This window comes from Megascapheus bottae, chromosome 21 (genome assembly GCF_031878675.1).
Source record: "Megascapheus bottae isolate mThoBot1 chromosome 21, mThoBot2.hap1, whole genome shotgun sequence".
Taxonomy (NCBI): domain Eukaryota; kingdom Metazoa; phylum Chordata; class Mammalia; order Rodentia; family Geomyidae; genus Megascapheus; species Megascapheus bottae.
The window spans coordinates 15,502,740-15,646,918 of NC_143529.1; the positions used below are offsets into that span (position 1 = coordinate 15,502,740).

At 38.5% G+C, this 144,179-nt stretch overlaps 2 protein-coding genes across 6 annotated transcripts; one reads left to right on the plus strand and one right to left on the minus strand.

The window, feature by feature from the left end:
- Window positions 1-11,199: 11,199 nt before the first annotated feature.
- On the minus strand, window positions 11,200-38,784 carry Mdh1b (malate dehydrogenase 1B). 4 transcript variants are annotated; one of them, XM_090354686.1, is made up of 13 exons: window positions 38,683-38,729; window positions 38,394-38,578; window positions 37,227-37,339; window positions 33,246-33,380; window positions 32,594-32,736; window positions 30,115-30,611; window positions 26,626-26,776; window positions 24,917-25,080; window positions 22,881-23,020; window positions 22,545-22,596; window positions 17,185-17,283; window positions 13,905-13,976; window positions 11,200-11,486 (listed from the first exon to the last, which is right to left on the minus strand). In XM_090354686.1, the coding sequence occupies exons 2-13, from the start codon at window positions 38,416-38,418 to the stop codon at window positions 11,455-11,457; spliced, it is 1,623 nt and encodes a 540-aa protein (XP_090210812.1). In that variant the 5' UTR covers window positions 38,419-38,578; window positions 38,683-38,729; the 3' UTR covers window positions 11,200-11,454. The 4 variants fall into 4 exon arrangements, 3 of the variants coding, with proteins under 3 accessions (XP_090210812.1, XP_090210813.1, XP_090210814.1); XM_090354687.1 differs by lacking the exon at window positions 38,394-38,578 and having other exon boundaries at window positions 38,683-38,784; XM_090354688.1 differs by lacking the exons at window positions 38,394-38,578; window positions 38,683-38,729 and having other exon boundaries at window positions 33,246-33,415; window positions 37,227-37,311.
- A 275-nt stretch (window positions 38,785-39,059) lies between these two features.
- Window positions 39,060-60,962, plus strand: Fastkd2 (FASTK mitochondrial RNA regulator 2). Of its 2 annotated transcripts, none has more exons than XM_090354684.1 (12): window positions 39,060-39,113; window positions 39,813-40,651; window positions 44,591-44,694; window positions 45,306-45,414; window positions 45,777-45,900; window positions 46,816-46,955; window positions 48,439-48,611; window positions 53,482-53,645; window positions 54,148-54,363; window positions 54,935-55,016; window positions 57,444-57,558; window positions 58,523-60,962. In XM_090354684.1, exons 2-12 carry the CDS (start codon window positions 39,863-39,865, stop codon window positions 58,640-58,642), a joined length of 2,136 nt encoding a protein of 711 aa, XP_090210810.1. In that variant the 5' UTR covers window positions 39,060-39,113; window positions 39,813-39,862; the 3' UTR covers window positions 58,643-60,962. The 2 variants fall into 2 exon arrangements, with proteins under 2 accessions (XP_090210810.1, XP_090210811.1); XM_090354685.1 differs by having other exon boundaries at window positions 44,648-44,694.
- The last annotated feature ends 83,217 nt before the right edge of the window (window positions 60,963-144,179 follow it).

The following is a 144,179-nucleotide window of genomic DNA, read 5'->3' on the forward strand; positions in this document are numbered from 1 at the left end:
ACAAATTTACAAAACAGTGAAATTGATCAAGTGTTGTTCCTCTGGAAATTGTCCAATTTGTGTGCCCTGGTTCCTCTCAGATGCTTAAAGTGACTACAGGGAATCAGCAAACCCAGGAACTGTGCGGGCTTCCAGCTGCAACTCCTGGAGGAACAGCAGCCTTGTAGCAGTCTGACCATCTGGCTCACGGCTCCTGTCAAGTGATGCTTTGCAACGTCATCTGACAAAGCTTTGCAGCGTAACGTGGCAAGCTGGGAATTCAGTGTAATTCTGTAATTCAGAATATGAATAAATATTCCAGCTAGCCCCACGTCCTTAAGGCTTCATTAATTCTTTTTTTTCTGATTATAGGAGAAATTGCTGAATGAATCAGGCACCTGATGCTTTCAGATGCCTAAAGTTTTAGATGCTCAAAGACATGATAACACAGGATGTAAGTATTCTCATGAATGGAAACATTCTGAGAAATATTTTGCTTCAACATTCCTTATTTATTTATTTATATATTTTTGGCTTAGCCAATGACACTAGGATGAATGTTATTTTTCACAGATACCAAGATGAATGGCCATTACCTAGTTTGACATTCAGGAATAGATAGATACACTATGCTAGTGTACCTCAGAATGTGGTACCGGGAAACTAGCATTGATATTTATCAAGCAGTTGCTAGCACTGAAAAATTTCAGACTCTGTCATGGATCTGGGTAATTAGAAAATAGACTCCAATACTAACACACTCTCCAGGTGATTCAGACGTATACTAAATTTAAGAAACACTGCCCTCATGAGCAGAAATTGAGCTGATTTATCTGCAGCTATGTGTTAAGCACATGTATAGTAGGGCTCAAATTTGTGAAATCCAAAGATATTCTGAGCCATCCATAATATTTTTTTAATAAATCACTTGTGGGATCACAGATTTTTATGTAAACAACCAAGTTAACAACTTTCTTTAGCAGGAGGAATAGGCTGCAAGTAGATTCCGCAATAAAAATGTCACCCAGCAGCCCTGGAATTCACTTAGCATTGAGAGTCGTGAGAGCAATTAGCTCTCCCATAGACAATTATCAAAATTTGCAAAAGTGACAGATATGGGACCTTTGTCCCAAGCACGGGTCACACTGTACTGTGAACTTCCTCCTGATATGAAGACACTTTCAGTGATATTATTTGAATATAAAACCATGAAGAAAAATATATTTGACTGGCCATTTACACTGTAATTATATTAATATCAACTCTTTTGTAATTATATTAGTATCAACTCTTTTGCTAAATTGTCTTTTGGTGCTTTGGAGACAAATGACCAAACATTCTTCAGGGCATTGTGAATTTCTGTTCAGAACAGAAAGCAGCTCATTTTAATCATGCAATAGATGGTTTTACAGCCTTCATATTGCCAGATGCCTTCTGTTCTCATGATTCAGAGGTCTGAAAATACATCTGTGTCTAATATTTTTTGTTTATAAACTCTGTTGAGAAACTCAAAAATAATACTCACTTTGTTTACCAGGACCCATTTCACAAATATCCTGGGATGGCAGATGGTACGAGAGTCCTTGTAACTGGAAATAAACCAAAATATTATATAGATTTTGCATGGGGGGTGGGGATTGGTGAGGAAAATAGCAAGGCAGTTAAGTAAATCATTGTACCTGTGGAACAGTGAATCCAAGGTATGCAGGAGACTCAAATCATTTGACAGGATATAAAGAAAGAGCCCAAAGAGAAAGAATTTTCTTATCTTGGGCATGATTTTTGAAAAATGCATATTAGTAGCACTTGAACTTTTCAGGTATGATTATTGTGAAAATAAATAGAAGCCTCATTTTAAGTAAATTTACATTTTCCTGAAATTTAAGGACAAAAATCAAGCCTCTCACAAGCATAACTTTCTAATATAATGCTAAATAAGTGTAAATATTACATTTCTACATTTCTCAAGTAGTATATATACATATATGTGAGTCTTAGTCTGGACAGAAGTTAGTGCATGTTTTACTTGAGGAAGAGTAGTCAATTAATTTACATAAATTTTAATAGTTTAATTTGCAGGTATTGTTTGAGCTATATTATTTTTTTTATTGTAATTAGTAAAAGGGTTACATGATATTTGCCAGATAGAAGGTGCATTAATTCACATACATTGATACCCTTTCACATGTCTTGGTACCCATTTCCCTCCCGTCTTGGTTTTCCCCCCTTCCCTATCAAATTTCAAATATCCAAATACAAATAAATTCAATATATCAGATAACAAAGTGAGATACTATAACAATATGAGATAACCAAGGGACAGCAAAGGAGATGAGAGACAACATAGTACATTAAGGACAACAATCATTCATTATATGGCTTTTGTTTCAATAGAGCTATATTATTTTAACAAAAAGAATGACTTACATTATGAGAAAGCTTTATGCAACCGTAAAAAAAGGATACTTGCTAATATAGGCAGGTGTAAAATATTTTAAAAGATTATGTTATAATTAAAGTTCTTTAGTGTTCTCACCTCTTAATGAATTGAGGCACAAATCATCTGGGCAGATAAATATCAGTTTTAATAGAAATTAAAGCAAACATTGATTTCATAGGTTCTTTAAAAATATGACAGTCACAGTGGCCATGAGACTTGCCAACAACTAGGAAATTTCCAGGCATTCAAGTAAGATCTCTTCAGAAAAGTTACAGCAAGGAAATCAAGTCAGCACTCTTTTAATATAGAAGTGCTCCTTTGGGCTCAGCTAGAGGTCCCAAGTTTGTGTGAGAGGGGTGGTCTTCCTTTCAGTCCCAACAGTGGCAAGGCACTTTGCCAGGACCTTACCTTTCTTTGTTTCCCTGGAGAAGCATTTTGGTCAAACATCCTGTGGAAATGACTCAGCTCTTCTGGAAGAGGGATCAGCTGAATGATACCAGGTACACAGCAGTCCTCTTTCCGTGTGGTGGTGAATTATTGTGCTAACTGTGCAGCAATTGCCTGCTAAGCAGTGATGTTACAGTGTGCACCACTTTTAAGGGCTCCTGAAGTACATACATTAGTAATAACGTCCTGAATAATTCAAAGTCATTTGTACATCTCTGTTTCAAAGGCTATTTCTGTATTCGTTTCAGGTGTAGGAGAGAAAGTAAGACATCTTCTGGGTGCTATTTGAGAGTGAGAATTACCATAGAGACTAGGAAACAGTAAGAAAGTCTCCATCCCGAAGGACTGGCACTTTCCAACCCAATCTAGAAATGGGATCAAGCCCATTTTATCCGTGTATAAATACAAAGGGATGGCACCAATTTATAAAAGACACTGAATATAATGCACGTCTCCAAGAGAACATGACTGGTAGTAAATTCTCATTTCACCCATATTTTAAGTATAATCTAAAAATGTATTACTTCTAGCAAAGTCCATATTAAAAACCAACCCGCTTTAAATGTACCAATGCTATTACATAAACCAAATGCATTAGAATTTAAAATTAAGGTAATTAGGCTACTGAAGAGATAGGACATTTTAATAGTCTTTTTAAAATGTTTGAACCATCAAAGAAGAGCCCGGAACCTGGTTTCTTCCCAGGTGAATTTTGCAAGATATTTAAAGGAGAACTCATCCTGTGCTCCTTAAAATTTTCTACAGATTTGAAAGGTAAGGCTCGTAACCAAAACTACTTCTTTGAAGCTGGCATTATATTTATTAAAAAAAAAAAAGGAACCCAGTCCAAAGTTTTGTTGAACATAGGTGCAAAAATCTCAGTAAAACACAAACAAGAGAATTCAATAACTAATCAAAAAGATCGTAGATTATGGTCAAGTTGATTTCATTCCAGGTATGCAAACCTGGTTCAGAATATGTAAGTCAATAAACATAATTCACCGTGTAACAACAATGAATAAGAATTATATGATCATCCCAATTAATATAGAAAGGTCTTTGACAAAATTCAACATCCTTTTATGTGAAAGCTCTGAAGAAATTAGTAATAGAACAAAATGTATCCTAACATAATAAAGTCTATTTTGAAAAGCTGTAGGCAAGATCATAAGTGAGGAGAAATAAAATAAACATGAAACAAGAGTGTCCACTCTCACCACTTCTGTTCAATTTAGCACTGAATTTCTATCTTTATCAGTAAGAAAATAGAAAGAAAAAAAATGCATGTAAACAGGGAAGGAAGAAGTCAAACTATCCTTAGCTGCAGGAAGTTATGATCTTATATCTAAGACCGTGAATAGTCCACATTAATGCTCCTAGAGATGATAAAGGTTTTCAGGAACATAGTTAAATATAAAATCTATACATTAAAATCTGTAGTACTTCTATATACTCAGAATGAATATTATGAGAAGGATATTAGGAAAACAACTCCATCTTTACCAAGGAGATAACAAGAGCCGTAAAACATTAGAAAAATATAAAAAAAAACATTAGGAGCTAGAAAGACTTTCAATATTATTTTTTTGGGGGGAGGGTCCATCATGGGGCTTGAACTTTGGGCCTGGGTGCTGTCCCTGAGCTCTTCAGCTCAAGGCTACGGCCTTACCAACCCCTTGAGCCAAGTGCTACTTCTGGTTTTCTAATGGTTAATTGGAGATAAGCAGCTCACTGTCTTTAGGGCCAGGGCTGGCTTTGAACTGCGATCCTCAGATCTCAGCCTCCTGTGTAGCTAGGATTACAGGCATGAGCCACCTCGCCTGGCTCAATATTCTTTAATTGATAAAAAATAGTATTGTGAAAAAATGATCTGTAGATTCAACAAAAATTTATCCAATGATAGTCTTTCCAAAAGAAACATAATCCTAAAATTCATATGAAAACACAAAGGATCCCACACAACTAAAGCAATCCTGAACAGAGAAACACTAGCACAAAGCTTCACTGAGAATTCATTGAATCCCTGTCAGAATTACATCAAGAAAACAAACAATAGGGCTGGTTGTTTGGCCTAGTGGTAGAGTGCTTGCCTAGCATACACCAAGAATACACCAAGACCTGGGTTCCATTCCTCAGTACCATATATACATAGAAAAAGCCAGAAATAGTGCTGTGGCTCAAGTGATAGAGCTCTAGCTTTGAGAAAGCCTAAGGACAGTGCTCAGGCCCTGAGTTCAAGCCCCAGGACTAGAAAAAAAGAAAACAACAGTGCCAGGAGCGTGGCATAGTGGTAGAGTGCTTGCCTAACAGACACAATGCCCTGAACCGGACTCCTCTGTACCACATACAGAGAAAAAGCCAGAAGTGTTGCCATGGCTCAAGTGATAGAGTGCTAGCTTTGAGAAAGCTCAAGAACAGAGCTCAATCTCTGAGTTCAAGCCCCAGGGCTAGCAAAGAAAAAAAGGAAAAATAAACAAACAAACAAACAAATTCTAGTAATGATGTAGGGGAATGGAACCCTGATACACTATTTGTTGCTGGTAATGTAAATGACTCGACCCTCTGTGAAACCAGAATGGAAGTTCCTAAGAAATCTAAAAACAGAGCTACCAGATAGACCTGGTATACCATTTAAGTGATTCTAAATCAGTATATAACTGTAATCCTATGTTTATAGCAGTACTATTCACAATAGCCAAGATATGGAACTACAATGACTACCTCTCAGCAGATGAATGGATAAAGAAAATGTATTAATATAAAATTGAATGTCATTCAGCCATAAAGACAAATGGAATTATACCACTTTTTCGTCAAATGCAGTGACATAAGACCCAGGAAGACAAATGTTACATGTATTTTCTCATGTGCAGAACTTGGGGGAAAAAGACATAAAAATTTTAAATTATCTTCAAATAGTTGTACAAAGGGGTTTGTACGTACAATACGTCCTGATCCACATCACTTCCTCCATTGTCCAACCCCAGAAAAAAAGATTTAAAAAAAAATTCCATGCAGATCTTATTAACACTAAGAAAATGACAGCATCAGCTTTGTTAGTTGTGTAGTATCTGCATTCGTCCAACTGCTTGATAGACCCACAGTTTATTGAAAGAACAATAATAAAATCAATAACCACATTAAGGTTTTTTTTTTCCAGTCTTAGGGCTTGAACTTAAGGCCTTGGGCTTTCTCAAGTTTAGCGCTCTATCACTTGAGCCACAGCACCACTTCTGGCTTTTTCTATGTTTGTGGTACTGAGGACTCAAACCTGGGTCTTTGTGCAAGCTAGACAAGCACTAGGCCAAACTCCCAGGCCCTACATCAAGTTTTAATTACGCTACATTAGAAGGAAGAAAGGTAGCATCAGTAGGAGATGATGAGATGCAATAGGTACTAACAAAAAAGATCCATGTACATTACATTCAAGTACAAAAATTTCAAAATGAAATCCACTTTTTTCTGTCAGTAATCTATATTAATTAGAAAACAAAAATTCTCATATGCCTAAACGTAATTGTCTAAAGTTCCTGGCAATACAATACAATTATATAAGCAAGTTTGAAAATTTGTAAGGATGAACTAACGTATACTGAGAAGTAATTTAAACAATTGGACAGTTGATAGTCTTTAACTTTTGGGCCGGATGGATTTTGGCCAGGCTTTGAGGAAAAACCTAGACTTTTGGTTTCATTTACTTCTGTTCATTGGATCTATGTAGTTACTGTTGCAGCCTTTGGTTCCTGTTAGAGTCACATTAAGACCTTCCCTTTCCTTCTCTCTGTCTTTATTGTCTTCTCTTTTCCTCCCTCCTCCTCTCCTTTCCTCTTTTCTGAGTTTAACTGTTTTTGGTTCTAAACACAATTATTGTGATTTTACATTATACATGACAAAGTGGCATTATTACTAGCAATAGTAGTTTCTGTAAATGCTATTTACTAATCATTTACTTTCTGAAACAGCTCCACCTTGAGGAAGCACATGGGAAGAGGATTCGATTTTCCGATATGATTATAAATTGCCCCCTTTGCAGATGTACAGATTCTATACCAGCCAGGAACTGGGCTCTCCTCCACTCCTTCTAGAACATAAGTACTGATGGCTAGAACAGCCAGGGTCTTGTTTATTCTCAGTCTCACATCTAAATATTTAAAGACTTATAAGTTTCATAAGAGGAAAAGTAAATTTGATATATCCATACCACAAAGAGTAAAGTACATAATTTGAATATAAATTCTATAATCTTATGAATGTTGAACAATTTTGAAGAAAAATTAAACTTTTAAAATTGACTTAAGGATAAATAGAAAACCATTACCAAAATGAGTTAAAATAGAATGCTCTGAGCTCCAAACAGAAGTCCTAAGGGTCAAGCCTTCACAACTTAATAAAACAGGCTTTCATATTGTTGAAAATAGACACAGACACATATATAAGGCCACCAGGTCTTGTTACAACAAGATGCTGAAGTCAAAACAATGCAACCAGAAACGTGTTACTTTTCTATTTCACACACTCACAAAAAAATATATGGGTCAGTATTATTTACAAATGCACAAGAGAAAAATCCTAAATAAAGAACATAGAAACCCACATACTAAGAGATGATTTTGAGATAATTGAGGTCTTATTTTTGAATGCAATTGAAGATACATGATACATAAGGATACATAACATGAATAACATATTTTGGTAGAGTTAATGAGAAGAAAATATCTCAGTAGATATTGTGAAAGCATTTGCTATACTTTTTTAAAAATTAGTTAATTTAAAAAAATTTTTTAAAAATTAGTTAATTTTAATTGACAAAAGTCTATATACTTCTGAACAACATGCTATTTCAAGACTTACATATATAATGGAATTACTAAGTTGGGATAGTTTATATATATTACTTTATTATATTTAAAATCTACCCTTTTACATATATTCAAAAATATTATCCATTGCTGAGTTACAAGAATATAACTAATTGAATTTTATGATCAATTATGTAAGTCTCTGACTCATTCTTCCTATCTCACTGAAATTATGTGCCATTTAACCAGCATCTTCTCAGTCATTTTTTCATGCTATCCCCTGATAACTACCATCTTACTTTTTTCTTCTTTGAGCTCAACTTTCTTTTTAGATTCCACATATAAGTGAGATCATACAGTATTTGTCTCAATGGATTAGTGTTACTAGCTACTCAGGAGGCTGAGATCTGAAGATTGTGGCTCAAAGCCAGCCAGGGCAGGAAAGTTCATAAGACTCGCAGGTAGAGCATAGCCTTGAGCACACTAGATGTTCGAACAACATGATTATGGCAGTAAATGGCTTCTACTAAACATGGAATAGTATTAGAAGTTAAAGACAACAGGATTTAGAAAGTGAGAGAGGAGTCAAAGGTAAGTCCAACGATTTTGAGTTGAGTCCATGGAAGCTAAGAATTAAGAGATAAATTTGATGTATGTTGTTTTCTAGTCATTTAAATGAAATTCTCAAGTAGAATAGATGGAGTCACCGCACTTTGCAATTCACATTGCCTAAGCAGCTGGGATTACAGATTTGAGCTACTCACACCCAACCAGACTCCTCTTCTTAAAGTTCTCGCTTAAGGATGCCTTACAAGGAGCTAAGCTCCCAACACATGAATCTTTTGGGGGTAGTGGGGAAGGGAGGCAAACCAAAGGAAAGACTGAGGTTTCAGCAATTTTTTGTTGTTGGTTGTCGGGCTTGAACTCTGGACCTGGGTGCTGTCCCTGAGCTCTTCAGCTCAAGGCTAGAGCTCTGCCACCTCTACCACTTGATCCATGGTAGCACTTCTGATTTCTGGTGGTTAATTGGAGATAAGAATCTCAGGGACTTTCATGCCTGGTCTGACTTTAAACCACAATCCTAAAATCTCAGCCTCCTGAGTAGGGAGGATTATAGGCATGAGCCACCAACACCCAGCTCACCCAGATAAGTTTGAGAGCAGATGAAAGATGGATCTAATGACATCATGTGAGCATGACCTTCACATGCTGTTCTTGAACAAGACACAGTAGAATTTATGGCCTCTTTCCCAGATATAGGCAGCATGCCTGTAAGAAGTGAGGAGATTGTGTGCTTATAGTGCCTTTATACATATTTTTAAAAATCATGGTCTGCAGTAGTGCATAGAGGGCACTATGATTAGATACCTTGGTAAGCTCCTAATTTCTGCCCAGGAAAAAAAAATTAATGAGAAGAGCAGAGCAGCTGCTCACGGTTGGGTTACCAATTTGCTTCCAGAGCTCAGCTGCAAGCTTGGGTAACCTTCCTATGTCCTCTGCAGACAGAGAAAGCATTCAGTTCTGGTTCAGGACCAGTTCAGAGTGAAAGCTCCTTTTAAGGCCAACAAATGAAGAAATGGAAGTTACAGGCGGCATTATTTCACATTTTGTACCTGCAGGTGGCAGCAGGAGAGAGTTCTTTACTTCCTGTCTTTCACAGGCTCATCAGTCTCATCTCCATGAAACCAAAAGCAAGGAATAATAATTTGGCCAAAAGAGAACGATAACCCTATTGTGTTAGATCAGAAGAAACTTTGGTTACAGTAAAATATGTGACACTCCAGGAAGTGCAAGCAGTATGTACAAAGGCAGGAAGCAGCCTATCTGAGGATTATAAGAATGTGAGTGGACTAGTCTTAAAAGGGGAGGGTAATGCATTACAAAATACTACAACAATCCTTTGATCAAAAAGAGCGATCTAGTTTAAGGGTCTGGGGTAGATGTATGGAGAGAATGAATTTAAGTCTGTGGCTGGCTTAAGAGGCAACCAGGACAGCAATTGTCCAAGCATGGTCCTGAGATTAGCAGTATCAATATTGCCTGGCAACAGGTTGAACATGCATTCTTGGACACTACCTAAAACTATGGGATATCATAAACTCAGCAACCTTATCCATGCTAATATTAAAACCACTAGCCCACAAATTAAGTAGGCTGATGGTACCTACTGGCTGGAACTGGGGAGAGTATTAAAAATGTAAGTTAATCAAGTTTTGGAACCCATTTGTGTTGGAAAAGTTGTTTAAACAATTGCAATATATTTATGAATTCCCCTAAAACAAAGAACTGAAAAGTATTTTTTCTATCCAGTTATATAGCTGTGGGCGCTGGTATATAATGCCATGTATATGTAAGAGTACAGACGCTGGCAAGTACATAACAGGAGCCACAGCTAACAGAGGTTGAAATCACACAGTTGTTATTTGACAGAAATACTGAATTGGTCCTGGTTTAATTTAGATGCTTTTTGAAAGCATCAAGGATTAAGGCCCAAGAACTATTTTATTTTCTTTTGTCTATTTTTCTCCATTGCCATCTTTCAATGGTAGCAATGTCTATTCTTGTCGTGAAAAAATGGCTGCCAGAAAACATTACAACTTGGTATGACAGAAGTAGATGGAGCCCACATGCTTTGTCCTTGCATATATTTTCTCTTTCTCTCTTTCTGTCTCCCCACCATCAGACACCAGAACACTTGTTTGTATATAGTATTCTTCAAAACTGGATTAAATGTCCATCTCTAGGTTAGACACTAATAAGCAACACTAGGTTAGATACATCAATATCCATTGACTAGCGCTAGCCTTCTCGGTGATTGCAACAAAACTAGGTTTCCATTTGTCAAGAAAATAGGGAAAAGGCTGAGGGGAGAGCTACTCACAGTGTCTGCTAAAGTTCCAAGATTTATATCCATGGAACAGATACTTCAGTGACCAGTAAACCAATTATTTATCCACATAAATGCCTTTACCCAAACCATGCTCTAATTTTTCTACTGAATATCTCTCCTTTATGCCCTGACCATGTCAGCTTTAACAATATTGCAAAATTATTTCTCATAAGTTTGCATTAAATTTCTGGGCCAGGCATGGTGGCAAATAACTGCAGTCCCAAGCTACTCAGGTGACAGAACTAGAAGACTGTGGTCTTACAGTGCCAACCAGGTGACAACACAAGACCCCAGGAGGAGGAACAGGGGAAGTAGTTTTAAAATAGACATTGAGCTTTCTTCATAGTAACATCAAATAAAATGCTGACTTTCCAGTTGAGAATGCACATTGGTTTTACTAGTACAGCTTTAAGTAAAAACTAATTTTAATGTTTTCCTCCAAATTTCAGTTTGTTCAGACCCTATCTTGTGTCAGGAACTAAATGTGTTGCAATGACAGCTATGTGAATACAAAAAAATCCAAGGAAAAAAATCACACAGAGAACGGTTTGAAACCAGAAACTTGTCCAGCCCTAAAGACTTGTACCAGTTACTCAGATAAAGGGAAGCAAGTTTTCTTGGAAGGATATACAATGACACAATGCCAATGCTATTTTTAAAATATAATTTCAAAAGAAGAAACCAGCAGCAAACCATTTCGAAGGAAATGTGCAATCATAAACATATATCACAGTGACTAGAGAACACCAAAACTGAACTCTAACATGTTATGCTTTTGCTATTTGATTGCCTTGCACGATGCCATTTAAGACTACATGAAATCTTCCAAATCATTTTTCCCAAAATATACACAAAGTCTTTGTTACAGTTCCAGATTAATATATTTGGTCCAATTAGAGCTATAAATAGGCATCAAATTTGTCTTCAGATTCTGTAAAAGGAAGAAAATTAAAAAGAGAGGTAACTATTTGAAGATACATTAGTAGGTTCTATTTTATTAGTATTCTTTTGTCCCTCTTCCTTCTGTCTAAAGGACTCTTGCATTCTGTCTGGCTTAGTGATTGGGGAATTATACTGAAAGGTCGATTGTATGGGGAAATAAAACAATATTACTATTAGAATTTTCATCTGGAAAAACTAATTCTGGCTTCTTTCTTGACCTTCCGCTTTTTCTGTGTTGTCTTTGTAAACTCTTTGCTTTTTATTCTGTGTGGTGTATACGTGTATCATTTCAATGCACAAATTCTAGTTCTTTATAGTTAGCTCTATTCCAAAGTCCATCAGATTGTTAAGTTCTCAGAATGGAAGCTGTACTGGAGCTTTTCTGGACACTTAAATAAAAGTGCAGAAGCACAAGTGACTGTCTTGATTAGTCAAATACTCAGTTAAATATGTTGCTAATCTGGACTCACATATGTTTATGTGATGTCTATGTTTTATCTAATCATGCAGTCTGAGGTAAGGATTAGATTCCCACTGTTGTAGCTTTGGTTATAGAAGTGGAAAGCTGAGTTCCCAGAGAGTGGACAAGCCAGGCTGATACCTGGGGCATCCAGAGGAAAGTATGAAGAGAATTTTAGAAGGACACTTGAGTTTTCTATTGCCCAGTTCATTTGGAGAAAAACAAAATGATAACATTCTGTCTTCCATGTGCCATTTATGAATCCTTGAACTGATGACTTGGTGAGGGAGTGGGATGGCTCAGCTCTGACCCACTTCTGCTGACCCACTGCAGAAGTAGAAACTTAAAAAGGTGTTCTTTTTTTTTAAAATATTTAAGGCACATTGATTTCTACAGATATTCTCATTTTTTTCTATCTTGTTCTTTCTACTCTGAAGTTTCTCTCAATTACTTGCTCTGTTAGGAACTGCAGGATATGAGAGTATGTTTTTCATAGAACTGCAGTCTCAGACATTGGCTAGTCCATGGCTCCATTAAGACAAATAGTTGCCCAAACAACATAATACAGCAATGCTTTACCGTACCCCACCTCCCATGGAGTTGTGGCACCTCCCATGGAGTTGTGGTGTTACAAAATACATTGCTGGGGAACTTCACAGGGCTTGACTTTTTCCTTTCTTCCTTCCCTTCCCTTTCTTCCTTCCTGCCTCCCTTCTCTTTTTTTATTGCTATCTTTAAGAAGTTTTACAAAAGAGTTGCCATTCAACAAAGCAGTTTATGAATATGATGCATCTTGATCAATGTCACTCCTTCAGTATTCTCACCCATGTGACAGTTTCCTTCTACACAGAGTCAGGTATAAAGAAGTGTGGATAGGATCAGGAATATGGTCTAGAGGTAGAGTGCCTGCCCTGGCATGCATGAAGCTCTGGGTTTGATTCCTTGGTACTACAGACACAGAAAAAGCCAGACGTGTGCTGTGGCTCAAGTGAAAGTTCAAGGATAGTGCCAGGCCCTGAATTCAAGTCCTGGGTCTGGCAAAAAAAAGAATAAGGGTGGATAAATTGGAAACAGGACAAATGATTATATTTATCTATATTTTCTGTAGGTAGATTTAGAAAATAAACAAAACCTTTACACAAATATCTTTTTTTTTTCTCAGTCATGGGGCTTGGACTCTGGGTGTGGGTGCTGTCCCTGAGCTCTCCAGCTCAAGGCTACCATGCTACCCCTTGAGCTTCAGTGCCACTTCTGGTTTTCTAGTGGTTAATTGGTGATAAGAGTTTCACGGACTTAAGTACCCGGGCTGGCTTTGAACTATGAGCATTAGATCTCAGCCTCCTGAGTAGCTAGGCTTACAGGCATGACCATGTCCAAGCCTACATGAATATATTTAGGTATTTATGATATATTATGTATTATATGATATATAAGTATGAGAGAGAGAAAAGGAAGAAGGAGGAGGAGGAAGAGGAAGAGAGGAGAATGTGAAGGAAGAGGGAGGAGGAAGCCCCTAAAGTTTGAAGAGAATTCCAACCGGGCTTCTTTAGACCTCTCACTTGTCTTCTGAGGAGGCTTTTGTCTTATACTATTGGTTATTTGGGGCATTCAGAAGCCCTTTTCTACTTATAGAGAAAAAAAAAAGGAAAGCATAAATACAAAGGACCGGGGCTAAGCAATAGTGTTTTGGGACAGTTTGAGTAAATATGATATAGGACAATTTTTCAGGTTCATATACAAAAGAGGGTATTTTTTTTATTCCCCTTCCAAAGTGCTTATAGAGTATAAGAAAAGAAATCGTCATTTGAACATTACTTTGGCTGCTTGCTAAGTTCTCCTGATCACAGAATGCTGATTCTAAAGCTGTAAATGCAGCTCGAAAGCTGGACCACATGAGCCACAACCATGAGCTCTACAGAGAGCTCCTTTAGGACTTCATTGACTTACCATCTGAAAAAATTGGTTCATTTTCTTCATCTGGGAACAGATCATAGAACATGCTATCTTTATCTCCAGTATCTGGAACAAAAGTTAAGGAGAATGGGTTAGGTTCAAATAGAACCAACAATCTGGGACATGTTCTAAGTCAGTATTTTATCAAATACTGTGTCTGTGTGCAGACCCCCAGTAAAGAACACATTCTCAGGATAGGATTTAGCGTTCATATGAATCAACCAAAAAGTACAAGAAATAATACCATTTTCTAATCTCTTCTTGTCAATTTTTAATAAAAAATGTTTTTGCTTTGTACTCATTAATAATTGACATGTTGAATTGAAACTCCTTTGTACAACTACTTAAAAATAATTTAAAATACTTTTATTTGCCTTTTTCTTTCTATTCTAGTCTCACTATCTTAGTGGGAAACTAAACCTTATATTCTTGTCAGTTTTATGATAGTTAAACGGTAAAATGCTAGTGACTAACTTGATCTCACTAACCATCTATATGGCTAATGCCTGCCTGCCTGCCCCTGTTTCTCCCCCCTTTCCCTTTTTCTCTCCTTCACTCCCCTCCCTTAGTATTTTCCTCCCTCCTATCTCCCTCCCCTCCCCTGCCCCTTCTCCTTCCTTTGCTCATTTCTCTTCCTTCCCTCCCCCTCACTCTCCCCATCTCTCCTCTCCTTTTGTCCTTCTCCTTCCTTCCTTCCTTCCTTCCTTCCTTCCTTCCTTCCTTCCTTCCTTCCTTCCCTCCCTCCCTCCCTTCCTTCCTTCCTCTCTCCTCGTTCTCTTCTCTCTCAACTCTCTCCCTGTTTCTATCTCTCTTTCCATATACCAGGGTTATAACGCAAGATCTTGAATTTTACAGCTTTTGCTCTATCACTAGAGCCATGCCTCCATCCCTTTTGCTAGTTATTTTAGAGATGGAGTCTCATGCATTTTTCTGCCTAGACTAGCTTCAAATTGTGATTCTTGGGACCTCAGTCTCCTGAGTAGCTAGGATTATAGGCAGGACCCACTGATCTCGGCCTTATATTTAATATTCATCTGTGAAATGGGAACCAATGCCACCAACTAAAACCAATGCCACACTCTGCTCTTTTCCTTACATTTTCTGCTACTTAGATACATAGAGACACCTCTATGAAGAGAGATCTACTAGAGCTGGGCCTGAGTCCACAGTGCTGCACAATGATTTGAGCAAGGTTAAGGATGGTCATCTTGGTACAAGCCTCATCCCATCCATTTCCTGCTTTGTCCCATCGGCCTGCTGGCTGTATTGATCACCATGGAGTTAAGAACAACATACTTCCCTTAGCTTTGCACAGCTGTAGCTCAGATCTTACTGTCTTCTGAAAGCAATTTTTAATACCCCAGGCTTGTATTTCTGGAAATGCCTTATTCTCAAGTGCCCCCACATATTTGTCCCCAATATTTGCCCCCACTTTTCCTCTCCCCACGGATTCTGCCCGTAAGTAGTTCTTCAATTTTGTCTATATCCTTTTAGACCCAGATTCTGCACATATTTTCATATGTAGTCTGAGTCTAACTTATTTTCATTAAGATAATCATTTCCAGTTTTACTTACTTCCTTGCAAATATCATAATTCATTTCTCTGTGGTGGAATTGTACTTTACTGTGCATATATTATACACATTTTCTTTCTCCACTCATCTATTGGTAGACATCTAGGCAGATTTCATAATTTGGCTATTTAAAATATTGTGGCAATAAACATGAGTGTACAGACAGTTCTACTATGTGGTGATTTACATTCCTTGACTGTACACTCTGTGCCTCTTCCTGTTCTAGCACTTTCTTTTTGATAGAGTTTGAATGTTTTTACCCTACACCCACTCCAATTGACTCTTGAAGCATCCACCCCAGTGTGATTCTATGGCACTTCAATGTGAGTCTGTTAGGAAGAGATCTGGTCATGATGGTGAAGCCCTAGTGAATGGGATTACTCTGTCATAAAACAGGCTCAGGAGAGAATGTCCTTTCTGACTGCGCAAGGACATTATGAGAAGAAGCCACCTGTGAACAAGAAAATGGGCCTCAACAGCACACTGAATCTGGTAATGACTTCACATGGGACTTTCCAGCCCCTTGAACAGTGAGAAATAATTTTCAGTTGTTTATAAGTCACTTCAGTTATGGTATTTTGTTACAGCAGCCCCAACAACTCACCTAAGTAGTGTAATTTTTTTCTTTGCTTTCCTATTTCAAATGCTAAATTTCAAGTACTTTCTAAAGTAGAAACCATGCTTGGCTTAATTTTCAATGTCCCTAGCACTTTGTCTGTCTTGTCTCCTTCTTTCCGTTCCTCCCTTCTTCTCTCTCACTCTGTTCTTTTTCCCTCTCTTCCTTTTCTCCCTCTTCTTTTCTTCTCTTCCCCTCCTCTCATTTTTACTCCCTCTTTTCCTCCCTTCCTTCTTTGACTCAGCAAATACACATAACATGAAATTTAAAACCCCTGCTTTTTTTCTTTTTCCCACCAGTCCTGGGCTTGGGCTCAGGGCCTGAGCACTGTCCTTGAAATCTCTCAAGGCTACAGCTCTACCACTTGAGCCTCAGCACCACTTCCAGCTTTTTTCTATGTATGTGGTACCGAGGAATCAAACCGGGGTCTTCGTGCATGTTAGTCAAGCACTCTACCAGTAGGCCAAATTCCCAGGCCCAAACCCCTGGGTTTTATTCCTCAGTACTACATACACAGAAAAAGCCAGAAGTGGTACTGTGGCTCAAGTGGTAGAGTGCTAGCCTTGAACAAAAGAAGCTCAGGGACAATGCCCAGGCGCTGAGTTCAAGCCCTAAGACTGCCCCCAAAACTTATATCTATAATAACATTGCCAACTATGTGCAAATTGTTCTATAATAGATTTTTAGAATCTTTTCATCTTGGATGACTGAGTTAGTACAGTTTCTGAATACATGCCCATTTGTTTATCTTTAGCTAATCTTTATTCACAAGCCATTTTCAAAATTTGATTGAATTTTCCTTTCTAAACCTTAAAAGGATCTTTCCTGTGAGTTTTTAGATAACTTATGTGCTTTCCTTCATTTTGACCTGGCATTGTGTGTCTTGGCATTTCACAGTCTCTTGGCTCCTTTCCTTTCAACAATCTGTGTAGCTTTCACCTCCTTATCGTCCCCCTGTATCTCTCATAGCAACCAAGAGACAGAGGGTTCTCGGTGAATATCTGGTAATTTTATCCAAATATTTCATTAACATTTAGTGTTCGCTGTTATGGAAAAAGAAAACAATTTCTTCAATTGAGTGTACCTTCAAATATAATCTCGTTTGATCTTTCCATTTGTTCTTCCATGTTTTCATATGAGGTGGGAGAGGGCTCATTTTCCAACTTTTTGATTACCTGAGATTCTAAAAGTCAGGAAACTGAGTATTAGATTAATTAAAATGGTTAAGCAAATCTCATACAGAAGTAATTTCTTTAACCATAAACAGAGCTCTCTAAACTGTAAGAGGGTACAAGACTGATGATGTTATTTTAGAATCCTTGGGACAGTGTTTTTGTTTGGAGCAAGATCCAAAGGTAACACAGTTTAATAAACACCCAGCATGAAGATAAATAGTTATCTTTCACAAAACTCCCCATAATGTAATGGACTCTTGGTAACCCCACGTATGTGGTTCCAGAGAGACCACTGTTACTGAATATCTTAGATGCTCAGGGTGCAGAGTTCAGTGCTGTACTATGGATGCTTGATTCATTTTCCCCCAGTGCTGCCCAACTACTAATAACAATTTGTCTCTTTTCAAAGTTTTTACTCTATCATTTAGATTAGGCACATATACATTTAACCTGCTTTGTGGATGCTGCTTGCTTTTAAGGGAGGCATATTTTCACAAACTTAAGGTCAGGAAAATGCCCAGTGGGTCACACAATGATTTTAACAAAGCTGACACAATGATATGAGAGCAGTGAGCTTTTCTGTACCTACCGTGCATGTGAGAATGTACAATTTTTTGTTCTAAATTCTTTTTAAGTTTCAAAACTTTACTTATTTGGGGACCATTTTTTCCTAAACTACATGCAATAAATCTGCAAGCAAAACAAGCTTCTGATACAAGCACAGATGGTGAATTTAGGACTATTAGTGATGGTATCTAATTTAGGAAGACAGTTTTGATGCGCAGTTCAGCGAAAGGACTTTGCAGTTCTAACCTTCTCAGTGGAGGAAGCCATCCGGAGGGTCTTTAAATTCAGAGAATAAGAGTCCACTTTAAAACCAAGGAAAATGAAAAATGATTGCTATATTTCGGTGTTTAGTCCCACCCAACAAAATGCCTTTTAAGCTTTTCCCCTTTTTTGTTCAAAGCATGATCTTAAGGATACATTTAAGTTAATGGATGTAAAGCAGGGTTCCTACACTGTATTGGCAGATGCTGGTGGTCCTCTGTGCCCCAGATACATGCGCACAGGGTACAAGTCAAAAGCTACAGAGTGAAAGTGGGTTTGGGTCCTTTTCATTTGTTTAGCTTTTCTGTTATTTTTCTCTACTTACTTGTATTCCTGTGAATAAATTCTTGTTAAGTTTAAAAAAACAAGGAAGAGAGGTGACTGATCATGATGCATTGTAAATATAGACATGGAAGTGGAATCTCCCCCTTACACAGTTATTTGAAGATAATAGCAATAGTAGTAGTAACGATAATAAAACAACTGCCTGTTGAACTTCTACATAATTATCTATGCCTGTAGTTTCTGCTTCTGGATTGCATTTGATTGGATCCTATCTGGATGATGTGATTCAGAATGTTCTCTCCAATTCCTGAACCCCTGCTCTGTCCACACCTATTTTCCTTAAAGACTCACTGCTCCTCCTTCCTTAATTTACCTCACTAAATCTCTGGTCTGAAGTGATGGCCCTCAAGTATTCCCTGTCTGTTTCTTTTGGGCAATATATTCTGAACACAAATGTTTCAGACAGATTCTGCAGCACACAGGTGGTCATGGGCTTTCAGTATCTGTTCACCTTTCCTTCTTTATGCTACACATTTGGCTGAGGTATCTGACTTCATTCGTGTTCTCGCCATTACCATCATTGTCTTTGCCTTGGAACCCTGCCTCCCCAAGTGACAAGGAAAAGAACAAAGCAGGATTCATTTCCCATATTCAGTGGTGCCGATGAAAATCATCTCAGCATCTTTTCAAAGCACCACTAAAGGACACACACAAATGTGTGAAAAACAAAATATTTGGAGATATTTTGATGTTCCAAATAAACTCAGAATTTCACTGACATTACAGGGTAGTGCTATTTTTGTTCTACTTGTGTTGTGTGCTAATATTTTGGGGCTCACGCACATTGTACACCTTCATCCTGCCGCAGAGCATGTGTACAGGGAATCCTAAAACCATATGTTGGGGCACTGTAATCATTGACTTCACTGAGTTGTCAGGTTGGGGGGAAAAAGAGATGTGCCTTTTCTAGGTCACATTCTCTTCTCCTTTCCCTTTATCAAATGTTTAACTTTCCCCTCCTTCCTTATAGCCTCCGTCTTTCCCCTGGCCTTTAACCCTCAGCACTTAGTTTTGCTGCCTGTTGTTTTATTCTGACCTCTCCCATTCTGTACAATTGTCCACACCTGGAACCATCTCCTCATTGCCTCTAATCTTAGCAGGAGAGATGCTTCCAGTGTGAAGCTGGTTGTGTACTCTAGGCCTTAGGTTCTGTTGATGTTTTGAGGATCCTCTTCTGACTCACCTCTGTTTTTACCCTCCCTCATGTTAATGGTGTTAAACATTAACTATCCACATAGCTATGTCTTTATATTTTTTGATCTTTAGTCATGTACATGGAACCAAAGGTAAATGGTACAAATGGCTAGACAGTGAAGAAACTGCCCATCCCTTGCCACGCAGGACATTTTCTAAGAGGTGCTAGTTGATGACCCCTTCCCTTCATGGTTATCTCCAATCTTTCTCCTAAACTAAGAAACACAGGTACATCACCATGCAGATACTTGGATTTAAAGGACTCCTGCTGTGGCTTCAAATGCTAGGATCTCTCCTTTCTATTCTGGTCTCATACCTCGTTTTTTCCACTCTACAGAATTTTTTCTTATCAAAGTCACAAATGACTTTTATGCCATACCTTAATTTAACATATGACATGCATACAATGACTTCTCACTGGGTGTCATTCAGACTTTGGGATATCATTTTATTTTACTTATTCAAAGCATCTGAAAGTATAGACTAGCTCTTGGACTTAAAATACTTTCTGCCTTTAGAGAGTGCCATGACATCAGATTTATGAGTCTCATTCTCTCTTTTATGCGCCTCTGTCATCTGACCTAGTTCTACTTAACCACTAGGTTCTAGGATAATCTCATGGCTTTGTACTATTTATGAGGCAACAGCTCCCAATTTGAGAGCTTAGTCCAACTTGTTCTGAGTTCTGAGAAATATGTAGTTCACTGTCTGCTAGTTGCATTGCAGATATTCGAAAGGTATTTCAGAATTAGAAAGTAAGAAGCCAAGCTTATCTTTCCTTTACATATATATGTGTATAACACACACATTTTCTCTCTCTCTCTCTCTCTCTCTCTCTCTCTCTCTCTCTCTCTCTCTCTCTCTCTCTCTCTCTCTCTCTGTCCCTCTCTCTCATATTCTTACTCCTTTTTATTTGTGTGTTTGTGATTTTTTTCTATCAGTAAATGTACATAATTTCTACCAGTAATTGAACTAGAAGAAGCCTGAGTCTTCCGGAGTTCCCAGAGGCACCCTATCATCATGTCTTGATAATTTCATCTCTTATATTTCTCCCCAATTTCTACTACCCACAATCTTGGCTGTAATCGCCCTTCCTCATGTCATTATGCTCCCCTCCTAATTCTAGTCTTTTTGCAAACAGCTTTGCCTTATTCCAGCATATTTTCCAAACTAATCATAATCATACCCTGATCAAACTTCTGGGCCCCATCTTCTCTCTCTATTACACTCACTTTTCTGTCACTTTCTCCTGACCAGATCATTTTCCATCTAGAGGCCTTCCATTTGCTCTCACATTTTCATGCCAAGGCTTTGATTCTTATTTCCATCTTCTTAGGCTTATGTCACATAAGGGTTTTTTGTTGTTGTTGTTGTTAGTGTTGAAGATTTTCCAAATAAACTGATGGAGGCTTTCTTGCCTCAAGTTCTTCACTGCTTTCCCCAGGCCTACGTTCTTACAGCACAGCACCCTATACTGTGCATCCTTGAGATGTACCACAGAGCAATTACTTGTATAATATATGGTCCTTTGGTGGATGGCAGATTCCCAAAGGGAGATCAGAGCCATCTTAGTCACCAGTTGTGGTTTGAATACATAGTGTTTCCCAAAGCTCATGTGTTATATACTTGATTCCAAGTGAGTGGTACTATTTAGGGAGGTTCTGAAAACTTTAAGTCATAGGGTCTTGGTTGGAGGAACTGGGTCACTGAAGGTTGTATGGCCTTTGGAGGTTAGGTATGGCCCTCATTTCTTCTCTCTCTACTACCTGGCACCCATGAGGTGAAGAACCTCCCCCACCACAGGCTCCAGCCACCATAAAGTTCAGATGGAGCATGTGGGGTCAAGTCACCATGAATTGCCCTCTGATAAAAGTAAATTCTTCCTCCTTTAAATTGTTTTGTCACAAATCATGGTCACAGCTACAGAAAAGTCACTAATATCTACGTATTTCCAGTTCCTAGCACTTGTTTATTATTAGCACTCCCTAAACTTAAGTGGAAAGAAGGAATGTTGGGTTCTAAAATAAATTTGATTAAACCAGTTTGCATAAGTGAATTTATTTACTTTGACATGCCTATTTACATATTGTAAATGTGATTTACCTCAAGGAAAAGATAGGGCAGAAATATGATAGCTCTTCCTTATGAGTTTATTGGAGAAAATTACAATGAAAAAAATTAGGGTATTGAAATTTGTTCTGCAATAAATATGGTATTGTAGGTTAAATCATATTACCAAAAATATTCTGCAGTCCTATCCTGTTTTCTGTGCTTGTGAACTTACTTGCAAATAAGGTCTTAACATGTATAATCAATTTAACATGGGTCATGTTGGGCTGTGGAGGCCCTAAGTGTGTTCTTATAATAAGAGAAGAAGAGGCTTGGAAACATACACACACACACACACACACACACACACACACACACGCACACAGGCACACAGGCAATGGCTATGTTGAGGGAGACAGATATCAGAATAATGTAGCTACAGCTAAACCATGCAAATCACTACTACCAGAGCAAAGAAAGATTTTTTCCCCAGAGCATTCAGGGGGAACAAAGCTCTACTAATGCCCTAATTTAGGCCTTCTATTCTCCTGAGCTAGAAACTATTGCTCCTTTAATTTACCTATTTAATGGTAATTTATTATAGCAGCTCTAGAAAACTAAGAAATATTCTCTAAAACAAAATTTAGGTAGGTGTTTCAGAATGTCATATCTTTAACATTATTACCATGTTTCATTTCAAAAGATTCTGAATCTGACAGTTTCTTTTGTGAATAATTTAGTTAAAAATGATGAAATATAAATTTGAGTATCTATATTAACAGTGATTCATTTACAACAAGTATTTAATACTCTTCATAGTAGCTCAATGAAGCACAATATCTACAGACATTACCTGATTTGTAAGGCTGAAAAGTTATGTTGTTTCCAAGGGCAACAAGTTTCTCCTGTTGAAAAATTTTACAATCAGATAATTAAATGGAAATAATCACTAACTTAGTTATTCCATAATTGAACAGTGCTTTAATTTGTGATTTTAAATAAAGACAGATATTTTATTATGCCATAAATTATAATCATAATGAGCAATGTTCTTGTTTTATTACATTTTTATTGCTTCATGAATTTTAGGAATGAGTTACAAATTAGACATACAGAAAACCAATGCATAGATAGATTCAGTTTAAGATTATTATCAAGGCCAGTTACCTTGAATGTGCTCTGACATTACCTGAAACAGATCACTCGTCATGTTGTTCATTATTTTTCCACTTATTTCAATGTCTTCAAGATCAGTAAGAACCACCCAAGTCCCATTTTCAAATTTCACAGGCATAGAAAAGACAATCCCTTCAGGAATACCAAACTCACCTGCAATGAGCATATACAAGTAAAACACAACACATTCAGAAAGGCACACTCTCCACACCAGTGTGTGTGTGTGTGTGTGTGTGTGTGTACCAGTACTAGGGTTTAATTCAAGGCCTGAACATTCTCTTTGCTTTTTCTTCACTCAAAGCTGGTGTTCTATCATTGAACAACAGCTCCATTTCCTGCCTTTTCTTTTTCTTTTTTGCTGGTTAGAGATAAGAATCTCACAGACTTTTCTGCTGCCCAGGCTGGCTTTGAGCTGCAATTTTCAGATCTCAGCTACATGTGTAGCTAGGATTATAGGTGTGAGCCACCACTGGTGCCTGGCTATAATACTGTGTGTGTGTGTGTGTGTGTGTGTGTGTGTGTGTGTGTGTGTGTGTGGCCTCGGCTTGAACTCAAAGCCTGGGTGCTGTCCCTGAGTCTCTTTTGTTCAGCCTAGCATTCTACTCCATGAACTATAGTGATATTTCTAGCTTCTTTGAGTAGTTTATTAAATATGAGTCTCACAGACTTTCATGATTGAGCTGACTTTGAACCGAGATCGATAGATCTCAGCCTCCCGAGTAATTAAGATTACAGTTGTGAGCCACTCACACCCAGCGTAGTACACAAATTTTTAGTAGCAATGAGAGAATGAAGTTTTAGGAATTTTTCTTTAGGGTAGAGCAAAGCACTCACTTGACAGGTACTAACTGATTACATGTCCAAGTTTTAACAATTCTCCCTACTCCTCTTCTCTTATACTGAGGGGTTAACATTGTCTTTGTTTTAAAAACCTTTTCTATCTTGACTGCGTCTGTTTCCCATAACTTCCCATGACTCGCTCTATAGCCCACAAGCCCACATCATTTGTGCAATCAGCTTTCTACTCTTGTAGCTCATATGGCAGCCATTATGCCTGGATATGGAGCACTGGGAATTGAAAGAAAGCAGGCCGAAAGTTGATTATCTTCTTGCAGCTTCAAATTCCCAATTTGTGTATGCTGGGAATAAAAAGACTAGCACTATTTATTAGTTCCTGAGGACTATTCAGGTAAAACTATCTTCCCTTCTTGATTCCTCAAATAAGAAAATTTGTTCTTACCATTTCAGACATCAAAAATTCTGTGATCAGGGCAAAAATACTAAGGCCAGTTCAAGGTTCCAGAGCCTACAAGACTTTTCCCTAGAGGGCCTCCTAGGTCTTCTGTTCATTCTGTATGTGTTTTATCTGCAAATAACTAAACTTGTGGCCAGAGAATGTGTGAAAGTTACCTAAGGGTATGGTTTTAGGGAGACAGATAATTATCATTTGTAGTCCTCCTCCTAGTATCCCATTCTTTATTTTTTATAAAATTCCTCCAGAGAATTTTCTTTCTACAAATACAGAGTTTTAAATGCCAATTTCTTTTTTTTCTTTTTTTATTGTAATTAGTAAAAGGGTTACATGATATTTGCCAGATAGAAGGAATGCCAATTTCTTAACAAAGGTGACAAACGCACTTGAATTCACACTGTGGCAATGTGAAACTGAACTTCAATTTTATAAAATTCACTGCATGTCATAGAAAATGCTTTTTTCCTGAAGGAATAGACAGGTAATCTAGACAAAGCTGCTTCCTTGAGAGGGTAGATGGACCCATCACATATAAAGCTAAGCAGGGAACTATAATGTGCTCTCTGATTGTTGGCACTGCACCCTGTTATTTTAGAAGAGAGATGGAGAGTGATTCTGCTCTGAGGATTTGGGAAGATGTCCTTGAGTTTTTACCAAGGTTGCAGAAAGTATCAGAATGAATTGATGCATGGATACTTGTTTACTACATTGCAAATGTCCTGACAGATTATAGACCATGTAAAGACATGGACAGGAGTTTAAACAATATTAACAACACATGAAAAGTTTAGATTTACCTTTACTCAATACTCCTAAGGACACAATCTCCCCAGGTGGTGAGCCATGGTACCAGTATTTCAAAGTAGTAGTGATGCTATGTGCAGCCAAAATGCCTCCAAACTGTTTACCTGTAGCTGTCAGGTTTTTAAGTGTCATCACAAATTCTTTTTGTATCCACTCACTACAAGAAAAAACAAGACTAGAAATGAAAAGAGAAATTCTTGTGATGTTGGAAGTCAGTGTAAGTAATCACATCCATAATCAAAATGGAAATATGACTTCATGGGGTCCATAGGCAATTGATGAGAAGATGATGCATTTTAGCAGGAAGGAACCCCCAAATTTCAAATTAAATATGGTACTTTCATTTAAAACTAGACATTTTTTTAAATAAGCCCCTGAATTATTCAAGCTGAAACTAATGATGGTTTTATGGTCTGACGTCTAAACTAAGACACAGTCCAGCTCAACCAGAGCAAGTGTTAAGGGCTACTTACTGTGGATTAGCCTATGCACAGATTCATTCAACCCTGGCCTTGGCCAGCTAGCAAACTCAGAGAAATCTGGCTGCAATTGGGTGAAACTGGGACTCTTCATTCTTGGGCATGAATGAGGCTCCTATGGGTTGTGGGGTGGGGATGGTGTGGGGAAAAGAGTGTAAGCAGCAATGTAAAGGAAACGCTAAGAGTGGGAAAGTTCTGCAGTTTAGAAAAATAATGCATAAAAGATACTCTTACACGGGAAGTTTGGCCTAGTGGTAGAGTGTTTGCCTAGCATTCATGAAGACCTGGGTTTCATTCCTTGGTACCACATACATAGAAAAAGCTGGAAATGGTTCTATGGCTCAAGTGGTAGAGCACTAGCCTTGAGAAAGCCCAAGGACAGTGCTCAGGTTCAAGCTCCAGGACTGGCAAAGAAAAAGATGGTCCTGCAGGTTTCTCTTTTTCTGTATCCTGGTGTGAGTGTTTACTAGAATTAATTGGATGAATCCATCTCTTCTCAATGATCCTGTCTGGGTCATTTTCATACTGCTGATGGAAAAATGCATGTCAGAGGGGGGTTATATAATGTCTCTAAAACAACACAGCTAAATGAGAATTCCATCCCAAGAAGTTTGCTCCCTAGTACAGTGTCCCTAGCACCTCTCAATTGTGCCTTTCAGGGGAACACAGCATCCCACTTGGCCTGGCTAGCTCATTACCTTAATTCTTCATTTTGGAACTGTTGCAATTGGGTTACTTAACTTCAGAGTTTTAAAGATCCTTTATATATATCAATAGATTATGTGAACTGCCTAAATAATAATTGGAAATATCAAAATGCATAATTTTAACATAAAATAGAGTATGGTGCCGGGAGTGTGGCCTAGTAGTAGAGTACTCGTTTAGCATGCATGACTCCCTGGGTTTGATTCCAGACAAAGCTGGAAGTGGTGCTGTGGCTCAAGTGGTAGAGTGCTAATCTTGAGAATGCTCAAGGTCAGTACCTAGGCTGAGTTCAAGCCACAGGACTGGCAAAAAAGAAAAAATAGAAATTGGAGTTGTAAATCCACTAGGTACTACCTGTAGAATTTTCTGTTTCTTTGATAATACCACAAACAAGTATATAGGTAACTAGTATGAGTAATTTATGTATAAAGATTTGTAAGATGATTAAAAATATATTAACAATTATTCTACATTTGTGTAACTTTTGTTAGTAGACTTCACTTAGAAATATACTATACCTGTCAAAAATCAAGCTTAAAACAGGGCGCGAAAAATCAGGACGATTAGGAGGTCCCCAAATGGCACTATCGTATCCATAAACCTTTGCCTTCCTCAGATCAACATAGTTAGTCCCGCTGATGTTGCCCCAAATGATCACATCTTTGATGCCTGTAAATAAAAAAGTAGAAATGAAAATAGATTATAGTAAGATGCTTTTATAATTCATATAAAATTACCTGAAGCCTATTTTTTGTTAATATGTTTATTTCTATTTGGTATAAAGTGAATTTAAGTTTATGCCCCTTAAAATTGGGCAAAAAATAGGAGCCATCTCATCGACCACTAGGGCCTGGCAATCTTCAGTAATACAATGTTGTAAGTACATGTGGAAGTTCAGAAAATAGTGAAATAGTCTCTGAAAGAAGCCACTATTAAAACTTACAGGAGAGTTGCTCTTCTTTTCATTATTCTGTGTTCCACTGAGAGAGAGGGAGAACTTTTATATCTACTTCAGTTTGACAAGACACCTTTGCTTCTAGACTGAAATTAATTTAACTCTGTGGGTATATTTTATCTCTGATGAAAAGTGAGTGATTATATTCTATGTGGGAACCAATTCTAAGTAGTAGGTGTCAAAGAAAACCAATCAACTGCAACCCTACAACACTCCAAGACTGGAGGGGATGAGGGAAGACATAATAATTATGCAGTGGTATATAGTTATGCTGTATATAATGTAATATATATGGCTCAAACAAGGCAGGCTCAAAGTCCTGACTTCAAGTCCCAGTATTAGCTGGAAGGAACAAAAAGGAAAAAGAATGAATGACAGGAATGTAAAACAGGTTATGTTCCCCAACATAGGAGATAGTGAGATAGTGAGATTGTGGAGGACCATTAGAGAGGGGGAATACAGGTGAAGGTTTATATTTTGTATGTATGAAAACAGAACAATAAAATCTGCTGAAATCATTTTAGGAAGTGTAGAGCTTGATGAGGATACACTCTGTTTGAGTATGGAGCTGTCACAATAACCCCGCCCAATGTACAACTAATATTTACTGATAAAGTATTTTAAGAAGATAATGATACATGCTTTGGAAGTAATTAGGATTTAAGAAGTTGGCCTTAACACTGAGATGGAAGTCATATGTTAATCTTCTCAAAAGCAATTTTATGAAGTTTCCCACAGGGAAATAATCATTCAAGAAGACTGTCCAGACTGTCTATTATGAATTATCTGGAATGTAACATACATGAAAGCCCTAAAATAAAGAATTTTAGAGTCCTCTGGTATTAATCTCAGAGACAAAGTTCTAGAATCCTTATCAGCAGAACATAGTATTTTATTTTTATATTATTTCTAATCTCACTCTCATTTCCATTTCTGAGTAGGTTGCCTCATGATGCAGAGTATTGTTGGCCAGGGGACAAGATATGTACCCACAGCCTGATACACATTTAATAGTTGGTATTAACCCAGTAGAGGACCATTTTTTTTTTACTAGTCCTGAGGCTTGTACTCAGGGCCTGAACACTGTCCTTGGGCTTTCTCAAGGCTAGAGCTCTACCACTTGAGCCACAGCACCACTCCTGGCTTTTTTCTATGTATATGGTACTGAGGAATCGAACCTGGGTCTTCGTGAATGCTAGGCAAGCACTCTACCGCTCGGCCAAACTCCTGGTCTGTGGACCATGTTTTTAAAAAAGAAGAAAAGAAAAGAAAAGAAAAGAAAATGGTTGGGTACTTGTAGAACATGCCTGTAATCCTAACTACTCAGGAGACTGAGATCTGAGGATTGCAGTTCAAAGCCAGCCCAGTAAGGCAAGTTTACAAGGCCCTTATCTCCAATTAAAACTACCAAAAAAGCCAGATGTAGAACTGTAGTTCCAGTGGTAAAGCACTATCCTTGAGCAAAGAAGCTCAGAGACAATGCCTTGGCCCTGGGTACAAGCTCTAGGACCAAGGTAAAAATAAAATAATATAAAGTGGTTTATTTTCTCCCAAATAATCATCACATTAATTCAGACAGGTATGCAAGGACACCATAAGTCATGCGTCCTAGGGCTTCTTTGTAAAGTAGCTTTTAACAGACTTCACCCTGGCTATGCTGTTGAGGCTCACAGAAGTCCTTACTGCCCAGATTTGGACAAGGTAAGGTCACATTTCACTACTGTCTTCTCCACTTTGTTTGAGAGAGTTCCTTCTCCTCTTTCCATTCTCAGTGATGCTGTGCAACTGCTCCATCAAGCAGCAGAGTTAAAATGTGTCCAATGGGATCCATTTTCTGATCTAGTCTCATTATCACATGATTCTAATGCCTCCTGCTTCAATGTTTATAGGAGCAGATATCATAGAAGTATCAGATACCATAGAATTATGAGTAAGTTTAACATCATTTCAAAGGATCCCACGTATCAGACCTTTTCTATTATCTCACTGATCAATTCCTGGAGGCAGGTGCTGTTGACTATTAATATCTCAGCACAGATACAGGACACACAGATGGGAAGTGGAGCAAAAATGTTTTAATACATCCTTGTTCTCCTTTTCTCTCTCTCTTGGTGGTGGTACTGGGTTTTACTGAGGGACTTGAACCTGATAGGCAGGTAGATCTACCATTGACCATAAGTGACCCTAACTGAATTCTAAGTTTTTAAACAATCCTCATTACTTTACTTGACTAATATTATGGGAAGAAAGTATTACTGCTAAATCTATATTATTACTTGACATCAAAAGTTTTTGGAGGTACCCAATTACTTGGGAGGCAGAAGTAGGATGATCTCTATCCGAACACAGCCTGGGCAAAAACATGAGACCCTATCTGAAAAACTAAAGTAAAAGGCTCAAGTGGCAGTGCATCTAATCATATTTATTGGTCAATTAATATTTATAATAATAGACAAAACCTGTTGTAAAAAGTCACAAAAACGTGCACAGTACAAGAGGTTCCCTGCATTCTGAGTTGTCACTTTCATGGTTTCTAGTTACCCTGAGTTAACCATAATGTGAAAATATCAAATGGAAAATTCCAGAAGTAGACAGTCACAGATTTTGGGTAACTTCTATCACCACATATTTTTTCTCGTTGTTCTGCTAGTTTAATATTTATCTCTATCTTTAATCTCTTGTGATTTCTACTAATAGATTATGCCTTATCACAGGATGAATGGAAAGGAAGAAGATAAGGAGGGGGTGTACTGCAGGTGGTTGCCTGTATCCAGTGGGAGCCCTGGAGTGTTTTAGAAAGGGCCTCACAGTTTACCTCTGCTGCTTGATGGAGCAGGCACACAGCACCACCAAGAATGGAAAGAGGTAGAGGAGCTCTCTCGAACAAAACTGAAAAGTCTGAGGGTGGACTACTGATAATCAAATAATAAAGTGTTCTATCTGCTTCCACTTCTGTACCACATATCCAGCACGAACCTAAAGGCCTCAAGCCTTCTTCCTGGCTGCTTGAAATCATGTTTGAAAACACAAACAATATCAGCAGTCCACTCACATGAAGCAGCTGTTTTCAACTTTTTGGCTATTGTGGCTCTGGCTTGGCCTTCCACGCCCATGGCCACAGCGATAATGTTGTCTGCGATACTTGGGGCATACTGCATGAGCAAAATCGTTTTCAGGTTCACAAAGCTTTTTCCTCCCACGATGACCTTGACGGATTCATGAGCGTTTTTCTCCATGTGGTATGCATAGAGGCGACACAGTGATACCTTGCTCCTCAGGCAATTTTCCAGGCTGGTCACCTCCCTCTCAGTGCTTTCATCCAGGACGATAATGACCTGAGCTTGCTGGAAGGCCTCTTCTATCTTGGTGCAGTAGGAGATTCTGAGGAGAATCTGAGATGCCATATCCTCGATCTCCATCACCATGGCTTTGAGGTAGTTTTCCACCTTTTGCTGGTCAAATAGAGTGAGGCTGATTTCCGTGTTCTTACCAAACACTTCACCGCTCATCAGTATGGGGATTAGGTTGCAGCTAGCAGGGGAGGCTGCACTGATAAAAATACAAAGTTGAGGTGCAAGTGGTTAGACAAACACATCGTTATGTGTTCATTCTTATTTAGTTTTTTTTATGTGTACACGAGTAGGATTTTTTTTTTTTGGCCAGTCCTGGGTTTGAGCTCAGGGTCTGAGCACTGTCCTTGGACTTTCTCAAGGCTAGAGCTTTACCACTTGAGCCTCAGCACCACTTCTGGCTTTTTTTTTCTTTATATGTGGTACCGAGGAATCGAACCCGGGTCTTCGTGCATGCTAGGCAAGCACTCTACCACTAGGCCAAACTCCCAGGCCCACGAGTAGAATTTTTTTTTTTATATTGTAAGTAAGAATTTACACAGCTGGGGCCAATGGCTCATGCCTGTAATCCTAGTTATTCAGGGAGGCTGAGATCTGAGAATCCAATTGGAAACCAGCCTCGTCAGACAAATTCCTGAGGTGGTTATCCTCAGTGAACTAGCCAAAAGCTGAAAGTGTGGAAGTGGCTCTGTGGCTCAAAGGGTAGTGTGGTAGCCTTAAGCTGAAAAGCTCAGGGACAACGCCCAGGCCCAGAGTTCAAGTCCCACAACCACCACCACCACCAACAACAACAAATAAGCTGAAAGTGAAGGCATGGCTCTGGCAGCCAGCCCAGAGCCAAAAGCTGAGCAGGAGGACTAAGTGCTAAATTAAGTCCCAGTGAGATTCTAAGGTGGGGGGCGAAGGCATTCACAGATCTTTTAAGTTGTACTAATGGGAAACAGAGCAACAATAACAACAACAACAACAAAAAATCCTCCCACTGCTGACCCCGTGTTGGACATCTGAAAGCAATCTCACACTAAGAAATAACACAGTGTGTTATTTTCAAGTAAACTAGAATTCCTTAGGTGTAGAGAGTAAGATTTCATCACTTAATTCTTGTTTTCATCTATTTTACTGTAATTAATGGAAGGGTTACATTATATTCACCAGATAGAAGGTGCATTACTTCACAAACATTGAAGTAATGTTTCTTTCTCATGTTTTGGTCCCCATTTCCCTCCCCCCCAACCCTTCATCATTTCATTCTAATTACATGTCTACATCTCCCCTTGGAAAGGATATAGGTTTCATTTGCAAAAGCTCTCTTTTGCACCCTTATATACCAAGGAATAACAGTTTTCAAAATAGGGTATATTTTCCAAATATTCACAAACAAAATCCCTTAAAGACAGTTAGCATGCACAGAGGTTGTGCATAATGTATTTACAACCTCATGCAGGAATTTACTTTTCTATTTCTGTGATAAAAATCAACAGTAGGGAACTGGGAAACCTAGAAGAGATTTCTAGATCGCTGTGGGATTGGGGAAAGGAACAGTGGGAATGTCTATAGCTTTTTTAATCCTTTGAAGATATGGTATTTACGCAATCTCGTAACAGAATCATGGATAACATCCATTCTTTTCTGTATTTGTATGTTTAATAATAACAATTTTTATATAAAAAAACAAGCATACAGATTAGAATATACATGGGTAGCCTAGGCAGTGTAAGACACAGAGTCAGAGGATGGAGAATGGAAGAGGAAGACAAAGAATGAGTGTTGAGATAAGAGAGACAGTAACAACAATGGCTGTACATGTCCTAGTCTTGGAGGGCTGAGGGGCAAACTCCAGAGGAGGATGCTCAGGAGCAGGATGTGGAGTTAGAGAGTGAGGGGACGCATGGAGAAGATCTTACTGGAACTAGTAAGTGGGAGGAGCCATCTTTAAAGGCAACTTTAAAGATTGCAAGGAGCAAGGATATAACTTAATAAATGCACCACACAATAAATATGTTTTCAGATTGTATGTGTGTAAAACTCACACATGGGTTTATACACACTTGTACACACACATATGCATATATCTCAAGCTTGATAACCCTTCTTTAACCAGAATTAATACCACCTCATTCTTCTTTCAAAAACTCAATAGCCAATCTAAAAATAAAAAATCCTAGAGTCTGACTCTCGCACCTGGTGATCCAGACCTGCAAGGGGCTGATAAGATCTTTCATGGCTTCTTTCTCCAGTTCTTTTTCTATATGCGTTTCCAGATTCTCTTGAGCTATTATCATCATCATTTGAGTTGTCATTCTAGAGGTGACACCATAATACAGCTAAATATTGGAGAAGCAAAAGTCAGTCTTAGAAGGGTGATCATTACAAGATGAGTGGGAGGGGTGGGGAGAGGAAAAGTGGGAGAAAAAACATGGGAAGGGCTAACAATGTTTGAGAAGTAATGTACTCACTACCCAGTGAATGTAACTAACCCCTCTGTACATCACCCCAACAATAAAATTCAAAAAGAAAGAAAGAAAAAATAGCTTAAATAAGCTGGAAAGAGAGATGAAAGTCTCAGAAAGCAAGACATTTGAAATATGAAATAATGGAAGAGAATAACTTTTTTGTTAATCCCGGAGCTTGAACATAGGGCCTGGGCACTGTCCCTGAGCTTTTTTGCTCAAGGCTAGCACTCTACCACTTGAGCCACAGTGCCACTCCTGGATTTTTCTGTTTGTTGTAGTACTGAGGAATAGAACCCAGGGCTTCATTCATGTTAAGCAAACACTCTACCACTAAGCCACATTCTTGGCACTGAGAATGATAATCAGTTTAACTCACATACCTGAGCATACTCCAGGAACTCGTTATATCCACCCAGGAGCAGACCCTTTCCTCCACGATCAATCATCTCTCTCCAGATGATTGGGGATCTTTTGTGGTTCCATTTATTCTTTTCACACACTCCTTTCAGCCACTCCTATTAAATAATACCCCAAGAAACGACAGCCACGCCTATTAAATAATACCCCAAGAAAAGATATACATTAAATCTGCCTGAGAGTTCAGTACTCTAGAATTTAACACTAAGTATCAGCTTGTTTTAATGCCACTATGGATACACAATGCAGTTCAGGCATCTTCAAACAGGAAAAATGTGAACACAGGAGAATGATGGTGTCAGTAGCAAATTACCAAATGAGAAAGGGTCTTCTTCAGATTTATTGATCTAATCATGGTACTCTTTCTGCTGATATGTTCAACTTAGGAGAGACCTATTATTTAATTGATTTTTTAAAGGCTTTTTAAAAATTATACATGAACTATTCCTAGTTTTAGGGCCACATAAAGATGGATATTGCCTTTCAAATTCATGGTTTATGTGTTTCACACTGAATGAACGAGGTGAAAAGTCAAGAAAAGAATTGTTTTTTTTCTATGTATGTGGTACCAAGGAATCAAACCTGGGTATTCGTGCATGCTAGGCAAGCACTCTACCACTAGGCAAAACTCCCTCATTTGTAATAATTAGTACAAACCTTGGACTCTCCTAGCAGAGGGTTACAATAGCTCGAAGCCTAGATACATAAGGCTACATAGGATGAGGCTAAAAGAAAGGACCTCCAGGATATGGAAACAAGAGCTTTAGAATGTGTGATTGTTTTTCTTAATGTACTATGTTATTTCTCATCTCTTTTGTTGTCTCATATTGTTACAATATCTGACCTTGTTATCAGGTATATTGTATATATGTTTATTTGTTTATTTGAAATAGGAAAGGGAAGGGGGAAACAAGATGAGGGGAGGGAAAGGGGGACAAAAACATGAGAAAGGGTATCACTGTATGTGAAGTAATGCTCCTACTATCTGGCGAATATAACTGTAACCCCTCTATTAATTACAATAAAAATGTTTATAAAATAAAAAAACTTTTAAAAATAAAAAAATAATTGAAATTATTATCTAGTTTGGGGATTCCAGGCATTCCAGTGAGATCTGATAAGAGACAAGGAGAAGCATTCTTATCTATGAAGAATAAAAGCCATTATGAAGAATAAAAGACATTAAAGCCCATATCATTATTAGGGATATCCATAATAAGGCTACCTTCCAATGAACATTCTGGGAATGATTTTCTCCTGTTGATCTTGAAGATCTCGCCACCTATATCCAAGCTGAAAGCAATCAACATAAGGACTCATCATGGAGCTCTAGCCATGGTTCAACCAATGACATACTGGGCCTATGCAGAAAAGTTGTTCTAGCTCCAAAGACCATAACACCAAGCAGAATATATTGATGTCCCTGCAGCAGCTGAGTGACTATGAATAGAACTGGAGTGTGTGTCAAGAGTGGAATATAAAATTGGACAAGGGAGAATTTACCCACATGAATTCCTCTTCTGCAGTTCAGAAGTGCAGACAGTGGTGGGGCCCTCAGGCGATAGTGATAATATGTTGCTAGACTGTCTTTTGGAAGCTCGGAGAAAGTGATGACCTAAAACTGAAGACAACTCATTGCCAGAACTGCCATGGGAGATAGTGAAAGAAGGGATTCAAGAGGCTAGTGGACTTGGTACTAAGGGAGTCTGGAAACCTTCCCAGTTGATTGTCTTTGCTGAAAGGTCTTCAGCTGAACTGCATTCACAGAATTCTGTGGAATGTTCCAGAGAGATGCCTCAGGGGCAGAGAGAAGCCCAGTGTGTCTGTTCTTGATAAACTGTGGATATAATTTGAGACTGGGAGGGGGCATCACCAACCAGAGAGCATATGTCATGAAAGATGTCTTAATCAGTCCAGTGGATGCGATAACATAGTTGTAGGCAGAATGGTTTCACAAAATGACACAAAAGGAAAGGCTGCCATGCATTGCAGCTTACCCAGTTACTGTTGCTGCTACATGGTCAGTGTGCCAGCAAGAAGCCAATAGGGGCCCCTAGTAACGGTGTTATCATTTGAAGTTGCCAGTTAGCCTCTTTGAGATGATTATATTAGACTCCTAGCCTGCAGAGCACAATGATTTATCTAGATTTGAATCAACATATGTCCTGGGCAAAGAACCATCTTTCTGCTATCTTTGGACTTGCACCCTTGGCTAAGTTTCTTACAAAGTGAATAGTATACCAATAATAGATCTTACGTAATCAATTTCAAACCAAGAGATGCATGCTGCACACAAAATGGAGCCTATAACCAGACCTATTGCTCCTACTGTACCACACAGACAGGCAGAGGGCCACTAAAGACATGTATTAGCTTTAAGACCTATCCCTTGCAATGGTGGATATCTCCTTCAGGATCGTGCTCTCTGTCTCTGTCTCTGTCTCTGTCTCTGTCTCTCTCTCTGTCACATGTGTGCACGCACATATGCATGTGTATGCACACACACACACTCACAAACACACACACACAAATCAATGTAGTGTTTTTCCCTACTATGTAGAATGACTGAATTCAAAGACTAAGAATTAAAATTAAGAGGGACATTGTTTAACATCACTCCTAGTGACCCATGTAAGGAATATGCACCCCTAAATCACAAAGGAAGAGTGGCTATACTAAGGACAAAAAAAATTCCCACTAAACTTTAGGCTCTGGATTCCATTATTTGCACAGTGAGTTGTTATGACAAGAAACCAGCAGGCAAGGACAGGAGCTGCCATTTTGGAAAGGGTAATTGGCTATGCTGATCAGGGGTAGATAATTTTAGTGTGGTTGCTAAAGAATATTTAGCATCTGGAATAACGGATGGTGTGACACTGATTAAGACACATGGTGTTCATAAATTCACAGGTTGACTTGAAACTCCTATGTATAGCAATTTAAAGAAAATTAAGTAACCTTCCTCTTGCAATGTTTCCCAAGGGAAAGATGGCAATTGGACATCCAGAGGAGCTGTTACTAGATAGTGGGAACTTATATACAACACGGGATGTGTGGTAGATGCTGTCATGTGTAATCTACACCCTCTCTTAGTAACCAAGGCACCCATGCCTGTATCCACCAGCTACAATGGAAGCTGATGGCATGCTGCCATCTCTCCCTATGAATGATCTCAGAAGAAGACTCTTCCTCTTGTCTAAGGTTAAATCATTTTCCTTGGACAAACCAAGTGGAAAAAGCTTGCCTCAACCTGGGGTATCTCAGAAAGCCATTCCAGCGTGACATCCTTGTAGGATCCTGCGAGCCCTCTGATGAGGCTGCACTGTAGTTTAACCACCCCCTTTGCCCAATACTGGTGTCCTCTTTCCTTCTCAGATTAATATTGTCAAGAGCCGTTTTTCAGAAAAACTCTTTAAAATTTCCATTTTGAAGATGACTATTTCAAATTAACAAGTCCTCATATCATTAGAAATCCATATGAAGGATTTTGTTATAGTATTTCACCTAGTTATCTGATATATTGTATATATGCGTCTTTGGTTATTTAAAGTTGGATAGGAAATGGAGGAAAACAAGATAAGGGGCGGGGGTAGAGGGAGGGAAATGGTGATCAAGACATGAGAAAGGGTATAATATATGTGAAGTAATGCACCTTCTATCTGGTGAATATGATGTAACCCTTCTATTAATTACAATAAAAATATATGAAAAAAAGAAATCCATATGAAGGATTCTTGTTGGGTGTGTTTATTCTACTTATTGGCTAGAATATTCTTTGCTCTATTGAGTATTAAAAAGAAGTCTTGAGACCAAACAACTTTTACTAGTCATGAAATATTATTCATACATGAACATTCATTACTAAAAGCCAATCTGAGATACTAGTATTTTTATCAAAAGAGAGCACACTTTTATGTGTGAGTTTAACAAAGTGTATTTCTTACCTCCCAAACATCAGGGTGTTGTGTGATTTTAAATATCCGAAAATCAGGAAGATTCTTTTGCAAATATTCTGCCAGAAGTTCTGCTTTAGCATAAAATGGACAATCTGCTTTACCTGAGAAAGTTAAAATTAGCCATGTTTTCCTTTGATGCAGAAATAATCCTCTTAGTGAAACTATTTTCCATGCAATTACAAAGGTTTCCATAGTTAGAATTTTATAACACAAAATTGTGGAAGAAATTGACATGACATAAACTTCTGATATTATGTTGATAAAAATGCACAGGATATCAGAATGCAATATGGAAACAATCAAACCTGTACTTTAGTTGAGTATTATAGCTGCAGCGTGGAGAGAAAGATTGGATCCCTTGAGAATCCGAGAATAGGCAGGTGACATAAGTACAAGAAAAGGTTGATAGAGATCTATTCTAGTGAGAAGAACAATGGAAATGGAAAGAAGCATTTTGTAGCAGTATTAAGGAACAGAATCTATAGAATGGAATGTCCCTTTGAGAGGAAGTTAAAAATTATTTCGAGGCAGCCCAGTGCCAATGGCACATGCCTGTATTCCTAGGTATTCAGGAGGCTGACATCTGAGGATCATGGTTCAAAGCCAGCCTGGGTAGAAAAGTCCACGAGACACTTATCTCCAATAAACTACTCAGAAAAAGTACTAAGTGGCTATGTGGTTCTAGTTATAGAGCACTAGCCTTGAGTACAAAAAGGCTCAGGGACAGCGCCTAGGCCTCAAGACCAGCCCCACCCAATTTTTTTTTTTTCTTTTTCTGTAGCAGTGATTTTAACAGTTGAGTAGATTAAGAGACAATATAAAACCAAATATAAGGACAGGCTTAATACTCCGAATAGTCTTAATATTCTATGTTGTTAAGAAAGGGAGCATATTTGGTAGAACAAAGTGGCAAACATGCTGAGTGCCTATGCGACATTTTGGAGTTGGAAGAGCACAGGAATGTCTAGGCATGAAGTTATGAAGATAAGTTGTGTCATTTCTCCCACACTGAGGTTCCCCCATCACACCCTGAGGCTTCTAACCTCTGTCTGTATCTGGAATGGCCTACCAATCCCAGGCCTTAACAACTCCTTTCACAGTTCCCACAGTCATGCTGCTGTGTCCACCCCTCCTCTAATCCCCATCCCCAGACACCTGTTCCTTTCCCAGTGCAATACATTCCTGCAGCATCAGAAGCACGACAAGGAGCCCGCTTCTTTACGCTTCAGTACCCCCATGACAATGAACACTTTCTAAGGGCGGCGGCGCAGTTCCCGTCCCCTGCTGTGTCGGTCCGCCCGTGTCTGCGGGTAAACGCAGGAGGCTTCCTGAGGTAGTCGCTGGGGAAGAAGCCAAATACAGTGGTCGCCAGCAAGCGTCCTTGGGGAGCGAGCTGTTGGCGTGCTCCATCGGCGTCCCGTGAGCGGACGCGTGGGTCACTCACCCGCGATCACGAACTTGGCCATGGTCTGGGGAGGACCCCGGGGCTCCGCGGCGGCGTCGCGGTTTCCTAGCAACCACGTAGCCAAGCGCAGCGCAGGCGCACTGGGAAGCTGGCGGCGCTCTCCAGAGCGGAAGCTACGGAGTAGAATTCACGAAGGGGAGGGATTACGCCTTCCCACACGATTCGGTTATATATCGCCTCGGCGTAACACAAAAGCCCGTGATCTCTCCGTGTCTAGTTCGATTTCGTTGCTCAGGAAGTTTGGCCGTATTCTACAACGGGCCATGCTCACGTCCACTTTCTCCGACAATTCCCGCGAACCCATCCTTTTTGGCTGGGAAGACATGCCGTAGAATCTCGCGATGCTTAGAAATTCGCGGGGACACTGTCATGGCCGCGCCCATACGCAGGCAAGGGTTCATTCCCCTAAGGTGAGTGTGGGGCCAGGCGCCGTGGTGTCGGCGCGGAGTGGCCGGCGGACGGCCGCGAGGGACGCTGGTCCGGGTCTGGTTTGGGGTCAGCTGAGACCAGCTGGTTTGTAGCTCCCTCTCAGGGCCGTCGCTTCAGCTTTCCCCGCCCGGTGTTCTGAGTAGCCCGGGTTCTGACTGGGTGACTTCGCGTTGAGAAGTAGCCAGCCACGTTGTCATTTTCCTTGAAAACGTCCCCGAAATCCCCTTTCACAGAGATTCACTCCTTACTTCCAATCCCACCTGCTTACAGTGAGTGAGTCACCAAGAGAAGGCTGGACCTGCCTAGTGGAGGTGGTTCGGAAGGAACTAATGGTGGGGAACAAGTTCACCGGTGGAGAGGGAGGGGAGGGAGAGCCGGAGTGTCTGCTCAGGGGCCAAGTTGGGAGTCAATTTTGGTCCGATTTCTGCTGTGTGAGTTATCCGGTCTGGAAAGAGGGTCCAGCAGGAGTGTCGGTGCATCAGGAAGCCGTTCTAGGGCCTCAAGATAAGGACTTCTGATCAATTGGACCTAACAGTGCTAACAGTGGACGCAATCAATAGCAGTTCAGTTGTGTGTCACTGTAAATCTAACATGATTCCATCGATTTTCAAGCCGGCCTCTGCTATGTGTATTTTAAGTAAAAAAAAAATGTAAATTTCTTTCATTATTGTCTCCCACAGGAAAATAACAGCATGTGTTGTTTTTCATTAAGAGAAGTGACTTCTGTTTCATGTTGACAACAACCTCAGAGCCATTTGAAAGTGTTTCAGTGCATAGCAAAATGAGTTATAAAGCAGGTTCCTTTTTATGGAACCTTGGACAATTTAGTCCTCTAGTTCCAAGGAACAGAACCCTGAGGTTATATCCTTTGAAGTTTTGCAGACCAAACGTTTCTCATTCAAACGGGAACCTAAGAAATTTTCTGTTAAATGACTTTGGTAATGGAATCCAAACATCTATTAGATACCTCTTTCAGGATGCAATTATTTTAAAATCAAGAGATGGTAGCTTGCAAAGAAAAGGCCTAAACATTGCAACAGTCTTTAAAGTTGATAGGCTGCATTGTCCTAAGAGACTGTCCTTTGACCCAAGACATTCTCTTGTGTCTGTTGGGACATTTGATGATGGATGGAAGAATGTGAATGCTCATCCAAAATTTTCCAGTGGGCCTGAACTCAGTAAAGAAATGAAACCAACTCCTATAAGCTATAGAAAACTGTCTCAAGAGTGTAATTCCTTGAGTGATGTGTTAGATATGTTTTCAAAAGCACCTACATTTCCTAGCAGCCACTATTTCTCAGCAATGTGGACAATTGCCAAAAGAATGTCCGAAGACCAGAAACGATTTGAAAAGCATCTGATGTTTGGTCATCCCGCGTTTAACCAACTATGTGATCACATGATGAGAGAAGCCAGGATAATGCACTATCACCAGCTGCTCTTCAGTCTTTATGCTATAGTGAAGCTTGGAGTACCTCAAAATACTCTTGTGGTACAGACTTCGTTGAGGATGGTACAGGTAAAATAAAAAGGAAACTGAGATGTATTTTCACTATTTAGCAAAGATTGAAAGGATGGAGGAAATATGTAGCCTTCTTGGAAGCTATCAGTGGAATAAATCGATTCTTTTTTAAAACATTTATTTACTTATTTATATAGTTGTAAAGATGATGTACAGAGGGATTACAGTTACATAAGTCAAGTAATGAGTACATTTCTTTTTGAACAGTGCCACTCTTTCTCTCTCTTTCTCCAAATTTTTTCCCTCCTGCACCCATCCCTAAGTAGTATAGTTCATTTTTAACATAATTTCTAGAGAGTATCACTGCTGCATTTGTTTGTCCCACCATTTCTATGCTCCCCTTTTACCTTTCCTCAAGCACATAAGCTTACAAAAGATACAGAAAGCAAAAATAGCCACAAAGGAGAAATAAACATGATCAAAAAAAATCCCCCAAATTCAAAGTGACAAAAACATTTTTTTTTTGCTCTGTCTGTCTTGGGGCTTGAACTCTGGGCCTGGGCACTGTCTGAGTTCTTTAGCTCAAGCCTCCAGTCCTACCCCTTCAGCCACAGCCCCACTTTCTATTTTCTAGTGATTAATTGGAGATAAGAGTCTCACATTCTTCAGTGCCTGGGCTGGTTTTGAACCTCGATCCTCAGATCTCAGCCTCCTGAGTAGCTAGAATTACAGGTGTGAGCCACTGTGCCCAGCTTTTGTGCCAGGATGCTGGTAGCTGGTAGTCCTAGCTACTCAAAAGACTGGGATCTGAGAATCACTGTTTTAAGCCAGCCTGGGTAGGGAAGTCGATAACAACTTTATCTTCATTTAGTCACAGAAAGAGCCAGAAGTGGTGCTGAGGTTTGAACAAAAGGAGTTCAGGGATTGCACTCATGCCTTGAGTTCAAGCCCCAGGACTGACAAACAACCTCTTGTTTCCATTTCTTGGAGTTCATATTAATAAATATCATTTTATATGATCATATGCACATTGCTATTGAGCCTTTGTCATCCTCTCCTAAGAGTGTAGTTTATCATGTCTAGATGGTTGTCTTTTACCATATAGTGGGTTTACTTGTAGATTTATAGGCACATTCTAGTTACAACAAGTGAGGGAAGCCATATAGTCAATGTTTCTTTGGTCTGGCTTACTTAATATATGTTTTACCAAGTCTTTCCATTTCCTTATGAGTGGTACAGTATTCTTTCTGATGGGCATGTAGAACTCCATTGTGTATATACCACATTTTCTTGATCCATTTGTCCATTGAGGGACATCTGGGTTCTATATCTTGATTATGGTAAACAGTGCTATAATGAATATGGCTGTGCTGGTAGCTTTAGCATGGCCTTGTTTGTGGTTTGATAAATGCACAGGAGTGGAATTGCTGGGTCATAGGAAAGCTCTATGTTTGGTCTTTTGAGGAACCTCCATACTGCATTCCAGAGTGGTTGAACAAGTTTACATTCCCATCAGCAGTGCTGTAACATTCCCTTTTGGTGAAATCCCTACCAGCATCTGTTACTAGTTTTTGTTAATAAGGCCATTTGAAGTAAGGTGAGGTGGATGCTTCATGTTGCTTTGATTTACATTTCTTTTATGGCCAGCGATGTTGAACATTTCTTAATGTGTCTCATAACCATTCTTCTGAGAAGGCTCTTAAGTCTTTAGCTTATTTATTATTTAACTTGGATAGTTGTTTCAGTGAGGGTTTATTTTATGGGTGGTTTAATGTTTGGAACTCTTAAGTATATTGTAAATATGAGGCCTTTGTGTGATACATAGCTAGTAAATCTTTTCCCATAGGTACTTATTTCTATTTAATTATTATTTGTTTTAGAGACTTTAAGTTAGTTAGGTCCTTCCATTCTTCCCTTCCTCCCTCCCTTTCTCTCTTCCGCTCTCCCTCCCTCTCTCCCTTCCTTCCTTCCTTCCTTCCTTCCTTCCTTCCTTCCTTCCTTCCTTCCTTCCTTCCTTCCGTCCTTCCTTCCTTGCTTCTCCCTCCCCTTTCCTCCCCTCTTCTCCATCCCCTCCTCTCCTCTGCCTTCCCGTTTTGTGCCAGTCCTGCGACTGAACTCAGGGCCTGGGCACTGTTCCTGAGCTTTTTTGCTCAAAGTTAGCACTTTACCACATGAGCCACAGCTTCACTTTTGGCTTTTGAGAAGTTAATTGGAGATCAGAGTCTCATGAGCTTTGCTCCTCCAGCTAACTTAGAATTGCTATTGAATCCTAGATTCTTCCTAGCTTCCTGGGTACCTAATGATTATGCATGTGAATCACCAGTGCCTAGTTATAAGTCATTTCTTTTGCTTTGGAAATTGTATGTAATCCTTTGCTACTTACCTTCTCCAGATGAATAATGAAGTGACTAAAATGGGGATATAGGAAAGATGTTCAAAGAAAGGTGAGAGAAGAAAAGAGAAGGGAAGTGATTCATATTTATAAGTTTTCTATGGCTTTTACGTGTATAATCTTACTAGTCCTCTCAACAACACTTGGAGATTGATGTTACCTTCATGATGCAGTAGAAAAAACTCAGTGTTATCAAGCAGTTTTAACTAAAGTCACAGCTAATGGATTCATATTGACACATAAACATAGGCTATTACTATGTACAAATTATTACATTTGTTATATAAATATATAAAGATATGAAAGACATAGTCCCTTCTAATCATGAAGCTTCTAAATCTGGAAAGCAAGAAATGTTTTTAAGCACTTAAAAATACTTCCCTTTTCTTTAATGAGATATGCTGCATTATAAGCACTGTGCTGAACATTAAGAGAATACAATTGTATACCTCAGCTCTTATTTTTTCAAGTTAATTTTTTTACAATTTTTATTGTAATTTATAGAGGGGTTACAGTTATATTCACCAGATAGTAAGTGTATTACTTCTCACACATTGATATCCCTTCTCATGTTTTTGTCCCCATTTCCTTCCCTTCACCTCCTCCCAATCATCTTGTTTCCCCCTTCCCTTTCCTACTTCAAATAAACAAATAAACCTATGAACAATATACCAGGTAACCAAATCAGATACAGGAACAATATGAGATTAACCAACAGGAAACAAAGGAGAAGAGAAATAACAGTATATTAAGAACAACAATCACTCAAGATAAAGCTGTTATTTCCATATCCCAGAGATCCTTTCATTTAGCCTCATCCTATATGACCTTATGTATCTAGGTTTTGTGCTATTGTAATCCTGTGCTAGGAGAGTCGTGGATGTGTCCTAATTATTACAGATGAGGGAAAACATTGAGCCTAAGTTCCTTTGGGTCTGCATTACTTCACTTAATATGATTTTTTTCCAAGTCATTCCATTTCCTTACAAATGAGGTGATGTCATTCTTTCTGATGGCAACATGGAATTACATTGTATATAAGTACTACATCTTCTTAATCTAGTCATCTCCTGAGGGGCATCTCAGGTTCCTCAAAAGACTAAACATAGAGCTCCCCTATAACCCAGCAATTCCACTCCTTTGCATTCAGCCAAACATACATTAACAAGGACATACTAAAACCACTCGCACAACTATGTTCACTGCAGCACTATTTACCATAGCAAAGATATAAAACCAACTCAGCTCTTATGTTACTGTACCATGTTGTTTTCATGATGGCTTTGAATCTTAAGAGGAAAAAAAAATATGATTCAAGTTATTTCAGAAGCAAAGGAATACAATAAGTGTCAAATGTATTTTCAGCACTATTGATCAGTAAAAACGTGTTATATAAAATGGTGGGCATCAGTTATTTGGAAAATTTCCGTAAGTATATCCCATTTTATTTCCCCAATGAAGTTGTTTATTGTGGAGTGATATATGACTTATTGGTTTGATATTTAGTCTTTTAAGGGGTTGTAGAAGTTTGATGATGTTCATGGCCCATGTACTCATGTACTATGGATTTATCATCTCATGTTTTCTGAATTGTATTTCAATAGGAACGTATCAATGAGTGTGATGAGAAATGTCTTTCAATTTTGTCCGCTCTTCTAAAGGCATTGGACCCATGCAAGAATGTGGATGCTCTTCGAGCAGGGTTATGGTGAGAAATTCTTATGCTTCCTTCATGTATTTTTATCTTATCCTCTATTCTTGAAATTAGCAGTTGGAGGACGGATAGGGAAGGAAGATGTTGGTAGTTAAAGTCTTTCATACTTTAATAAATTTAAAATCCTAACTCTGAATGAGATAAGGCTGGAGATAATACCTTTTATTTAAAGCTCTACTATACAAATATACAAATATGTGAATAAAACTGAAATTAAAATATCTTAAAATTAATTCTGAAATGGAAAGGTAAGAACTGACAAGCAGTATCAATCCAGAATAGTTATGTTATTTGGGCACTATGTTATTCATGACTCTAGTATGAATCAACTAACCTAATGACATAGATTATTGAGACTAATACTTAATTTATTTTTGTTAACTATGCATAATAAATCTTAGTAATCTGCTCATATGATTTATTAATAAAGAAAGCACAATAATGTGAGATGAAATAGTTCTAAATGATTCACTGTGTATATACTCTGTTGGGCAGGTAGATCTCTTTAATAGGCTTCATATCTCTTGCCCATGAGAAGCAGTAGCTAAGCCAAATAAAGTTTGAAGTTATTCCAAGAGTATAATATTTATTGTGTTTAATGACAGGATACTAGTTGAACAACGAGTTTGGAAAATAGAGAGTGTCATCACATTACAAACTGTGATGAAATATATTGGAAATGACGCACCAATAGCTCTTAAAAAGAAATTGGAGGTAAGAACCTGACTTTTCTTTAGTGGCTAATTGAAAAAAAAATTTCTTGTGATCCTGCTATTATTTCTTGAAGCCATTGTTTTTATTGGAGGCAGGGTGAATGGGGAAAGAACATTTTTAGGCTTTTGGTTTAGTTTTCCCTAAGTCAATTAAGATAAATTTGCCTGCATACATAAACATGAATTTACTTAATCTGAGTTTACTTTCCTCAAACTTCATCCTTCTTACTTAAAAGTTTATTTTTCCATTAATGATAAGCACAAGTATTTTTACTGAGTTGTTTTTCTCAGGCTTCATCCTTTTTATATAAAAGTTTTAATTTTTTTTCCCGCAAATGCTAAACACAAGTTTATTTGTTTTAGATAAAAGCCTTGAAAGAGTTAGACAAATTTTCTCCTTTGAATAGCCAGCGCATGTTTGAAGTCCTTGCTGCTATGAACCATCGTTCTGTTGCTCTCCTGAGTGAGTGCAGTAAGAAGTTCATAGGTAAGGAGTGTTTTCCTCTCATGATTTATAGTATGTGATGTACTCTTTTGAATTACATTTGTTTTCTTTGTGAAAAATTTTTTTTTTTTTTTTTTTGATCATGGGGCTTGAATTCTGGCCCTGGGTGCTGTCCCTGAGCTCTTCAGCTCAAGGCTATCACTTTACCCCTTGAACCACACTGCCACTTCCAGTTTTCTGGTGATTATTTGGAGATAAAAGCCTCACGTACTTTTGTGACCTGCTGGCTTTGAACTGAGATCCTCAGATCTCAGTCTCTTGAGTAGCTAAGCATGAGCCACTGGTGTCTGGGAAAATTGTACTTTTATATGAGTTAAAGTTGTTTGCAATTATTACTTTTTTTTTTTTTTTGCCAGTCCTGGGCTTGAGCTCAGGGCCTGAGCACTGTCCTTGGACTTTCTCAAGGCTAGAGCTCTACCACTTGAGCCTCAGCACCACTTTTGGCTTTTTTCTATGTATGTGGTACCGAGGAATCGAATCCGGGTCTTCATGCATGCTAGGCAGGCACTTTAACCACTAGGCCAAACTCCCGGCAATTATTTCAATTATTTTTGCCTATAGTTGTTTTCTCCCCCAAATATGATGCTTTTTTAAGCAAAAAGAACAAAAGTGCGGGGCCGGGAGTTTGGCCTAGTGGTTAAAGTGCTTGCCTAGCATGCACAAAGACCCGGGTTCGATTCCTCGGTACCACATACATAGAAAAAAGCCAGAAGTGGTGCTGTGGCTCAAGTGGTAGAGCTCTAGCCTTGAGAAAGTCCAAGGACAGTGCTCAGGCCCTGAGCTCAAGCCCAGGACTGGCAAAAAAAAAAAAAAAAAAAAGAACAAAAGTGCTTAACATAATATGTCTTGCATTCAAAACTATCTGCTAATTTTTGTTTATTTAATTCATTCTTAAAGATAATATTCATGGATGTCCTTTTAAAATATTGTTCAGCATCTTGCAGTCTTGCAAAGAACTGAAATATTATAATTTAGATCTCTTCAAGGAAATAGCAGATTATGTGGCTACAACTTTTGACATCTGGAGTTTGAAACAAGTGAGTAAATTATCAGTTGCAAGTAGTCCTCAACAACTTCCAAGGAGCATATCAATTCATTGGACATTTTAAGTATTTTTTTCTGCTTTAGAGCAGTGAATATGCTAATTATCCCAATACTAATCTGATTTTTGAAAAGTTATTCATTATTTCTTTCTGGAGTTATTTATTAATACACTATTTAATGTTTTAATTGTCTTTGCATTTGAAACAAAAATTATATTGTTTAAAGTTTGCTATCTTATTTGCTTTTTGGAAGATTGTCCTGTATATGAGTAAAATATTTTTCATTGTATATTTTTTTCTTTCCTAGATTTTGAATAATAAAGATAGGTAATATGACAGATTTGATTTTTGAAGAATAAAATGTTGCTATTCATGATCATTTTCATTTTTGTTTTGTGAGAAAACTTTTAGGACTAATGTTTAATAGAAACATGTAAATGAATCTGCTGCTAGAATTTTCTCTTTATAATGAAGTAGGTGATAACTGTTTAGAGAGTAAGGTGAATATTGATTTTGCTTAATCAATATTTAAAATTTTTAAATTGACCTTGGAAAGAGAAATATTGTGGTAAAGACCAAGAGGAAGATTGGTAATGTCCTGGAAAACTTTCTTTCACTGTAATACTTCAACTCCACTTTCAGTTTTAGAAATTATTATAAAATTAAAAGTTTTTGAGTTATCTCAGAATTTAAAGAGTATCTAGAGATGAAAGTGGGAGTTATTTGAAATTATTTTGGTCACTTTGAAAAGAAACCTCATAAAAGGTATATTTAAAACTAATTTTAAGATCTGTAGTATGAAAAGCATATAGGAAAGGATTTGGTTTTAAATGAAATAGAAGTATGGGAACCATTGTATGTCCCAGTTCTCAGCCACAAAGAGACTACTTATTAACTTAATATGATTTAAGAATTAATGAACTGGATTTCTGTTCCTTTTTTTTTTTTCCTTGTCCTGGGGCTTGAACTCAAGGCTTAGCTTTCTTGTCCAAGGCTAGCACTCTAGTTGCACTTTGAATTTTTTAGCAGAGATAAGAATATCATGGGGCAGGGAATGTGGTTGAGTGGTAGAGTGCTTGCCTAACATGCACAAAGCCTTGGGTTCAATTCCTTGGTACCACATATACATATAAAAGCTAGAAGTGGTGCTGTGGCTCAAGTAGTAGAGTGCTAGACTTGAGAAAGTGCAAGGACAGTGCCCAGGCCCTGAGTTCAAGTTCCCAGACAGGCAAAACCAAACATACAAAAAGAATCTTCATGGTCTTTTCCAGACTGACTTTGAACCATGATCCTTAGATCTCAGCCTCTTGAGTAGCTAGAATTACAGATATAAGCCACTGGTGCCAGGTAGATATTTTTCCCCCGTTTTAGGAAGTATTTTAATCATTCAGGACAGTGGTATTACTATAAATATTTTATTCAGATACAAAAGATTACTAGTAGCTTATTATAATGAAGAATTTTTCTTCTTTTTAAGGTTTTTTTTCTTCTTGTTATATTTGAAAGCCTTCACTTTCGACCCATTGATTTGATGGACTTGTTTATGAAGAAAGTAATAGAGAAATCTGAATTTCTGAACTCACAAAATATTAACTCTATTCTGTATATGTATTCTTCTCTTAATCACATTGACAAATGCCAGCACAAAGAGTATGTACTTTCTTTTTACTGTTATTACACAACATTTATAAATTACGAGTTTTAACAAGTTATAACAACTAAATGTTCCCATAGTTATCATCCATATGAAGAAACTGAACAGTATTTTTTAATTACATATCAAATTAAATATAATTTACTTTGTCTTTTTTAAAGACAGTGTATGTTCACTCATACTGTTTTTATTTCAAATTCTTCTACTTTATCTCGTCAGCTCCTAAGTTTGTAGTTTACATTTTTAATTTGTTGAAAGTTAAGAAAGATATCTTTAATTTAGTATGTTTCCCTTTTTCTAAATGATATCTACTCTTATAAATTTTTAAATGTCAATAGAATATTGTTATCTCTCTGTCCCATTCCAACTATTACCCTGTTTTTGAGTTTGGCTTTCTTTAGGTACCTCATATAAGTGAGAGTATGTAGTGTTTGCCCTTCTGTGATTGGCTCATTACCTCTGTGTTCATCTATGTTCTAGCATATAGCTCTTTTTTTTTTGTCAGTCCTGGGTCTTGAACTCAGGGCCTGGGCACTGTCCTTGGGCTTTCTCGAGGCTACAGCTCTATCACTTGAGACACAGCACCATTTCTGCCTTTTTTCTATGTATGTGGTACCAAGGATTTGAACCCAGTCTTTGTGCATGCTAGGCAAGCACTCTACTACCAGGCTAAACTACCAACCCTGAATAGCTCTTTTTAAAGGATTAATAATATTCTATTGAATTTCACTATGTAGTCCAGGCTAGCTTTGAACTCACTCTGCAGTTTAGTGTTACTTCAGACTTGTGTTTCTCTCTTCCTCAACCTTATTGCTAAGGTAACCACTATGCCTGGCTCTACCTCTTTAATTTTTACATTAATGGGCATTTAGGTTCTTCATGTGTCCTGACTTTGTGAATGACACAGCAGTAAACATGGGATTATGGATATCTTTATGAGATCCTGCTTTTAAATATTCCTAGATGTAGGATTGTAGTTTCTTCTTAACTTTTTTGAGCAATCCTTATAGTTTTGCTTCTAGTTATACTAATTTGCATTTCTTTTAAGAAATATTTTATTAATATTTATTTTTACATCATATTTCATATGTCATGTTTAACAAACAAGTATTCAAGAAGGGAATCTGTATATACAATCACTGGCACATAGATTTTAGGACATAATTAAAATTAAGCTGAGGGTTTGTATGTCATAGATACATGTTAATCCTCAGATCTCAGCCTCCTGAGTAGCTAGGATTACAGGCATGAGCCACCATGCCTGGCTTTGGTTAGGTTTATTCTTAAGTGTTTCATTATTTTTGCTCATAGAAATGTGATTGTATGGTTTGTTGTTAGTGTATAGGAATCGTGCAAATGTATTTCCTAATTTGGATCTTTATTTGTTAGTTGCCTACTTTTTCTGGCTAAAATTTTTACTACTAAGTTATATACAGGTGTCTAAAAGTAGGTCTTGCCTTGTTTCTGATCCAAGAGGAAAAAGTTCAGTTTTTCAACACTGAATGTGATGTTATTGATAAGCTTTTTATACGTGGCCTTTTTATTATGAACTATATTCCTTTCACAAAAAGCTCTTATCAGAGCATGTTGACTCTTCTCAGATGCTCCTGTTTTTTCCCCCTAGAACTATTTTGAATTATAATTTTTCTTTTTTAATTTCTTTTAAAAACTTCTACAAGGAGATTATAATTTGACATGCCCATTTATATGTCCAGTGGCCCTTGATCAGAATCACCTCTTCCAGCCTTGTCTTTCATCCCCTTTGCTCCTTCCTTTCACTCATTCTGCATGTCCCACATGAGTACATTGAGTATTCTGACTGTACTTATCCCCTCCCTTTTCATGCACCTCTCTCCCTCCTACTCGTACCCACATTCACACTTCTCAGCTAGCTGTAATCCAAATTTATTAGGAGTATACGTATGCACTGCCTTTGTGTGTGTTTACATGAGAGTTTGTATTTTGAGACTGAGCTCCACATACAAGAGACTCTTCATTTTTGGGGGCCTGTCTTACTTTGCTCAGTAGATATTTTTCAGATTCAAGTATTTCCCTACAAATGAGATAATTTTATTCTTCTTGAAGGCTGTATGAAATTCCTGTGTGTGTGTGTGTGTGTGTGTGTGTGTGTGTGTGTGTGAGTGTGTGTGTATGTATTTATAATTTAATATGCCCATTTACTCATGGGGAAAGGTGCTTGTTAATGCATTTGTCTGTTGTAGGGTACTGGGGCTATTTCCATAACTTGGCTATTATGAACTCTGTTGCAATGAATATGGGTAGACAGATGCCTTTTTTGTTTCTTGTCATGAAATCGTGTACAAAAATGATGAGAAATAGTTTTACTGAGTCATAGAGTAACTCTGTGTTTAGATTTTTGAGGTCCATTCATACTGGATTCCATAGTGGTTGTACTAGATTTCATTCATAATGAATTCCATAGTGTTTGCACTAGATTTCATACCCAACTTCCTTTCATTCTTACCAGCATCTGTTGTCATTCCTGTTCTTGTGATGTCCATACTACTCACTGGAGTGAGATTTTTTAAAGAATTGTTTATATCCATCCTTATTTATATTCATTCCTTTGTAATAATGCTTTGTCTGACTTTGGTGTGAGGATAATACTGGTCTCATGACTAGTATTTAGAAATGTTCTCCATCATCAGATGTTTGGATGAATTAAAGCATTTGTATTATTTCTTCTCTCAATATTGGTAGAACTCACACTAGAGCCATTTGATCCTGGGCTTTTCCTTGTTGAGTTTTTTCTTTTCTTGTCTCTCTCATTATTTTCTTGTTTTTTTTTTTTTTTTTGGTGGGAGGGTTAGTGGGACTTGAACTCTGGGCCTAGGCACTCCTCTGAGCTCTTCATCTCAAAGCTACCGCCCTACCCCTTGTGCCACAGTGCCTCTTCCGTCTTTCCAGCAGTTAAGTGGAGATAAGAGTCTTAGGGACTTTTAGTGTCTGGGTAGGCTTTGAACCATGATCCTCAGATCACAGCCTCCTGAGTAGCTAGGATTACAGGCCTGAGCCATTGCACCCAGCCATGATTTAGTTTTTATAAGTAATTTGTGTCTAAGAATTAATTCATTTCTTCTTGATAATCCAATTTATTGTCATGTGATTTACATAGAAGTTTCTTATGATCTTTTTATTATTTTATTTATTATCTTATGATCCTTTTATGGTTTTAGTTATTTTTCATCTCAAATTCTAGTTACTTGAGCCTTTTTACTTTTTTTTTTTTGCCAGTCCTTGGCTTGAGATCAGGGCCTGAGCACTGTCCTTAGACTTTCTCAAGGCTAGAGCTCTACCACTTGAGCCTCAGCACCATTTCTGGCTTTTTTCTATGTATGTGGTACCGAGGAATCGAACCCGGGTCTTGTGCATGCTAGGCAAGCACTCTGCCTCTAGGCTAACTCCCGACCCCCTTTTTTCTTTTTTTTGATAGTCTAGTTAGGGTTTGGCAATTTTGTTGATCTCTTCAAAAAGCCAGTTCTTAATTTTGTTGATTTTTTTTCCAATTCTCTATATTATTTCTCTGCTAATCCTTATGATCTTTTTCATTCTGCTAACTTGGGGCTTAATTATTTCTTCAAGTATAATTTTAAGTTATTTCTTTGAAATCCCAATTTTTTTTATATGTCATGCTTTTTGTTGAGATACTTTCAAATTTTCACTTTGGCTTCTTTGGCCCATTAGTTATTTAAAAATATGTTTTTCCAGGTACCCGTGGCTCATGCTTGTAATTTAATTACTCAGGAGGCTGAAGTCTGATAATCTTGGTTCAAAGCTAGCTCAGGCAAGAAAGTTAGTAAGACTTATATCCAATTAACTTACAAAAAGCCAGACGTGAAACTGTGGCTCAAGTGGTAGAATGCTAGCCTAGAGCAAAAAATATCTCAGGCATAGCACCCAGGGCTTGAGTTCAAGCCCCAAGACTGATGTGTGGGTGTACGTGTGTACATATGTGCCTGTCTTCCCCACAATATTCTGTAATTTTCATGTTTTTGTGAAATTTCTAGTTTTCCTTTTGCTTTTGCTTTTTGGTTTTATTCCATTATGGTCTGACAGAATATTGATATAGTTTGACTTTTCTTCAAATTAACATGTGATCTGATAGTCTAACTTTTAAAAATCTGTTTCCTGATTTGATTTATTTGTATATGTCTTGATGATAATTATTTTACATTCGTTGCGAGGCAATTAAGTCTGTGTTTAGGGTCAGCTATTTGATATTTATTTTGTTCCTTTAATTGCATCATATAGTGTTGGTTGTGTTCCTAGTAATTTTGCACTGTTATGTGCACATTTAAAAGAATAACTGCCTCCCCTCATCTTTGTGGACTGGCTTTGACAAAGAAATACCCTTAGCTGGGGCCGTGAGTTTGGCCTAGTGGTAGAGTGCTTGCAGAGCATGCATGAAGACTTGTGTTTGATTCTTTGTTACCATATCCATAGAAAAAAGTGCTATGGCTCAAGTGGTAGAGCTCTAGTCTTGAGAAAGCCCAAGAATAGGGCTCAGGCCCTGAGTTCAAGGCCCTCCCCCCCCCCAAAAAAAGGACCTCAGCCAAGTCAGAAAAATAAAATCCTTTCAGACCTTCCTGTGGATATGTCTTCTCTGGACTGTGCTGTTAGAATTTTGGGTGGTGGGATGGGGTGAGGTGAGGTGGGAGTGTTCAGGTCTTGGAGCTTGATCTCAAGGCCTGAGTGCTGTCTCTGTAGAAACTTACAGACCTGGTTTTCTTATCTCTTTTCTTGGGATTCCTTGAAGGCATAAGTTCTTTATCACCTAAGTAACTCCTCCATGACCTTGTTTTGTGTTTGTGTTTAAAATCTGATTTTTCTTTTTTTCCCCAAAAGGTTCCTAGAGGGTATATCCAATGCTCTGACTGGTTGTCTTCACCACATTTCTTCTGAAAACCTATTGAAAGCCATGTATGCATTTTGCATGATGAATTATTTCCCCTTGGCCCTTATTAATCGACTTCTCCAAAAGGAAATAATCAATGAGCTGCTAACATCAGGTAAGGTGGCAGTGCTTAGTGATGACCAAAGTAAGGTACCTCCCCTGCTTACCTTGTGATTTTGACCATAGTCTGCAGAACAAACGCTACTGAAGGTAAAGGTCAGTGCTTCAAACCAGCCAATGTACAGAGACCCCCCAAGAGAGTCCTCATCATAGCAAAGAGACACTAACAAATATAGATAGTATATTGATAGTTATATATAATATATAACATTATATATAAATTATATATAATATCAAAATAATACTAACATAATATTATTTTGAGCATCTGTTTAAAAATATTATTGTATAGGTGATATACAGAGGGATTACAGTTACATGTCAGTTATTGAATACATTTCTTTTTGAATAGTATTACCTCTTCCCTCATTTTCTCCCAGCTTTTTTTCCCTCTCAACCCTCCTCCTCCTGCTCCTCCTCAAGTTGTGTAGTTCATTTTCAACATAGTGTCAATATCACTGCTGACTTAGTTAACCCACCATTGCTTTATTTTGTAGGTGACATAGAGAGAAATGTTCATAGGCTTCGTGTTTTGGATACGTGTCTGAAACTTGATGGTATTGCTTATCACAGTGCTATGGATCTACCACTACCACCACTGCCACCAGCCCCTTTGCTGTCACATGCAAAGGTTGCCCAGGTGCTAAATAGCCTGCTGGGAGGTGAAGAATACTTTGCAAGAAATGTCCGATTGCCACATAACTATCATATTGGTATGGGGCTTTCTTATTTTATTTTTTTCCCATATATTTTTTATTGTAATTAATAGAAGGGTTACATTATATTCACCAGATAGAAGGTACATTACTTCACAAACATTGGTACCCTTTCTTTTGTCTTGGTCCCCATTCCCTCCCCCCACCCTCGCCCATCATCTCGTTTTCCCCCCTTCCCTATCCAATTTCAAATAACCAAATATGCATATATACAATATATCTGTTTTGTTTGTTTTCTTAAAAAAAAAAAAAAGTTCGCTGAGCAGCAGAGTACCATGTGGTTTTTCCTTTTCCTTGGACCTGGATTACCAGGGTTTGTATTCTTCCTTTACAAGTTGCCGGTAATGTCATTTTAGACATAAAATTTCCTTATTTTGAAAATGGCCATAATATTCTTGAGACTAATAACTGACTAATAACTAATCCAAGTAAAAATCCGTAGACAAGTGTTTACCACATGGTAAGCTCTTAGTATTTTTTTTAGCAACTGCCATTATCATTACTGGTAGTGGAATTTAATATAGAAAATTATGATGCTTGAAAATATCATGTCATTTTTTTCTTTCAGATTTTGAAATCAGAATGGATGCTAATAGGAGCCAAGCATTTTCATTTTCAGAGGCCAACGTTACTTCTACAAATGTTCAAAGGTTGCTTACATAATATTTCTCAGCTTTCTGAATTTAAATCTTAAATCTGAAAGACTTTGTATTAGATAGTAGTGGTAATACCAATATGTTTGTATTGAGCTTTTAACAAACTAAGAGGTTTCTCTCCCAAAATCCACTGTGTAATGTAAAATGTTTTAATTTTTTTCATTATTGTTGTTTTCTGTTGTGGAGATTGAACTGAGGACCTGGGCACTGTCCCTCCACTCTTTCACTCAAGGCTAGCACTCTGCCACTTTGAGCTATAGCACCACTTCCAGTTTTCTTGAGGTTAATTGGAGATAAGAGTTTCACAGGGACTTTTCTGCCCAGACTAGCTTTGAACTTGAGCCTCAGATCTCAGCCTCCCAAGTAGCTAGAGTTACAAGTATGAGCCATCAGTGCCCAGTGTAAATGTGTTCATTATAGTTGAATGCAAAGCTGGAATTGAGCTGTTTATTGAAATAGACATTTTCAAAAAGCTAGATTTTGAAGCTAAACTGCTCATAATTGTTAATATATTTGAAGCTATCAATGCTTAAAATTCTCAAACAAAAACCCACCTGGTCACTGGAGGCTCCCACCTGTAATCCAGGAGGGTAAGACCTGGAGGATGGTGCTTTTGAAGAACAGTGTGCTAGACTCCATCTCTAATTAACCAACAAAATGCTGTCGTAGAGGCATAATTCAAGTAGAAAAATGCCGGCTGTGAGATAGCAAGCAGAGTGAGATCACAAGGCCCCGAGTTTAAGCATTATGCCAACACACACACACACACAAACACACACAATCTAATACTCAACAAATAGTTCACTTTACCTTCTTACTTCACGACCTTTCAAAAGTAGTGAAACCTGGGCCAGGAGTTTAGCCTAGCGGTAGAGTGCTTGCCTAGCATGCTCGAGGACCCGGGTTCGACTCCTCAGTACCACATACACAGAAAAAAAAGCCAGAAGTGGTGCTAAGGCTCAAGTGGCGGAGCTCTAGCCTTGAGAAAGTCCAAGGACAGTGCTGAGGCCCTGAGCTTGTCAAGCCGAGGACTGGCCAAAAAAAAAGTAGAGAAACCTTAGGTATTTTTTTTTTCTTCTACTAGGGCTTGAACTCAAGGCTTGATTACTCTCTCTTAGCTTTTTCACTCAAGGCTGGTACTCCACCATTAGAGCCACACTTCTACTTCTGGTTGTTTGGTGTTTAATTTGGTGTTTAAAAGACTTCCCTGTCAGAGCTGGCTTTGACCACCATCCTCAGATTTCAGCCTCCTGTGTAGTGAAAATTACAGGCAGCCACTTTAATGAAATGGTGTTGTATGAGGACAGAGAGAATTGAATTTAATCATAAACAAAGTCCTTGACCCATCAGAACATGTAGAGAAGCACTATACCATGCCATGAAGGAGTGGAGGCATTAGGCCATGAATCTTTTGCACACGCCCTCTTAAGTCAACCTTTGTGGAAAGGCTTTGTTGAGTTTTAGAGGAGTCAGCCTAGGACCTTGCTCCAAGGAATTTATATTCCTATTACCTCTTGGACATGTCAACAAATACAACCACTAGAGATATAAAATAAATCTCTTATCTTTTCACCTTTCTGTTTGCATGAAGTTTTGTGACTTACTCTTCATAAATCCATTTCGCTCTTTCTTTGGCCACTATTTTCACGTGTTATATTTCCTTCCCATCTGCTCTCAAAAAAAAAATTCTTGTTGACCTTATTGAAGTTTTAATTTTCTTATTTGGCATGTCACTCCTGATATAATAAATATGATAGTTGTTCTCAGTAGAAAGTACTGACAAGTGAAGAATTTGAACATTCCTTTTACATATATTTTTTCCACATGAAATCTAGTGTGTAGAAGACAATAAGGATATAAATATCCTTTTTTATTCCTTTTGTCGTTTTCTTCCCAATCAGCTTATTTCCAAAATTCACAAATGAGCAAACACACAACATTTTTTACATTTTTGATACAGATTTTAAGTTTTTCTTGCCTTTCTCTTTTTTTAATGTTGTGTATGATGCCTGTAACGTATTTACCATCTTTAGGATTTACTATTCAGCATTATCCACAGCAATATTTCTAGTGAATAATTAATTGTATCCAGATCAGAGATTTATATCACCCAGGCAACTTTAAGATGGGTTCTTTCCTATCTGCAAATTTTCCTCCTTACAAATATAGACATTCTCAACAATGGCCAAGGGATAACTGTATAAAATATTCAAAGTTTTAGTTTGCAACTGGTATATTATGATACTTATAGAGACCTAAGTAACAAAAAGAAAAGAATGACTAACACAGGCAGTGGTAAAGATCATGATGACTCTGCTTTTCCAAAGAGCTTAACTTGGAAATCTCCAAAGAACAGAAATATAGCAAGACTGTAAATGCTGCTTTCCCTAATTATTCTTGTGTGTATGTGTTTATTTTCAGGGTTGCTGTGCTGTGTGTTCCTAGGTCCCTTTATTGTTTGGATTCAAGCCACCCGAGAGGTTTCCTTGCTATGAAAGTGCGGCATTTGAACATAATGGGCTTTCATGTAATCTTGGTAAGAAAAAAATGCAAAATGAAGTATTTTTTCATTACCACTGTACATTCCAGCAGTTACTGGGAATATTGTAATCGAATTTGGTTATTAGCACTCTGGAAGAATCGTCAGCTTTATTGGAATAAATACTTTATTTCTGGTTTCCTTTGAAAAGGAACATTGCCAGTGTATGACCTGGCTTCTGCTCAGCTGATTATGCTCATATATCACGTAATTTTATAAATGGTATTATGGTTATGGTTAACTTTAATCCATTTTTGATAAGGAAGAAGGTAAATAATACTTTTTCTCATTTAATTCAAATTATATGAAACCATTTCCAGTTTCTAGACCATCTTGAACCTGGAAACAAAGGTGTTACTGTTTGTTTTCCTGAGCCAGTGTGAGGCGGATGCATGATGTGTACTGCTTAGATAACTAGAAGAAGATAGTCTCCATCTTATGGCTGGTTCCCTTTGATCTCAAGCGCCACAGCTTTCCTTGAATAGCATCGTCTATTTATGGACCTCTTTTCAATCCATAAAATGAACCATATAAATAAATATGTGTCTGTGGTAATGTTGGGATCAATCTTCCTGCTGTTCACTTGGTCTATATGTAATCTGAAGTGTAAACTCTCAGATCTTTCTTTAATGTACATTAGAATCTGGAAATGGATCATGTATTGATTATGAAGGTTAAAATGGCCCCCTTTTTTGTAGTGCACAGTTATTTAAGATTTTGTTTTTATACTAATAACATTATGCAGTAAAAAGATCTTTGTGCCATTTAGAGGGTACTTGAAAATTTTTATAATGTTCACTGTTACGCCTCTTCTCAGTTCTAGCATATAGTCTTAGGTCTTTGGAATATGAATAATTGTAAGGTAATTTAATTTTTTACACTTAAAAAGCCCTTGACTTTAATATAGTTGAACTTTTATATGTTGTCATTTCACAGACTAGTTTTCTTTTTCTCTGGCTAGGTCAACAATTCGTTGATGAAAAAACTAAATATGGAAGATGCATCTAAGTTTTTGAAGACTAAAATCTATTCAGTTGAAGCCACCCTCACCACTGATGTAAATTTGCAAAGTACATATTAAAAATCAGCGTTTTCATATCAGGACACACATATATCCTGTAGAAATTAACTTTAATAAAGACTTCAATTAAGTTATCAGTGAAATTAACTTGGTAGCTTGTGATAACAGAACAGTTTATTTATTTACTTGTTTTGTAGTTTTTATACCAGTCCAAAGGCCTGAACTCGGGGCCTGAGTGCTATCCCTTGAGCTTTATTGCCCAAGTCTACTGCTCTACAAATTGGGCTTCAGTGCTGTTTCTGGCTTTATGCTGGTCCATGGGAGATAAAAAATTCACAGATTTTCTGTTCTGGGACTAGCTTTGAATGGTGATCTTCAGATCTTAGCTTTCTGAGTAGCTAGGTTTACAGGAATGAGCTGCCACCACTACCGCCTGACAAAAGGTATTTTAAGAATAGAAAATCTGGAAGTAGTTATGGCTCAAGTACTGGAGTGCCAACTTTGCACAAAATAGCTAAAGGATAGCTCTCCTGCCCTGAGTTTAAACCCTAGTACTGATATAAAAAAAGTGATTTTATTAGCATTTTAGAATATGCTGAAAAATGTTCAAAAAGGTCATTTTTTAATGACACTAATATTCTCCATAAGCTTAACAAATTCATGAGGTGCAAATTTCACTTTTCTCATCAGTTTCAGTGCATTAAAGTCTGGATTCTTTCTGGACACCAGTAACTCATTCCTGTAATGGTAGCTACAGAAGAGGCTGAGCTCTGAGAATGATAGTTTAGTGCCAGCCTGGACAGGAAAGCCTGTGAGACTTTTACTTTAAATTAACCACCAATAAGCGGGAAATAGAGCTGTGGCTCAAGTGGTAGAGTGCTAGCCTTAAGCAAGAAATGCTCAGGAACAGCACCCAGATGCAGAGTTCAAGCCTCAGGCCTCCCCAGCCCCCCCCCCCCCCAAATAATCAAGGATTCCTCAGCTTGGTAATCAAAACAACTGCAGCAATCTAACAGTAGCAGTCAGCTTTTCTCTATTCAACCAACTGCACTTAAGAAAGGTTAGAGCTGGAAGAAGACCAGTGATCATTTGATATACCCTCTGCATTTTACACCAGAGAAAGTTCAGATTCAGTCATACCTATCATTTCCTTCTTTTGATTGTCTGTGGGGGTAGATCATGTCCTTGGAGTGCTGGATTCTAGTTCCAAATTGGGTGTCATTTAGTTTTCTGTACTTGGCCAAGCGATTTAACCTTTATAAGCCTCCTAAAAAGATGAAAATTTTCCGTTATTAATGAAACTAAGGTTCATTATTTAATGTTAAATATCAGTTTCTTCTAGTGGCTAATTATGATTCATAGTGAAAGGATTGGGTAAACTTACAGATACTTAAAACTGCCATTTGAAGTACTAATTTTCTTGAGTTTGAACTGATTAATGTGGCACATAAAAGACATTCCTCTCTTACTAGCCCTACTAGTATTAGCATTCTTCATTGCTTTGTGGCAGTGAAAAAAAATTGGGCTGATTACCATGAACAATTTTGCTGCACTCCATTCACTTTCACACAACAGTATTTTTACCTTTGAAATTAGTTAAAGAATTACGTGCTCATAAATGAGGTGAGTATTTGCATAGGCTGCTGGCAAAATGTAAATTAATACAACATTTCTGGAATGGATTTTTTTTCCTTATTTAAAAAAAATGAAGCTTGAAGTATAATTGGCATGTAACACATGGCATGTAACAATGATGCACAGTTGGAAAGATTTTGACATTTAACCACTATACCTCTGGAACCATTACCACAATCAACCTAACATGTCCAACACCTGTGAAAGGTTCCTTCCTCTTCACCTTTTCCTTTTTCCCCCCTCTCATGAAGGCTCACCTGGACAACAACAAAAATATAGGGCAAGAACAAGATGTGGAATCCGTTAAATATTTAAATAAAAATTCACTATATAAGTAAAATTTGCATCTTGTCTCACCTAAAGTTAAAAACTGATGTCATGTTTGGAAACTTACTGAAATGCTGGGATGTTTAAACTCATTAGCAAGTACTCTTTTACCAGACACTGGTCTGGAAGAATTACTAGTCTGGAATAGTCACTTAACTATAAATTAATGAGGTTAAATAAGGTTTCATCAACAGTAGTTGATGTGGCTGTTAAAGTTGATTCCCCACAATTTGGCCCACAGGATATGCCTCTGATGCTCCTGCTTTAACCCAGAGCACAGCCAAGTAAGAGTGGCAGGTTCCTGCGCAGGCCACGGGTAGAGAGAAAGACCACTCTCCCTCAAGGTTCTAAAAGTGTATGCACTAGGGCCGTTTTCACAGCATCTCCACATGCCAGGGTGGTTAAGGAAAACAAATGACAGCCTCTTTGTTTAGTATTTCTTTTTTTGTTTGTTTGTTTGTTTTGTATTTCTTAAGTGATCATGGATAACTTACATGTAGCTGGAAAGAAAAAAAAAGGCAACTAAGGCAGTGCTGCCAGTTAAATTATTTGAAAATGCATGTGTAAAGCTGTGAATTTACAAAAGGATGTTCCTGAGCCCTTGTAAGCCTCGGTATGGGTATTCGTTAGGAGGATGACTGGAAAACTTGCATGTGGCTGAATAAGATGATAAACTAAAACCTAATTGACCATGAGGAAAACGGGAATGAGTGGCTACAAAAGAATGAGGAAGAAGGGATAAAAGAATGATGAAATAGGGCTGAGTGTTTGGCCTAGTGGTAGAGTGCCTGCCTAGCATGCATGAAGACTCAGGTTCAATTCCTCAGTACCACATACATAGAAAAAAGCCAGAAATGGTTCTGTGGCTCAAGTGGTAGAGCTCTAACCTTGAGAAAGCCCAAGGACAGTGCTCAAGCCCCGAGCTCAAGCCCCAGGACTAGCAAAAAAAAGAAAAATGATGAAATAAGCTGGGTGCCAGTGGCTCATGCCTGTAATCCTAGGTACTCAGGAGGCTGAGGTCTGAGGATCACAGTTCAAAGCCAGCTGGGGCACTAAAGACCATGAGACTCTTATCTCCAATTAACCACTAGAAAATGGGAAGTGGCACTTTGGCTCAAGTGGCAGAGTGATGGCCCAGAGCTAAAGAGTTCAGGGATAATACCCAAGCCTAGACTTAAAGCCCCATGAACAGCATAGAAAAAAAAAAGGCTGGGAGTTTGGCCTATTGGTAGAGTGTCACCTAGCATGCATGAAGCCCTGAGTTTGATGCCTCCATACCACATACACATAAAAAGCTGGAAGTAGCACTGTGGCTCAAGTGGCAGAGTGATAGCCTTAAACAAAAAGTGTCCAAGGACAGTGTCCAGACCCTGAGTTCAAGCCCTAGGACTGTCAAGAAAAAAAAAAATTAAGGAGAAACACTAAGAGTCTCCTTTCTCATCAATCAGCTGTCTTCAAGGACTCCATGTCTCCCCATTTAACTTTAGGTCAAGCTTGAACCTGGAAGACAATCCAAGCTGGCTAAGATGGACTGAATTGCAGTCTTGCCCTGGAATGCCTATGCCTTGTTCTCTCTTCCTTTTCTGTAATTCTTTGTTAATAAATTTTCCTACTTCCTCACTTATGTTCTAATTTTCTTTTCTTGCCAGACACAAGAATGAAGACCAACTTTGCCTCAAATTTTTGATAACAGCTAATTCACATGGAGCTTAGCTTATTTGCTAGAAGAAACAGCAAATGAACCAAACATGATCTTTATCAAATACTTATCTGAGATTTTGATATCCTATATATACATATATTTAAAATCTTTAAAGTGTGGTAAAGCACATAACCAAATTTACTGTGTTAACCATTGTGCACACGCGTGCACGTGTGTGTGTATGTGTGTGTGTGTGTGTGTGTGTGTGTGTGTGTGTGTGTGTGTGTGTGTATGTGTGTGTATGTATACCAGTCCTGAGGTTTGAAATGAGCCTGGGAGCTGTCCCTGAGCTTTTGTATTGAGCCACAGTTCTACTTCTGGCTTTTGTGATTAATTGGAGATGAGAGTCTTATATTTTATTTATCTGTTGGTCTACAGTTTGTATCACGTGTGCATGTGTGTGTCCAGATACTTGCTATTCTGGTGAGTGGGCAGCTATTCTAATTGTGGTTTCTCATTTGTAGAATATTTTCTTAAAGATTATCTGTCTGTCTATCTAGTTAGCTATTGATCTGTTATCTACCATCTTTCCTAGGGATCATTGGTTGGTTGTTTTTAGTGAGATATATATTTTACTATATGTAGTGATAGTGTATTTTTGTATCATTTCCTTTTACTGTCGATTTAAATTTTGGATATGGGAAGAAGCCATGTTCAGCAAATCTGATGAGCTGCGCACAAGATTAAGTGACAACAGTAATGACCATTTATCAAGACCTACTGTGTGCCAGCCTCTGCACTTGCATTTCATATCCATTGTGTCCTCCAGTTCTTAACCACAACCCTGCTTGGTGGTTCATGATAAATACCAATATTCACTCTGTAGATGAGGGATCTGTGTGTAAGGCACTGTTTGAGGGCACTTTGCTATTCACCCTGTGAACAACTTCAATAAAGGCAGAGCTGGGTCTGCAGTCCAAGTCTTCCTGACCTCAAACAGTTTAGAAAGAGTATCAATCTTTCCAAGTGATTACAGTCACTTACCTACTTGAGGAAACTACAGACCCCTGCATCCATTCCAGATGTATTAAAATCTGCAGACAAAGGGCCTGTAAGATTACGTTGCACAACATCATTATGGTTTTGTTTAGCCCATAACCTGCTTCTAAAGTCATGAGGTACACCAGACAGCTCACAGACTGTTCTGTAGGCAGTTCCCAATACAGAGACACAACTATATTTCATCATTAATCTGGGAATGATAGAATTGGTGATATCATCAAAAGACAGTCATTAAAATGAACAGCCTCGTTCCGTAGGCTAAACACAATAGGAGGATAAAGAGAGCAATTCCCTATGAAAGGAAAAAGCCCATTCTGGTCTGGAACTCTAGAAAAATCTCAACCTCTTTGTACCTTAGTGTCTTCATCTGTAAAATAGTGATGCCAATTCCCAATTTGAAGGACTAGCGCGTGTATTACAACTAATTATATGTGCTTTGCCATGAGTAAAGACGGCTGGTGGTTCTTACAATAGTAATTAAAATGTCAGTGTGAACCACATCACTCAGCAGTGGGCTCTGAGTGATGTTTGCCAATCAGTTTCTAGTAATGTGGGCATTGAATCTCCCTCTCTTCTTCCTCCTCCTCCTCCTCCTCCTCCTCCTCCTCCTCCTCCTCCTCCTCCTCCTCCTCCTCCTCCTCCTCCTCCTCTTCTTCTTCTTCTTCTTCTTCTTCTTCTTCTTCTTCTTCTTCTTCTTCTTCTTCTTCTTCCTCTGCTTTCTTCTTCTTTTTAATGCAGAAAAGGAAGCTTCTAATGGAGTGGGAATGGGGGAAACCACAATATCTCAAGACATTTAAAATGGCAATAATAAGAAGTGAATAAAAATGTCCCCTAGGTGGTGCTGAATCATCATGAAAGTACAAATGGGACACCTGGTGTTTTCAGGGGTCACTTTCTGGTTTGAATTTCAAATAAGAGTCTTGATGGCTTCCTGGGATGTCTAGAGAAAATAGCCAGGTAGAAAGAGTCTTTTTAGTAGGATCCAGTGCACAGTACTCTTGCCTGTGAGGCCCCATCAGGTCTGGGGTTTTGTTTCGTTGGAAACAGGAAGCAGAGTCAAGCCAACTTCTATTCATTCCCTGAGTGCTCTTGGGGCTGTAACTTGTTTTGACAGATAAAAAGGCATTTTTATAACATCACCATGGAGGCAAGTTTGGCCTAGATGATAATGTTAGCCCCTCTGGAGCTCAGTATAGAGTTGGAGGTATATGAGAACCTCCTAGAATATACAAAGTTAAAAAAATATTATCTGTTAGTGAATTTCAGGGAGACTAGGCAGTCATGTTTGGTGTATAACACTGAGTATGTCTCAGCTCTATCCATCCATTCCAACCTCAATTGCTGGGCAACCTATTTTTCCTTCGGCATCAGAAGTGATAGCATCTGGGAAGTGAATCTGATGAATTCTGTCTGGCAACTAACATCTTTCTGACTGCCAGATCCTGGGGGAGGAAACTGTGATGCTCTGGAATTGGTTCAGGGCCAGACATACCTGTCCTTGAGGTCTCAGTTAGGGGAGAAGGCTGGCCAAATGCAGAACTTCTGAGACTCCACTTCCTGAGTTGATTTCCATTTTGGCAAAATGTGTCTTTGGTTTCCAAGGGAAAGGATTCACATGTATTAAAATGCCTCTCTGTTGCTGAAGTTGCTTTGTGTCCTCCACGAAAGCCTTCTGCCATCAATCCCCATCTCCCAACACATTTTCAAAAGTGGTGTCTTTGGGAGGTAACCATAGCAACTAAGCTTATTCAGAAATGACTGAATCAAGGCAGTAAAGGGAGAGGCAACCCCATGGTATTTTTTTCATTGGAAACCCACAGGAAACAAATCAGTCTAACCATTGTACAGCCACTGAGCTACTTTAAGACATTTGATTCTCATAACAACCCTGTGGGGTCATCATCGTTATCCTCTTTAATGGTTGAAGGAACTGTAGCACAAAGATTTTCATGACTTGTCTTGGGCTGCACAGTCCGGTTAGATATACAGGGTCCTTGAAAATTCTAGATCTTTCTCTTATATACACTGTCTTCTCCATAAAACTATGGATAACTCTATTGCAAAACCTTGATACAAAAGGCCATATAGTAGGACGCTAAATGAAAGGATCTCTAGGATATAGAAACATAAGCCATATAATGAATGATTGTTGTTCTTAAGGTACTATGTTATCTCCCATCTCTTTTGCTGTCCCTTGGTTATCTCATATTGTTATAGTATCTCACTTTGTTACCTGATATATCAGATATATTTGTATTTGGTTATTTGAAATTGGATAGGGAAGGGGGAAAACAAGATGAGGGGTGGGGGTGGGGGAAGGGAAATGGGGACTAAGACATGTGAAAGGGTATCAATGTATGGGAATTAATGCACCATCTATCTGGCAAATATCATGTAACCCTTCTATTAATTACAATAAAAATATATGAAAAAAAAGAAAATTTGGGAAAATAAAAAAAAACCTATGGATAACTCTTCCACAATCTAAGGAGTGCAAACGAGTCACAAAAACATGGAAATTGTTGAAAGTGGAAGTTGAGCTGTAGATCTGCTCCATTCCACTAACACGTTTCTATTTGGATGTAATTTTATTACTCCCAAGATTAGCTCATACATGCTCACAGCTGATCTTGAGATTATTGTTTCTATTTATAGGTGAGGATATTGGGATACTTAGAGGTTAAGTGACATCCTCCAAGGTCACCAACTATTATTTTGAAGAACTGGACCTCAGATCCTTTTCTATTTCCTTCCTGGCTTCCAAATATGTCATCTATTTATCATCTACCATCAATCTATATTTACCTATGTATCTATTTATCTTATCTCTATGATCATCTATCCATTTCAGATGAAGTTATGAATGTATAAAGTATCATATGTTACATATGGCTAACAAGGTTTTCAGGATTAAGTTTTTAATTCATCAGCAAACATTCACACATATAGATAATGAGATCATCTTTGGCTTGCATATTGTGGAAATGCTATTTATAGGTGTAAACTTTTATATGTGAGAATTCTGTATTCTAATGAATCTGAAACATCCAAACTTATGTTGTATAGATATGAAGTTTAGCTGTGTGATTTGTCTAAAACAATTATAGAAAAGGGGGTTATGCTTAATATTTGTAGCTAAGCCAAAAGCTTAAACAGTTTCAAAAGAGAAATGATCTGCATTCTTGGTAAAGCTATCTCAGCCATGCAAGTGACCTCATGTATGGAAAGGAAGGATAGAGGATCACAGCCCAGTTATAGAGCACATGCCTGATGAATTGGACTTGTTCACTCAATAAGCTAGAGTTATGACTCATGAAGTGACACTAAGAAAATGGATACAGAATCTGAAGACTGGAGGTGGATCCCTGAATGTTGGTGGAGGTGAGGCTGAGGGTGGGAGTAGGTGGCTAGAGATAGAAGCCTGAATCTCTCCTGGAAAATCTCAAAGGCAAAAACACCCTGAGCTGCTTCTGGTGGCAGAACACAAAAAGATTTTCTGTGTGCACGTGGTGTGCACAATACTTCCTGTAGACTAGGGGGATTCTGAGGAAGCTAACAAGTCTAGTACACCTGAAATCTGAGGATTTCCTTTCCAAAAGAAGCTGTTTGGAGTCTCTAACCATCATTCTGACGGTGCAACTCTAGGGCTGAGTCAGGATCGCTGTAGTGTATTCTGGAAGTTACAGCTATGGAAAGGGTTGCTGGGGGATTGCTTAAGATCCCACAAAATTCTCTCACAAGAGAAGCGGCTGACAATTTTGCAAGTTACCCACAAAAAAGCCATGCTTACAGAATATAAAGGCGTCCATTCATAGGCCTTGCCCTTGTCTCTGTCCACCCTCACCTTGGAGGGCTCAGAAGCAGGACAGTGAGTGGGGCAGGGGCAACAGAGGGAAGGACAAGTGGGAAAAACTATAAAAGAGATCCCTCCTCCCCTCCATGGAACCCTCCTCTTGCTGCTCCTTCCTGAGCTGGAGGAAGGGAAGGAACCTCCCACAGGGCAAGAATGTATCAGTACAACAACTTTTTAGATACTTGAATACTTTAATATTTGAGTATAACCAAACATCCTTGCTGGATAGGAAAAGAGCTGGCAACAAAATACAATCTTTTTTTTTCTCTTTTTTTTTATTGTAATTAGTAAAAGGGTTACATGATATTTGCCAGATAGAAGGTGCATTAATTCACATACATTGATACCCCGCCCCCCCACCCCCCACCTATCTTGGTTTTCCCCCCTTCCCTATCAAATTTCAAATAACCAAATACAAATAAATTCAATAAACAAAATACAATCTATTTCCAGCTGAACTATGGATCCAGTACTTCAGTTAGCTGGTTTTCCAGAGAGCCTTCCAAAGGCATGACACATTTTTAAAGGACCACCTGGATTTTCTCTCTGACCCAGATAGGCTCAGTCTAGGACTCACAATTTCTTGTGCTTTTCCTTTTAACATTGGATAGAGAAATAGTTCCCCACCCTTTTTGGCTTGATTACACATTTTCACCCTATGGTTGTTACCTATTATTTTTTTCCCATTAACTGAAAGTAATAGCCACAAACTCTAAATAACTTTGGAGGACCTTTGGGATGAGACTGGAATGTGAAGGGAGTAGATATTACAATTAGAAAAATTACAGCAGGCAATAAAATCTTCTCTAACACTGTTTGTAATAGCATATACCACACACCGTGTGGGGTCCAAGTAAGATGTGATCATCTGCAATTATTTATGTTCACCAGGGAAAGAATTTTTTTCCTTTGTTTATTGTTTTAATTATGATTAACCAGCAGTGTAATGATAGTGTTAGAATGATAACAACACGAAGAATGGGATAGTTGAGGGACAAGTGCCAGCACAATGCTGACTCTTTACTGTGAAAGAATGACAGAGGTCTGGTAGAGTACAGAAACAAATAGCTCTCTTCTTTATCAGTGTATATGTGTATATGTGCTCGTGTATGCATGCACATGTCTTTGGGGAAAGGGAATAGAAATTTATCCTGAACAAGGACAAGATAGGAGCCACCCAGATACTGCTTTTTCTTGTACTGTCCACCTTATGTTCAAGGCCAGGAGTGCTCAGGGCTCCCAAAAGTATCTCCTTCTTTCTGTCCTTCCCAGAAAAAAAGAACTGATCCTGACCACAGTTGCATTGATATTTCCTGCTTGTGAAAAATCCATATTTAATTATTTTGGAGCAGTAATCTTTCTTTCTTTCTTTCTTTCTTTCTTTCCTCCCTCCCTCCCTCCCTCCCTCCCTCCCTCCCTCCCTCCCTTCTTTCCTTCCTTCCTTCCTTCCTTCCTTCCTTCCTTCCTTCCTTCCTTCCTTCCTTTCCTCCCTCCCTCTTTTTCTTTCTTTCTTTCTTTCTTTCTTTCTTTCTTTCTTTCTTTCCTCCCTCCCTCCCTCCCTCCCTCCCTCCCTCCCTCCCTCCCTCCCTCCCTTCCTTCCTTCCTTCCTTCCTTCCTTCCTTCCTTCCTTCCTTCCTTCCTTCCTTCCTTCCTTTCCTCCCTCCCTCTTTTTCTTTCTTTCTTTCTTTCTTTCTTTCTTTCTTTCTTTCTTTCTTTCTTTCTTTCTTTCTTTCCTTCCTTCCTTCCTTCCTTCCTTCCTTCCTTCCTTCCTTCCTTCTTTCTTTCTTTCTTTCTTTCTTTCTTTCTTTCTTTCTTTCTTTCTTTCTTTCTTTCTGTCTTTCCTTATTTCTTTCTCCTTTGTCAGTCCTGGGACTTGAACTCAGGGTCTGGGCACTATCCTTGAACTTTCTCAAGGCTAGTGCTCTATCACTTGAGTCACAACACCACTTCTGCTTTTTTCTGCGTATGTGGTACCAAGGAATCAAACCCCGGGCTTTGTGCCTGCTAGGCAAGCACTCTACCACTAGGACACACTTCCAGCCTGGAGCAGTAATATTTCTGACTCAAAAATTCCAGAGAATTATAGATTCTTCAAGACTAAATCATCAACACCAGGGCTTCTCACCTCCTCGACTCTAGAAAAGGATTTGGATCCATGGTTTCTGTCTTGCCTAACTTTTTCTTTTTTGCCAGTCCTGGGGCTTGAACTCAGGGCCTGAGCACTGTCTCTGGACTTTCTCAAGGCTACAGCTCTACCATTGAGCCACAGCACCACCTTTTCTATGTATGTGGTACCAAGGAATCAAACCTAGGGCTTCATGCATGCTAGGCATGCACTCTACCACTAGGCCAGACTCCCAGCCCTTGCCTAAGGTTTTTGGACCTGATCTTCCAAATAGAAAATATGTTCCCTCCACTTAATACAGAAAGTGTTTTGAGTAGAATTGGAGGAGAACATGATATAATTCACCATTTCATATTTCTGCTTCTTGATGTCCTGGCCATGTTGGTTTGGGCCTGCAATGGAGCAGTGCGCCATGCAAGAATGCTTGGTGGGTGAGACTTGCTCCTCAATGGAGACAAACAGGAAGTGGGAGAAAAACAGGAAGAGACAAGTTCCTAATACACCTTTTAAGAGTATGCCTACAATGTCACAATTCCCTCCTCTTGTGCCTACCTTGTAAGGCTCATAACGGTTGTGGATCTTCTCCTGGCATGATAGGATGATGATCAAGCCTTTATGCACAAGCTTTTGTGAGACACTTCCAAAGCACAGCAGTAGGCATAAGAACATAACTTTATCATAAGACTGAAAAACTAACTCTAAAGGCAGTTCCACAAAAAGAGTGTACAACTATTTTCAACAATGACAGCACTAAGGGAATGAAAGTTTGGTGAGTTTCCCAGCCCCACTATTTAAAGCCTTAATACACAAAGTATAACACAAGCCATTGTGTTTTAAGCATTTGACTCAAAGGTTCATTTAATAAAACAATCCAACCTTGAATAATTATCTTACCCATTTTACAGATGATAAAACCCACACTTAACCTTCCAAACCACAGACTTTTGCACAAGGCATTTAAATCTTCAAATCTGATTCCATATGTATAAATCATATATTAAATGACTATAATAAACAGAGAAGATGATTTTCAAATAGAAGTCCTATCAAGTATCTGATGTGTGTACCCTAGAATATGAAAGGACTAGTACATTGTACAGAGGTAACTTTTTTCATCATAAAAATTCATTCTGAGTTTTTTTTTTTTTTTGCCAGTCCTGGGCTTGAGCTCAGGGCCTGAGCTCTGTCCTTGGACTTTCTCAAGGCTACAGCTTTACCGCTTGAGCCTTAGAACCATTTCCAGCTTTTTTCTATGTATGTGGTACCAAGGAATTGAACCTGTCTTTGTGCATGCTAGGCAAGCACTCTACCACTAGGCCAAACTCCTGGCCCAATGCCAAGGCAAGAGAGAAAAGACCTTAGGAATGAGGACTAGGAGTCCTGAATTCCAGCTAATACATATCTCATTTAAATGATCTAGGTCTTGGTTTCTTCTTCTATGAAGATGAGATAAATCTTTTTTTTTTTAGAAGTGAATTTCTGTCTTTTTACAAGTGCTTAGCACAAGCCCAGATTTCTAATTCTAACCTCATTGCCCCAAACCAAACTTTCAGCTCATAGAAGAATGGGCTGTCATCTCAGACTAAGAATACACAGCACTTTGTAAATCAAATTCAACATTAAGTTGCACTGCAAACAAAAAAGTTTCACACGGTTAGAATGTCGTTGTATGGAATTTAATGAGCTCCATATGCCTGACCTCCGGAAAGAAATGATTTTTGGAACTGTAACTGGGGAAGAGTCTAAGGGCATCAGCATCTGGTGTGAGTTACTTGGAGTGAAAGGAATCAACCACATTTTTGTACGACTGCCAAGACGAGCAAGGTAGAAACACTCCGAAATCTGTGTGCTCACCTTCTGAGATCTCGCTGACATATTTCCAGCATTTTCCTCACTCATCAGGAAATATGGAGGACAGTTCAGTCTTACTCCTTCTTACTGTTTCCCCTAAGCTTCTCATGCTTGTGAAGTCATAAGTGACAGCAGAGAGCAGAGAGCAGCCTTTCCTGAGAGATTTGCCAGGTGTTTCTTTTTTCTTTCTTTTCTTTTTCTTTCTTTCTTTCTTTTTCTTTTTTTTTTGGTGCCAGTCCTAGGGCTTGAATTCAGAGCATGGGCACTATCCTTGAGCTTTCTCAAGGCTAGCATTCTACTATTTCAGTCACAGCACCACTTCTGGCTTTTTCTGTGTATGTGGTACCAAGGAATGAAACCCAAGGCTTTGTGCATGGTAGGCAGGCACTCTACCACTAGGCCACAATTCCAGCTCTTGTCCTGTTTTGATTGACCATCTGTACTTGTTTGGGTGGTATACTATGCCTACAGGGTTTTGTATCAACCATACATCTGCCAAAGCCATTCTTTTCATTTGTTGCAAAAACTCAGAACTGCAGATCCGATGAAGTTGGGCCTGAATTCACTTGTAAAGAATCCTTGGTTATCATTCTGTGTCTCTGGTATTGTGAATTCCAGATTCCCAAAGGCCTTGGATCTCATCTTTCTCTGCCTTTCCACATGATTTCTCCTCCACCAGATTCCTCCCACTGCTTCTCTACCCATACTGATCCTGCCTCAGTGCAGCTGGAATGATATGAATGCATCTCCTCAGTCTTCCATGCCCTTTTGTGGTTTATCATAGCCATATTTCTGTTCCCATCACCCTTAGGTGCAGTTAATGAGGAAGGCTGCACAGTCTTCTCTCAATAAATCGAGGAGGCCTTTATGAATTAAAAGGTCTCATTCTTCCTTTATTGACTGCAGTAGAATGCACACAGCTTTCAGGGAAAGGAAGAGGGAAGGAAGAAAGTAAGAAGCAATGCACAGAAAGTCTTCAGAAGTTAAGCAGGGCCTCTATCTTTTGAACCTTCTCCTTCCTATTTCTCTAATTAGCATGCGTGCCATAATCTAAATCCATGGAGGTGCATGAGGTACTTAGACGTCAACAGTAGGAAACAGCTAACATTCCTCTGACCACAGGAAGTTGCTATGAAACTGGGCAGAGAAGAATACATCAGTAGATTGCTTGTATTCACCAAATGCTATTGCCTCCTGCCCTTGCTTGCCATGTGGGGACACTTAGTGATGTGATCCTACAGTAATTTTCAGTAGTACAGTGCTGTTGGCAAACAGATTCCCCCAAAGTAGAAAGGCAATAACTTAGGCCTTTTATAAGATAGGATTGAATTCTAAGCTTTTTCTTCTTATCTCTATTTTTGAGGGATTTCCAAAAGTCTAAAATATCTAGCTTACCAATCAGTACCTTTCTTCTTGATTCCAGATTCTGGAAACAAAAGCTATCTGTGTTTTCCAGATTCTATTGGTTGTTTTAGATAAGAATTCAGAGAAATGGATAGTACCAATTGTACATGTGTGTGTGTGTGTGTGTGTGTGTGTGTGTATGTGGGTGTGCATGCACACACACCCATCCTGGGGCATGAACTCCTGAGAGCGATCTACCATTTGAGCTACAGCTTCATGTTCAGCTTATTTTTGCTGGTGAATTGCAGATGAGAGTTTCACAGGTGTTCTTGTCAGGTCTGGCTTGCAATCATGAACCTTGCCTCCGAGCCCCTGAGTAGTAAGTATTACAGCCATGAGCTACAGCCACCTGGCTGAAAGCACTATGTTTTTTAGGGACATGAAAGTATTGAAACACATTGTTTCATGTTAATTTTTTTTTTGCTAGTCCTAGGCTTTTAGCTCAGGGCCTGAGCACTGTCCTTGGGCTTTCTCAAGGCTACAGATCTACCACTTGAGCCACAGCACCACTTCTGACTTTTTAATGATTGTGGCACTGAGGAATCGAACCCAGGTCTTCATGCATGCTAGGCAAGTACTCTACCACTAGGCCAAACTCCCAGCCCCTTCATGTGATTTTTATATAACATACTTGTGAAGTGGACTGGGAAAAAACTAAAATTTCTTCCTTACAAGTGACAAAGTCACAGAGCTAGCTAAGACTTGAAATAATTATGACTATTTGGGTAACCTCTTCCTGTCAATCCCAAGTGTTTATAAATGAAGAGGCACATATGCAATGTAGTACACTATTCTTGGCTACTTTTCAAGTGTCTAAACTTCCAAGGCATACAATTCATGTTAGAAAGTGCATACTACTAGTTGTTCAAAAAGCTTCTGTGAGTAATTTTCATGCTCATTAGCATCTTTGAGAGCAGATGGGATGGAGAAAGGAAAACAACAAGAATTGACCATTCGTTTGATTAAAGTTTTGATGCAGAATACAAACTGAAGGAGAGACAGATTGTGAAATTCTGAGGTTTTAAAACTGGGACTGCCCCCATTTCTCCATTTGCAGAGCAATTTAAGACCAGATGAATCTGGTCATTCCATTTACTTGACTACCTGGATCATCTTCAGAAAAGGTGAAGATGATCAAACACGTTAGGACCTCATGGTAAAAACAGCAGACTCTTTGAATTTCAGTAAGCCAGGTTGCTCCCTGGTTAGCCTGCTCGTGTTGGGATAATGGCATTTGAGGGTTTAAAACATAGCTTCTTTCAAAGTGATGCATGAGTTCCCAAAAATCTTGTTTAACATATTGCTGGAATAATGCATATGAGATGGTTAAAAATGGAAGTAAGAAAAAAAAAATCCCCAACACCCTTAGAGAAATTTGCAATTCATAAAGTCGCTGCCAATTTTGCATTATAGTTGCCATGGTAACTATGCTAGGCTTCTGCTCAAATGTTTTTCAGAAGGGGGAGGAATAGTATATAATAAGCTTTTCAAGTGTAATTTTTTTATTGTAGTTGAATTAGTGTGTAATTCTTATGTGAGCATTTAGGAAATCCATGAATATACACTCAGTTTATGATTTTGATTTCTTATCTCTGCATGTTTAGGCAACGTTGGAGAAGTGGCTGCTTGCTATAAATGCTTGGTAATTAATTATAAAAATAATAACAAAAGCATTATCAATAGTAATTAATTATAAAAGCAAAGACCAGAAAGAAAAAGAAAAACATTTTGAACTCAGTTCTAGTAAATTTTCTAGACCTGCTTATTGATTCAAAGTGCTTTTAGCCAAGCTTTTAAGGCTGTATTCACAAGTTACCCCTAGCCCTGCTATGTTTTTCCTTAGAAGACCCTTATAGATTGAATAAATGAAGTATTAAACAGAGACAGTTGGACCAATTAGGCCATTTAAGTAGGGAGCTATTTTAAATGTCAAGTATTGACTTTCTTTTCATTATTTTATTCAGCTTCTGAGAACAGCTCATGTCTGCACATGGAATAAAGGTTTCCAGGGTTTGTTGTCCCATGGGTTTGAGTAAAAAAAAAAAAAAAAAAAAGAGGGAGGATTTGGGATGAAGCACACCTGGGTTTATACTCCAGATCCACATTTTACTAACCGATGCCTTGGTCAAGACACTCGTATAAGCTTGTTTTCATTGTAATGACATAGCTAGGCTGAGTCCTTTGTATAGTTCATCATTTAGGTGACTGCAAGTCTGAAGAGCATACTGGAAGCTTCTGTGGCTGTGGGTGACATCCTACAAGAAGGACACACAACCAGGAGATCCCACGTGACAGGAAAAAGGAAGCAGGAGGGTAAGCAAGGGAATCCCAGAGAGCTACATGGATCTCTTCTAAGCTCAAAGTGACCATGATGTAAACAATCACCTTGTACTAGACCTGCACGTCTTAAAGGTTCCACCATGTCCCAACATTGGCATACGGAGGGTGAAGATTCCACTACATGAACCTTGGAGCTACATATTCAAATGGTAGTTCTACTTAACTGATGGGGCAGGAGTGTCTTCATTGTATAAACCAGAAGGTTATATTTTTTGGTAGATTTTAATAAGAATGAGTGAATATAGGACATGAAATGCTTTGCCCAAAGTTTAGCACAATGTATTTATTTGCTATTTCTTTTGTCTTTCTTTTATCATAGACTAAATGATTCAACTAAATGATTAGCTCATATTTATTATCTTACAGCAAGAATCAGGAGTCCCAATGGCTTAAAATGAGCTAAAATTAAGGTGTGGGCAAGTCTGTCTTCCTTTTCCAGACTACCTGTTTGCAGTTCTTGGCTGTGGCTACGCTTTTCCATCTTCAAAGCCAGCAGTCTATTTTTCTTGTATCACTTAATAAGTGTATCACTTACAAGTAGCCTCCTCTACTTTCAAAGATACTTGTGAATAGATGGTACGCTCTGGCACTTCCCCCCTCCCACCTCCAACTTCTTTTTGTTTTCATTTTTTAAATATAATTTTCTTATTTCAATGTATAGAGGGGTTACAGTTACATTTGCCAGATAGAATGTGCATTACTTCTCACACACTGATATTCTTTCTTATGTTTTTGTCCCCATTTCCCTCCCCGGCCCTCTCCCCTTATTTTTCCCCTCCTATTTCAAATAAACAAGTAAACATCTATATAATATACCAGGTGACAAAGTGGGATACTGTAACAATATGAGATTAACCAAAGGGCAACACAAGAGAAGAGAGAAAAGCATAATACATAAAAAATAACAGTTACTTATAATTAAGCTCTTGTTTTCATTTTTTGAGACAGGATTTTGTCCAGGCTGGCCTTTTGTATCAACTCCCTAAGTTTTGGGATTACAGGGATATATCATCATACTAGATTAACATTTTCCTATTTTAAGGTCAATTAAGTTAATTCTATAATTTCACTCATCTTTTACTTCTGCATGTAAATTTTAGAGTAATTTTTATCCAATATGTATGGAATAACTTGTTGGAATTTCTATTGTGTCTGTGTTAAAATATAAATAGAATTGTGAAGAACTGACATATTTAAAATGTTTTCTTCTTATGCATCAATGCAGAATATCCCTCTATTTACTTAATTTTTGTTTGATACCTTCATCAACACTTTGTAGTCTTTATCCTGAAGGTGTTCATGTTGTGTTAGATTTATACCCAAGTGTTTTATTTTGCAGAGTTTTCTGGCTGTCATTTCTTTGAGATTTTCTATGTAGATGATCACATTAGCCATGAACAAAGATTGTTCTTTTTCCTTCCTTCCCAGTTATTGTACCTGTATCTCTTTGTTTTGCCTCAGTGCAATCTCTGGGACAAATATATGATGTCAACAAACAGTGATCTTTGTCCTCTTCCTTTTCTTAGGAGGAAAGTGTTCAGTTGATTGTATCTGGAGCTTTAGTTCCTTCTTGGTCAGTCATGTAACATACTCATGGCATAGAATATCTGCCACTATACATCAGTGCAAATAAAGGAAAGCACTGTATTTTTCTATTTTCATTATTTTTGTAGTGTTAGCAAGACTACGTTGAGTTCACCTAAAAGGAGTCTCAAGCAGGAAGTCACTGAGCAGAGAGCTGTTTCACTCTCAAGCTTCCCCAGTCACAAGTTGGCCTTCCTGGAATGCTTGTTGTCTTTCTGTTGCCAGATCCCCTTGTACAGATTTGGGTGGACCCTGTATCTGGAGAGCCACTGCTGGGTTGAGGTTTAATCTCCCTAGTGTTTTGTTTTAATATGCTTTTATTTATGAGAAACTTTATTTTCCATTAGTCTTAACTAGTAGAAACTGTTTTCTCAAAATGAACTAATTTCTAAAGCTTAATTTCTCTTTCAGGAAGGAAACCTGAGATGAAGAGATGAGCTGGGCAACGACAATGGGGACTGGTACTGTTCTTCTGGGAGATGTCTTCACACTGTAATGGACAGTGCAGGTTAACTGTGGAAGACAATAGGACAGGCAGGACTGGAAACAGAATGGAAGAGAATAATTATGAGGCCTGGATGTTGATTAGTAAGAAGGAAAACATTCTGACCAGGGTCCCACCCTGGAATGCTGTCCAGAGGGGGAGACCCTGGGGGCTGCTCTCTGGAAAGTCCTCTGCCTGGGGTGGCTGAGGTGTGGCTCTGGGTAATGACAGGCAGATGGCCTCCAGGCCACCCAGTTCCTTTCTTCCCTTGGACTTGGTGAATTTCCCTTCTCTCTCTTCACTGCCTTCCCCTTTCTTTTTTTTCCTCCCCAATTCTCTCCTCTCTTTGGACTTAGACCTCTCTCCTGGGTGAAGTGGACACCATTGCCTCAGTAGTTGTACCCAGGGCAGTCAAGCCCCTGAAAACACTTGCTTTCTTCTGTGTTTTACCTCCTAAGTGTTGGGGGCTCTGTGGCTTCACTCAGCATATTGTACATTGGGGGAGCATTGTTTTAATATCACCAACACACTTTCTGATTGTGCTGTAAAAAGGCTTTATTTTACTTCCCTTTTTCACATCTACATGTGTTTACTCTTTTTTCTTTCTTTCCTGAATCTCTCTTTAAAGGTATTCTTATAATTAGAACTGACTTCTAATATTCACATTTTTCCTGAGTTATTTCTAGGCATTCCATTTAATCAATATATTATCTTAACGTTAATGACTCTCATAAAATCGAACAACCACACCTCCAAGTGAATTTTTCCCCCTCTTGATTTAACTGAGGAAAATGTGCTTGGATTTTGAGTCTTATGCATTAGTCAAGAATGGTTTATGATCTCAAAATGGGAGTGATTATCTCTTTCTTGAAATCTGATCATATTGAAGATGCCTGCTTATCTGCTCTTCCCTTATAGGTTCCCTGTTATGTTATTTATTCTGATCTGCTGCTGATGTATATATTTCATACTTCCTCAGGGAAGGAAGAGCTGTGAAAGAAGGAATTTATGATCTTTGTTGATTTCCATATAACCCAAATTGGAGATACAAGATATCCTTTTTTTTTTTTTGCCAGTTCTGGGCTTAAGCTCAGGGCCTGAGCACTGTCCTTGGACTTTCTCAAGGTTAGTGTTCTACCACTTGAGCCTCAGCACCACTTCTGGATTTTTTCTATGTATGTGGTACCGAGGAATCGAACCTGGGCCTTTGTGCATGCTAGGCAAGCACTCTGCCACTAGGCCAAACTCCCAGCCACAAACTATCCTTTCTGTTGCATAAAAGGAGATAAATGTTATTTGCTGGTAGCAAGATGAATGGAAAAGAAAAACAGTCTCTTTTACGTAGAAGCAGAAAGTGGGACTCTTCAGTACGGATATTAAGGGATTAAGTTGATAAATTTAAGTGTATCTAATTGTGTGTATGTGTGTGTGTGTGTTGGTTTGGGCCTTGCTCTGAGCCTTGCTCTCTCATTTGAATTTCATATTCATGGCTATTGCTCTACCACTTGAACCTTAGGTCTACTTTCATATTTTTTTCTGGTTAACTGGAGAACTTATCTGCCTGGGCTGGCTTCAAACTGCAATCTTCAGATCTCAGCCTTCTGAGCCATTAACATTATAGGCGTGGACCACTGGCAGGGGGCTAAGATAACTGTCTGAAGATCTAGCTAAAGTTTTAAAGTCAAGGACTTTGAACTGAATTACCTCAATCCTTTTTACCTTTCCAGCTCTTTGGGCAATTTATTTTCCCCCCAGTCTTTTTGATAAAAAATTGGAGTTTCACTTTTGAAATTGTAAAGCACTTTGTGTCTCCACTGACTTGAGCTGTTAGATACAAGGTATGCACTTGTATCAGTCATCAGTGTGGTTCATGGATAGCAGGGAAATTTTGCTTTGACTTGACTTGTAGTCCTAATTCTGCCACCTGTTAGCTATGTGGACAAGTTTCTTAATCGGGGTGAGCATAGTTATCATCCCCTGCTGAATGTGAGGTGATGTTATTGATAATTATGTCAGGATGAATGGTATAAATCCGAAGTGTCCAGATCAAGCTTGGATGCACACTCTTAGCAGAACAGGCTCTTTTCTCCATAAGATGCATAGAGGAAGCTGGAGCAGTGGCTCACGTCTGTAATCCTAGCTACTCAGGAGGCTGAGATCTGAGGATCATGGTTCAAATCCAGCCCTTGCACAAAAGGACCTGAGACTTTTATCTCCAATTAAACTCTAGAAAACAGGAAGTGGGGCTTGGCTCAAGGGTAGGGTGGTAGCCTAGAGATGAAGAGCTCAGGGACGGTGCCCAGGCCCAGGAGTAGGGCGGTAGCCTTGATCTGAAGAGCTCAATGACAGGACCAAGGCCGAGTTCAATCCCCATGACCCACACACACAAAAAAAAATGCATAGAGGAAACATGTGAAAAGCAGCCGTCTTTTCTGGTGTAGTTGTGATTAAGTGAGATACTAAATAATGAGTGCTTAGCACAGAGCCTGGCATAATGAATCCATAGGTTCTAGCTGTGGTTATGCACAGCACACATACATAATTGTTCATGTTTCTTAGGACAGTTATTCCAGTCCTTCAAACTGGACAGATTTTCTTTTTTGTACTGGTCCTGTGGCTTGAACTCAGGGCCTGAACAGTGTCCTTGACCTTTTTTACTCAAATCTAGAGCTCTCCTATTTGAGCTACATCTCCACCTTCCTCTTTTAAATGGTTAAGAATTGGAGATAAGAATTTCATCAACTTCTGGGACTCACTTTTAACTGTGATCCTTAGACCTCAGCCTCTTATGTAGCTAGAATTATAGTTGTGACCCACCAGTGCCTGGCTCAGATTCATTTTGATTACATGTACTACCCTGGCGTGATAACTGCTTTTGTGTTTTAGAGAAAGGGGGTACAGAGGAGGCTCCAACAGTTCCAAGTTTCAGTTCACAGCTCTTTCAATCTAATCCCCAATGGAAATGTTCTCCTTACCATAGTTTTCTTGAGAGTGCTAGAACATTTTGCATGGCTTTGTCAGAGGTTAGCTACAGGTCAGGAGGCTTTTAATGTTACTGCTCTTGCAATAAGAGCTTGCACTTGAGATCAGTGATCTCAAACTGATGCTCTAACTTTGTTTAGCAAGGAAATAAGACCTGAAGATTGTCCTTAATGCACTGGAATAAAAACTCAGCTTAGCTTCACAGGAAGTGTATGATAACTAAAGAATGGTGGATGCCTTGGAAAGAATACCATGCCCATCATAGAAAGACTGAAGAATTTATCATCAGAGAGTGCATGGTGGGACCAGTAGACATGTGCTTATTTCTGTTTCATAAAATGTTGTTGATCCTGTGGAAATCTGTGGACAAATGTCTGGCTGGCGTCAAGATATTAGTTGAATTATTAATGACTTGTCTGCTAAGAGCTTTGTAAACTAGCTTCATTAATTCATCTCATCATCTCCTTATTCAATGATCTGTGTGACTTTTCAACAAATATTTATCGAGTCTAGTATTATGTGCTAGATGCAAAAGATTTAAGCAAGAAATAATCTTTACTCTTGTGGTAGGTTTGTAAAAAAAATAGCTCTAATTTTTCACCTCTCCAAGTTCTTTGCTCCATAACTTTGTAATGCTCTTTTCTATTTTGACTCTTTGTTTGTAAATTTAAGATAAACAAATACTTCAAAGAACTTGTGAAATCAATCCTATTTTCATTCTACCTCTCTTTCATTATCATAGGAATGTATATGTGACCATGAACTGGTGATTCATGCCTGCAATCCTAGCTACTCAAGAGGCTGAGAACTGAAATCAGTGGTCAATGCCAGGAAAGTCCAAATTGTTATCTTCAATTTGTCACCAAAAAGCCAGAAGTGGAGCTGTGGTTCAAGTGGTAGAATCCTAACCATGAACAAGAAAGGTCAAAGGAGTTCAAGACCCATGACTGGGGGCTAAAAAAAACCCCAACAACTTCATTAGAGACACTAGAAACAAAGCTGAGTTAGTATAGTTTTTCCAGCCAACGACTTCCTACAATTGGCTGAAAACAAGTTGATTCTGACTACATCAGTTAATCACCCCATGTATGCTGGATAGATTTAGGAGTAGAGTGAGCTCGTGGTCTTTTGCTAGTGAAGTGTTATTGGAACTAGTAAGGATATAATTCCGAATACTCTTGACATCATCTTATGTCCTTGACAAGAATACTCCCATTTTCCTGAGACATGCTGTGCACCTGCCAATGGGATGTTCTCATACATTCTACCACTTCTTCAGAAGAGTGCAATGGCTGTTTTGAGACACTGTCTTAAACCCACCGTTTATGCTACAGCATGACTTAAGATGAAAGCTTCAAAAGTCCTATGCATGTCTGGAGAAGACACTTCATTTTGTTATTCATAATTTATTTGGTTCTTGGGTACAGACTCTGTATTGCACACATTCTGAGTATGAAATCAAATGTAAGGACCTCACATTCTCCTGGAAGGCACTTTAAATGAGTGAACAAGCAACCCACAAAAATGTGGAAAGTACTCATGCAAGCACCATGTGAGAAATACTCATTCAGAGATGTGAGCATGGTTTTTAGTTTCCAATCTAGGGAGAAATCACTTTGATGGTAATACTAAAAAGAAATGCTCAAATATGATTAAATCATTTGTGGATCCTGTAAGAACCAAACGGTGTAATGTTTGTACATTGAATGCATATAAAACTGTAACTCAGATGCTTGGAGATAGAAAAAGTCCTTCAAAGGTTCATATTCTAGAAGAGGATGTGAGGACACAAAATTAATAGAGTACAAGAAACGAGGTGCTTAAACAGGTTCACAGTATAATTTAACAATGAATTCCTATGAGGAAAATCATGGAGGGACTTGAGAGTGCCCCGGGAGTGAAGATTGATTTGAAAAAGCTTTGGGGAAAAGGAAGCTGAGATGCAATGTGAAATTGAAGAAAGAGCCTCAGCCTGGGTAGCCCCTTGGCAGTGCCAAGGGACTGTGACACTGGACAGTTCTCTACTGTCACCTCAAAAATGAGCAGATTGGCCAAGCTCCAGTGGCTCCTGCTTCAATTCCTAGCTACTATTCCTAAGGTCTCAGAGTTGAAGCCAGCTCAGGTAGGAAAGTCTGTGAGACTCTTCTAATTAATGACTCAAAAAAGCTGGAAGTGGAGGTATGCTACAAGGGGTAGAGCACTGGCCTTGAGTACAAAGGGTCAGAGACAGTGTTCAACCTCAGAATTCAAGCCCCAGGACTGACAAACCCACATGCCCCTCCCCAATCCTTCTTACACACCACACACCATATACACAACACACAGAGTCATTTGAATTGTCCTTCTGCCCCCATAACCTGATTTAATTACACATCACGTGCTTAAGCTCAGTAAAGTGACCAGCAATTTCCATTAAGCACATTGTAGGCTGAGTCATTGAGTGACTTTGTGGAAAGCCTGTTCTTGGAGGGACAGAATCATAAATCCATGTTCAGGATGAGTGGTGGGCGTTGTAGAGGATTTCTGTGACATTAGGTAGGCCTGGGTTTGAATGCTGATGCTGTCACCAGCAATGATACTGCATAAGTCATGGTGGCTCTGCCCCTGTGATCCTCTTTGCCAAATGGCCATTAGCTATTGTCTTGCTTTCTAAGGTGAGGAGCAATCGAGGCGTGGTATTTGGTGTTACCCATTAGCCCTCAATATTGACTATGTACAGAGGAGGGAGTGAGATGTCCGTAAGATTGTCCCTTCATCACTGTGTGCACTAGATGGGTTCCCAAAAGATTATATGTAATTTGCATTTTTCTTTGTTTGTATTTTTATTGTAACTAATATAAGGGTTACATTACATTTACCAGTTAGAAGGTGCATTACTTCACAAAGATTGCTATCTTTTCTCATGTTTTTGTCCCCATTTCCCTCCCCCAACTTCCTCCCCTCATCTTGTTTTTCCTCTTCCCTTTTCTATTTCAAATAAATAAGCATATATACAATATATCAGATAACAAGGTAAAATACTGTAACCATATGAGATAACCAAGGGACAACAAAAGAGATGAGAAATAACATAGTATATTAAGAACAACAATCACACATTATATGGCTCTTGTTTCTACATTCTGGAGGTCCTTTCATTTAGCCCCATCCTATATGGCCTTATATACTGTAAACCTCTCCTAGGAGAGTCCAAGGTTTATATTAATCATGACAAATGAGGGAAACCATTGAGCCTATGTTCCTTTGAGTCTGGCTTACTTCACTTAATATGATTTTTTCCAAGTCTTTCCATTTCCTTACAAATGGGGAGATGTCATTCTTTCTGACAGCAGCATAGAATTCCATTGTGTATACATACATACCACACCTTGTTGATCCACTCATCAACTAAGGGGCATCTGGGTTGGTTCCATATCTTTGCTATGGTAAATAGTCTGCAATGAGCATCATTGTCTAGTGGATTTAGTATGTCCTTGTTTCTGGACAATTGAGTAAATGCCAAGGAGTGTGATTGTTGGGTCATAGGGGAGCTCTATGTTTAGTCTTTTTTTCATATATTTTTTATTGTAATTAGTAGAAGGGCTACATTATGTTCACCCGATAGAAGGTGCATTACTTCACACACATTGATACCCTTTCTTATGTCTTGGTCCCCATTTCCCTCCCCCCACTCCCGCCCCTATGATTTGCATTTTTCAATGCCCCCTTCATATTTGAAATGTGCCTCTTTGAAAGTCTCTCTTGTGACTCACTTTTTTTTTTGCGAAATAATTGTGTTTCATAGGTCACAAATACAATTTATAAAACATATTAATTATTGTCAAGAATGTTGTGTTATAAAACAAGGCTGAGTATGAGATAAACTGCCACGTGTTTATTCAGTGTTCACTTAATCCCTTCTCATTTGTTCTTTTTGGAGTTTTTTTTTGTGTTTGTAGTTGTTAAATTGTTTGTGCTTTTTTGGTTTCATCTGTGTTTTTGGGTTTTATTTCAAACCTTAAGAAAACAGTATTAACTAGTTAGGGAGATTTCATTTTGACATGCTCATATAGATGTACTTTGTTTTGTTTTGTTTGAAACATATTCTTGCTTTGTAGTTTAGGTGGACTTGGAACTTGTGTAGGCCAGGATAGCCTTGCATTTTTAATCCTCCTACTTCTACCTCTCAAACACTGGTGTTATAGGAGTAAGCTATTTTTCATATGAAAATAACGACATCAATTAGTTAGGCTAGGGTAAAGATGGAAGAAAGTTGAGAGTATCTGAGGAAGGGGGTCACAGGCAAAAGCAACAGTGTTTGAGGAGATAAAACTTGGTCTATTGAGGTACTATAAATTCTTGTGTCTATGGAATACAGTGACACAGATAGGCATGGAAAGCAGGTAGAGGTAGCCACTGAGTCAGAAAGCTAGGTAGGGAAGAAGGCAATCAAAGAGCATTTAGGCATTTCACATTCTTCTATTTTTGAAAGATTATTGGAATGGCAAGGAGAAGAAAGAATGGAGTGGCTACAAACATGTTGTTTCAAGTAACCAGGTATAATGTGTTGGTTACTGAGTTAATAATATCAGAATTACAGAAAGTAGACAGAGGCAGAAGACAGTTCAAGTTAGAGCTGGTAGGACTTGTGAGTGATTGACTTAATGTGAAGGGAGGTACCAGATTTCTGGCTTGGGTGACAAGACTGAAGAAGAAGCAGGCATGAGCACATGGATCTACATAATGAAAGTTTTCAATTTGCATACGTGGCATACATAGTACTACTTATAAGAATCTTAAATGTCTGTTTCTTATTTCAAAATTAGCTTGATAGCAATTGGCTTAGTGAAAATTAAATCATATTGATAAGAAGAGTAAGCCATCTGGCTGTTCTCCAACTGGTGGGGATCTATTTCCCTGGGTGTAATGAAGATATAACCTCTGCCACATGAAACTATTACCTGCTATTATTTATTTCCTGATAAAAAAAGAGCAAATCATGGTTGGACATCTGTGGAAAGTGAGTTTCTAATAAAGCTAAGATAGTTAATGTCTAAATGGGAGTCTCTCCTGTAATGATAAATGCCTATGCTGTTGAAATAGTTTCCATAAAACTCAGTAAGAGGGTAGAGATATTGTGTAGTTGTCAATGAAGCAATAAAGGGCTGTTTGTTTATTAGGTTTAAAATCAACCATGAATCCTAACTTGAACGAGAAATGAAAATGTTTTGATGTACCTGTTTAGCAATGTACGTGCTTCAATTCTGGAAAAGAAACTTTTTAGTACATATTCAGTTAAACATCAATGACTAGTAGAAAAAAATCTGTGGAGGAGACCACTAGGAAAGCAGCAGACAGCTAGCATATGTGGGAGTAGAGTGCTAATAGCTTGAAGAACAAATAATAGCATAATGCTAATCACTGAATGCATACAAAGGGCTATTTAAAAATCAATGTTCTGTGCAATTTTTTTGCTTATAGACGTTCTTACTGTTTGTTTGCTGTTTGTATTGGTGGGTTGCTAGAAGAGGCATCATGAGATGAGCTTATACCTTTAACTACCTGGTTGTCTCCGTTAAATACTTTGAAAAACAAACCATTACTCTGTAATAGAAATGTACAAGGCCAGTATGCTAAGAATGAGTATGTCACGTCCTTGTTCTTTGTTTCAGAGGGTTTCTATAGACTCAGGTTGAGTAGAGAGTGAAAATGGAGATGCTACCACATATAGGCTACTGGAGATCCTCTATACGTTGAGGTGGCCACTGAGTTCCAGTGGGAAATACACTTCATCTTTGACTAGGGGGGATACCTAGTCAAAGGTAGGAAAACCCACTACTTCCTGCTTTTGGAGCCGTCAAGATCAGACTAAGATGCTGCTTCCAAGAGACCTAAACATTCAATGGCTTAAACAAACTAGACAGTTAGGGGTAAAAGGAAGATATTGGAAACAATCAGTTTCCTTTAAAAATAGATAACCCCTATGGGGTTATACCTATAAGCTTAGCTACTCAGGAGGCTGAGATCTGAAGTTCATGATTGAAAGCCAGCTCAAGCTGGAAAGTCTGTGAGACATTTGTCTCTAATAAACCATAAAGAAAAGCCAGTGGTTCAAGTGATAGTGTACATGAAAGATCAGAAACAGTGCTCAGGCCCTGATTTTAAGCCCCAGGACTGGTATGCACGTGCACGTGCACGTGCACACACACACACACACACACACACACACACACACACACACTGAAGATATAACTCCATTAATCAAGATGTGCTATAGCCATAACTGATATTTTGAATAGTAACTCCTTAGTCCAACTACTTAAAGATAATAAAAATATAGGATGAAAAAAAGAGATAAAACCAAGCAGTTGCTCATTCACTGGTCAGAAAGTTATCACATGAAGTGTAGAAAATTAAGCCTCCATTTGATGGATAAATCACCAATTAAAGCTCAATGTTTTCATTGAAGTGGAGGTGTGGCTCAAGTGATAGAGTACTAGCTTTGAGCGAAAAAAGTCAAGCAAAAGCATAAAGCTGAATTCAAGCCTCGGTATTAACAGAATAAACAAGCAAACAGATAAACAATGCACAATGTTCCCTGTACTAAAAGGCAGATAGAATAAACAGTGTTGTTGGAAGATATATAGCAATCTCTGCCCTACAGTTCTTTTTATATACTTTCTGTATTTCTCTTTCTGAAGTTTTAACATTAACCTAGAATAGCACTTGTATCAACTCCAGGGCTCTTAGGAGCTTAAGAAAAATCTTTAAGGTTCACTCCATATTTTGGAAAGAACCAGGGACTTCCTCCCTACTCCCTCCCTCCCTTCCTTCCTTCCCACTCCCCCCCACCTCACTCTCTCTACCTTTTTGCCTTATTGGGACTTAAACTCAGGACCTCATGCTCTTGATTGGCATTTTTGCCCAAGGCTGGTGCTCTACCATTTAAAGCATACTTTTGCTTTCAGCTATTTCCTGATTAACTGGAGCTGAGTCTCTCAGATTTGTTTGCCTGGGCTGGCTTTGAATAAAATCCTCAAACCTCAACCTCCTGAGTAGCTTGGATTATAGGCATGAGCTAGTAGTACCTGGCTCCCTACCTCTATCTGCCTCCAAAGTGAATGCCTATAAATTTGAGGCACCTGAGGAATGCTAGGCTAAGTACTAACCCTAAACCTGGGGAATGTAGCAGGGCCACTGTAAACTCCAGGGAACAATTAAGAACGTCAGGCAATTCTAGTCAAAGATTGAAAGACAAAAACACACCACTAAATAAATAGAGAAAAATGATGCATATTCTTTAAATATGTGTTTTAGCTTGATTCTGTTTTCTTATAGTTTCTATAGGAGGCCAAGTGGCCCACAAGTCCCATAGCTGGGATTGCTGTTAATCATAAATGTCTTACCTTCTAGAAGGGGGAAAAAACTCCAAACAAACAAAAAATGAAGTTTTATGTAGATTTAAAAATTTATGATACATTTGGAAAACATAGCTTCATTCTTTCCAACTACAGAAGTAGAGAAAAAGCTTGAAATCAGGAACATAACATTGGACTTTTCTGGCACTGTCATGTAGGATATTTATCTAGCTTGAAAAGAAACATTATTAGATTTCCATTCTAGCATGGTTCCAAAGCAAGTTTTTCACTTATTCTCCCATGACACCAAATCTTAATATAAAACAGGAACTACCTAGTAGGAAAGGGACAAGATCACATGAGAACCAAGAAGATCAAGTGGTTTCTAAATATACCACTTTTAACTTTTACCTCCCCTCACTGGCCACCTTTGTACAAAAGCTATGAGTGTTCTTGATCTTCAGAACCAACACCAGCCAAGGAGACCTGTTGATATCTAAGGACAAATACTAAAACTGGACCTTCAGTTGGGGAACAGGGCTTTCAGACCAACATGGATGCAATCATCTCCCTACTCTCTCTCTCACCCTTCTACCATATCATGTCTCTTTACTTTTAGTGCTCAGTGAGTTCTCATTCTGCAAGAATGGTCTTATAAAAGTAGTTCATAATAATTATTGTTCTTAGTGATTAAAGTCGTGCCTATCCACTCCTGTCTGTATGTCTACTAAAACAAACATAATCTCCTTTTCCCTTCTCTCCTCCTTTCCCTTTCCCCTTTTCCTCTCCTTTTTTCCTGTTTTCTTCTAGTCTTCTTCTTTCCCCTTTTCATCCTTTTTATTCCTTCTTTTTTATTCTTCTCCTTTTCCCTTTCGTTTTCTCTCATTCTCTTTCCCCTTTATCCTTCTATCCTCCTTTTTCTTTTCTACTCTCCTTTTCTTTCTCTTTTTCCTTTTGCTTTTCTTTCTCCTTTTGTTCTTCCTGTTCCTCCTTCTCCTTCATGGTTCTCCAAAATAACAAAAAATGAGTTGAAGGTTGCCTACAGAAAAAAATGTGAAATTTAAAATATATTAAGTATAGAGGAGATTTAGGTGAAAGGGAAAACCCCCCCAAATAAAAAAAAAACAACAAAAAACAAGGTACAGCCAAGGGTGAGGTTAATGTTTGGCTGAAGAAGTGGTAGAATTCTATTCGCAAATGAAATAAGATTTGGCCTAAAACTCTGTTTTGAGAAAAGGAGGAAGTCAGATTATTTGTCAGTGGCCAAAAATATACTAGTTGGTCAGGAGAAATAGTTCGCCATATTTTATTTACCTGATACAAAACTTTTAACCATTTGCTGTTTTTCCATTCTGTATTAGGTCAAAGAAGAAAGGTAAAGTAAGATACAAATTGAAGGCTGACTTTTTTTTTTTTTACCTCCAGCCCTTTTGTCTTTGTTTTTTAGCACAGGATCTCACTAACTTTGCCCGGGCTGGCCTCACATCTGTCATCCTCCTGCCTCTATCTCCCAGACCACTGGCGTTAAAAGCATGATCACCACACATGGCAAGTTTGAGTTTTGATGTACAAATTATTTCTTCATCTAGATATTTACTAGAATTATATGGAGGAGCTTTCACAAAACATATCCCTTCCTGGGTGCTGATGGCTTATGTTTATAATCCTAGCTACCTGGGAGGTTGAGATCTTAGAACTTCAGTTCAAAGCAGACAAATCCCAGAGACTGTTATCTTTTTTTGAATATGTTTGTTATCATTAAGTAGCTGTACAAAGAAGCTGCAATTCAATAAAGCAATTTATGGCTTGATCAGCGTCTCCCCTTTCAACTGTTATATTTAATCAGCAAAAAGCCAAAAAAATGAAGGTATAGCTTCCAATCTTGAAGCTTGAAGGTATAGTTCTAACCTTGAAATGAAAATCCAGGCCAAGAGTTCAAGCTTCAGTATTGGCACCTGCACGCACGCGTGCGCACACTCACACACACACACACACACAGCTGGGGGAAGATATATCTATATCTATCTATCTATCTATCTATCTATCTATCTATCCATCCCTGAGATCCATATAGAACCATTGTGGTTTTGTAGATATAGTGTTGTGTTTGCTTATCCCAAGTGTTTCTGCCATAGCAAGTCAACAACATATAGTTAGAAACTGTTGACACAGGATATGGTGAGGTAGGCAGGGTCACAGGTCCTGGTCCTCATGAAACAAACAAATGTATAGAAAATTTGTTGGTGGCACTCCTGGAATCACACTTGCTGAAAGTGAAGGAAAGAGGAAATGGCAGAAGAAAGGTCAGGCAGTGAAGCAGCCACAAAAAAATCCGGATAATTCCAAGGATAGGGTTGTATTTAAAATAGTCTTGTATTTTTGTCTGAATGGAAGGAAAAGACACAGACTTCGTATTTCTTGACCCCCAGTGATTGGAACTAATTTCCTCCTGGAAGAGAAGCATTCACGTGGATCGAGTGGCTTTCTTCAGTGGAAAGCAGTCTAGAGAGGGTGTCAGGTATGAGCTATTGCAGCTGATGGGGGTGGGGAGGGAGGTGGTGAGAGCTGCATGAGCTGAAACAGAGGAACGGGTGCTACAGTGCAGTATCCACTTCAGTTCCTCCCTCCAGCATTCAGATCTCCCTGCTTTGTGTAAGTCCTGGGAATTACTTACTTGAGATCCAAGTAGCTTTCTTTCCTTGGGAAAAGCCTAGCAGTGCAAATTTAATGGCCCTAACTACCGTCACCTCTAGGGATATTTTATCCATTTAATCATCTCTGTAGCTTCCTAAAGATTTGCTCTTCTTTTTTTTCATATTTCTTATTGTAATTAATAGAAGGGTTGCATTATATTTGCCAGATAGAAGGTGCATTAATTCACATACATTGATACCCTTTCTCATGTCTTGGTCCCCATTTCCCTCCCTCCCACATCCACCCCCTCATCTTGTTTTCTCCCTTCCCTATTCAATTTCAAATCACCAAATACAAATATACACGATATATCAGGTCACAAAGTGAGATACTGTAGCAATATGAGATAACCAAGGGACAGCAAAAGAGATGAGAGATAACATAGTACATTAAGGACAACAATCACTCATATTGCTTTTGTTTCTATATCCTAGAGGTCCTTTCATTTAGTGTCATACTGTATGGCCTTATGTATCTAGGTTTTGCTCTATTGCAAATCTCTGCTATGAGAACCCAAGGTTTCTACTGATTATGACAAATGAGGGAAATCATTGAGCCTATGTTCCTTTGAGTCTGGCTTACTTCACTTAATATGATTTTTTCTAAGTCTTTCCATTTCCTAACAAATGGGGAGATGTCATTCCTTCTAACAGCAGCGTAGAATTCCATTGTGTACAAATACCACATCTTGTTGATCCACTCATCTACTGAGAGACATCTGGGTTGGTTCCATATCTTTGCTATGGTAAATAGTGCTGCAATGAACATCGTTGTGCTAGTGGATTTAGTATGTCCTTGTTTCTGGACAATTGGGTAAATGCCTAGTAGTGGAATTGCTGGGTCATAGGGAAGCTATGGCAGTTCCTCAAAAGACTAAACATAGATTTGCTCTTCTTGACAACTGCTCTTCCCGCTATCAGGTACCATCTGCAAAGGATGACAACCCAGAGCTGCTTAGTACCTTTTATTATTATTTTGTTTACTAAAAATGCATTCTGATTACTCTTGTAGCCCAGCATCATCTGATTGGATTTTCAACCATATCTAATATACACATGATCGATGGATTTACTTTTCTAATGCCCCCCCAATACTGGATTTGAACTCAGGGCCTCTCGCTTATTAGACAAGTGATCTCTCTCTTGAGCCACACACCCAACGTTTTGTATTTTTTGGGGGTGGGAGCAGGTCTGTTTGCTTGTTAACTTTGTCTAGGTTGATATTAGACCTTGATCATCCTATCTACTCCTGGGTATCTGGGACACCTTATTTTTCTAATGCTTTTGGGTATTTCCTTCTCCTATACTACATCATTTCTCCAGCACTTAGTGGGGTCCATTGCTTCCTCTGACCTACTAAGAGCTCTCATGGCATCAATGAGGTCTTGCCAAGCTTTAAGTTCTATATTTTGCACAAATCTATACATTCTCTTATATATCCTGCTAAGTTCACCTTAACTCCTTAATTATTTAAATTCTGTCCTATTTCTTTTCTGGCCCCTGTTAACACATGTTGAGATTGTCCAGCTTCTGTGAACTTTCTATCTTTTCTCCCTTAACATGCCCAAGTGTACTGTAGGCTAAATTGAACCTAGTTACTACTTTACTGTACACAAGGCAAGGTCAGACATATCCTAGTAGAGACTGTTGTTTTTCAAGGTCACAGACTTTCTGCCTTGTAGTTCATTCAGGGTGATGTTAGCTTTTATTTTAAAATTTTAATCTTTACTTTTTGTTACTAATCTGGAATTTATTAGCTTCTCAATCATGATCTGGATTGAAAACATTCTTGAATAACACCATTAAAAATAGTTCTGATAACTCATAATCACTACCCCATATCATAAAGCAGGTAGATGATACTTTACTTTCACAGATATATGAGACAGGATGGACCATTAGCTTCTGAAAGGGAAGAGTGGTACACTCTTACAGAAGACTGAAAAGAACCGGAGGACTCAAGATTGCTAAAACAAGCCCAGATCATATCTCAAGGTTCCTCTCCTTCCTAACCAAGGAAGGTTATAGAACCTTGGTATAGAACCTGCTAGGGTTCTTAAATTATTGAAAGTTATGTTAGTCTTATGCTAAGTGTTGCTCTTAGTTCTTAATTTTCTCTGGTAGTGGTCAGAGATGACAGTTACTTGATCCACATAGCACCAGTTTTCAGAACAAATTTTTAATTAGAGATTAAACTGTCCTCACCATTACTGCTTCTTGTGTATTTCTCAAATACCTTATAAATATAATTCCACAATTTTTAAATGTTAATTTTTCTAGTATGTGGTCCTGTTTGCCGTCACAGGAAGTTTCTTCTCATTCAGGGATTTGTCTACCATTGATGATAGGGACATTGTTGTTTATTGGCTTATAGGTGATCCAGTTTGAAAATCTTGGTTTTGAAACCATTTTTTAAAAACCACCCTAACATACAAGCTGTCACAGATCAAATTAATTCCATTGTAATCCTTTGATCGTATCTCTTTGGATAGGAAAGTATACAAAGAAATTGAGTTGTGATGTGTCTATAAGCAAGATTATAGAAAACCATGTTGTTGTCTCTGAGGAGGCTGTGGTTTCTGTATAACACCTTAAAGTAGAGCAGAGGTCCAGTCTTTAACTCCATGATCAGTCATGGGTTATGGCCACTCTCAGGGAGAGAGTGTGAACTAAGGATACATCTCTTTAGCTGAGAAAAATATCTGCAGCTTGATTTAATTCTGACTTGTTGACTGCCCAGTACTCCCAGGAGCTGGGAGAGAGTGACTCATTTTGGAAAGGGAAGAGACATCTGAATGGCCCAGGGTAGAGAGAAAAGAAAGCAGATGACACATAAATTCTGACTTTTGTTTTGCAGTGATATGGACAAATCCAATGTCACTGGGTTATCTGAGATCAACAGTTAAGATATGGGTACAAATTTGAAGAGATGAGAAAGAAATCATGGTGACACTTTGGTTTATAAATTCAAAAATTCCTCTGGGTAGAGGTCATCGGTTTAACTTTTTTTCTCTAAGTGTAAGAGAGCGTATGGTGCTTAATTTCAGTCTCCCCAGGTTTCTGTCCTGAAAATGTTATGGTTTATCTCTGCAGAGAATAAAAGCATCAGCAGATGTGTTACCTGTCTTGCAGGTAGACAGATGTAAGGCTATTCCCAGCTTGATTCTTTTAATGGAGCTTTTTGATACTTGTGGACCCCTTGCAAATACCAAAATCTGGTCTAAACCTTCTACTATTTGCCTGTAAGCTATGTACATTCTCTTACGTATTTCAGATAATCTCTAAAGTACTTATAATACTGAACACTACATAAATATGGAGGGAATGGTTATTACTCTGTGTTATTCAAGGAACAATGGGAAAAATTACCCTGCATATATATTTGGTACAGCTGCAACTAAAAATATTTCTTCAATTTGATTGAATCCATGGATCTGTGATTCATAGATATGGAGGGTTGACTGCATAATATAAATTTCAAGATGCATCTCAACTACAAAAATTTAAAAATGTACACAATTATTGGTCTCACTAAGGGTACAATAGAATATGAAATGATAGTGAGTATTATACTAAAATATATATTTTCTGCTTCACCTGGTTTTGTTGACCATTTTTGTATCCTGTTTCCCCAAAGATTAAGTATAATTTTTTATTATCTTTAAGTAATTTTACAAAGGAGTTGCCATTTAACAAAGCAGTTTAAGAAGACAACATTCTAGAAATAGCAAGCGAAACTTTATTGGAGAGATAATTTTAATGTACCCTCAACGGTAAAAAAAATTGTTGACACACATAATGTATGTTTGTATGATTTAATAATTTGTGGCCTTTAGAACATGTATATTGATTTCAATTGGTCTCATCAAATAGATAAAAATCACATTTTATTGTTCTGGTCTTTGTGTGTAGGGCGGGGGGTAATGGGGCATGAACTCTGGGTCCGGGCGCTGTCCCTGAACACTTCAGCTCAAGGCTGCCTTCCTACCCCTGAAGTTCTGGTCTTTATTTTAGCAGAAACTCTTAGTACATTAAATTTGTGGACACCTAATTATCGATCCAATTACATTATACTGTTATTGAATTGCTAAAGTGATATTTGCATATGGATCATGTTCTGGCATTAAGAGATGTTACCTCAAAGGAAGCTTATTAAAATATCAGTAGAGCAAGTACTGTTTGCATTTTCTTGGTTGCTGTTAACATTTGCCAATTGCATATTGCTGTGTCCCAGTGCCAACAGAGACAAGATTTGTCTCTGTTGTCTACAGGATTTGTAGTTAGCATGGCAGTTACCTCAAATTTGCAGCAAGGCAATGGAGATAAGGTACTTCCTACATTTTATGTTTGAGTGTAGACCAAGATAAGGAAGAAATAGTTATATGATGAAATCGCAATATTTTGTCAAACTCTAGAGTATTTTAAAATTACAATTTGTTGCTATTTCTGCTGGTTGTAGATTGAATATGAGCCCATGGTAAAAATTATTTTAGAAAATTCAGACAAGGGAGAATTAGGGGTGAATTATTCACTCAAAATTCTTGGTAAAATTAAAATAGCTGTGGATCAATGAAGATGGGGAAATGGGAACAATAGAGTGATTTTTTAAAATGTTATGGTGATAGCCATATTTCACACACACATAAACACATACACCCATACACATGTACACACACATACCACACACACACACACACACACACACACACACACACACACACACACACCGTATTCTATAGCTCAACACATTTAGAGAATAAAAGAATAATAATACTGCTTCTTTTTCTTTCTCCCTCTTTTTTTCTTTTCTTCCCCTATCTTAGGAGTAATAGGAAAATCCACTTCCCAAAGCTCATAAAGGAGGAGCAGGAAAGGCTGTTGCACTTGCCTATGTGAGGCAGTTATGAGAACAAAACAAGAAATTTAAGATCATTTCAGAGTTGGTGTCATCATACTGCCTGAGAACTATTGTTCTTCCTGAGAAGAAAGGCCAGCTGTTGGCCGTGACACTTCAAAATTGTTTTAGAGCAGTACTCTCAGTTGTCATAGTTATGATGATGTATAATGTAAAATAAGATTTGTTGATTTAGGAAAACTACACCACATATAAAAACATCCATTTGTAACCATTTGGTCGGGTTATCTTTAAAGGGATTTGATCACATCTACTAAATCTCTCTAAAATAGAATCTTGCTTGTGTTCGTTGTAGGTCTGCTCAGTAAATCTTATTGAAAGGAGCTAAGATACAAATGATCAGTGACTGGAGGAAGAACTTTGAGCAATAGACTTGTGTAGTAGATACTGATGGGTTGACACAGAACAAGAACCATGTCCTGCAAGTGAACTGTAGTCTGGAGGCAGATGGTCAGCTGAGTGTCTGCCATTCACCATAACTTTGCCTAAACGAATTACCTAATGCAAGAAACAGATGTCTGGAGAGCATAATAAAAAGAAATGATGTATGAATGACTTTAAAATTGTAGCCAAAATGATGCAAGCTATTAAAATGCCATCAAAAAATGCTCCCAAACAGAAAGAAGTGTACATTAAATATTGTCTTATAATTCTTTCTTTAGGAACTCAAAGCACCTTATTCCCAGTAACATGCCACATGCATGTGATTTCACCACTAAACAGGCATATTTATGAATGCATACTCGGCATAAGTCATTGGGTAGCTACTGAAATCATTATTCCTGTGGATTAAATTGTGTACTCTGTGACCTGTGAACATCAAAGCACTTCTGAAGGTTTCCTGTGGTCCAGCGATCTGGTCTTTACAAACACCACCACACTTGATATATCCTTAAAAGGAAGTCCAGTAAGAAAACTAAGACCTGGTCAAAGAGGGATGAAGCCAGGTTTGTTATTGCCCAATTTGGTTCTGAAGATGTCTCTCTCATTGAGCATGTTACCTATACATTTATTGTCCGTGGATTTGTTCTAGCTTGGAAGCTCAGATTTGATCAAAAGAAGTTTGTGGGTTGGGATGTAGCTCAGTGGCAAGTACCAGAAAAGAAGAGAGAGACAGAGACAGAGACAGAGAGACAGAGAGGGAGACACAGGAGAGGGAGATAGAAAGAGAGAGGGAGGGAGACAGAGAGAGATAGAGAGACAGAGACAGAAGACAAAAAGCAGTGCAACTAATGTTTTCATTTTAATAAACCAAAAATTGTAGTGCTTTATGCTTTTTCATCTTGTTCTATTTGCTTTCATCATGTTAGCATGGCCATTTAAAATACAATGAATATTATTCATTATTATTTGTATTTTGTATTATCTTTAGTAATTGTACAAAGAATTGTTTTAATCGGTGTCCATTGTGGGGCTTGACGTCACGGCTTAGGTGCTGTTTCTAAACTTTTGTGCTCAAGTTTAGTGCTCTACCACTTGAGCCAGAGCTCTATTTTGAGTCTGATGGACTTTTGCTCTGGCTGGATTTGAGCTATGATTCTCAGATCTGCACCCTCTGAATAGTTAAGAATAAAGTCATAAGCCATTGGCATCTGGCCAAAGGGGCTATACTTTAACATGCATATAATACATCTTGATTAGGGTTATTCTTTTCATTATTCTCTCCCTTCTAGCCAAATCCCACCTGTCTCCTCAAATTTCCTGGTTCAACTTTCACTTATGTGCATTGAGTATTGTATTTGCCCACCATTCCTCTCTGTCTACATCCTCCCCTGAATTCCTACTCACTCAGAAAGAACACGTTTGAGCTTGCTAACATTTATTGTCCTTAACTGTTTGTTAATTATTCAAAGTGGTTACATCATGGGAACCTACCCCTGCATAAATCATACTTCAATCAATTTAAATATATATTATATAATATTACATATTATATGTAATGTACAATAGGCCATTATATATATATATATATATAAAACATTGTGCTTGTATACATATATTCATGTAGCTCACACATGTGTGAGAAAAACATGTGCCTTTTGTATCTCTGGGCCTGATTCATTTCACTCAACTTGTTTTGTTTTACATTATCCTCTAAATGACTTGATATTATTCTTTCTGATGGATGAATATAATTCCATTTTGTGTGAACATGTTCATTTCTTTACCCACTTATGCGCTGTAGGGCACCAGGGCTATTACTATAACTTGTCTAGTGTGAGTAATGCTGCATTAAACTTCACTGCATCTAGACTTACAATCTTTTGGACAAATGCCCAAGACTGGTATCTCTGGATCATAGTCTAAGTTAAGAGGATAAGAGAAGATCTTTGCCAGCCACATGTCTGACAAGGGGATAATTACCAACATATACAAGAAGCTCATAAAACAACACCCCCAAAGAATCAATAACTCAATTAAGAAATAAGCAAAGGAGCTAAATAGATACTTCTCAGAAGTATAATGGTAAAATACTCAACATTCCTGGCTACATAGAAAATGAAAATCAAAACAATTTTAAGACTCCATCTTATTCCAGTCAGAATAACCATTATCAAGATTGCAAACAACAACAAAGGCTGGCCAGAATGTGGTGTGTGAATGAGGAAGTGACCCTAATATAATGTTAGTCAGAATGTAAATTAGTACAACCACTATGGAAGGTGGTATGGAGATTCCTCAAATAAAACTACACATAGATCTACCCTATGATTTTGTTTCCTGCTCCCCCCATTTTTCCTTATTATTAATAAATACATTTAAGCTAAAGGAAAGTCTAAAGAACAATCTAGCAAATATGGCTAGTACCAAGGAAGATTTATGAATGCTGACATTTTGCTGTCTTTTTTTTTTTCAAATGTTTAGTGGTAGTAATGGGGAGCAAAACCTTCAGGGTAAAGTTGTGAAAGACTTTCCCATGTTCATTTACCTTCATTCTCAAGGGCAACACCTCTCTTAAAGTTGGTGAACATCTTTCTTCACCATGATTTTGTATTTTGTCTCATACATGTATGTGCATAAACAGGACACATAGTAGAAGCAGAGCAGATGGACTCCTTGCTATAATACTCTGGAATTTACTTTTCTACTCCACATTGTTCTTCAGTGCCCGTCCATATCTGTACATGTGGATTTCAATCCTTACTTTAACCTTACTTGGAATTCCATTATTTAAAGTGTATCAGTGTGTATGTTTCTTGAACAGTTTATTATTCTTTTTCTACTACCCACAAGGTTCCAATAAATACCTTTGTACCAGGAAGCAGAATGACCTCTTCATTTCTTTTTGACATTTTCCCTCCATTTCTCTTATTCATTGAAGAATTTATTTTGTTTTTATTATCTTTATTTGCAAATGCTAAAACAGTGGGGTTATAGTTGCATAAGTCAGGCAAAGAGAACATTTTCTTTCTGACAGTGAAGAAGGTATCCAAATATGATTTAGTGTTGTTGTGTCTTACAAGTGTCTTCATCTCTGATTTATTTTGAAACATGAGCTCTCTTGTCCCTAGTTGAGTTTGCCATTTCCTTTCATAACTGGTGCTTCTATCTTGCTGGGAAAAAAACTTTATTAATGAAAGTAGTAATCTATGACTTTTAATTAAAAAGTCAGAGTTTTGTTTTTCATACTTGCATATTTCTTTAAATTTGAAATATTTAAACACAAGGGCCAGGAGTGTAGCCTAATGGTAGAGTGCTGGCTTAGCAAGCATGAAGACCTAGGTTCAATCCCTTGGTACCACCTACATAGAAAATGCCAGAAGTGGCACTGTGACTCAAGTGGCAGAGTGCTGGCCTTGAGCTAAGCCATGTCCAAGAACAGTGCCCAGGCTTTGAGTTCAAGCCCCAGGACTGGCAAAAAAACAAATAAACAAATGAAAATAAGTCTTTCACTTAATGTTTTTATCTGTATGAAAAATAATTTACTCAATTGTTTTTATTTTTTGCCTGAAAACTATCCTTGGGCTTAAGGCTAGAGCTCTACCACTTGAGCCACAGCACCACTTCTGGGTTTTTTAAAATTTATTTATTTATTTATGTTTTGTCAGTCTTGGGCTTTAGCTCAGGGCCTGAGCACTACCCTTGGACCTTCTCAAGGCTAGAGCTCTACCACTTGAGCCTCAGCACCACTTCCAGCTTTTTTCTATGCATGTGGTACCAAGGATTCAAACCCGGGTCTTCGTGCATGCTAGGCAAGCACTCTACCACTAGGCCAAACTCCTGGCCCCCACTTCTGGCTTTTTCTATGTATGTGGTACCAAGGAATCGAACCTGGGTCTTTGTGCATGCTGGGCAAGCACTTTACCACTAGACCAAACTCCCAGCCCCATAATTTACTCAATAACAGTTTTGAACACCTCATTTTTCTTAATGCTCCATAGGCTTATCATAGACACCAGTAGATGTTACTAATGATAAAATCAATATCTGGTCTGGTCTTCCTGGAGACCCCAAGGCTTTATTCTCCAACAACCAATGGCCAGGCTTTATTCTCCAACAACCAATGGCCAGTGGCTAGTCAACAGAAATGATATGGGTTAACTCTGGGGTAAGACTGAATGTGATTCAGTCTTGTAGGCTCCTCCTCCTGTGTCAGCAGCATGAAGTGTGTGCGGTGACCTAGAAGAGCTCAAGACAGAACTGACTGGATTTTCATCTTACCTCATAATCATACGTGCTACCATCAGATTCTGTGTGAGCAGGAAGAAAACTAAGGGCTAGCTCACAGCATGTTAGGAACTGATGTGCCACTGTAACTTAGCTGTAGATGAGGTATGTAAGTGAATAGTCCATAGCTCTTACTCTAGGCTCTCTACTTTCTTCCATTGTATCTCCAAACATTATCGTTATTATCTTTCTCTGTGTGTACACACACACACACACACACACACGCACGCACACACATATGCATGCCAGTACTGGGGCTTGAACTCAAGGCCTCTCATTCTCACTTGGCATTTTTACTCAAGGCTGTCATTCTACAAATTGAGCCACGCTTCCACTTTCTGGCTTTTTAATGGTTAATTGGAGATAAGAGTCTCATGAACTTTTTTCTCTGTGCTGGCTTTGAACCATACTCCTCAAATTTAGCTTCCTGAGTAACTAAGATTATGGATATAGGCCACCAATCCTTAGTTTACACTCTCTTAATTATTTTACCTTTGTGTAAAGTCTACTTTCTAATAGGTCAAATTTCTTTTTTTTACCTTCTTGAGTTTTTATCTTTCCCAATTAATTTTGGAATCATAAAGACTAATAAAGTTGCCATAGAAACTGTGACTCCAGTTTTATTAAATCTGTGCTTTAGTAAGGAAGAAACGATATCTTCATTAATGGAGTGTTCTACCTAAAACTTGATAAATTTCCATTTATTAGATTTAAGCATATTAAAATGTTATTTTATGGGTAATGAAAGCCATGGGACCTGCCTGAGGTATCATCTAGAAATAGTAAAAGATCAAGTTGCTTAGAGGCAATTGGAAGAAAGAGTGAAAAGAGAATGAAATAATCCTGCTTGTCCCCAAGTACAAGTTATATGAGTTTGGTCATAAAAGGTTTAGATTTTTTTTGTGGGTCATGAAGCTTGAATGGGAAGTGGGCTGTGGCTCAAGGCCAGTAGCCTTGAGGTGAAGAGCTCGGGGACAGCACCCAGGCCGAATTCAAGCCCCACAAAAAGAAAAAAAAGTTTATTTTTTCTCACCCAGGAATGTAGTCCATCTTTCCACTTACTCAGTTTTTTTTATACCTATCCCAGCAAAGCATCAAAATCGTCTTTATTTAGTGATTCTTGATAACATGGGAATCACTGAATCATGTCAGGCCTCGTATCTTGGCTGGTAGAATTCTCAAAGTCTGATAAACCAGAAATCAGACCAATATTTCTAACAGATTTTTCAATACCTTTATAATTTAGCATCCAAGAATATAGTAGAATTTGATTTAGTGATTGTGCTCATTGTTTTCACTGCAAATATTAGTACTGTTTTAAATACAGTACACAGAAGATTAGGAATTAATTATTTGTTCAATAAGCTATATTTGCAGATAAAATGAAATTGCTTTTTGCTTACACATAAGTACATATATGAAAGTAAATAAGCTAAATCTGAAAGGTTTCAGTTTATTGCAGTTAAACAGATTGAAATAGTTTATAGCATGAGTTCAGGCATTTCCTTTTTTATTGGGCAGTTCTCTAATCTTATTTCTAGAACAAATCTGAAAGCAATTTCTTTTCTTTTTATACATTTTTATTGTAATTAATAGAAGGGTTACATTACATTCACAGAAGGTGCATTACTTCACAAACATTGATACCCTTTCTCATGATGTGGTCTCCATTTCCCTCCCCTGCCCACCGCCCCTCATTTTGTTTTCCCCACTTCTCTATCCTATTTCAAATAATCAAATAAACATATATACAATATGTCAGATAACAAGGTAAAATGCTGTAACAATATGAGATAACCAAGGGACAGCAAAAGAGATGAGAGATAACAGTACATTAAGGACAACTTATTGGTATAATGTAGTACCAGTGTCTCTATAAGAATATCCATTTAAACCATATCCCACCCCCTTAGCCGACTTTGAAATTATGTTAATGTGCTCAACCATTTGAGCTGCACTGCCATCTGCTTTGAGTTACTGCCTTCTTTCTGCCTCCAGAGTAGCTGGGATTTCAGGTGTGCACCAACAAGTCTTGCTACATGAAGGTATTCTTTCCCAATACCTCACATGCTCAAAAATCTGGATATTTTTCCTCCAATTATTGCAGTAAAAAAATGAAACAGAAACCAAATACATGCCCCTCCCTCTCTCCCTCCCTTCCTTCCTTCCTTCCTTCCTTCCTTCCTTCCTTCCTTCCTTCCTTCCTTCCTTCCTGTCTTCCTTCTCAAACCCACGATCCTCTTGGCTCGTCTCTCAGGTTCTCACTGGGATTGCAGGTGTACAACTCCACACCCAACGCTACCACCTAGTTTCTATAGTTGTTAATATGTCTCCATAATCACTTCATGCATGTTTGTGTATGTGTACATATGCATGTATGTATGCATGCATGTCTGTATTTATGCCTATTTAATTTGCATCATTGTGATCAATTATCCTTAAATTCCCTAACATGAACCTCCTAAAAATAAGAGTACTACCTTACAGAACATAGTCCTATGATAGCTCCTAGGAAAGTAGCAGACCTAAAAGCAGGTCAACATTAAAGTTTTATTCATGGTGACTTTCCTTTTCCCATCCTTTCTTCCATACATATTAGCTAACACTGTTTTTTAAAAGAAGGACTTCTATAAAGTATCAATAAGTGATCAATTTTAGTTGCCTCTAAATAGTTAAGTCAAATGAAAACACAAATTCTTACTCTGGAACTCTTAGGGTTTCGATCATATCCTTTAGGACTTCAGTTCATCGGTTAACATTGTATACATATACAGACATTTCTCTTGCAAGAAGTTCATTCTATTTTTTTTACCAGTCCTGGGGCTTGAACCCAGGGTCTGTGTACTATCCCCAAGCTTCTTTTGCTCATGGCTAGTGCTCTACCATTCAAACCAGTGCCATTTTTGGCTTTTTCTGTGTATGTGGTACCAAGGAATCAAACCCAGGGCTTCATGCATGCTAGGCAAGCACTCTACCATTAAGCCACATTTCCAGCCCAAGATGTCCATTCTATGCATAGTCTTTCCTCTATGTTAGAGACAGAAGCACTCAGGAATGGATGACGGAGGCCATAGAGACATTCATCCTCAGAGAAATAGTTTTTTAATATTTTTTTAACATGTCTAGCTGGGCACCAATGGCTCATGCCCTTAATCCTAGCTACTCAAGAGGAGGATATCTGAGGACTGCAGTTGGAAGCCAGTCTCACCAGAAATGTTTGTGAGATTCTTATTTCCAACTATTTACCAAAAAGCCAGAGAGGAGATATGGCTGAAAGTGGTAGAGCTCTAATCTTGTAGGCAGAAGCCCAGGAACTGCTTCTAGGCCTTGTGTTTAAGCTCTAGGAGTGGCACAAAATCAGAAGTAAAAACTAAAACTAAAGTAAGTGTACTTTGTTTCCCCAACATTTAAGAACCTTTTTTTTAAATGTTTCTAGTTGTTCAGCATCACACATGTATATTTTGAGACCAGAACTACATATTCGAAATATTGATGTGTTCCATTTCAGAATGTATATTGCAGATTAACAGGCCAGATAAGAGGTATAATATTTGGGCGGAGGAAAATAAAAATAAATGAAGTCATTAATTGAGGTCTACTTTCTGGGGTTATTGTGAAGAATAATAATTGTTAAGCTTAAATAATAGTATCTTGACCATATGTGCCATGAAGGGAAAATTTGACTAAGCTGGATTCTTTGTTAGTCTTTGAGATTCAAACATACCCTAAAAAATTAAAGCATCATCAACTGCTGACAGGCATTAATGGCCCTGGTACTGACGGGTTAGCTTAGTTCAAGCGTTTCATAGATGATTAAAGTTAATGAGTGAAGTGTAAGCAGGACTCTACTTAATGAATGTGTTAATTGTTTTTCTTGCTGCAAATATTACTGCTGCTTTTAACTACAATGTACAGAAGATTAGGAGGCAATTCATTATACTTTGTTTAATGAGTTATATTTATACGATATAATGGCATTGTTAAATTCACACAATACCCTTTTTAATATTCACAGCACTTTACGCGAGTCTGCTATTTTAAGCTCAAAGCAGTCTTTTGTCAGTCGGGAAGGCAGGAATAGTGTGCCTATTTTAGCCTGGTCGTTAGGAGCCTAGACTGAATTAATGCTGCTGGGGCTTGGGTCCTGTCTTTGCTGTGAACCAGCTGTGTGACCTCAGACAAGTTACTGACTACTCTGGGCCTCACTTGTCTCATTCATAAAGTGGGTGGGTGGTAGCATATATGTATGGCATGGGATGCTATGTGATTTGGGGAATTCACTTTAAAGCCATCCTTGGTGCAGGACAAGACTTGTAACTATGTAATCCTGTTGTCCGTCACACCCTGACCTCTATAATATATTGTCTGGCTTGTAACCAGAGTGATCTCTTAAGACTGAGAATCTTTTCATTTCATCTGGCGGCTCAAAATAGTCTAGATGCTGTTCACTGTAAGAGGAATGAGAGCCAGACCACGCACCGTGTAATCCTGGGGCTCACTAATTCTACCTTCATTTTTCCTGTTTGAGCCCTGGCTTTTGTGCTCTGGACACAATGGTCTCCATTCGGTTCTTCAAACAAGTGAGGTCTTTCTGTTCCTTTGGCCTCTCTTTCACAGGTCTTCAAGTATTTCAGATTCTCGTGCTAAGTCCTGGCAGATTCAAGAACATGGTCTGGCGGCATTCTTTGAGTACCCTGTCCTCCCAGCTCCACCTGCTCACTGTCACTGCTCTGTTGACGAAGGAATGAGGAGCCGTGAACCCCTGGGACATATGGCATACTATCACTATTAGTCTTTATTTTCATGTTTTCTTAATAGCTCATGTCACACAGATCAAGCAAAAAGAAATGCATAGGGTATTTACTTGTACAAACAGATTTGTAGCAATGCTTAAGTCCCTCAGACCTCCCTGGCTTCTGCAGTAGTCCCTCCCACATGCTCGCCTAGCTAATAATACTGCTAGTTCAGAGTGGGCTAGGCCTACCCTGGGAATTTCGGATTCATTTAGTCATGGAAGACTTCTCTGGGGAAACTGACATTCAAGGTGGAACCCAAAGGATGGAAGGTAAGAGTATCATGGACTACCATGCATGGACTGGCTTCCAACTGCAGTCCTCAGACCTCAGCCTCCTGAGTAGCTAGGATTACAGGTGTTCACTATGGGCATCTGGCCCCATGTTCATTCTTAAAAGAGAAGAATTTCATTCTTGAAGAAGTGGAAAAATTTACTGGTAAGAAAAGGGCCTAAGAAATAACAACTAATGGCAGGACAAAAAGCTAGGTTCCAAGTTTTCTGACAGGAAATCAGTCTTTCAGTTCTGTAATTGTGGAGATTTTAGAAGTGCTGAGTGATGGGAAGCTACTTCAAAGTTCATCTTGGTGGAAATTCCACTGCTCTTGGTCGGTGCTCAGAAAGAAAATCATATTGGTGACACTGCACTGGTGGAGACAATGATTCCAAAAGCCTACTGAGCAGGCTACTTATGTTTTTCTTCCAGGTAGCCATAGTAACCCTGTTACAAAACATGAAGAGAGTCATCTAGAATTCATCATATACAAAGAACTCCCCCATCTCTCTTGTGTGCCATCTCTTCTTCAAGAAACTCTTTAGTAGAGTTGATTACTGAGGTGCCGTGGAGGCCATATTAGTTCATAAAGACAGGAGAGAATTCCTATTGGTCAAGAAGTGTGGGGACCAACCAAAATGAGACTGCATTCACTATGCTTCTATCTTGTCAGAATAAACATGAGAAAATATTTTATTTTCAAAACATAATGTTTTATACATATTAGTATAAAACAGGATGACTCAGAAGTTGTAGTTACAACATCTACATATTATGGCAAACACTGCTATAGGAACACATGGCGATAGTGCAGGCTTCTGTGACTCATGATGAGCTTGTGGCACTGATTTCATGTCTCCAGGAATGTGCTGCTTGGGAGATGTGTACGGACCTTCCCTACTGATGGCATGTTGTCTTCTAATCTTTATCAATGATTTCTTGTCTATTCTCCTAACACATTGAGAGGATTGAACACCAAAATCATTGCTCAGATGATTTAATATGAAAATTGTGACCATCCATAGTGCAAATTACAATGAAACCCAATATATACATGCAGATGTACATATGTGATACTCTCTTGAAAACACTTTGTTCTATGCTATATATTCTCATAGTATCTTTTCTTTCTTGTTTATCAATGAAAGCTGATTTTAGCTGTTACCCATTTAAAAAGACTTCATGTCCTGTTTGTAACTTGTGCCCATAGATTTACAACACTCAGTGAGTATTCTGGGTATGCATTGATTGATAACAGGAAATTGCTATGTTGTGACTTCAAACTTACCAGTCGCTTTTATTTTGTCTCATGATAACTTGAACAGTGTTTGGCTGGGTGATTCTGGTGTTTCAGGGACCAATAATGAATAAACATGATGTATTATGCTGAAGAGTCACTAATCTATAGCTCCAGATGGCTTCATTCACAGCTTGGGTGCCTTGTTGGGATAGCCAGGAAACTGAGTACACATGAAGCTGTCAAGTGAAGGGCCTTTCCAGACCTTAGGACAGTTAAGCTGACATGGTAGCCAAGTGTCTCAAGGAACATGGAAGCTCTATGACTTTGACTTATTCTCTGAAGTTCCAGTTCCATTGTTTCCTATTCCTGCTTGTCCATTAGTCCAAACAGTTACACCACCCACCCAATTTAAAGAAAAGCAATCCAGGTGTCATCTTTCAATGGAAGTAATGCCAAAGGATCTGTGACCATGTTTTAAAACCATACAAATACCATTGATGTGTGTTTCTAAGAGCTAGGGATATAGACTATCTCCTTTGGTTTAAAATTTATAAACCATAATTTCCTCCCTACTATTTTACAAAACTCAAATATTTTAACACAGTGCATTTCAAATTATTTGGTTTTAATCCCCACTGAGAAATGTTTTACATTGTAATTCCATGTATTTATGAATACCACACAGAGAGCCTATGCTGAAAATGGTTCATGAAACAATATTTAACATTTTGTACATTGTAATCTAGTATGTTCTCTTTAATTCTACTTCTTTGCAAATAATGCTGGCTGTAGCATACTAAATGAAAGTCATGCTCATGAACAAATTGTGGCCCTACGTATAAAAAGACTGTTTTAGTAGATTGATCCATTTTTTTCCCTTTTCAGCCCAAATTTGCCCTTCTTAGACCCTTAGCTACTGGAAATCAAGAAAGTGGTTTTATTATTGTTTCTGCTGTCATTGGAGACATTTAGCGCTTTTTGAGCTATTGAATTGAGTAAAAGAAAAAAAAATAAATGAGTTAAATCTCATCTCTCTCCCTCTGTTCACAACTTCACATTTATCTTCTCTTCCCTTTGACCCCAGTGTCATGGATCAGTGGAACTTGTGCAGAATTTATACATCATGATATACAACAAGGTTACTTGTAGCTAAAGGCATGTTATTCCCTTGAATTTATTTCTTCTCTTTTATCTTTTCTTCTTTTAAATATCTAGCAAGCAAGAAAACATGAATACAAGGTCATGACTGAGATGCTGCATTATGTTCAAAATGCATGGAGGGAGGCCTTTGGATTTCTTTCTACTTTAGGAACTGGGGAGGTCACATGAAGAGAGAGGCATTCGGGATGGATGGACAACATTGAATGTTTTACTAGTAGATGGATGACAGAACAGACTCTGAGGAGGGCCACTCCTGTAGGGAGCTCAAAGCCTTTGGAGAATTCCTTTAGGTGCAGAAGACAAAGAGAAGTGGAAGAGCAAAGTTAGGAGATCTGTTTATGATAAGCAAAAATCAGCATATAAGGCTAAAAGCCAAGGTGAACCCATCAAAGAACCTTCTCCAAGCAATCATATTCTATTCCTATTCCGCAAAGGAAGTTAAGCAATGCAGCTTCACTTTCTTCAGTGTTGATGGGACGTAATTCATGTTCCTGGTAGCCTATGACCTGCAGCCCTGCAGCTATAAAATAAGATGCTATACTGCATCCTAAGAACACACCGTGGATCTCAAGGTGGAGACTCAGGGTAGTACGGCTGCTTTTAGCCACTCTTAGATTTGTAATCTCTGGTCTGACAGGACACTAACCGAAGCCCTGGTTCTTCTGAGTGTAAACAACAGATGATTGGATCAATGATTTATAAGAGCAGCTGGCAAAGTTTTTTCTTTAAAGGGACAGATCATAAATAGTTTATGGGCCATCTACTCTCTGTCACAACTACTCAACTGCCATTGTAGCTTGAAAGCCACTGTAGATGAGGTAAAATAGAAGGGGCATGACTGTGCCTCAATAAAACTTGATTTATAAGTACAGAAGTTTATATTTAGAAATTATATATAAGCACGGTTTCATATATCATGAAATACTCTTGTGTCTTTTCTCAGCTGTTAAAAAATGTGAAAGCAGGGGCAAGAATGTTCAAAAAGAAATGTACTACCTTATGTGTGTAACTAACTGTAACCCCTCTGTGCATCACCTTAACAATAAGATTAAATGTAAAAATGTGAAAGCTGTTGTTTGCCAGTCATACAAAAGAGTCTTTTTATATTGGTTATTTGTCAATATTTATTAAAGGATACTCTAAAGCATCAAAATAACATAACTTTCCTGATATCCTCACCATGATTGCAGAATATTTTAAGGGCAATTACTAATCATCAATACAGTCAATATATCATCACTCAAAAGAATAAGAAGATATTTTAAAAACACTAGCAATATTAAGAAAATTTTAAAGAAAGAATTACAACAAGTATTTGCAGATAGATCTATGTTCCAATAACACTATTCACGACAGCCAAAAGGTACAAAACATGCCCACTGATGAATGATCAGATAAAGAAAATGTGACATATACAAACAATGGAATATTATTCAGCCTTCAAAAGAAATGGAATTCTGATACATTTTATGACATAGATGAGCTGGCCATCAGGGAGTCACAGTTGAATAAATTCACTTAGAGAGAGAGAGAGAGAGAGACAGAGACAGAGAGAGAGAGAGAGAGAGACAGAGAGAGAGACAGAGACAGAGACAGAGAGACAGACAGAGAGAGACAGAGACAGAGAGGGAGAGAGAGAAAGAGAGCACAACAATGAAAGGACAAAGAGAATACTCATAGGGCAAAGAGAATACTCAGACCTAGCATAGGAATACAGAACTCTGAACACAAAATGACCAGAGGAAACTTAATGGCTGTTCTCTGGGCACTCTGTGCTAGACATTTTCGACATTGCTTCAGAGAGTCCTTTTGACCGCCACATCACATTAGAGGAGCCTGTCCCTAGGAGGCTCGTTTTGTCTAGAAACCTATAGGCTGAGTGTAGAAGCAAATCACCATGGCACTTCCAGAGACTTCTGTTAAACCATCGAGGACCTTGCCTTCTGGAATTTCTGAAGTTGCCTTCTTTACCAATGAAATCTTCTACCATTTTGTGTATAATCCAGAGCCTTTGCTCTGTGTGAAGACAGGAGGACTCCAGTATCTACATTCCCAGAGTTGATCTGGTGATCAGGCCCTGGGCACAAGGGAAGGTGCCATATGCTGGCTGATCACGCTGTGGGCCAGGGTTGATTATGTTTTTAGGCTCAATTGCATGACAAATCCAGCCTTTTAGCCTACAGAGTCCCACCTCAAACCTTTGTACACTGCCACTAAATAATAAATATATACATGCCTCATCTCCCCTACTTGACTGTAAGGGAAGGGCAGGAGTTGAGCCTTGTTAATATTTATATGCTCTGTAAGATTGCGCTGTGCTGGGCTCTCCAGCAAGTAGGCACTCAGCAAATATTTGTTGAATGAATGCATAAATGAATGTTAAATCCTCTGCCTGCAGAGTTTCCTTTTGTTTCTAATTTTCCTCTCCATCTGATACACAAGTGTCTTTCCTGTCCCTTTTGCAGATACTGAATAAGCCCTCAAGTATTTGTGTGTGTGTGTGTGTGTGTGTGTGTGTGTGTGTGTGTGTGTGTGTGTGTGTGTGTGTCTGGCTTGCTTTTTCTCATTGCTATTGAGACAGAGTGGAGGCTCAAAATGGAAAGCTTCCTGATGACTTTTAGAGGAGTCTCTCCTCATTTCTAAGGCGGCTGACTCAGAGAGGAGGGGAATTACATGACTAGCCACATGATGGATTTTGCCTGGTTATTCAAAACGATCAAGGTTTTCCTGTTGAGGCAGTTGATGCATCCTGACTGCCTTCAGAAATCAGAGTTAGAGACACAGAGAGAAATGCCACTGAAACAACCCTGCAGTTTTCATAGATGAATAAAGAAAAGATGGAAAGAACGTAGTCACTGATTCAATGAACATCCTACAAAATTAAGAAGAGTGAGGGAAGGGGTGGGTTGGAACGGTGGGTGAGAACGTTGAAAGGGGTCACGTTGATCAAGATGCAGTGTATTCATAAACTGCTTTGTTAAATGACAACTCCTTTGTATAACTACTTAAAGACAGCAATAATTATTTTAAAAGGTGCTTAAAGATGACTGAAGAAGAGGCAGACTTTCTTCTACTTTCCTTCTGTACTTTTTTGTCTTCCCTCCTTCTCATTTTCTTTCTGTTGAGATCTATGAGTTGTAGCAGGTCACTGACTCATATGTGTTTCATGCAGGCCCATGTTATGAAGACATAAGACAAGAATGGGTATAAACACACACTCTGCCATGATGTTAATTGTTTTGGACTAAATTAGAAGGAAAATATAGCAACAGACTCTGCCTCAGCCTAGAATTATCTGTAATCCATATACATTGACACATGGTTTCCAGTATGTGTGCTGGGAACAGTTAGATAGGGGGCTTGGTCTCCTCTCTTGGGCACACTATGGTGTAGTAAGATCCCAGAGCAGGTGAAGAATCAGTAATAGAAGGGAGGAGCAAAGTGATAAATGGGTAATGCTACTGTAAAAATCTAAGCAGACACTTTTTGATAATTGCTTCTGTATTTTATGGTATTTACTTAAGTGCCAAGGATTTTATGTGCTTCTCTTGTGAATTCTAACTATAGTCTGCAATACCGGATAAAGGAAGGCAGTTTGGTGCAGCAGTTCTAGGGTTAGACTCTGGCATCAGACTATTTGGTCAAAGCTGTGGCCTGGCCTTTTTCTCCTGGAGAGAGATTAAACACTTTCCTAGATGTTGAACCATGTATCTACCCTCTGCTACCAGTCATGTGATTCTGGGCATGGAAACATCTCTCTTAGCTTTCATTCCCACCTTCACAAAACAAAGATGGAACTTACCTTGTAAGAGAAAATTAGATGAGGTTGTGTAAGAATAGTGCATAAAGCAGTGCTGACAGAGTCAGTAGCTTATGGATATTTTTATAACCCTAAGGCTCATCTGCATCCTTTAAATATATTTATATCAGAGGGAGAATCCAAATTCACATCTGGCTGATACCAAAGCTCTCAGATCTTAACCATTTCACTAAGGTAGGAGGCCAGAGAGAAATAAATCACTAATTATTGTAAATAGTATTTCAAAAAGGGGAATATTTACAGAGAATATGAGAGGATTTAAAGGATGGGCAACAATTTCTTGAAAAACAAATGGAGACTCTTGGCTTCCATATGGAAAGAGCTCCTAAACTTAACCAAGTCTCTCCTCCTTTATCTTTGATATTCTTTTTTTTTTAACCTGTTGGTTAGATTCATCTTAGCTAAAATGTCCATTGTGAAAGGTTCTCTGAAGGCCAAAAATTCTTGCCCTTTTTCTAGTCTCATATACTGATTTTCTCAGTCACAGCTTCTTTTTATTCTATTTTAGAGTTTATCCACTAGCATATAGACTTTATGAAAGAAAATCTGTCATTTTAGCACTTATGTAAATATTTTATTTTAATTGGAAACAATATTTGTAAATGTGGCAAGAAAAGTATATGGGCACCGCTCCTCTTGGAGGCAACAAAATTGTATATGTGTATATGTATCTATAAATGTGCCTGTCTCTATGTGTATTTTTCTATTGTCTCTGTTCCTGTCTCTGTTTCTAACTATCTCAGAATATAGCAGACATTTGGGAAGCAAGCATTTTTGGCACTAAAACCTTCAGAAGACCAGGATCGCGAGAGGTTGCCTTTTGTAGTTTACGCGATGTCTCATTCTCATTATGTTTTATGTTTTTTCACCTTTGGTTTGGTACAATATTGGTCTTTCCTGCTATTACCTTTTCTGTTCTTGGGCTTCATTTGTAGGAAAACAGAACTAGAAATTATCCTAGAAGTGAAATAAGCCAGAGTGAGAAAAATACTGCATGTCCTCTGTCATAGACGAAAGTTACATCTAAACTTTTTTTTTTTTTTTTTTTTTTTTTTTTTGCCAGTCGTGGGTTTGAGCTCAGGGTCTGAGCACTGTCCTTGGACTTTCTCAAGGCTAGAGCTCTACCACTTGAGCCTCAGCACCACTTCTGGCTTTTTTCTATGTATGTGGTACCAAGGAATCGAACCCGGGTCTTCATGCATGCTAGGCAAGCACTTTAACCACTAGGCCAAACTCCCAGCTTTAAAGTGAATGCCAAGAATGTAACTCAGAGATGCGTGCCTGGAGCTCATACTGGTAATCTCAGCAGCAGGCCAGGGCCCAAGGAATTGCTAGTAAAAGTTCTCCCTGGGCAGAGGGGGTTTCAGTATAGCATTCTCTTGCATCTACCTTTCAGTTGTTTATTAATCCATGAGATGTGAGTCCCTTGCACTATTCTTAAACACTCAGAGAAGTCTGTCATGGGCTGGAAGTTTGGCCTAGTGGTAGAGTGCTTGCCTAGCATGCACAAAGACCCGGGTTCAATTCCTCGTTACCATATACATAAAAAGAGCTGGAAGTGGTGCTGTGGCTCAAGTGGTAGAATTCCAGCCTTGAGGAAAAAGCCCAAGGACAGTGCTCAGGCCCTGAGTTCAAGCTTCAGGACTGGCACACACACACACACACACAAAAAGAAGCCTGTTGTACACAGTTTGTAGGCTGAGGATTCAGCTAGTTATTTGAATAGAAAAAAAAGAGAAAAAAAAAAAGAAAGGAAACATCTGAAAGCTGGAGATTTGGGAGATTTAGGCCTTAAAGGAAATATATAGCTGAAGGATGTGTGTGCTTTCTCAGAAAGATGCTTCTCCCCAGGCTGGCAGTCATTTCCAGACATCTGAAAGACCTTAGCCAGTTTGGACTTTAGCCTTCATGTCACATTTGTTATGTTATTAAATTTAAGACAAGATTTTTTGTTGAAAAAATATATAAAATTATATATAGAGATCTATCTTTATCATCTTACTTTTCAGATATTCTTTTTTGAAGTAAGATGAAAGTGCCAGGGTTTGAACTCATGACCTTATTCTTTCTTACCTTTTTTGTGGAGTTGGTACTCTATTGCTTGAGCCATGGCCCCAGTCCTACTTTTTGCTTATTATTTTGGAGATAGAGTCTCTTGGGCTTATTTGCTTGGGTTGGCTTTGAATCATAATTCTCCAGATTTCAGCCTCCCAAGTAGTTAGATACAGATATGATCCATGAGCACTGGCTTATTGTTGTATATTTTTGATATTATTATTTTCTATTATGGAGTTTAATATTTTGAGGAGACACAGTATGTTTTTATGTACTAGAACTTCAAATGTTTATTGTAATTTCACACAAGCATGTGAGCCAGTTCAGTCCCATGCTTAATATAGCTAATGGAAAGTGTTCATGTAACAAAGTGAGCTTTTTACAAAAGTAAAGCCAATTTCCAGAAGCCTCACCAGCTTCTCTGGATAAACCGATAAAATTTAAGTCACACCCATAGATGCTTGACACTCTAATAAATTTTTCAAATACAATTTTAGTAAACTAATTAAAATAGCAAACAAATAATTTTTAGTGTAAGAGTGCAGGTTTTTATATATACCTTTTGATCAACAATTAAGGGCCTTGTTTTTTAAATTAAAAAACAAAGAAACAATGCACTCAGTAATTAGTAAATTAAAATCTTCAAAGGAAACCTTACAGCCTGATAAGAGCTCTAATTTTTTAAAGTGTTCTCATGTCAAGAGGCTATTTAAAAAACAGGTTTTATAGATACTCGCCTTTTAAGAATAATTCCCTTAGCTAATCAGATGCTGAGCTGTGTTGCCTTTAATTTTATCTGGCCAAGTTTTCCTCCATCTGTTTTCCCATCATGCTCTCATTCTCTCCTCCAGATGTTTGGCACAGCATCTCAACTTGATGTCTATTTCTTCTTGTTCTCCTTCACCTCATATGAACCTTCCAAGTCATAATTCTTTGGAAACAGACACAGGAGCTTTATTTCCAATTACCATCTTTTACTTAAAAGGTTTCAACTCTCAGGTCAGTGTAAGTCAATTTTTTTTTCTTTCTCATTGGAGAATTTCTTGGCTGTGTATGTATTTTCTTTAAAAAGAACCCAGAAACACAGGATAGTTAAGCAACATTCTTGTGTTCACAGAAGCCAGAGATTCAGAAATAGGAATTGAATAGCAAGAATTTTACTTTCAATTCTTTTAAAGATTTTTGATTTACTGAAAGATAGAGCAATTCTATCAGTCACTGTACAGCTTCCGCTTTGATCAATGCCTCTGTTCAATAGGGGGTCAAATACCTGATGGAAAAGAAAAGAATTCTGTAGAACATATGGCCAGAGAGGATCATTTGTGTGTGCCGCTGAAAAGATAAACGACTCTCCTTCCTGTTCTCTCCTGCTCTCTCGCTGTGCCAGTGATCTCTGCAGCTGGATGGATCAGACAACCTTGTGCTCTGACTAATCTGCTGCTTTGCAAAGCAAACCAAATGGAAACAAAGGTTTAAGTATCTGGAAACTAAATCACAACTTGAGCAAAAAAGAAAAAAATATCTCCTGGAATGAAAAAAAAAAAATCCCTGATAAAAGTGTAGAGCATGTCAGGAAAATTCTTTGCCTGAGGCCACTTGCTGATACTGTATTTTTATATCTGGAGAAAATGCTATTTTATATCCAGAACTTAGCTAAAACTAAAGCTTTTGACCAAATATACCATTATCTTTATGAAGAACTTAGGTAAAATTTCAAGATACTAAGGAATCTGAAAAAGATAGAGAAGCTCTCTTTCCTGTTATCTGAAGAATAGTTTCTCTTGTCTATTGTCTTATACACTTTTTTTTTTTTGGAGGTCGTGGGACTTGAATTCTGGGCCTGGATGCCATCCCTGAGCTCTTCAGCTCAAGGCTACCACCCTACCACTGAAGCCACAGCCCCACTTCCAGTTTTCTAAAGGTTAATTGAAGATAAGAGTCTCACGTTCTTTAGTGCCCGGGCTGGCTTTGAACCCCGATCCTCAGATCTCAGACACCTAAGTAACTAGAATTACAGGAGTGAGCCACTGCCCCAGGTTCTTTTTTTTTTCTGTTTCTTTTTAATTGTTGGGATAATGTAAAGAGGTGTCTGCACCAGGTTCTTCCATGCATTTTATGCTCCCCTCCTTACTTCTCTGGGGAAGTCAAGATTGGCCTACACCCCCAAAGAGCAATGATCTCTCCAGGCCACACGGGCCCAACCCATCTCTCCTGCTGGAAGTCCTTTTCTAAAGGGAACTAGACATTTGTTTAAAAGATACACATGGGTGTACTGGGAGGGATGGTGACGTGCCAGGGATCTACCCCTGGGCAAGGCTAGAACTTCCCTGCAAGTAAGAGTGACCTGTTGTTGCAAGGAAAGGAAAGGAGTAGAAACACAAAGAGCAAAGCCAGAGGACTAGGTCCAAGTGTTGGCAGAAGGCGGAGCAGTCTCGATGTAATTCTTCCCCATGGATTCCACTTATCTTCAGGCAAGTTACTGAGTTGTTTCAAGAATTCAATGTGATGCCATACAAAAATATGTCACCTTGTTTCCCATACTGTATCTAGGACAAGTCTCTCCTCCAGCCTTTCCTTTTTCCCTTATTTCTTTTTAAAATATTTTTAAACTCTTCGGGTTCTTTCTCTTTTCTCTTGCTCATTCAAAGTCTGCCTGCTTTGAATTCTGTCATCTTTCATCTGATGTTTCCTAGCATTTGGCCTATTATTACTTGCTCATCTCTTCTAGTAGATAATAAATATCCTAAAAACCTTCATTTTAATATCCTTTATTGTTCGCACCAAATACTTTATTCTGTATAAATATTTAACTGAATCCATTCTCCATCGTAATTTACCAAAACTTTCCACATTAACTTCAATTAGGAACATATAAGTTTATTCCATTGAGATCTCACGAATAAGGTGGAATTCCTCTACGAAACATATCTGACTCAAGTTCTCAAGGATTACATTTTAAATCACAAGTCACATTTGCTTGAGGATTATCACTGTTGGGTCATAATGAGAACTATTTTGACATGAATCGAATCAATAATATGAGATTGCCTAAGCCTTACTTTGAGCTTCACGCTGATAAAGGGAGGAAAGAAAAAAAATCATTGGAAAAGGAGCTGCCAAACATTGGACAGGCTGCTAATACAACAACAAATAAGAGGATAAGGGTGGGGGAAGGGAGGGCTGTTGCTTTTCATCAACACTAAATTATTGGAATAGCAGGTGTGCCCTGTTTTATGTTTCTGCCTATGTTTTCCATGGAAGAGTAACTTTATTTATAACCAGCTAAGCATTTGAGCCTTTTGGAAAACTTAATTGAGAGGTGGTTATTTGCTTTGCTTCCTTCTTCCTTACCACAGCCTAACAGTGGGCACAGTGACCCACTCTCTCTGCTGGTTATTTGCACAATGTATTCTGAAGCTCAGATCACAGTGGTTAGAACTGCCAGATGTCCTTAGTTCCTTACTGCAATCAAGTTCCAACATTGCCCATTTCGAAAGATCAGGAAGCCACAGTTCTAATTAAGAATATTCATGAGTTTGAGCCTTGGAAAGCTTGGCAATCTCATGATGTGTGAGAGTGGACATGATTCTTTGAGCAAAGAGGTGGGGGCAGCAATTTTAAATAAGCTACTATGGATATTCTGCTGTGAAACAGAGGCATGGAATTGTATGAACTATTTGAACTTTTAGTCTGCCTGTCTTAATAGAAATATAAAGAGCCATTCTACAGGGTCTTGATACTAGCTGCACATTATTGTCTGAAAAACTTTAAAAAAGAAAATCATCCAGGCCTAGGTTCCCACTTTCACATCTTGAGGGATAGTCTAGAGCAAGGAAAGAGAAAAAACAACCAAACCCACAGCATTAAGGTTGGCATCCTCATTTCTGTACATAAGGAGTCACCTCTAAACGGTTGCTATGGCAACTGAGAGTGTTTCCTTCATAGATATTGTAAATGAGAACTCAGAGCATCTTCTGCTGGACTAGAAACAGGTGTCGCATGTAGCCCATGCGAAGTAGAGGCAGCCAACAAAATTCAGTAATGCAGCGGCTACCAGAGAATATCAGGGAGTTCTAATTGCATCCTCAAAGAAATAAAGAAAGGTGTCTTCATTATGATATTTTCCTAAAGTGGTACAATTCATAGTTCATGAACACTTTTCTCTTGAATCCATTGTGATAGCCGGCATTACAACCCTTGAAAAGATGCTAAACACCAAATTTCAGGTTAAGTGACAAAAATTTCCTTCATGTCTTTAGCTACAACCTAGGCAAATCTACAGCCTTTCTATATGTAAAACTTTCTATCTGTGATAAAGGGATCTTTTGAGAGCTGAGTTTAGACAGAGGAGTTGGAATACACTTGAAGTCTATACCCACTGTCGCATGCACATCTGTTGTTTGGGGGTTCCAGAAGCCTTCTCTTGCACGGCCAATTCTTGGCTTTCTCACTGCACTCAACTGACCCTCTTTGAGTACTTGCTCTGATTATACTTCTGGCTCTAGAGGAGGACATTTTATCTCAGTAGAGCCTTTTGAAAATTTATTCACCATTCCACAGTTGGTAGTTTGGAGACGTGACTGAACTCTATCAAACCCAATGAAAGTCAATTCTGAGGCTTAATTATTTTTATAGTGATAAATTCCATGGATTTGAGGGGTTCTTTTTCTTCTTTTTATCTTCACTTGATGTTTTTAGAATATAAATCTGGAGACACCAGGAGTGATCTTGCCATCACAGATAGAGAGCATACTTGAAGTCAGTACAATAAAAAGCCTAGCTAACAGATGGTGAGCTTAGCGTAGTGGTGACATCATTTAAACTTCTAGATCCAGCTATGCCTGAGGTTGGCATACTATTTTCAGTTACAGAAATCAATAGAACACACACACACACACATTTTTTATTTTTTATTTTTTGGTTGTATGAACTCAGGGCCTGTTCTGAGTTCTTTCTTGCAAGGCTAGCATTCTAACACTTTGAGCCACACCTCCACTTCTGGTTTTCTGGTAGTTAATTGGAAATAAGAGTCTCCTAGACTTTCCTACCCCAGCTAGCTTTGAATCAAGATACTCAGATCTTAGCCTCCTGAGCAGCTAGGATTAAACACATAAGCTGCCAGCACCCAGCTCAATAGAATTCCTTTCAAATTGAACTGGATTTCTTTGCTTGCATCCAAAAGAGCACTAATACAACACCTCATTTTGTATACTTAGGGAAACTGAGATCAGTCATGGTGAGTTGGGTAAATCAGGAGGGCCAGGACTATCTCCTGAGCGTCTCTGTTTCAAGGAATTCCAAGATACATCTATGCTTTGGATATTTAGAAAGCAACTTTGGAATTTCCATTCAACTGGCTTTTTCCTCCTTGCCAATAACACTTATCTTCTTATAATACTTGATAGAATTTATTTTCTTTTGTTCTTTTGCTGTGCCTTAATTTGCTTGTTTGGCAACTTGTGTACCTACCAATAGGTTAATGAAATACCTAAAAAGTAGCAATCCACTACTTGCAATTTTAGTGTAGTATGGATCAATACACAAATAGATTTCTTATTTGTGTGTGTGTGTGTGTGTGTGTGTGTGTGTGTGTGTGTGTGTGTGTGTGTATGCTGGTCCTGGAGCATTGGTGATTAAGGCTAGTGATCTACCATTTGAGCAACAGCTCCACATCAGGTATTTTGGGGGTTTATTGGAGATAAGTGTCTCACACCGACTTTCTTTCCTAAGCTAACTTCAAATCTTTGATCCTCAGATCTCAGCCTCTTGAATAGCTAAGATTTTAGGTGTGAGCCGCTAGCTCCTGGCTTTTGAAATATTTTTTTCATTTCATTTTATTGTCAGAGTAAGGTACAGAGGGGTTACAGTTATATACATAAAGTCATGAGTACAGTGAGTGCATTTCTTGTTGAATATTCTTATCCCCTCTCACATTTTTTCCCCAGAATTCATTTCTGACATCTGTGGGTATCACTGTTATATTGGTTCAATGGAAATATTTTTCAATATTTAAATATTTTTAAACATTTCAGTAGATTTTGTTTTTACATATATTTTCCAAAAAATATTTTCAATGCATTATTGTATGGCAGCCTTAACGTCTGATCAGAGGTAGAAGACAAGGAGATCTTAAAAGGGAAGGAAGTGGAATTGAAGGGGCTCAGTTTAATATTAATATTATATTAAAGTTAGACTTTATAGTCGCCCTTTCTCAGCATGTAGCTATTGAGAGCTATATTACAAAATGATTTGCGAAGTTCATCAGTTCAATTTAAGAATTTCATTCTCTATAAATTCTTCCATAATTCATAGTCCATCTAACTTAATATTTATGTGACATTTATACCTCCACCATAGGACATTGAGCCCCTGTCTATTTTAATCTTGAGTCTCATGAACATGCATTCATTTTGCTTACGCTATGTGTAGGAAGTAGAGGTTAGGACACGTACTTTATTTTCAATTTGTTACTGTGAGCATTGAACCAAATGCTTCCGTTCACTATAGCTGTGGTTCTGTATCAAGTTCATTTTGCTTATTACTCATTTGGCGGAGAAGAGTTTGTAATATATTCAAACTGATTTTAGATCTTGAAAGTTTCCACAAGGGCCATCTTTATTTTATTTATATTTTATTTTTAGCAAGGATTCATTTTCATATAACAGGGTTAAACTAGGAAAAAATAGAAAAGAGAGACTCATTTCATGCTCCCCATATAGGAAATCACAGTTAAAACCTCCTCCATGAGGGTCATATTTAATCAAGCAGAGTCTCATGGGAGTGTAGACCTCAAAGTGTCATATCTAATGGTTATATTTTCATGCTCATGTCTTCAATAATCATCTAGATGTGATATCACGGACTGGCACTCTGAAGTGGTGTGAACTGTGCAAAGTTACAATTTGAAATCTTCTCAGATCTTTTTTTTTCTACCCTTCCCATTTGTCTCACATCATCTGGGGTATGGCAAGTGTGAAACTTTTTAGTTGTATGTACCTTGAAGAATTCAAACCAACGAGACAAGAATAAGGATATTATAGAGTCTTATGTTATTGGGGGTATAGCCATGTTGTGTGTTCTATCCATACAGACTAGACAAGGGAATGTAATCTAGAAAAGGAAAGATAGCACATAGCTATTAACTTTTTGACCTTGGGAAAATATAAATCAAATCAGGGCAGTGTTTATTTTAAAAGGTTAGAAAGTAAGAGAACACACCTAAATAGCTTTTGCTGGAGATTTCAATTTTACTTTTCCATTTGAGAGAAGAATACTACCTTAAATTTGTATATTAATTTACAAAGAGAACAATTAACCCTATATGTACTATCTCATTTATCTCACTTATCACAATATCCCTAGTAGAACACACACACACACACACACACACACACACACACACACACACACACACACACACACCACTTTACTATGGGTCTTCAACCATGGCCTCATACTTTGTAGTATGCCTTGGGTCTGCAATGATAGTTAACTTTCGTAATACTGTAAAGAGAATATTTTTTTTTGTCTGTTGTGGGAACTGAACTCTAGGCCTGGGTGCTGTCCCTGAACTTTTCAGCCCAAGGCTACCACCCTACCCCCTTGAACAACAGTTCCACTTTCTGTTTTCTGGTGGTTAATTGGAGATAAGAGTCTCATGAACATGTTAGTGCCTGGGCTAGCTTTGAACCATGATCCTCAGTTCTCAGCCTCCTGAGTAGCTAGGATTACAGGCATGAGCCACTGCTCCCTGGCAGGAAAATTTTCTAATACTTTGATTTTCAATTACCTAATTTATAAAATGGAGATGATGGACAGTAATAGTTTTGTTTAGAGAATTAATAGAAATAATTTACATAAAATGTAAAGTGGCATTACAGCAATGGTTCATATCATATCAAATATCTTAGCATCTTAGGGTAACAAAATTTAGAACTGTGAAAATACCATGAAGGATTAATGCACGGATGGATTCATTAAATCATCAATAAGTAAAGAGATCTATGGTTAAACCTATGATGAAAGTTTATCTACTTACCATCTGATTAAAAAATATTAGATCACAAGAGGTGACCAGGTAACACCGTGGAGTGAAAAACCTAATTACAGATAAGTGATATTTAAATGATAGTCTTATATTATTAAATTATTAGAAATACTTTCTATTGGAATTTATATTGCATATTCACTATTATCTATAAATTCCAGTTCTTTCCTACGTGGATCCAAGACAGAAAGAAAGAAGCACAGGCACAGACAGATTCCTGGACTTACCCACCTTCCTCTGAGACATGTAGCACAGCTTGTAAAAATCCTGTTCTGTTCTTGTCCTTGGTATATGCTGAATCTCCCCGAAACAATTTTATTAACTGCCAACCACTACTACTACTCATCGTGTTGGGCTGTGCTGCGGTCCCCTTCTGCATTCAATAGACCTCTCTTCCCCTCCTCAGAGCAGCTGAGTAGCATGTTCTGATGGCGTTTGGGAGGACCTGGAAGCAATAGACACTGCTTTGCATAGTCACTGATTTTTGCTTCTTGTCTTAGTGTTCACTGCCCAAACAAAAGTGGGCATATACATATATATATATACACACATACACATATGTGAATATATACATACATATGTATGTATATATACATACATATAAATGACATGTATTTATGCATATGTGTGTATATGTATACATTATCTAGACATCAGATGGTTTGCAAGCAGCTCACCTGAGTCCGGTCAAAATAAGATGAGTAAATCTTCATGGAGTGTGATATTAAAAAGACAAGAGTCTGTGTGTACAGATCCATTTTCTTCCTTAGACTAGTAGAAATCACAAAAACGTGCACCAAAGTAAGACTTGCACTTTTCATTGCAAAGGAAAAACTTCAAAATAAAGGCCTGCTACTGAATGGATTGCTCAGTTGAAGGAGAGCCATGGCACATTAAATTCAATAAACCACTCAAGCTTCTGATCGAATATATTATGTGAACACTGTAGGCTACAGTTTAAAAGATTAGCCTGGAAAGAAACAATATACTACTGTATTGGCTTTCTTGCTAGCAGTCTCAGCTTCAGGCACAAGACGATGCTACCTGATAGTTTCCATGGTAACTAGGCAAGTGTTCAGCTGGAGCATTTTCAAACAGGAAAAAAAAATCGAGCATCATACATGAGTTTGGGTTTAAAGAGGAAGGGGATAGACAGTACTTGAAAAATGGTAGCATGGGAATCCGCCAGTATAGATTCTGCAGTGCAAGGCTTATATGCCTTTTGATTTTTATGAGGCTATGCTGCAAACAGTAGTTTGTGGGTATCCATCATTGGTACTATTTATAATTTCCAGGGAAAGAGTGGATAAAAGATATGTTTGCAATGCTGTGGAGAACTCTATTCTGCCAATATTTTATAGCTTATTATATTCCCCAAACTGTAGCTGTCTGATACCTCGGTGACTCTACCAAGTCCTTGTACTTATGTGGAATTCTACATACATGCACCTAATATGGTGGTACTCTGACTTCTTCCTCCATGCCCTGAACACCAATTCTTTGTGAATCAGAGGTTTGTAGAGGAGGTAGTGGGATTCAGGCTATGTGTTCCTGATCCTCTTACCCCAGCTTACCATATAAAAGGAGCTTTCTACCTCTGTCTGCAACTTCCTTGGCTCATATGATTTCCTGACACCCTGAGAACTTTACCAGCTACTCTTCTTATTTCCAGGTTGGCTGCTGGGTGGCTCCTTTGAGGTTTTGGCTTCTTGTTTATCAGCCATGGGCCAGCTCTAACCTTTCATTTGACATCCACCCAATGTTGAAATGATGGAAATGACATCCAATCAAGAGCTTTCACATAACATTTTGGATTCAGGCAAGTTTATCCTTCTGTTCTTTGTAAGGCTAGTGCTGTGGGGCTAACTGTCCCCTTTAGATCAAGATTTTGTTTCCCGAGCTAGCTGCATGACTATCATCACTTACCTGCCAGTTTTGTTTTTGTTTTTGTTTTTATAGCATCTGAAAGGCCCAAGAGGTCTTCTATCCTTGAGATCATTTCTCTGTGTTGTTAATGTATTTGCTTCCCATCAAGCCTACATTTTTTTTTGCCAGTCCTGGGCTTGAGCTCAGGGCCTGAGCCCTGTCCTTGGACTTTCTCAAGGCTAGAGCTCTACCACTTGAGCCTCAGCACCACTTCTGGCTTTTTTCTATGTATGTGGTACTGAGGAATCAAACCCAGGTCTTTGTGCATGCTAGGCAAGCACTCCACCATTAGGCCAAAAGCCTAGATTTTATTTTTGAGCCTAGTGAGCGTACACTATATACTCACATTCAAAAGGTGTATCACCTGTTCCATGAACATGTTATTAATCACTCAGGCCTTCTTTTTCTAAGACCATAGTGAATCTGAGTGGTCTGTGTATTTGATGTTCTGACAAGAAAACCTTTGCAGTGGGAGGGAGATTTGGTTAGTGAGAGTTCCATTAGAAGTATGGCACCAGCTTGGATCTCTTTGCTTGAAATAAAATAAAGGGAAAACTAGGCCAATCTGAGAGCTGTGCAGTGGCAGCTAGGCTGCAGGGCTACTCTCAGAAACCGTTCTTATACCCCATACACTTGCACTTATGCATCCTATCAGTAGTTAACAATGACTATGGGTATGCTTCATAGTCAAACACATAGCAAAAATGCTCAAGCCCCTGCCCTGTGGAATGTATAGACCCAAGGAAGCTGCTTAAATGCTCAGTTCTAGAGATCAAATACTGCCAGTGACAAGTCAAAAGAAGGAAAACAGAAAGAATGTAAATAGCCAAAACATTGAGACAAACTATCACTCCCCAATACTCAACCCAGGATAGGTTTTTGTTGTTGTTGTTGCTGTTGTCTTCTTGGCAGTACTAAGGTTTGAACTCAGGGATTTGCATTTTGCTAGGTAGATGCTTTAGCTCTTGAGCTACTCTTCCAGCCTGGTAGCAAACACTCTTGCCTCTTTTCATTGTTAGTGAACTTAAGAAGCAGTATGTTAATAAAGGTGAAAATCCATACATATGTTTTTGATTCACTAATGCAATTTCTAAGACTAATTTTTTGGGGGGTGAAGTAAGAATGTGCACAAAATTTTGTAAAGATGTCTGTGGTAGGGTTATTAATAGTAATGATGATAATATACTATCAAAGCAAATACTTCCAAGATAAAGAAAACAGCATGTTTTGAGCACATCCTATGTGAAGCCTAGGATCCTTGGAAGTCAGATCCTGATAGCAAGCGGAGGAAATGGCCAGAGGAAATTCACAATGATCAGGCTGACAGAGCCCTAACAAAGCCCAAGCCAAAGAGCTGAAATCCAATCAATGTAGAAGTCTCATGTTTGGGAACCAGTTGATTAGTAGATTATGACACAGCCATGTTGCAGAACACTATTTGGCCATTAAAAAAATCAATGTGGATGGAGAAATGTCCACCTGGAAAGTTGATTGAAGTGCATTGTAAAGCTGGTGATCTAGCAACATTTATAGAACCCCTTTATAAACACATATAAGCACAGAGACATTCAGAGGTGTTGGCAACACTGCTGAATTAGTGCCTGTCTCTGATTACTAAGATGATTAATTTGTTTGTGGGGGGCGGGGGTTCGTGGGACTTGAACTGGGCCTGGGTGCTGTCCTTGAGCTCTTCAGCTCAAGGCTACTGCCCTACCTTTGAGCCAAGCCCCACTTCGCATTTTCTAGAGGTTAATTGGAGATAAGAGTGTCAGGTCCTTTTTTGCCTGGGCTGGCTTTGAACCTTGATCCTCAGATCTCAGCCTCCTGAGTAGCTAGGATTACAGGCGTGAGCCCCTGTGCCCGGCAAGATGATTATTTTTTTTAATTATTTTTTTGGCCAGTCTTCTGTTTGAACTCAGGGCCTGAGCACTGTCCTTGAGATTTCTCAAGGCTAGCATTCAACCACTTGAGCCACAGCACCATTTCTGGCTTTTCTTGTGTATGTGGTACCAAGAAATCAAACCCAGGGCTTTGTGCATGCTAGGCAAGCACTCTACCACTAGGGCAAACTCCTGGCCTCAAGATTATTAATTCTTTCTCCCCCCCATTTCCATTCATTAATTTCCTTATTTTTCTACTTTCACAAAACCCTTCTGTATTCTGTATAATATTTACTGTTTGAAAACATTCTGGCATTAGTGACTTGGTGTTAGCATTCCAAATCACTACATGTCACTCTAGTCTCTTGCTTCTCTGTGTATCACTTCCCCTGGGGTGTTATAAAAATTATCCTAGACTGAGAGAAGGCCGACTTGGGTGGCAGGCCCAGCTCATCTATTAATGCGTTCAGGATGTGACCCGAGGCAAGTTACTTCAGCTCTCTGGGTCTCTGCACACTGAGATCGCTGGGCGAATGGGACTCTGAGACCCTTCCAGCTGAGCATACTGTGTATTCCTGTGCATTCATTTACCCCTTTGGAGACAGCTGCAACCATTTCCAGCTTACAAGAGAAGGATTTGAGAAGGAAAAAAAAAAAGGCCTATAAAAAAGCATGGATAAACACCTGCCTTACCCATTTTAAGAAATAATATCATGACATTTATAAACCATTTTCCAGAGTGCTTATGGATTCTCTCCCTGGAGGCTCAGAGTTTGACTCTAGTTATTGCAGTAATTTACATGCCTGCATTTGGGTGGAGATTTGCAACTGTGAGGGGGTGGTGGATACGGCTTTCTCTTGCAATGACTGTCAATTCACTATCTTATTATATTGCTGGTACAGTGTGTTGAGACCAGTTTCTCTGACATAGGAAATGACCCGGAAAAAAAAATAAAGTGGATCTTCATTTTAGCTCCCTCTTTCCCTCCATTGGTGTCCATGGACAGATTTCCTTCCTAATGGCAGCTGGCCTAGACTGGAACTGCATTTGGGAAGTGCAGCAGTCTTTGCTCTTAGAATAGCTGGAACTACTATTTTAAGGGGCTTTTTTCTTCTGGCGATAAAATTTTCAAATGAGACTTTCTATCACCTTTTTCCTACAATATAAACCTTAGGAAGTTTTCATCTCTGAATGGGCAACAGAATTCCTAGCTTGATACTTTGTACTTCAAGAGGAGCAGATAAACTGATGTTTCCCAATGCATGCCCAGGGATGTCCAGCTATGTGTGGAGATTATGGATTGCCAGGTGGTCTTCTCCACGGCATGTGGGAAGCAAGAACAGAAGCTAAAGCAATGTTCTTTTCTTCCGGGGTCTTACCTGGGAAGCTATGGAAAGCTAAGGACTAACTTCTGAACAATGCAATGGAAGTGAATCGATTTCTTGTTTCACATTTGGAGTATGAAGAGTCCTCCTGATTTTTTTTAGTTAGAGCTCATTTCAGATGTATAACATTTCATTTGCATTTGCAGAGAAAGCAATACCACTCTAATGAGAATTTGAGTGAAAAGCTTTATAACAGATCTGAGCACCCAGAATGAGCTACAGAAAATCAAACTTGCATTGCTCAGAGGGGCTGGCTACCCCTTCCACAGTCCAAACCTGGGAGGTAGAAATTTCTGCCACCCATTTACCCACTAAATATGCTGAATAGAATGTCCCTCTGCTGAAGAAGCTCTTTTCTAGGTCCTTCCCAGTCTACTCTCTGAAGTGGACCATCCAGTCCCACCTCTTCCCAAGCATTCTCTGTTTGCTCATGCCCCTTTTCCTGTGATACCCTTTCTAGGTCTCCATATTTGTCTTCCATAATTCAAAACCCAGGGTCCAAGTGTTCTTTGTACTCCAAGAATAGGTGCCATAGACAGCTTGGGCCAATGGTTGTCAATGCCTACTAATCTCATCAGAATTGGAGCCTTTCCAATTCAAAATTTCATATGGAATAATAAAAGACCCCGTATAGAAAAAACACTTCTTAGCAGAAAGAACAGCGCTGGAGGAATTTCAATTCCAAACTTTAGACTCTATTACACAGCTATAATTCTCAAAACAGCTTGGTACTGGCACAAGAACAGGCCTGAAGACCAATGGAATAGAACTGAGGACCCAGATATTAAACCACAGACCTAGGGCCACCTAATCTTTGACAAGGGAGCCAAAAAAATAGAATGGAAGAAAGACAGCCTCTTCAACAAGTTGTGCTGGCAGAACTGGCTAAGCACCTGCAGAAAACTAAAGTTGGATCCTCCTTTGTCACCTTGCACTAGAATTAACTCCAAATGGATCAAAGACCTGGAAGTAAAAGCTGACACACTGAAAACTTTACGAGAAGGAATAGGAGATACACTAGGCCTCCTTGGCACAGGTCGAAACTTTCTTAATAAGGACCAAGAATCACAACAAATCAGAGAAAGGCTGGATAAGTGGGACTGTATTAAACTGCAGAGCTTTTGTATGGCAAAGGACATAGCTAGTAAATTAATTAGGAAGCCTACAGAGTGGGAGAAGATCTTCACCAACCAAACAACAGACAAAGGCCTCATATCTAAAATATATCAACAACTCAAAAAATTGAATCACTCCAAAACTAATCTCCAAAGTAACAACCATCCCATTAAAAGATGGGCCAAAGACTTAAAGAGAGTCTTCTCTGAAGAAGAAACAAAAATGGCCTATAGACACATGAAGAAATGCTCAACATCTCTGGTCATAACAGAAATGCAAATCAAAACAACTCTAAGATTCCACCTCACTCCAGTTAGAATGGCCAGGATCAGGAAAACGAATAATAACAGATGCTGGAGGGGATGTGGCCAGGAGGGATCACTACTACACTGTTGGTGGGAGTGCAAACTCATTCAACCACTATGGAAAGCAGTATGGCAGTGCCTGAAAAGGCTAAACATAGAACTTCCCTATGACCCAGCAATTCCACTACTTGGCATTTACCCAACCATCCAGAATCTAGGGCATACTAAATCCACTAGCACAACAGTGTTCATTGCAGCATTATTCACCATAGCAAAGACATGGAACCAACCTAGATGTCCCTCAGTTGATGAGTGGATCAACAAGTTGTGATATTTGTACACAATGAAATTCTATGCTGCTGTCAGAAAGAATGACATCGACCCATTTGTTAGGAAATGGAAAGACTTAGAAAAATCATATTAAGTGAAGTAAGCCAGACTCAAAGGAACTTAGGCTCAATGGTTTCCCTCATTTGTCATAATCAGTAGAAACCTTGGGCTCTACTAGCAGAGATCTGCAATAGAGCAAAACCTTGATATATAAGGCCATATAGTATGAAGCTAATTGAAAGGACCTCCAGGATATTGAAACAAAACCCATATAACAAATGATTGTTGTCCTTAATGTACTATGTTATCTCTCATCTCCTTTGCTGTCCCTTGGGTATCTCATATTGTTACAGTATCTCACTTTGTTATCTGATATATTGAATTTATTTGTATTTGGTTATCTGAAACTTGATAGGGAAGGGGGGAAAACCAATACAGGGAGTGGGTGGTGGGTGGGGGGAGGGAAATGGGGACCAAGACATGTGAAAGGGTATCAATGTATGTGAATTAATGCACCTTCTATCTGGCAAATATCATGTAACCCTTTTATTAATTACAATAAAAATATAAAAAAAAGAATTGGAGCCTTTCTGAGGTATTGAATTTGTTTTAGTAAGTTATCAAATTTCTCTGATACACCAATGTATGTATCTTTGGTGTTCTGTAGAATTGGCCAAGATGAAAGAACTTGTCATATTTCCGGGTGCACTCGGAGCCAGGGATGCCACCCTGACAGCTTCAAGCTGTTGAGACGATTAGGAAGTATTACAAATTACTTCCCATCTATCTTTGTTTAAGGTGAGGAAGTTGAAGTCTGACTTCCCATGTTTGAAGCTCACTTAACCATTTGCTCACATGACCATTGCCAACTGGGTAAGTCCAAGATACTTCAGCAGCTCTATTATCAATGGAGACAACAGACAGCACAGACTTGAAAACAAGCAAAAAATTTACTCCATGCAATGTGATTTGAAGAGAACCTATACAGTGGACCATTCAGTAAATGTCCACTGTACTTATTATTACTAGCCTATAAGAAGATAAATAGAGACATTTACTATGGACATTGCTATACTTTAGTCAGTTTTAAAACATATTTGAACATATTTTAGGCCCATTTAATGTATATTCATTCATCTAAACAACTACAAATTTTATTATTATCAAATGTGTAATGTACCTATACACCTGTTAATATTTCTATTGTTATTCTCGACTATTTTTTCTTTTTAAAAGCTTAATTATTACTATAAAAGTTATATACAAAGGGGTTACTGTTTCATAATGAAGTAATGAGTACATTGCTTTGTGGACAGTGCCATCCCTTTCTTTGCTCTCTCCGATTTTTTCCCCTTCAAATCCTGCTCAAAAGTTATATAATTGATTTTAAACCTATTTTTTACATTTGTTTACCCTGTATGTACATATATCATACATATTTAAAATAAATATCATTGTATACCTATCAAGTGTAGAACATGAACTAATGTTGTTTTGAGAAATTTGGGCCACGTAGGTTTCCATATGAATTATAGGTTTGCTTCTCTGTTTTTGTGAAGAATGCCTTTGCTATTGTAAATGGGACCACTCTGAAGTGCTTTTAGTTAGGCTGTTATTTATGTATAAAAATCTACTGATATTTGTCTATGGATTTTATATCATACAACTTTGCTGATTCCATTTACTGGTTCTAACAGTTATTCTGTAGAACTTTTCTTTTTACATATAGGATAATCATCTGTAGAAAGAGATGATTTTGTATTTTCCTTTCCAATTTGGATGACTTCATTTTTTTTCTAGCCCTGCTGCTCTTTCTAGAGCTTCAAATGGTACATTGAATAGAAATGGAGAGAGTAAGTATACGGGCACTCTTCTGGATCTTGGGAAAGTATTGGGCTTTTACCTACAAGGTACATATTATGGGCCTTTCATAGTTGGCTTTTCTGTGTTGAAAAACTTTTATTCTCTACCTGAACTTCTTATAGTTTTTATTAACATAGAATGTTGAATTTCATCCAATGCTTTTTCTTTGTCAATTGAGATGATTGCCAAGAAGTGAATTTAGAGTTAAATAGCTTGGAACATGGATTCTAGTTTGGACACTTGATGATGGTGACAATGAATAAATAAGTTAAACTATTTGATGATAACTTTATGTATTTTAAATGAAGGTATTAATAAAATGCCTTAATGAGAAATATCTAAAATTAGCTGGCAAGGTTGATGGCATTTAGAAGATACTCATTAAATTTTAGTTTTCTTCTACTCCTTCTCACAGATAGTCCTGAAAATTTTGATCAATCCTTTCTATTTCTCTACCTGGCTGATTAGCAGAGAAGGATCCATTCCAAATGCTATCATTTAGAAAGGCAGATATTTAAATCTTGACTAAATGATCCCTTACTCTGTGACAGCTCTGAGATAATAATACCCTTTAATGAGTGCTGTTTTTATCATCTGGGATTTGATTTGATTTGAATTTCAAGTCCAAATGACAGTTTTTAGGGTCGTTCTCAGCAAAAATCTACCACCTGATTATCTGTGAATGACACACCTTTTATCCAAGTAAGATAAGTAGCCCCTTGAAGAACTGAGAGTCACCTGAAGTCAGAGAAACTTTTAAATTTCTATCAACAGTTAATTTTCTGTAACCATGTCAGCTGTGTTGGTGAATCTGCCAGATGAGGGAGAAGAACAGTGAGGAGGTGACACAGCAGTCTGCAAGAATGAACTATGAGAGGACCAAGCATGCTGGGGAGGTGAGAAAGGCAGAGGATAGATGTGTGAAGAAGTGACTAACCAAGCCTTTCTTGGAATCATATGAGAAAACTCTTGAGTATAAAATCTCCTTGGTTTTCTTCCAATGAATCGAGTTGATTGCTCTAATGTGATACACACCTTGAAATGACTATTTGTTCTGTGTTTAAAATGGGAAATTGAAGTTTGACAAAGTCATCTGGACGAGTGAGACTCTCGTGCAAAGCAATCGGTTCAGAGCTATTAGCACAGCAGATTTCTCGGTCCATTAAGACTTTGATATAGTAGGTGGCTTCTTCCTGTGATTCTTTCCATTTCAAGCTCCAGACAATTGCCCTTTCTGGATCTTTAGTCTGTTTCTCTGATTACTTTTTAAGTGTCTCTTAGGAAAGTTTTTCCTCAATTTGGTGCTCACTCTTCCAAGTCTTTTGCCTCTCTCTCTCTCTCTCTCTCTCTCTCCCTCTCTCTCTCTCTCTCTCTCTCTCTCTCTCTCTCTCTCTCTCTCTCTCTCTCTCTCTCTCTCTTTCTCTCTCTCTCCCTTTCTCTTTCTCCTTGCCTTCTAACTGTTATTTTTTATACAACATCTTTGAGAAACCACATCATCTGGAGACCTTCTCAATTTTCTGTTTTCTACTCCTCACCCTTCTCTTGGCTGTCTATTTCAGTTCCTCCTTTATGTTTGCTGCAATATTTCATGTATTCACTTTTCCTCTAAATGGCTGCCAAAATGTATGCAGCTGCTTCCTCTTCTGTATTGTGAAGATCTGCCCTCTTTATCTATCAAAAGTTAAAAAAAGACTTTCAAATCTTCAGTCTCAACTAACCATATGGGAGATGATGGAATCCTTGTTATACTTCCTGGTTTTTCTCCTCTCTTGCTTTGGACACCATCAACTTCTGGTCAGCCTGGGTATAGGCAGGCATGCATACCATTTCCATTCACTAGCCACTAGTGTTTTGTCCAGCCAGCTGCAGTGGGCATTGTCAAAGACAGCACATGGCCAGGCTGTGGTGATAGCCTTGATACTAAAATTCCTGAGAAGTCTTTCTCAGACAGACTTCCAAGAATGAGGTCTAGGAAGAAAACATTCTCTCCCACACTCCTTACTCTTCCTGATCAACACAAGAGAAATTTCAACCTCTTTGAAGTAAGAGGCAAACACCTTTGTATTTTCTCTGCCTCTTTGCCACTAAACCAGGATGGAGTAAATATATGAAAGACTGAGTGCACTTATGGCTTCATGGGGCCTCTGCATTTAAAGGAGCTGAGGTAGCTAATGAGGTATCTGCTCTGCAGTTTCCCAGTCTTGAATTTGTGGGATCTGAGGGGAATTAAAAAGATGAAGAGACTTAGGTAGTTTCATGGAAAAACTGTGTTCTGCAATATAGTAACACTAGCCTAATTGGTAACATTTTTAGCCCCTACATCAATTAATTACTTTTTAAAATATTTTTATTGTAATTAATAAAAGGGTTACATGATATTTGCCAGATAGAAGGTGCATTGATTCACATACATTGATACCCTTTCACATGTCTTGGTCCCCATTACCCTCCCCCCCACCCCCCCTCTTGGTCAATTAATTACTTTGAAGGAGAATAATCACCATGTCAAATTCCAACTAGATCATGCCTCTGTGTGTGTGTGTGTGTGTGTGTGTGTGTGTATGTGTGTGTGTGTGTGTGTGTGTGTGTGTGTGTGTGTGTAACATTCCTGGGGCTGGAATTCAGGCTTTGGGCACTGTCCCTGAGTCCTTTGCTCTAAGCTTAACACTCTACCACTTGAGCTACAGCTCCACTTCTGGGTTTTTGGTTGTTAATTGGACTTTTCTGCCTTAGCTGGATCTGAACCATGATGCTCAGATCTCAGTCTCCTAAGTAGTTAGGACTGCAGGTGTGAGCCACTGGTATCTGGCTATATTGTGCCTTTTATTTTCTGATTATTCAAATTAAATGCATATAAATGCCAACAAAACTATAATCATTATATTTCTATAATGCACTTTTTCTTCCACATCAGTCCTAAGAAATGGAAGTGCTATAGGTTATTTTATGCCCAATGTGAGTCTAGCAAGAATTTTATGGGAGGATTGGACTTCTGAAGTTTAGCCACATTTCTCTTCATTGGGAAACAGACACAAGGAGGCAACTCACCAGAATTGAGAATTCATCACTAAATAATAGAGGGAAAACACCATAATAATCCCATAACATTCCAAGAGTAGGTGAAGAGCCTGTCCCCTTTACTTTCTGTCATGTGCACATTGAGTCCTCAGTCAGTGTTATTTTAGCCACTTCACTATACTCAGGCAGTTGGTTCTAGAACACTGTGTTAGCACTCAAATCCACATTTGCACTGGTCTCCTATATAACACAGTATAGCATTTGTATATACCCTGAGTCTATCCTCCTACACAGTTTACAGCATGTGTTGATTACTCACACAGTACCTAGCAAAATATAAATGCTAGATGCTATGTAAATAATCGCTGCACTGGAATGTTCTGGAAATAATGACAAGAAGACATTATATAAATGTTCTATGCAGATAGATTTTTTTCAAGTAATATTTTTCCAGTTCTGGGCCTTGAACTCAGGGCTTGAGCACTGTTCTTGGGCTTTCTCAAAGCTAGCACTCTACCCTCCATGAGCCACAACACCACGTTCGGGGTTTTCTGTGTATGTAGTGCCAAGGAATGGAACCCAGGGCTTCATGAATGCTAGGCAAGCAGTTTATCACTAGGCCACTCTTTCAGCCCCTCCAAGTGTTTTTTGATCTGTGATTGAATCTACAAGTAGTTTCAGATACAAAGGGCCCACTGTCATTCACTATGCATTGAGAGGTTCTTAAGGGATATTTGGGAAAGAAGTAAATTGAGTAATTCTACAACATAAGAAGAATTTGCAAAATACTTCAAATGGTTCTTGAGAAAGCAGTCTTTCTCAAGTCCAAAGGTAGAGAGGTAAGGAGTTAGATGATAGATAGACAGACACATACATACATACATACATACATACATACATACATACATACATAATGTTTTAACTTGCCTGCATTTATTTCTTTACATTAAACTGCTGTCTCTTTTGTTCATTTATCTTTCTATTTCATCATCCTGTTCATCCACTCCTGCTTGCCACTATCTCTTCCCTAGTTTTCATCTAACTGGCTTATTTAAATGCTTCTTTACAAGTCATTAGCTAATCTTATATCTTAGGCAAGTCAGTTTTGTTTCTCAACATTAGTTCTCCCAAGTTTAACATCAAACCATTAAATAAAACCTCAAAATTTCTCTGCAGGTCAAACCATGAATGGAATAGATAACTGAGTAGGAAGAAAGGACAGCTAGGGTCCACATGCTTTAGCCAGTAAGTGTGGCCAACCCTTCTCCATTATCTTGGTTCTATTCATTTATAAAAGGCTCCTGAGGAAATACTCAAACCCTACCCACAACTTTTCAATTTGGGACAATATGTTGAGGGCCTTATTTAAAAAATACCACCAGAGATCTTCAAGATAAATTCACAGTAAGTGAAGAAAACATGAGTCGTGAAGACTCTAGACACTAAATGAGAATATTTTCCCATTAGTGGTTTGGTGATTGCTGTGCACATCCATTTGACTGCATCTGCTGGAAAACGTAAGTTGTACAATATTCTTTGGGACTCAGCTCTGAGACCTTTCTTCTTCAAGTGAAAAATAAATATACATGCTGACTTTTTTTTTTATTTTTGCCAGTCCTGGCCTTGAGCTCAGGTCCTGAGCACTGTCCTTGGGCTTTCTCAAGGTCAGAGCTCTACCACTTCAGCCTCAGCACCATTTCCAGCGTTTTTCTATGTATGTGGTAACCGAGGAATGGAACCAGGGTCTTCATGCATGCTAGGCAAGCACTCTACCACTAGGCCAAACTCTCGGCCCCCATGACTTTTATTCTTAAAAAAAAAAAAAAAATCAATCATGTGGTTCCTTGGCCATAGAGAGAGGTAGATAGTACTACAACAGCTCTGCTGACATTCAGTCTCCACTGTTCTCATTCCAACAGCCCTAGAATACAGCAGAAAGAGTTCTAGCTCCAGTAACATGGAAGCGGGGTGGGGCAGCCAGGGAAGCAGTGCTGTGCCTTGGAGGAGACGGCCAGGAAACGCTTGGTGCCTGAGTCCCAACTAACCGTGATAAGCACTGATTGGCAAGTAATGCATGAAATCACCCTGAGGACATTCTAACAATGTCTTGAATGTCAAGAACTCTCTGATCCTACCTTTCTTGTGGTCAAGCAATACTCTGATTATGAACTTTGATTAGAGATTTATCCATAGTTCTCTGAAAATATGGATCACTCTCATTAGAAAAGCTTTTAGACACTTGAGTATACTGAGAAGTTGTTTGGGTTGAGAAGAGTAAAAGGGAACCTTATTCCCATCAATGTGGGAAATTTCTTCATGGAGACAAAAGGAGTTTTAAGGTCAGGAGACTTTCTTTTCAAGGTGAGTCTGCTATGCATTGTTAGGTTGTAAACATCTCTCTTTGATTTAGTAATCATGTTGTTATGGATGAAACATGATGACTTATGCTTACGTCCAAACATTATCTATCTTGTTTGCATCACAAAAGGTAAACTCCAGAGAAAGAGAGAGAGACAGAGAGACAGAGAGACAGAGAGACAGACAGAGACAGAGACAGAGAAAGAAAAAGAAAACAAATTGTTATTCTACTGTACCAGCACAGTGGCCAGCACATAGTAAGCATTCATAAGTGGTTTCTAAAAAATTAAATAACAATTTGAAAGAAAGACTTCAGTGTTTTATAAAGGTTCTGATAAAGTGCTACATTTTATAGGAATGTCATTGGCAGCAGTTATCCACGCATAGATATTTGATTGATATGTTATATCTTACATCAAATGGATGGAGACGAGGGCTCCTATTCAATTCCAGCAGCATTTGCTAAGGGATCACACTTTAAGAAATAAAGCTAGACATTTGGAAAGTGCATGAAACAAAGCAAAACAAATATGCAAACAAACCAATAAGTAAAAAAAAAAAAGGCAAAGCCCTACCAGTAGACTAAAAGTGAAGTGAAGATTAAATATCTCCATGCCTTACACTGACTTTCTGCCACCTTTTAGGTCCTGCACTTTTTATTCACCCCTAGCCAGAATCAATTTCTCAGTAGGCATTTATACTCCTGGACTAATTGGCAGAAAAGATTAAAGAACATTGTTATTTGTGTAAGGTTGTTTAGTTTTAACAAGGAACAAAACCTGTTTGCTATAAACCAAAGGGCTAAGTCTCTAGTTGTGTGATATCAGACTTAGGCACCCAGGAGGGTAATCAGCAGATTCAATCTGCTTAGCAAATCCAGTGCAGATACTAGCACATAGTAGGCACACAGGTAAGTGTGCTCAATCAACAAAATCACAGCAGTTCAGCATCCATTCCAATGAAAAGAAAGAGGCTAAATTGTGTCCTCACAGAAAGTCTGTCTTTGTGGGTCCTCTGGACTCATCCAGGAGACTCACTGGAAGAACTTCACAGATCACATCATACCTAAAGAGAGTTTGCTCACTCATGGGGCTTGAACTCAAGGCCTGTGTATGTTGTCCCTGAGTTCCTTTGCTCAAGGCTAGCACTCTATCACTTTGAGCTACAGCGCTACTTCTGGTTTCCTGGTGGTTAATTGGCGATAAGAGTCTCACTGACTTTCTTGCCCAGGCTGGCTTCAAACCTCTGTCCTCAGATCTCAGCCTCTTGAGTAGCTAGGATTATAGGCATGAGCCACTAGCAACTGACTCACTCCTGATGTCTTTGTTTTTGTTTTTTTTTAAAGATATCACTAAAAAGAATGCTACTTTGGCTAAACAATTTGCTCTATTAGGTAGAAACAAGTTTGGAGAGCTTCATTTGGGTGAGCCATTCTACTGACAGCTGTTTGGAGATAAAAAAGAGGGGAAGTATGAATTTCTGCACCCAATTTTCTTTTTACATTTCCTCACTAAGAAGATTCTCTCCTAGCAAAATGAAGTTGTATCTAGTTTCTCACTTCTTGAGGACTTCTCTTCAAGCTATAGACTTCTCCAAAGGATAATTCATAATAATACTCTGTACAAGGAACTGTTGTGGAGGGTCCCATTCTTCCTAGAAAGATTACAGGTGATGTGCTGTGTTCGTGAGCCTTCATTGTTCAGAGAGGATGCCTTCATTCCTTCAGATCATCCTAAGGAGCCACCAAGCTGTGCTGATGGATTAGTGAGATTCATGTCCTGACTCCAGCGGTCCATCAAGGCAGGCCATATGCTCAGCTTGCGGCTGCCTTTTTCATGGTTTTGTGTTTACTTCATTCTTTCCTGTCTTTTATACATGCCCCTCTGTGACACTTACTGATATCACCATTGCTATGTTTGGGCATGATTCCAGAGACACTTGGATTTGCTCTTGCTTTTCTATCCAATACATTCATCTGTGAAGCATTGGGGAAAGAATGCTGGAAACTCCATCACATGTTGGCAACTAGCACATTTCTTAAGAGAAGAAAAATCTTCCATCTAGTTGGAGCCATATTTCTTGTGCTGGAATGCATTTAGGACAAATGTATTGCACATCTCGGCATGGACCTTGATTTTTCCACATACATCTTTCATGTGTTAGGAACTGATGTTGCACATTTGCTCCCCTGAGGAATCTTCCTTTTCTTAAGGCATCAAACTGCCTGCTTACATGAATAAAGAATCTACTGCCTTGAATGGATGTGCTAATTAGCCAAGGCAATACATTTATATATATATATACTTATACACATATATATGCTACCTTCAGTAGGAAGAAGAGATTAAAATGCTATTGGACTTCCTTAGTTTATGCTTACAAAATGGAAAAAAAATAAGGTAAAGTGGCTTATTCTATCTAACTGATAATTTAGAAGTAAAAGGTACACATGTTTTGCTCTCAAGAAGGTAAGCCAAAGTTTGTGACAGCTGCAAGGCAGATATTCCACAGTAATGGTTCTTGAACCTTGTCATGCATGAGCCCCGGTGACAGTGCTCATCTGGTAGGTTACTATGACCAAGAATTCTTAAATCTGGGCAGCTTTATTCTTTAGCTTTGCACTACTACCTTTCACAAACTCAAAGGTTCTCAAACTGTGACCCATGCGTATCAACATTACTGGAAATTTGTTAGAAATGTGCATGTTTGGTACAGCTCAGGCCTGCAGGAAAATTAATTATTGGATGGTGCCCAGCAATCTGTATTTTAACCCATACTCCACATAATTCCTGCCCTATCTAGAAAGGTCTTGTTTTCCTCACTTGAAAAGGAGGATCAAAGAATTGTTTTTGGCCCCCAGTTCAAACTAGTAAGTATGTAACCACAAATAAGTTTTTGACCTATCTTATTCAGTTAGATACAATGCCTTGTTCTTGACGATCAGCCACTTGACAAGTTACTGCTCGAACTGCTTCTGAAAGTCAGCTAATCTCTTAAACTCCACAATGCCTACAAACTCACTGCTAAATCTGCTAGTCCCTGAACTTTGTACTTAAAACCCATTATGATTATCAACTCTTCCTTTGTTCAGAGGCAAGAAGACTGATAAGAATGGTTCCTCATTAAGCAAAGAATTTAGCTTCTTTGGTTTACAACTATATGGTAGTGAATTTCATTTTTCAACAAAATAATCACTGTGGATTTTGAGGAAACCAAAGTTTGTATATAGAGATTTTATTGGTACTTTTGAAACTTTAGTGAGATTTGATAAGCCTTGTCCAGGATAAGAACTAACTACTCCTTAGAGAGAATGTTTATCTTAGGATAAAAATGAAGAGGAAATGAACAAAATATAATTATCCATTACTATACATAGTTAAGCACCTAAATTGTCAGTTGAAGTGGACCTGTGTCTCAAATGGTAGAGTGTCTACTTTGAGTGAAAAAGCTGAGGGACAAAGCTCACTCCCTGAGTTTAGCCCAGTACTGGCAAAATACAAAATAATGGTCATCATTATGACATCTTCACACATTTATATAATATGCTTTGAGTGTATATACCCTTCTATTGCCTTCTCTTTTCCCCTCCCACTGGTCTTCTTCCTCTTCCCAGATAGTCCTAGTTTCCCAGAACAGACAGCGGAAAAGTAGTTTTCTTCTGAGGATATGTGTGCATATATTGTACAAGACTTTGTTTAAGGTATGAATTTAAAAAAGAAATCGAATGGCTGGATTGAAGGATCTCCATGTTTAAATTTTTTATATATCTGTACAAATTGCCTTTTAAAACAGATTTTACCATTTATTCTCTCAACATTCAGGGATATATTAATATCTCACAGAAAAATTTTCAGAGTACAAGAAAGAACTTATATTTTCTTCTGAAAATAAGCTCTCTCCAAAGTCTCCCTAAATTACAGTAGTAGGTTCTAGGATTTTTGAGCAAGACTCAAATGTGACTCAAGGAACCTTATGGTCCGGTGTCTCAGCGGGGTTCACACCTAGCTTGAGCACTTGCTGATTGTGTGACCTTAACAAAGACATTTAATCTCTGACATCTTCTATTTCCTTATCTATGAAAGAGCCTTAGCAGTGTTTATCTTGCAGCATCACTGTGAGAGTAAATAAATTCAACCGCACTACCACTGATTAGACAGTAAGTAAATGGCCACTGCTGCTTCTCCTAGCTGTTATTTGCAGCTCTGTAAACACTTAAGACCTCTGTTTGATTTGTTACTGTCACAAGTACACATGTGATGGCACCCGATAAGCTCCTCTGAGTCTAATAGGGACAAAGTAGATTTCAAGATCAAGAACAATACCAGAGTGAAAGAGGGACTTTAATGACAAAAGGTCATCATGGATAACCCATGACAATCCTCTTATGGACACATCAAATCCTTTGGTCTTTAATTTTTTCCCAGTCTGGCTTCAAACTGTGATTCTCATATCTCTGAATCCTAAGTAGCTAAAATTACAGTATGAATGAACCACTGATGCTTGACTCTCTATTGAATTTGTAGCTGTACTTTTTTTTTTTTTTGAGAAATAACTCTAGAATGGTCCTTGGGAGAAACTACAAGGACTTGTGATAAGGTCCTGAGAGTTGTGCAAGGTATCAGCTGTGCTGAAGACTTGAATAATATTGGGCTTCTTAGTGAAGTGTTAGGCCAGAGGGGCAGGGCCATTACCTACTTGCTTCTGTGTGCACACCTCAGTTGTCCAGGAACCAAGCGGAATGAGATCAGTGGACTCTACATCATTATTAGATGGAGAGCATTGGTGTACATAGCCATCAACAGGACGCTGCAGGCTAATAGAGTCCTGTTCAAGTGGAAGTGGGGCCAACAATGAAGACTGTCACTGACTCACCTGGAATCTTAAGTGGCAGCTATGCCAATAGCTCCTCAGTGCATGATGGCAACTCAATGCTGTGCACAGAACAACTGAGGGTGGCCTAGAGGGAGCAGACCATTAGTGATGCAGCAGTAGTAAGTTATGAATCAGCTCTTCTATAAACATAGAACCTTCTCCACTTTGGTAATCCCAGATGTATCTGGAGACAGGAGTGGCTGAAGATTGGTTTGAGTAATGTGGGAGATCTGTAAAGTGCTGTTTGTGTTTTTGTGTTTCATCTTCAGATGAATTTAATTCAGTTTTAATCTGAAGCTGATGAAGCCTGAAAATATTGGAATTGCTTTATTCATATTTTGCTTTTAGTCTCAGGGAGTCTTGTATATGTTTATTAGCTGGAAATTAAGTAGTTAAGAGAAACTACTTGAACATAAGAAATATAAGTGACAAAGGAAATAAACAAATTTGTTAAGGTACTGGTCCCAAAGGAAATGAAGAGATATGGTAGGGAGATAGGATCAAAAGGCCTCATTCTCTTCTGATGTCAAGGAGGAAAGGAACTGGAAATGAACTTGAAGATCTTAACGAGGGCTTGACTTCCTCAGTACAGAGTTTGTGTTACCTCCTGAGAATGGAGTAAGGTAAGAAAAGGGTGGGATCTTGGAGGAAAGAAAGGAAGATTTGATCATTTCTTTGGGGGAGCAAATTGGATCTGACTACATTATTAAAAACCAATTGCTGAGGAGTTCCAGGTCTCCACTGAAGTTGAAGATTATAAGTTTGTTTATTTATTTATTTACTTACTTTGCCAGTTCTGGGCCTTGAACTCAGGGCCTGGGCACTGTCCTTGGGCTTTCTCAAGGATAGAGCTCTACCACTTGAGCCACAAACCACTTCTGGGTTTTTGCTATATATGTGGTACCAAGGAATTGAACTCAGGTCTTTGTGCATGCTAGGCAAGCACTCTACCACTACGCCAAAATCCTGGCCCCAAAGACTATAAGTCTAAAGTGACAAAGTCTTCTCCAGACCCCTAAGTGTTGGACTTAGAAACACTGCACTGAATTTTATGGTATTCAGTGGGAGAATGCTCACCACATGTGGTCTATACCCTTTCCCCAACCAATTAGGCTTTATTTTGTGAGTAGAGATGCTAGCTCTTTTAAACTATTGTGTTCTTCTGAGTGTCTTCTACTATTTCTTCTGCACAGTGAGTGTTCAATAAATACTGTTTAGACACACATCAGTAACGTGGCAGTTGTCGGATTTCTACCATAGCTCTTGGGATTCAGGGTGGAGTACGAAGGATATAAATGCCATAAATGATTTGGGGTGATTGTGGGGTTAGCAAGGTGGGTATAGCATGGGGTAAAGATATCAAGGATGTTGGCAAGAGCCTTCTTGACAAGAAACTGTAGGAGGGCTAGGCTGGATAAAATTCAAGAGGTGGTCTATGTCCAACTAAGAAGGTTCCAAGTGAGGCCATGAGAATGGAGTGTTATGGGCAGTGATAAGCTGAAGCAAGATAGGGTGTGATCTTGGCAAGTCTAAATACTTTCTGGTGTCTAAGTGAATTCCTCACAGTCCAGTGGGACCCACCCATCACCAAGGGCAAAGAGGGAGAAACAATTAAATAGCAAGAGACTCTACTTAAAAGATGATTTTGAGACAGAGAGAAGAAAAACAGACACGACAAAGCAGTTCTAAAATTTATAATACCGATGCTACATTTTCTGCAGAAAATCTTGGTTGAAAATAGTAGAAATGACATTTGTATATAATGTGGTTAAGCTTTGTAATTCCTGTAGCTTTTGGTCACTATTATTATACTGGTTGGAATTCAGGAATCCTACTTAAGTCATCTTTTTGACTTTAAGTCCAGCATCTGGGGGTAGAATCTAGCAGGTTTAATGTATCTGGAAACATTCCCAAGTCTTAAGCTCATTAGTTTAGTGCTAATTAAAACCTATTTCTTCTGACATCTCCATCAGTGAAATTCACATGTCTATTCTAATGGTTTTCCCATGGGTTGCAGGTATTTGGATATGCTATTAGCTGAATTAATGTCATTGAAATTCCAGAACCTTCTTACTTGGTTTTCACTTAACTCTTATATCTATCCTAATAAAGCTTTGCTGATAGCCCACAATAATACTGAGTGCTGCTAAGAAAAATTGTGAAAGTCTGTGGAATGAACAAAGATCATAGGGTATCAATGATAAAACAAACTAGACATTGTCTAGAGCACTATTTTGTGGACATTTCTCTTTCATTATCTTTTATCTATTTTACAATTCTGTACACATTGTAGAAAATGACCAATAGTATAAATGATTCTTTTTCCATGGAGATACAAATGAATAGTGCTGAGGAATGTAGTGAACTATTTTTTCTATTTGTAAACTCATTTCTAAGTTTCCTGTGCCTGTTTATCTGTAGTTCTTTGATTTCTCCTTCGAAGTATGTGTAACATCCTAGTAGTCTCTCATTAATTGATGTATTAAATAAGATCTCTCATCCATGTCTATTTTATATGAGATTATTGATTTTACATTTTGAACAAAAATCCTGTTACAGAGTGTAGTTTAGGCTACACCTAATACTAGATTGGAAGTCTGGGAACTATGTTGATTGTTCACACAGGAAACTGTGAAATGACACTCAAGAATAGACTCAGTATGTAGATTTTATAAAGGCATTGGATTTGAGAGAGGAATGCGAAGTTGGAACAACCAAGAAAGATTACCAAGAATTTGTATTGGTGTAAGAGGAGGATCCATTGTCGGATAAATTATACTGGAAATCAGAATGGCTTGTTCAGAGATTTACTGTTTGACAAGGCCTGGACAGGAAAAGATAGCAAGGGACCATGTCATGAGAAAGGGTATCAATGTTTGTGAAGTTATGCACCTTCTATATGGTGAATATAATGTAGCCCTTCTATTAATCACAATAAAAAAAATTGAAAAAAAAGAAAAAGCAAGAAAAATTATTCATTATTCATTTATTTATTTTGGTGACAATACTCGGGATCTAGGCACTGTCCCTGAGCTTTCTGCTCAAGGGTGGCATTCTACTATTTGGTCAACAGTTCCATTTCCAGCTCCTTGGTGATTAATTGGAAGCCAGAGTCTCCTGGACTTTCCTCCCTAGACTGGCTTTGATCTGTGATCCTTAGGTCTTAGCCTTCTAAGTAGAGAGGATTCCAGTGGAAAGGATTACCAGTGCTCAGCTAAGAGATTCATTCTTATTTGATAGCCACAGCATACAATGAATGGGTGCTAGATAGTCTCACACTTGATTATGTGCTAGTGTCAGAATCCAGAGCCCAAGCCCCAAGAAATGGAAACAAGCAAAAAATCTATGACTGCTCTGAGGAAAGGAGCCAGAGAAAATTCCCTGGGTGATTCAGAAATGCGAACTCCTGAGCTACAAATTTTACCTGTGCATTTTTTTTTTTTTGCCAGTCCTGGGCTTGGGCTCAGGGCCTGAGCATTGTCCTTGGATTTTCTCAAGGTTAGAGCTCTACCACTTGAGCCATAGCACCACTTCTGTGGTACTGAGGAATCGAACCTGGGTCTTTGTGCATGCTAGGCAAACATTCTACCACTAGACCAAACTCCCGGCCCACCTGTGCATTATTTTTGTGGTTTAATCTTATCCTCCTGATAACTCTGTAAGAAAAATATTTTTAACCATGTTTTACTCAGATAAAGGCACAAAGGGTCAGAGGGCTAAAAAAATTGGCTAGAGGGCCTTCTGGGAAGAATTGGTGAGAAAATACAAAGATGTGAAAGCTGGACTAGAAGTGGCAGTTTGCAGGTCAAGTCTGGAACAATTCTACATTATATAATTATAGAAATAAAATTTACTATATACCGAATGCTTGCCAGGTAACTACTATGCCAGACTTTGTTCTAGGAGCTAAGAATTTAAAAGGTGTCAAAACAAAGCCTCTAATCTTCTTCCGACAATAAGAGAGTTACACTCTTGCTGTCTCAAAAAACAGAGTGACAGCTTGGGCAGGAGGCTCAGAGGTAGAACATTTGCCTAACATACTGGGGTTGATCTCCAGTACTGAAAAACAGAATGGGCTGGAGGGCGCTATAATGTGATAGAAAAGTGATAGTAACGAGGTATTCCCTAGGATATTCAGGAAATACTATTTAGAGCCAACAGGACCCACAAAACAACGAATCTGGAAGGAAAAAGTTGGGAATCACCAGGATAGTCCAAAGTCAGAACACTGATACATATCACGTACAGCAAA

Coding starts and splice junctions, on each gene's coding strand:
- Mdh1b (XM_090354686.1), bottom strand. CDS start 38,418: ATGTATTGCACTGGGAAAGGAACAG. Junction 33,381..37,226: donor AACACCCTGATGTTTGGGAG/GTAAGAAATACA, acceptor ATTATTTAATAG/GAGTGGCTGAAAGGAGTGTG. Junction 32,737..33,245: donor AGTTCCTGGAGTATGCTCAG/GTATGTGAGTTA, acceptor TCCAATATTTAG/CTGTATTATGGTGTCACCTC.
- Fastkd2 (XM_090354684.1), top strand. CDS start 39,863: ATGTTGACAACAACCTCAGAGCCATTTGAAAGTGTTTCAGTGCATAGC. Junction 45,415..45,776: donor CTCTTAAAAAGAAATTGGAG/GTAAGAACCTGA, acceptor TATTTGTTTTAG/ATAAAAGCCTTGAAAGAGTT. Junction 46,956..48,438: donor ACATCTGGAGTTTGAAACAA/GTGAGTAAATTA, acceptor CTTCTTTTTAAG/GTTTTTTTTCTTCTTGTTAT.